Source organism: Heterocephalus glaber, unplaced genomic scaffold (genome assembly GCF_053883595.1).
Source record: "Heterocephalus glaber isolate CG9 unplaced genomic scaffold, H.glaber_assembly_v1.0 deba00001577, whole genome shotgun sequence".
NCBI classification, from domain to species: domain Eukaryota; kingdom Metazoa; phylum Chordata; class Mammalia; order Rodentia; family Bathyergidae; genus Heterocephalus; species Heterocephalus glaber.
Window position 1 is genome coordinate 12034992 of NW_028258358.1, and position 141696 is coordinate 12176687.

Below are 141696 nucleotides of genomic sequence, written 5' to 3' on the forward strand. Positions count from 1 at the left end.
AGATACATTTTATTTTAATATTTTTGAAAAATATTAAATGATTGAAATATGTTTTAGAGTTGCTTAGTTCTCAAAACTGAACATTTTATATTCATTCCTTCATTTTTATTTACCATAGAAGTTTACATTATACTGTTTTCATCATTTTTCACATAACTCACTTATATTGACTATGTTTTCTTTAAAATTTAATGACATAAAAGGACAATAATGCAGAGCCCACCCTCCTGATAGCTCTGCAGTGATCACCTTGGTTACAGCATGGCTAACTTTGGTAGGAGATCTTCAGGAGTCCTACCAAGGGAGACAGAGTGCCAACTCTCTGGTTGACAAGGCAGGATTGAAAATGTATCGGTACACTAGTTTATGGTGTTCTTATGTTGAAGATTGAAGAAAGTGCTACACCTAGGCTAGAGGTCATGCTTAGCACATGCAAGCAGACCATGGTTTCAACCTCTCACCAATAAAAAGCAAGAAAAAAGAAAATAAAATGCTAGAGCCTTTCCTATATCCACTTTATCCATCATCGGCCCTTGGAATCTCTATTTCCTAATCTGTAATATACAGAGACTGACTTAAATATGAGCCTTAAAAAATTCAAATTTTGGGCAATCTGTACTTTGAATTACTAACTTCATTATATTCTTTGCACTTACTCACTTTGGATTTCAACATTTTCCTCTTGCTGAACCACAGCTAGCTAGACTTCTCCTTCCACGTATGTCATTGTTATGCCAAAGTCATACATTTCTCAAAGCTCATTTTACCTAAGATGATTATTCTAGACCAGTGATGGTGAACCTTTTAGAGACTAAGTGCCCAAACTGCAACCATAGACCCACTTATTTATCATAAAGTGCTAACATTGCAATTAAACCTGAATACTGAGGTTTCAGTTTAGAAAAAAACAACTCATACATTAACATCTTTTGTCTTAAAATAAAAACACAATAACATGGGTCCCATAGGTTTGCCACCACTGCTCTAGGCCATTTTACATATTTTAGTTTTTGTAATTCTTGATGACTCACAAAGAAATTTGTTATATTAATCTATTGTACAATATCTCTAACATAGTGGTTACCTGATTTTTCAGAATAAAAACACCTGAGACATGTAAATTATTAATGAAACAACTATTTAGTCTTTTATGTACTGGGGACTACTTCCAGGTGGTTTTATATATATATATATATATATATATATATATATATATATATATATATATATATAATTATTTAATGTTTCTATTACAAATATCCTAGTTGGTAGATGCTACAGTTTGGAAGTATCCCTCAAGGCTGATGCGTTAAAGGCTTAGTCACCAGCCAATGGTGCTATTGAGAGATGCTGTAATCTTTAAGAGATGAGGCCTAGTGAAAGGAAGTTAGGTCATTTGGGGTTTACCCTTGAAAGGAATATTGGGACCCAGCTCCTCCTTTCTTTTTTTCTGCTCCCTGCTGCCATACAGTGAGCAGCTTGCTAGTAGTAATGTGTTTTTGCAATGATGTATTTCCACAAGCCCAAAAGTGGCAGACCAACCAACTATGAACCAAAATCTCTGAAACCATGACCTATAGTAAGCCTTTGTTACTTTAAAATGATTCATTCACATACTTGTTACAGTGGTGGAAAGCTGACCAACACAGTAGATATAATTCCAATGTTCATCGGTAAAAACACTGAGGCTTAGATGGGTTGAATGTCTCATCCAAGATCACATGAGTAGTAACTGAAATCATTCTGATTCAAGACTCAATATTCTCTAAAATCTATTGTTTAAACATAGTTTCTGATTCAGCTTAGGTTAAGCCATTTTATTTTTGCCTAAATTCTTTTATTGGCACATTTTAGGTATGCTAAATAAGCCTTTTTTTTTTTTTTTTTTTTTTTGGTAAGAGGGATCAAACTTGGGACCTTGTGCTTGCGAGGCAGGTGCCAGAACCACTGAGCTAAATCCCTGGCCCTGAGCCATTTTTTAATGCATGCTTCAGTTGCTGTCCTTATACAAAGAGAAAATATGGACACACAGACATATGCAGGAAGAATGGCATGGGAAGATAAAAGCAGAGATAAAAAAATGTTTCTACAGGTGAAGAAACACCAAAGATTCTTTCCAAAATAAATAAACTAGAGGAGACTATGGAACAGATTATCACTCTTAGCTATCAGAAGCAATATCCTTGTTAACACCTTGCTCATGGCCTTTTAGATTCTATAACTGTGAGATAATGGATTTCCGTTGTTTAAGTCATCCACTTGTGGTACTTTTTCATGGCTTTCCTAACAAACTAATGTAGAAAATGTGTTTCTATAAATGGAAGGTGGCACAACTGCCATCCTTGACTGTGGTTTAATGAAAAGTTCCCAGTTCTTTCATTATTACTGTCATGATTGTTAATTTTTAAGCTAGTGTTTGGGCAATCTAGCAATCTGAGCACTAAGGAAGATTGGTGAATGGTATTCTGTTTTTTCTAGCTGCTGTTGTGACTTTCTGGGTCTCAAGAGGAAAATGGCTGAAAAAAATGACTTGTCTCCCCATAGTTACTTTTCTCGAGGATTTCAAATCAATGAAGAGCTCATTGGTGTCATAGTTCTCTAGAAATGGATAGCCATTCAACAAAACCTAATGGCAATTCTTCTTTTGGCCTGCTGGCAAGCTCATATTTCTATGGGTGACATTGCAGGTTTATTGTTCTCTTAGATTTTTAGCTGTATCTATCCAATTACTTGACATGATGGAGAGTTTCTAAGAGCTGGAGTGGGAGGTATTATAGGCTATTTGTGTTTGGTAATTAGACTTACAGAAAGGGAAAGTATTCTTGCTTATATCTTCATGATAAGTAGTTTTACAACTCAGAGCAAGGAGCCTCTGAAGCTAGGCTCCTACACTTCCAAGGAAACTGAGAGACAAAGGTGCTATGTTCTTTAATGATTACAATCAGAAGGGTGACTTCGAAGTCCTTGAGGAAGACAGTTCAGAGTTGTTAAAATGGCAAGGAACTTTAAAAAAAAAATCTGCTTCACAAAGAAGCAGAGAAAAAAATAGAATTAGAAGTTTTCTAATATTAATGCATTAAGGGAAGGAAGGCCAAGGGTCCTAGAAGCAAAAAGAAACTCCTGTAAAGTTTGATTAAGCTGAGGGAAATATTAAGTTCCTCTTGGTTGCATCATCTGCCTGTGGGTAGATGGTTCACAGTACAGGCTTACAATTAGAGAGCTGAGGACGCTAGGAGGCATTGGAGACCACAGATATACCTCATGCCATGTTCTTGAAATCAAGTCCAGATGTGCTTATTTCAAATGCTTCCTCATCTCTCTGGGACTCAGAATCCTAATGTAGAAAACACTTAAACTGTTGTTCTGTATAGCCTTGGAATTCTAACTTTGTCTTTCACCAATGCAATCATTTCTTTAGATCTAAATTGAATGGGTGCTTACAGACAAAATCCCAGACTTTTTCTATAAAGCATTTGGTAACGTATTACCATTGTACTTTTAACCCAGTAATTGACAAATTTCCTGTGTGGATTAATGATTCTCAAATTGGTATGATCATGAAAAATACTAGAAGATTTTTTAAAGTAAATTTCCCAGACCCTGCCCTGGGTATTTTGATATTTTGATTTCAAAAAATTTGTGGAGGCTCCATCCCAAGTTACAAATAATCAGACACATTTGGGAACTAGTTAGCATTATGATAACAACATGTTAAATGAGATACTTGTGTTATAATATATTATGTAGAATTTGTTCCCATCCATTCCAGCTTCTATAGTGATATTTTTATCTTCAGTGTTTACTGAATAAGTTGATTCAAGTAGTTGGTTCACTGAATAAAAGCAAAGGCACTTCATGAAATAGTTTACTATTTATAATTACTCTTATAACCTTTCAGTTTCCCAGTTTAATATTTCCCAAATAGAATTTACTAAATAAACAAGAAAACTGACCTATTGGATTTTTTTTTTTAAATCACAATTATCTTTGTAGGCAGAAAGAATAAGTGACTGGCTTTGACCCACTTCTCTAATCTACCCAGCTTGAACTCTTCAGTTAAACCAGAGTTTAGTTTAACCAAAGAAAGCAAATCATTGCTTTTAGAGCCTTCCTACAGCCCGAATTCCATTAGCATGAAACTTTGAAAGACATCTGTTTTTCCTTACGAAATTCAAACAATTGCCTAACCTCTTGGCTCTTAAAAAGTTCAAGGGCTCACATGAACACTTTGCTGTCTATAATGAATCTGTTAAATTTAAACTGTTCTGCAAAAAAAGGGAAAAAGGAAAATACATAAATGATTATAATACATCTAGTTAATATCTTCAGAAAGTTACATTTTTTCCAAGTTTCTGAAAGATTTTTTTCTTTCTGTCACCCATCACTTCATTTGAGTTCCTGCAGGCAGCGAAATTATGGAGAAGTCTTGTGGATAGAAATACAGAGTCTGGAGCCTTGTGTGATTTTCTTCTTGGCAGGTACTAAGCTAGTCCATGGATGGGCAGAAAGCAACTGTAAAAAACTATTTGGAAACAGGGGTGCTTAGGAGACACAGAGATGACTCTCAGGGACCTTTAATAGGTCTCTATTGAAATATGACATGATGGACAAATGTGCCCAATATTCAATTCTAAATGTTTAGTAGTGTTACATAAACAACAGAGACAAGAGATATAAAGTGAAAAGATTCAGGGAAAGGAAAATCAATGCTTTATAGTTTTAATCGAATATAACAAATTGTATGCCAGAATGATTGAATCTATCTTACTTTAATTTGGGGTGTATGTGTGTGTGTGTGTATGTGTGTAAACATAACAAACATCTATACAACTAAGATAAAAGGAAGAATTTAAGAATTTAAAGGATAGAAAACTTCAAAAACTTAAAAGTGAGAATTCTAGATATTTGAATCATATTTTTTAATTAACTACATGAAAATAAATATTGATTAATTTCATCTTTCAGATACTTCCTTTACATTTGTCAACATATAAAATTGGATTTTAACAATAAGGAAAATGTACGGTCAGGATAATTAAAAGTAATACATAGATATTATGCAAAGCCTAAGAGAACATACTTCAGAAACAGTAAATAACTTCATTTCAAATGTTATAGAACTTTAGAAATTTAAGTTGTATAAGCCTGACTGACCTTAATCTTTATTGAATGTTTGATATATATCAGGAAATATTCTGAATGCTTCATGAGGATTAACTATTAACTGTCTTTGCATTACATTGTTACAGAGTTGTAACACCCATTGTACAGGTAAGGAAATCAAAAATCAGTGTAATTATTATCTTGAACAAAGACAAGTGCTTGTGAGTAACAGAGCTGAGATTTACTCAGCTCTTAAACTTTCTGTCCCTAACCTCATTCTAGGGTCTGAATTATGTATATGTAAATTATTTACATTCAGAACTTCATTTTAAGTATTTAAACTCAACTAAGCCACTCTGAAGGCAAAAAATGCACTTGTTTTCACTTCAGTACCATAGTAAGCCAACAATGCTTTGACCTACATGTCTACCCTGTATCTATTAATATATGTGGGAAGTGGTTGGTGATAAAAAATTTTTATGTATGCCAAAAGTTTTCTATAAAAATTATCAGAGAATAACTTATTTAGCAAGTGAATGATACATATGAGGGTTTTCTAAATCATTGCATCCTATGTTATAATGCAAACTGACATTAATGCTTCATTTGCCTTCATTACAAGAAAAAGGAAAGGCAATTTTTTGATTAGATAGGCATTTCTTTCAGTTAATTGAATTGGCTGGCTTTTCTCACAGAATTGCCTTACTGAGTTTCTCTTTGTGCAGGTGTAATATAAAGATAGGTTTGGTGTTAGTGTATAATAATCCCTAAAATTTTATGTTGCTCTAAATGTGTTGAGTTATAATAATATAAAGATAGAAGGGTCTTTATCAGTCACTGACCCCACTTAATACAGGATCCCTTTCCATAATAATGAATTGTCTGATCTCATTAAGCCCAGGGAAATTGAGGCTGAGTTCATTTAAATGACTTGGGTTAGAAAGGGATTAGGCTTCAGACTTCCCATTTTTCAGCCCAGTTAGTTTTTATAAATGTAAATATCTCTATCAATTGCCCTGGTTATGATTTATAGTCATTTAAAAAATTTTTATTAGCATATGTTTGCAGTACATAATGATTGTATTTTTACAGTCTTAACACATACATCTTAACTTTTATTATATCTCCTTCTCCTCCTTCCCTTCCCTCCATCTCAAGATCTTCTTCCCATTTGAAAAAGTTCTATATCCCTGTTTCCTATTTTCTATCTTTTATTTTGCCCTTTAAGTTGTTTATATTTTGGTTTTGTCATGTAAGAGAAGCCATGTGATATTAGGCCATTTCTTACATTAATGTTTGCTCACAGTGGCCTCTGGTTTACTCTATTAGTAAGTTATAAAAAGTGGTTGCCTAGTGGCAACAAAACGAGAAAGACAAAATTATCTATATATCAGGAGACATAACAAGGTGTACTCAAAGAGAATTTAGCTTGAATCCTGGATATTCTATTAATCCTATTAATCATTACCTCCTCCTGGCAAGCAACTTGGACACTACTGCATTCATACAAACATGCAAATCACACAACTAAGCTCCCATCCTGCATTCATTTTACTTGGGGGTCTCCAGTCTCCTTATTGAACCTCCTTGCTTCTTTCACAGGTAACTTCTTTCCAAGATACTTTGAATTTCTATGAAGGGAAGAAAGAAACCATTCCATGATGCATACATATATCAAAATATAATGCTGCAGTCATAAATATGTACAAGTATTATGTGTCATTTAAAAATAAAATAAAAAGAAACCTTGTCTTAAGAAATGAGTGTTATCAGGATAAGGACAGCAAGCAGACCATTCTAATTACCCATGATAGGAAATATTAAGGTTGACCAGGTTTCCATTGACTTGGTACAAATAATGAGGACAAATTTTGGTATACAATAGCTCACTGCCTCTTAAAAACTTCTCAATCCTTCATTCTTGACCTCCAAACTCCTGTTGCTGGAGCTGTTAGCAATTTGCTAAAACTTATTTTGTTCAAGAATTGAGCAATAAAAATGATTTAGTAAAGAAATATAAGCACTTACACCCGAAACCCTATCAGTATTTGATTCTCTGTCAAGTTGATGGCTTTGATCATTGGTGATGCAGAACTACTGATGTGGGAGAGAACACTTAAATTGAGCTTGGTACCATGGAATTATTCTCTGTAGTCAAAGATACTGCTGATGCTCACATTGTTCTCTGTACTTTGCTTCTTGCCATTAGCTGTACTTACACATAAACTGGTTTTTTTTTTTTAGCAGAACTTGGATGCAATTTACAGCATTATTTGCATTAGTTTGTTACACTGGAAATTAATGACAACTTGAGTAATCATTAGTCCCTAGAGAAAGGCATTTAATGGCAGTCATAGCTTCTAAAGCTATATTTGCCCTAGGGTCTATGTCATAGTGTGGATGTCATTAAGGACATCTCCTATATGCACAGCGAAGCTCATTAGCAATATTGAGACTTTAAGATGTTATTGGGTTTCTTCTTGTTCTTGAAGCACTCAGCATTTTTGGGAACTGAGTTCATATAAAACTGATAAGGATATTAGTTTGACTTTGTCCTCAGTTACTGTGGAAGCAAAATGTTGTTTTCCCAGGCTATAATTTCTATCTGGCTTATATTCATTTTTTTCCAGTTGTCCTGTTGATGAGTTTTTAGGAGTATTTTTTCACAAAATGCTATACACAGTTTAGTGATTTTCCCACTTCTGACACTTTCTGAAAGTCTGAGCTCACCATGGAGCTCATTTAGAATGCCTAAAGTGGATTTTCCATACTTCCCACTCATCTTAAAACTGACATAACTGGGAGTGGACCAGAGTGGGTTCAGGAGGCCTGAGCATGGAAACCAGCCAGGATCACTGAGTCTCTGTACTGCTGTTCACTAGACCATGGCCTTGAGGATCCCAAGTGCCTGACATTGTGTATCAAATGTTAACTGCACAAGATACTTGTGAGAATTCAAAGTGTGAAAGTGCCTAGTACAAAGTAAGAACTTCAGAATTGTTGCTAAATGAACAATAATAAGTAACATTCAATAATGCCCTTATAAGTTCAGCTTATTATCATTGATTTTCCACAATTTTTAAGGTAGGTAAACATGATTGATTTCAACATTATAGTGAGAAAATCAAGTCTGAAAGTGGTTAAAGGATTTGTTTGAGTTCATAAGCTTTCAAGAACAAGTCTTCTGGCCTCCATTTCCAAGTTCTTTTAAGTCCTACACTTAGTAAATAACTAATGAGTATTAATTGAATAGACATATCATTCTAAAAATAATTATGGAAAATTTCAAACAAACACCAAAGCAGACACAATAACATAGTGAACTTCCACATACCTTACAGCCATTGTCAATAATTTTTGATATTTTCCCCACCATTTTCATTTTGGCTGTTTTAAATATATTTCCCAATATATTAAATTCACATATAAATACTTTAGTATAACTTGTAAAAATTTCCTATAATTCCTTAATCATAATGAACAAAATAAAAACAATTGTTACTAAAATTTTCCTGATTGAGCTTAAGACTATATTCAGTTGGTTTATTTGAATTGAGATTCAAACAAGGCCTACACATTGCATTTATTTTGTACCTCTTATTCTTTAACAGTTCTCTTGCTGTTGATTTCATGTCATTGATAATTAGATGTTTATTTTTAAACCTCCGAGAGTGGTTCATATTTTGAAACCAGCTAATGGCTTCTCAAAGCTCTGTTTAACTTGCTCTTCTCTTGACCCATATTTTCTACCAACCAGTTTCAGATATGGATTCACTGGATTCTAATTCAAGTTTATAGGCAAAACTGTATATCATGGATAACTTACAGTCTCTTATCTTTCAGCTTGGATTGTGTACCCTCCTCTTATATCATTCTGCTTGTCCTCCATTTTTTCATTCTCATTTCATCCTGAATTTATCTGGTGGCTTTACTCCCTGTCCAGATATGGCATTTCTTCCTGCTTTCCCCAATACCAAACCCTATACTGCCGACTTCTACTTCGGTTTTGGATTCCCCCTTGCTGTATATCTTGTAACATATGTAACAACCCTTGCTCCATAGACCATCTTAGAGAACCTAGGTTTTCACCTAGGATCTTAAAGACAGTGGAACACACAGCTACCTAAATATTCAAGCTCTATGCTTGGAATCTTATGCCCAGAGAGACACAAATATTTCATTAAAACTCATCATTACCTTGATTGTAGAAGATTTCACAAATCCAAGACAAATTCTAGAACAAGAACTATTCAAACTCATAAGAGAAGAGATCCTATATCTAATAAATCACAATTCCTAGTAGGTAGATGTATCTTCTTTTCAAAAATATTCTGGAATGGGCCGGGGATTTAGCTCAGTGGTTCTGGCACCTGCCTCACAAGGGCAAGGTCCTGAGTTCAATCCCCGGTACCCCCCCCAAAAAATTCTGTATTGTACTCTGGTGTAGCTAGGATTCAGAATCATGAAAGTAAATTGTTTTCTGTGAATTACATGCTTTGGAAAATCCTAGTCCTTTTTAGATTAAAAATAAACAGTTAACATATCAGAGTAAGGATGCAGCAATTTATTCTAGTTTTTGTTGTTGTTATTCAGCTTCTATTACAGTTTATGACAGTATGGGCTTTGTACATTGGAAGTGCTAACGATAAAAATGGCTAGATTATTTTTATGTATTTGCACTGGAAATAATATAATCATACAATGTGTGCCAGGAAAAGACCAAGAAACATTAGGCCAGTATAATAAAGTCACTTACAATAAGAATTATGAAACTATTCTTAATTTTTTTTCAGTTTCTTTAACAGCTTTCTTATTTTTTTATTTTTTTAAATTTTGTATTTATTTTTTTTTTGTATTAAATTCTTTTATTGGTGCATTGTAGGTATACAACACAATTACATTTCTCAATGGGAATTGTACCTTTACATAATGCATCTTGGTTCTTATTTTTTCCCCATTCCTAGCCCTCCCTTCACCCCCTCCACCCTTCCCTATTTACAAAGACTTAATTTCCATTTTTTCCATTTCTCAGCATTTTTCCTTTCCCTTCTTTCCTTTCCCCTGCCCCTCCCACTACCCCTACCCCTTTGGACCTTTTCTTCCTATTTTGCATTATCGATTATTCATTCTAATCATTGGTACATTTTAGGTATACAATATAATGACATTCATCATTGAAAATTTTCACCTTTACATAGTCTCTCTTGGTTCTTATTTTTCACCCTTGCCCAGCCTTCCCTTCAACCCCTTCAGCCCTCCCTACTTACAAAGATTTTCTTCCTATTTTTCCATTTTCTCATATTAATCCCATTCCCTTCTATCCTTTCCCCTAGCCCTCCCACTTCCTTCCCCTTTGCCCTTTTTCTTCCTATTTCACATTATCTATTATACATTTTAGTCCTTATTTACACTTTCAGATTCTCACACCAGACAAACTATTTGGCATTTACACATGTGTGTCCTATTTATTTCACTTAAGAGTATTGCCTCAATGTGCATCCACTTAGCTATAAATGTCTCTAATTTCTCATTTTTGATGGCTGAGTAGTACTCCATTTTATAAACAAACCATATTTTCTTGATCCAGTCTCCAGTTGATGGGCATTTGGGCTGTTTCCAAGTTTTAGCTATTACAAACTATGCTGCTATGAACATGGGTGCACATATATCACTGTGGTATGATTCTTTTAATTCTTTGGGGAAGATCCCCAGCAGTGGAATAGCGGGGTCAAATGAGACTTCCCGTCCTAGTTCTTTGAGGTATCTCCATACTGATTTCCACAGTGCTTGCACCAGTCTACACTCCCACCAGCAGTGGAGCAGGGTTCCTCTTTCCCCACAGCCCTGCCAACATTTGTTATTGGTTGATTTCATGATAGCAGCCATTCTTTCGGGAGTGAAGTGGAATCTCAGCATTGTTTTCATTTGCATCTCTCGAATGACCAGTGATGTTGAACATTTTTTCATGTATTTATTTGCTATTTCTACTTCTTTGTCTGCGAAATGTCTGTTCATTTCTGATGTCCATTTTCAGATTGGGTCTTTAAATTTGGGAGGTCTGATCTTTTTAAGTTCTTTATAGATTCGAGATAGTAGCCCTCTGTCTGAGGAAGAGCAGGTGAAGATTTTTTCCCAGATTGTGGGTTGTCTCTTCACACTGCTGGTGGTTTCTCTTGCTGTGAAGAAGCCTTTTAATAAGAAGAGATCCCATTTGTTGATTGTTTGTGCTAGTTCACAGGCAACTGAGGTTTTGTTCATAAAATCTTTTCCTACACCGATGTCTTCAAGGGTTCTACCTAACCTCTGTTCTAACTGGTTCAGAGTTTCTATTTTAATATTTAGATCTTTAATCCATTTTGATTTTAGTTTAGTGCATGGTGAGAGATACAGGTCTAGTTTTACTCTTTGGCAAGTTGAAGCCCAATTTTTCCAGCACCATTTATTAAAGAGGCTATCTTTCCTTCAGTGAGGGTGTTTGGCTCCTTTGTCAAAGATGAGATGGCTGAGTGTGTCTGGCATTGTTTCTGCATCTTCTAATCTTTTCCACTGGTCCTCAAGTCTGTTTTTTTTTTTTGCCAGTACCATGCTGTTTTTATCACAGTAGCTTTGTAGTATAGTTGCAGTTTGGAGATTGTGATACCCCCTCCCATCTTAACACCTTTCTTGACTTGAAATAAAAAACATACTTAAAATTCACAGACATATGTATGTACTTGTTAAATATTAAATATGATCAATATAATAAATATTCCCATTTTCCCTAAACAAGATAGTAAACATATATATTCCCCATCAAATTTCCCTTATGAACTTCTGTAATCCCTCTACCCAAGGTCTCTCCTGCTTCCTGACCTCTCCTCCCTCCATGATCTATTTTATAGGCAACCACTAATTTCCTTTCTTGCTGTCCCATCTATAAATTGCTATTCTTAAATTTTATATAAATGGAAGCATACAGTTTGTATTCATTTTTGGTCTGACCTCATATAGTCTGCATAGTTGTACTGAAGCATGTCCCAGCAGTTTCTTCCTTTTTTTTTTTTTTTTTGCTGAGTAGTGTTCCTTGATTATCCATTTACCTTCTCATAAAGGTTTAGGTTTTTTTCAGATTAGGACTATTACAAATAAAGCTGCTATGAGCTTTAAAGACAAGTCTTTGAACAGACATGATTTTATTCCTCTGCATAAATACCAGAACAAACCCCTTCCCTGTACTCCACTTCCATCCTAAATTGTGGGATTAAGCACTATTCTTGTGAGCAACAGTCAGTAACATGTCTAATGTGTTTGAGTGACTCTACTGTTTCCTTATATGCACAAATGATTAGTGCTGTACCAAGGAATGGTGGTGAGCCTCTGTGTAGTACTCAGCTCTGCAAACACTATTCCCAGGCTGATTACTTCAAATCACAGTTCCACTGTGCTTTACCTGGCCTGCCCATCTCTTCCTGGTGTTCTGAGGACTCTCTCTAGATAGCAACCTGGTGCAATTTCAGGACTCATCTTGCTTATTTCTTCATATCTAAGAAATTCTTATCTTTCCTTGCCAACAGTGTTCATTATTTTGAAAGATACCAGGGATATTTTTGTTGGTTATTTTTGTATTATTTTATTTTAAAGTACTGGAGTATGAAGAGAAACGGTAAGGATATGATTCTTAAAACTGAGTAGAAAGCACTACGATATTTTTCTTTCAATTTGAATAAAGTTGTGGTTATTTCCCTTATGTGTTGTATGTTTCAGATTGATGGTAGAATGAAAGTAGTGTGGAGGGACTGATACCTGCGATGAAACTAAATGTAGCTATTGATTATTTGAAAATATGGGCTGGGGATTTAGCTCGGTGGCATGCATGCATCATAAGTGCAAAGTTCTGAGTTCTGATTCCCAGAATCACACACACACACAAAAAAAAAAACAGAAAGAAAGAAAACAGACAACACCATTGATGACTTGGAAAAGTGAATAATTTCAAGCTCCACAGCACAGAGCTTCTGGAGCTTCTAACAGGGACTTTCTTGTATAATTATTAGACAAACGATGAAATGCATTGAAAAGTATAACTATGTTTTTGTCTGCAAGGCCATTTGTTCCTGTTTCTCTATGAAGAAAAATGTTAATTTCCAAATCATTAATTATATAAAGTGAGCAACATTTTGTTCCATCACAATATAAATTTTTTTATCATGATAAAAACAAATTATAAAAAAGACACCGAAAAATGAACAAGAACAGAGCTATCAATGATACTGTTAATTGCATCACCTGATTCACATAAACCTGTTTATTCATGTCAATGCTGCACATCTAAGAAGCGCTTTGTTTTTGTTTTGTTCTTTTAATATTTGGACATTTTGTCTAGTATGTTTGTAGCTCTGATGTATTTTCCTAGGCATGCATAATTATTTGGAAACAAAACTAGAAACTTCTAATAGAAGATAATATTCCTGAAAAATTGTAACACATAAAAGAGGCATATGCAATTGAAACCATTTCTTCTGAGTGAAAATGGATTTTGTGATGGAACTTTTATAGACAAATTATCTCATACACAAAAGTATTGAAGGAAATGGAAGAAATCTGAAATTCAGAGTTGACAGTATTTGTTTGGAAATAGTGTTTACTTGAAAAGGGGTATGATGAGTCTATTTCATTTGTGAAGAAAAGCATTTTCAGTTGTTGGAAACCAGAAATATAAAAAGAGATGTTTTCATCTATGAACTCACAAATTGCTTTGAAAAATTCTGTAGTAGAAAAATAAAGACAGGTATGTAATAAAATAAAAAATGATTCAGAATGAATGACACATTGTTTCCATAAATTCAACAAAATGTGGTACAATAACCATTGAAGCAATAGTGGTCTGTCAATCTCTGTAAAAAGCTCCCAAAGAGCATCAAGGCTGTCTTCATTGAAGAGATTATCTTGATTCTTATTATATTGGAGAGATGAGTGAGACCATGCTAAATAAAGTCATAAAAATTTATCTGCAGCAAATCAGAGTTAACTTTAACAAAACTGAGTAGTCAAAAATGTGACAGTTCAGATAACATAGGTGAAATGATAATGTTTTCTCCAAAGTCTAGGGAAACAGAACACAGACCATCACCAGGTAGGGATAACTTTAATGAAATTTGGTTAAAAGGTGAGAACTCCAAAATTCAGTGAATATTAGTGATTCATTACACAACAGTATCCAGGCATCTGCCAAAATTTAAAAATTTAAAATTTCAAATTAAAAAATTTCTAAATAAACCAATATTGTATATAAATAATGTCAAGGAAGCCTTGAGCTCTAACAAACTTCAGCAAATAGTGAAATATTGAAAGTGGAATCAAACAAATATTTTAGATACAAAGATGGCTGGTAAATGAACTGATTTGCTTAATTTAGATTCCAAATTGAAAATTGTTTCTCTAAAATGTTTTAGCACAAGAATCAGCAAAATTCCTTCTGAGGAACTTCAAAATAAAAGTATTTTTCTTTAAAATGGAAGTAATTCTGCACAGTTGAATATCTTAGGAAATATAGTATTTTAAAATAAGAGAAGTGGTAGAAAAGGAGATATGTTTCTTCTTTTTATAAATTTAGGTAGTTGTGAAATTTGGTAAAGAAAGTATGCTAGACACAGCCTCAGCCTCAAAAAATAAGGCAGTCCTAATGGGCATAGTGGCAAATGCTTGTAATCCTATCTGTTTGGGAGGCTGAGGAAGGTAGGTCACAGATGCAAGGCCAGCTGGGGCAACTTAGCAAGACCTTATCTCAAAATAAAAAAGGAAAAGAATGTAGTTCAGTGATAGAGTGCTTGCCTAGTGTGTGCAAGGTCCTGGGTTCAATCTCCAATAAAGGAAAAAATATCTTTCCTTTGGCAGCAACATGGAGACATGTTGCAAAATATACAGAATATTATGTTAAATGAAAATGTCACACAAATACTACATGATCCCATTTATATGAGGAGTCTAAAACAGTTAAACTCATAAGCAGAGTACATGGGAGCTGTCAGGGTTGAAGACGAGGGGAACGGAAAGATGTTGGTCAAAGAGTTCAAAATTCCAGTTATGCAAAATGAAGTAAGTTCTAGGGATCTACTGTACATCTTAAAGCTTAAATCTAATGTACTTAATGTTTTATTGTATACATAAGCAGTTACTGTATTGTATGCTAAACATTTACTAGGGTAGATCTTATATTAAATATTCTTATCCTAATTACATAATAATAAAAGAGAAAGGAGGAAAAATTTAATGGATATTTAAATAAATGGATACAATGATAATTTAATAATTATCAATTTCATAAGTTGATAATTTAATAATTACCAATTTCATAAATTGATAATTTAATAATTAATAACTTGATAGATAGGTTTATGGCATAGATTGTGATACTGGTTTCATGAATGTATACCTGAGACTCATCAAATTGTAACATTACATATGTACAGATATTTATGCTAGTCATATCTTCATAAAAATTTTAAATGAAAGTAAAATGGAAAATATTAAAAAATACTTAACCATTTCCTACATCATTAGAACATTACACAACTCATATTTAAGTTTCAGGGTACTTTAAATGGAGTGAATAATTTAAGCAATTATTAATTTGTACAGAATTTTGCGGAGCTAATGCAAATAAGATCCCAAGTCTTTGGCTAACTGTGCAAAGTTTGGCTGCATGAGAGAACATAATCAAAGATGGCCTTTCCTTTTGAAAGCTGACATATAATATGTTGTCTTGGCCAGACTCTATCTCAGCAGAGAATGCTTATTTCCTACTTTCTGTCACTGAAAATTGTCATTTCCTTGTATTAAGGCAGAAAAGGGTTTTAGTGTTTGGGAATGCAGAATTACTGAAAAGAAACTGGTAAGTAATTTATCTAGCCTGAAAGGCTCTCTCTTCCTAAAGAAGAAGTTTGCAAGACCAGGTTGGACAGAGATAATACAGCATATTTCAAAACTTAATCACAAAATTTTGCATTGCATTGACTTGATATGATATTACTTTATATAAATTTTCAGCATTTAATCTTAAGTTTAAAATCTTCCATTCTCCTTTTGGTATTGTTTTTGGGGAATTACTAGAATTATCATGTTATTTTATGAAACTATTTCTTTATTGTCAAAATAATTCATTTGAGAAAGGTTAACATGACATTATCCAGGAAGCTACTTGCTTAATAGAAGTCAGGACAAATCTTTCATTACCGATCTTTATAACCTGTAATCTCATTCACCATTTCAATAATGCTCAGCTTTTGTGCAATAATTGGAATTCAGGCAACACAAGGAATTTTCAAGTTCTGTATGTCATCTGCTCTAATAAGTGCTACCTTATTTTCTGTTCATTAAACTTTTAGCCATCATATATCTGATTTATGTGAGTAACCTACACATGAAGGTGATCATACTTATTCATAATAGACATTTCCAACTGTGAAAAGAGAAGGTGTAAAAAAACAAGCAAAATGGGATTTTATATATATATATATTTAATAATTAGACATTTTTGTCTCAATTTTTGAAACTTATAATTGCTTTTCAATTGCTCCTCAAATGCCTTCTCACTTCCCTGACCAAGTGCTGTAGATTCAAAATTTATTTACCAACCCCACATTTTGCCTATGTATAGAATGAATTCACAAGTCCTCTTTGATTTCTCCTATATAAATTACGAGTAGCTTTATTCTTCCTTAGATTCTTATCATAAGGTGTATTTCAAACACATTTCCCTTGTTATTTTTATTTGTGAGCATATGTGACTTTATGTCATACATCTAAGGAAAACTTAGGCTTCAAGATAATAGTCTAAGCCTTTTTGGTTCTATTGGGCTGGAATTCTTAATGGTCATTTGTGTCTTCATTCTTCATTTTTCTCTGGGCTGTGTCTTAGTTACATTTTTGTTGCTAGGACAAAGTACTCGACACTCAGAACATGAAGAAAGGTTTATTTTGGATCATAGAATATAGATGTCTCAGTTCATAGTCAGCTGACTCCAAGGCAGGGGAACATAGCAGAGGGGCATGGCAGAAGAGGTTTGCTCGAGGCATGGTAGGCAGGAAGAAGCAAGGGATTAAGAGAAGAGGAGGGATATATATTTCCTTCTGGGCCGTGCCCAGTGAGCCACCTCTTCCCATCAGGCATCACCTCCCAGCATCACACCTAGCTATAAACTCACTAGTAGACTAATCCAGTGATGAGTATCACATACCCATGATCGAGTTACCTCCCTAGAGCCCCACCTATGAGCACATGAGGCTTTGAGGGGTATCTAGATATAAGCCATAACTGGCCGCAAAGGATGTAGAGAGATAGGGACTAATAATCCCTAAATTTTTTTTCTGTGCCTCAATTCTCATGTAAAAGACATTTATCAATAATATGATAACCAGTGCCAACAAATAGACATTTCTGTTGTAAAATGCCTTGAAATGCATTACTGTTGTACAAGGGTTTTTCTTAGCCAAAGAGAAAAATCTTCACATCTCTCTCTAATCTGTCGATATAGTTTAATTTCAAACACAAAAGGCTATAAATAAGGTAAAGTACTTTGCTTAATGCATAATACATAAAGAAGGAAAATACAGATATGGCTTCTTCCTGTTCCCAATGACACACCATAACCTGTTCCCCAGCACTGGTTCCAAAGCAATCCCCTCTTATCTGAATGAGATTTCCTTTCTTAAGAAGATTGTCAACAACGGGATTTTAATTAAGTATTCTTTTTGTGTAGTGATTTGGCTAGGTCTCACTCTCCATTATGACTCTTGTTCAAGAGCAAGTTTCCAAATTATAACATAAGTCCATAATCTACCCTGCTACCTACTTTTGTAAATATGGTATTGTGAGAAAACAGGCCTTGCCTATGTATGTGGTGGCTTTCTCACTAGAACAGCAGAGTTGAGTAGTTGCAACATAGACTTTGGCCCACACAACCTAGAATAGATATTATATGGCCCTTAAAATAAAAATTTACTAACCCTTGTTCTAGAAAGAGACTGAAAGGTGGGAACTGTGAAGGTTTTACAAGAATAGGAGGAGCACTCAAGGCCTTGTTCAGACAAACTAAATACAATATGAAGGAAATAACTACAACAGCTTCCACTGAACACCACTGGACCACATTAAAGCACACAGAGCTTGCTCCCACTGGCCTCTACTCAAAGACTTCTCTACTGGTAGACACTTGTTTCCTCTCAAAACCTAGTCAATAGAGATGGGGTTTAATTTTTATTGGTGCTGGAACTTTGTCTCATTAAAGTTAAAAAGGCTCGCTAAAAGCTTGAAGTTAAAACAACTTGGCCTCTTATTAAAGGGGTTTTTAACTCAAATTTGAACTAAATAAAGATAGTACAAGTATCTAAACCTAAACATATAGTGTGATTTTTATTTCTTCCTCTACAAGGAGGGAAGAGCTTACCAATATACCCCGAAAAGCTCATTTTACTTAGATTAACATTTGCTCCTGCTTTCTTACCTTTCAAGAGGACAAATTTCAACAAAAATGTAATATGCTTCTTAAAAACTTGTCAAATAAACTGCTGATATAAGAGAGGCTAGACTGAGGGAAAAAACTAAGACTTTTGAGAATAGAGAAATTAATTTACATTTGACAAAAGACTGCGTGAGGAAAACAAGAAATTTGCAAACATTTAAAACACAACTTAAAATTAAGACACTTTTGAAACAAAAGCCAAAACAAAGGCCAGAATCTATGAAACACATAGCCAGAGCCTATGAAACAAAAGGTTACAGTCTATGAAGCAAAAAGACCAAAGTTAGAACCTATGAAAGAAAACTCTTACCTCCGACCAGTAATCTTGGTGGAAGACCTCCAAAATGATACAGGGGGAAGAGATGTAACTCCCAAACCTACCAGATACCCAAAATGCGAGATCATGTTCTCTAAAATCAAAGAATGAATTTTAGGAATAACGGAGGTTAAGAGTAAGAAAAATTTATTGGAAGAAAGAAACCTTCTGCCTAAGAGAGACAGAAGGGGGACTGGAAAGTGGGTTCCCCCTTAATTTACATTTGAATGAATTTGAATTACATACATTTCTTTTTACTACCTGTGATTCTAGTCTCCTTTCATTCCTGAAACATCAATTTGGCATGCCATAAAGTTCAAGAAAAAAAACTACATGAAACTAATAATGTTAAGCATCAACTCATAAAACAATCTAGAACTATCTGAACTTTTTAATTTACAAGCTAAGCAACTAACAAATCTATTATATTCTAACAGAACTAATCAATGAAATCCAAATTGGCAATCCAATTGTTAGCTCAGTTAACCAGATATCTGGAGTTTTTTTAAAATTTTTTTAACACATCAACAGCAATTAAAATGACAAATCTAAAATCCTAGATGCCTACAACAAAATTAGGCTAAAATGTCTCATTATTGACCTCAAATTTGAGTAGATAGACACAAACCACAGCTACAGCAACAAAACTGAGGAAACAGCAACTGAGCAGAGAGTCAGAGAGAAAGCATAATGATTACACCTATTCTGCAAACCAAAGGAGTCCTGTTAACAACAACATCCTGAGGAGGACCATAGCCCAGTGAGCGAAAAGTAATTGAAACTGAGACAGAATAACTGATTGTGAGGCCCATAGAAAGTCAGATGGCACTGGAGATATTTGGATCTCTAACAAATAAAGCTTCCTTTCAGGATAGAGCCCCATACATAGAAATTGGTAATAGTACAATCCATACTATGGTAAAAATTGCAAAAAGTGGAATGGAGAAATAGTAGGGGAAATGAAAGAATTTTGCCTAAAACTGGAAGAGAGAAAAGTAACAAGCTATATCAAAAGACAACAGAGTAATATAGTTAAAATATTCAAGAAATGTACAGGATTTCGTATACAGTCAAAATGTCATTCAAATTTAAAGATAACAAACTATTAATGAAGATCCACACATTTAGGGATCATTTTACCAATGAGTTCTTTGTAGGATATTTAGAGTATGATTTTCATGCAATCAGAATAACTGGAGGAATATCATATTCATATATATATATATATATGATCAAACAGTAGTTATAAAGGAATCAGAATTATAGATAATCATTATATACTTTGGCAATGTAGATACATTAAAATGATCACCCTTACAGGTAAACAGACTAAAAGGCAAATATATATATAGATAAGCAAACATTTATTTGTTCATGTGTCAGTATGTCATGAATTTATTTATGCAAATATATATATTGGTGTGACCACTACCAATTGGTCTTTATCTATATGTAAAATATTGTTATAGAACTCAGGTCAAATATTTTCATAGTGTAAATTAACATTATGTTATGATTTAGCTCTAAAATGTCACCCAAAAACCCCATATGTTCACAGGTGGGGCCTGGTTGGAGGTGAGTCACTGGGAGCATGATGTGGAAGGATATTCTTGTCCCAGCTCCTCCATCCTGGATTTCTCTTTGTTTCCTTGCCACCAGGGGGTGGGCAGCTTTCCTCTGCCAGGTCCTTCCATCATGCTATTTCTGCCTTTGAGCCAGCCAACCATGGACTGAACCCACTGGAACTGTGAACCTAATAAACCTCTCCTGCTCTAGTTATAGGTGTTAGGTATTTTGTCCCAGAGGCAGGAATTTTTTCTATTAAGAAAAAATACTTCAGATAGGCTATCAAACAAAATGCAACAATACATTTTATATAAGAGTCATACATAAACAGAGATTCAGAATGGTTAAAAATACAAGAGACAAAAATCTCAGACCAAAGGAAACAGTAGAATTTAGGTCAAAAAGCACTAAAAAGAGCAAGAAAAAATGATGCTAAACTCTATAGTTTTAAATGAATATAGTTAAGAAATGGTGATATTTGTATAATATAGACTAGAGCAATATATACATTATAATGGAAAATACAGATGCAAGGAAACATGCACATATTTAAACATCTCTCACAATCCAACACTCAAATGGAAAAAATTCAGTGAGTATATAGATCTAAACAACATAATATAGAACTATATTAAATTGTGAGCCGGAGCTGGGGATTTAGCTCACTGGTTCCGCTGCCTGCCTTACAAGCACAAGGACCTGAGTTCAATCCCCAGTACAAAAAAAAGAAATTGTGAGCCACAAAAATAGAAACTATGCCTTTTAATTGTGCATAGAACATTTGCAAATATTAGCTCTTTTAGTCCAAAAACTAAGAACTTAATAAATTCAAAAAAATTGAATACAAACATAATTTTAAAAAGAAATAGATCAGCTATTGCCTGAATGTTTGTGCCTCCGTCAAAATTCATATGTTGAAATCTAATACCTAAAGTGATAGCATTAGAAAAGGAGGCCTTGGGAAGGTGATGAATGTGATTACTGATGCGGTGGAACTACCTTGTCCTTTCTGCCATGGGAGGATACATAGAAGGCACCATCCCCGAGCAACAGAGTCTCACCAGACATCAAAGCTACTGACACCTTGTCCTTGGACTTTCCAGGCTCTAGAATTGTAAGAAATAAATTTCTTTTGTTTCTAAACCACTCAGGTTTGGGGTATTTTTTATAGCAGCCTGAAAGGACTCAGATGAGGTCTTTCCACATCAAGAATTTTAAATATGCTATTAAATAGTGATTTTACTGATATGAAAATCAACAGTATTGAAAACCATGGACTGTAACAATGATATGAATAAATTTTTGTCACTAAATACTTATATCAAGAAAAATGAAAATGAGTAAGTTAAACTCTCAAAAATCTAGAAAAAGAACACATGTTAAAATAAATAATAAATAAATAAGCATATATGAGGATCTATTAAGGAAAAATAGAAACATACTAGAAAACAGAAACTGTAGAAGTGATAAAATATTTATTTCTTTAAAAATCACTTGAATATACACACTACTACATAAATAAGTTTATGCAAATAAACTTGAACTTTCATGAATGAACACTTTTCAATAGAAATCCAGCCTACCACATATGATTGTAGTGGATACAGTGGTTTAAACCAGTCATTTATTACAGAAGAAATAGAGGAAACTTTACCAAACCTTTGAAGATAAGGTAATTCTAATGCTATTTAAATCATTCAGTGCACAGAAAATGAAGAAAACAATCTTTGCTTTTTAAAAGAGCCTGAAAAATATTAAACCTAATAATAAATAGACCAAAGTTCTTTATGAATATCTGTGCAAAAATATTAAATAAAAAATTAGCAAACAAGCAGTTCACTTAAAAATGATGAATCATGATCAAACGAATTTCATTTTAGAATTACAAGAGAGGTACCACCTAAGGCTATTAATGCCCATCATCCTAGATATAAGGCTAAAGAGAGAAATCATTTAATATAGATGTAAAATCTGAGACTTGAAAAATGTAATTCTACTGTCTGCTGAAAATACTCATTAAAACAGGAATTACATGCTTCATTAACTCTGTGTCTGTCTTTATGTACACATACACATAAGCATATATGTTTATCAGTGTGTGTGTATGTGTTTGCATGTGTGTGTATAGTATAATATCTCAAAACCCAACTTGTCTGCTAAAGTCAGGATGAAGAAAAGGAAGGATACTCATAATATCAACACTATTTAATACTGTTTTAAAGATATGCAGCCTATGTAGAAACAAGAAAGTTCAATGCATTAAAATTTAGGAGCAGAGGTAGACCTCAATTGCCCAAAGAAATGATTTATTTTTGGACACCCAAAATGATCAATGGTAAAATTAACACAATGACATGAGATTTAAAATAAAATATCATGTTATAAAAGCCATCAAATAAAAATAAAGTAGCCTTTTATACACAAACTAAAACTAATTAGAAGATATAATGAAAAATAAGACACCTTTATGAGAATGAATAAAAACAATCCTAGGCAAAAAGTTACAGATAATTAAAACCTATATCAATCACTCTTAAGCATATCAAAAGTGAGATTGAGAAAAAAGAAAGGACAAAACCTCAATGGAGAACGCTAGGAAACTCAGTCATTATTTTGTAAACTATTTTTAAAAATAGAGTTGATGACAAGGTAGGGAAATCAGTCATTATTTATTTTGAACAGCCAAAGACTTGATAGGGAATAATTTATCCTTTTGTAGTTTACCATCTTAAAAATGAATAAAGTTTTTCTGTACATAAGTCACCTTTCACTTTCTGCTTTAATGTGTTCTTTTGGCCTTTGGCTTTCAACATATCACCTATGTTAAGTGTAGCTATAGATCTCTATGTTTATTCTAGTTTAAATTTGTTGAATTTTCAAGGTAAATATTAATATTTTTCATCAAATCACTGAGGTTTCTTGAATTATTTCTGGCCCATCTCTCTTCTCTCCTCCTAGAGCTTTATGAACATTTGGGTATTTATGGTGAGGTCCCACAGAATTATGAGACTCTTCATTTTTTTCTTTAATATTTTATTCTCTCTGCTCTTCAAATTAAAAGCTCCCATGACTTTATTTTCTGAAATTTCAAAATTGCTATAGAGCTTATTTGTTCAATTTTTCTTTTCAGCTATTGTGCTTTCCAGCTCCAAAGTTCTTATTTTATTCTTCTTACACAGTTTCTCTTTTTCTTTTGAGATTTCCTATTTGCTCAGCCTTCATTATCATAGTTTCCTGTAATCATTTGAACATATTTATAATGGCTACTTTGGAGCCTTTGATAAATTCAACTTCTGGACCCATGCAGAATCATTTTTACTATAGCTTTATTTATTATTCCTCTGTGTATCGCATAATGTTTGATTAAAAAGTGTATTTAAATAATACAGCAATACTGGACTCTATTTTTATTTTTGTGAGAGTTGATATTTCTTTCTCATTTTTCTTTTGTTATTTTATCTTCTCTTTTTGCTTGTTAGTTTGGGTATTTTTATAAATGGACTAAACTTAATGTTTGAGATCTGTCTGTTTGGTGGTATTTGGCTGCTGACGTCTCTGCACAATTTCAAATTGTTATTTATATCTTTTAGCCTGATTTCCTATGGTCCATCCTTGGTCTGCACAGCCAAGTAGACAGCCAATGATTTGGGTACATCTCACACCATTAACCCTTTCAACTCTTGTATATCAGTCTGTGTATGTAAATTAAATTTCCTTCTCAGCTCATAGATCTGTCTTGGCTTTCACTTTTCTCTAGGTTCTTTGGTATTTCACCCATGTCTATGTGTGGTTTCTTGTCTTACAGGCATGTATGAACAAGCTAATTTAGTCCTTGTATTCCTCTCATTTTCTGGTCTCTTGGGTCTCTCTCAAGCTGTGGGTATTCATCTTTCATTTCCTACTGGATTCACTACATTTAGTTGCCAAAGCTTGGTCTCCAAAACTAGTTCCATTCTCCTGGGAAGCAAATATGCTGCTTTTTATGACCAGACTCAGGCTGGAAGTCTACAGTTCATCCACAACCAGGTTCCAGAGAGTAAGGCAGCAATAGCCCCAGGCAAGAACACAGACACTTGCTGTTTTACTTAAGGCTATAGTAGTTTTAACATAAATAATGTTGCTCAATTTTTGTCTACGTGGCTGATTTTTTCAATGGTTAATTATAATAACATTTTAAAATTTTATTTTATTAGTACCTGTTTGTAATTCAGGCAGTTTATAATCATCCTGGGGAGTGGTTACATGCATATAATTCAGCTTGATTTTTTTAAAAAAAATTTCTTTCCCTTCCCTCACCCTCTGCTTCCCCAATCACCTTTTTCATACTTGTTGATACTATCTGTCTTAGCATATGTTACATGGATGATTTAGAGAGCCTGAAATTGTTGTTTTTGGCAATTTTGTTCAATTTTAAACTTTTTTGTAAAAAAAAAAAAGAAAAGAACTAGTCAATCTCTTTATGCTGTTATAACCAGAACTCATTTGTTTTTCTTCCTTAAAAAGTACTAATTTGGGGGTATAATAATAATATTATGTCTATGGTTCTAAAAATTTTTTGTCAGCATGAAACATGTACTAAAATATTTATGAATAAATTTATAATGCTGATATTCAAAGAAAATTATTTGTGTCTGGAATAGCAGGTAAGGATATAGCTGAAACAAAACTGGATATGTGTTAATGGTTGTTAAATCATAGTAATGGATACCTGAAGATTCATCACAAGTTACTTTAGTATTGAATATATCTGAAATTATTCATAATAAAAAGTTAAATAAGATGAAAATAATTAAATGCTGGAATCATAATATTTATGTGCAGTATAAGAATTAGAATGAGACATAGCTTATTCTAAGAGTATATTATAGTGAAATAACTTGATTTCTTAATATATTAATTTTGACTCTTCAAAAGTAACCCATTGGCCTCCTGACAGTACAACAGAGATGCCTTTTATTCGTTAATCAGAAACTCTTGTCAGAAATATGATAGCTTTGCATTATTAAAGGCATATTTATGCCAGGTACTGTAATTTTTTTTGCTTAAATTCTTTCATTGGTACATTTTAGGTATACAATAGGTTTACATTTATCATTGGGTATTTGTACCTGTACATGATGTACCTTGGTTCTTATTTTTTCCCCATTCCCTGTGCTCCCTCCACCCTTCCATATTTACAAAGACTTTGTTTCCATTTTCTCCTTTTCTAATAATTTTTCCTTTCCCTTCTTTCCTTTCCCCTTCCCCGCCCACTTCCCCTACCCCACTGAGTCTTTTCTTCCTATATCAAATTATCAATTATTCATTTTAATCATTTTACTCCTTATTTACACTTTCAGTTTCTCACAGTAGAGAAACTATTTGGTATTTACACTTGTGTGACCTATTTATTTCACTTAAGAGTATGGCCTCAATGTGCATCCATTTAGCTATAAATGCCTCTAGTTTCTCCTTCTTTATGGATGAGCAAGTAGTACTCCATTATATAAAAAACCCCACATCTTCTTGAAAGTCAGGTGGCAGAACCACTGAGCTAAATCCCCAGCCCCTGACCCGCATCTTCTTTATCCAGTTTCCAGTTGATGGGCATTTGGGCTGTTTCCAAGATTTAGCCATTACAAACTGTGCTGCTATAAACATGGGTGCACATATATCACTGTGGTATGATTCTTTTTATTCTTTTGGAAAGATACCCAGCAGGGGAATAGCTGGGTGATATGGGACCTCTAGTCCTAGTTCTTTGAGGTATATCCATACTGATTTCCACAGTGGTTGAACCAGTCTGCACTCCCACCAACAATGAAGAAGGGTTCCTTTCTCCACACAACCATGCCAACATTTGTTATTGGTTGATTTCTTGATAGCAGCCATTCTTTCTGGAGTGAAGTGGAATCTCAGTGTGTTTTCATCTGCATCTCTCAAATGACCAGTAATGTTTAGCATTCTTTCATATGTTTATTTGCTGCTTTTATGTCTTTGTCTGAGAAATGTCTGTTCATTTCAGATGCCCATTTTTGAATTGGGTCTTTAAATTTGGGGAGTCTACTTTTTTCAGTTTTTTATATATTCTAGATAGTAGTCCTTTGTCTGAGGAACAGCTGGTAAAAATTTTTTCCCGCATTGTAGGTTGTCTCTTAGCTCTGTTGGTTGGTGGCTTCTCTTGCAGTGCAGTAGTTTTTTAATAAGATGAGATCACAGTTGTTGATTCTTTGTGCTAGTTCCCATGCTACTGAGGATTTGTTCATATTTGTTCATAAAGTCTTATGCCAGTGTCTTCCAGAGTTCTGCCTAACTTATCTTCCAGCAAGTTTAATATTTCTTTTTTAAAATTTAGATGTTTAATCCACTTCGATTTTAGTTTAGTGCATGGTAAAACATAGGGATCTAGTTTTAATCTTTGGCAGGTTGAAATGCAGTTTTTCCAACACCATTTATTAAATAGGCTATCCTTCTTCCAGTGAGAGTGGTTGGCTCCTTTGTCAAAGACGAGGACAATGAGTATGTCTGGAGTTGTTTCTGGATCTTCTAATCTATTCCACTGATCCTCAGGTCTGTTTCTTTGCTAGTTGCCAGGTACTGTATTTAACATTTGGCATATTTTCCCAAGGGACAATGTTTGGGATTCAGAATTTCTAAAGAGTTGGTGAGTATTTCTTGCTCTTTTTTTTTTTCTTGAGGTTTGCAGAAACAATTAAAAGAATATTTTAAAACATAGTACATTTGATTAGTAATTTCCTATTGAATCTTTTGTAGCAATTTCAGAAGTTTTTGGCAACTTTCAAGTATCATGGACTGGGACAGATGAATAAGGTTGAAAATGTTTTAATATCACAAGAGAAGACATCCAGGCATTAATACAATGCCCTAAGGACTTTTGCATTTAGAAGTCTCTTTCAAAATTAAATTAGGGTTTCAGAAAAATTCTTCAGAAAGGATCAAGTTACCAAAGCTTATTCTCCATCCCCAGCTTAGTCCTGGGGAACTCTTAGGCCTGCAGTGTAAGCCATGGTGTCTGGTAATGGTAGAGACACTGCATTTCAAGGAAACAAGTAGTTGTTAGCTGACCTTGGAACAGCTGGATGCTCTCAGCACCTATGGTGGGATAGCAAGAGGATATTTTTCATGACCACTGATTTATGAGCCAGTTCAATTTTCACCTATCTCAAAATGTTTTCTGTTGTCAATCAAAGTTTTAAGTATACAGTTACCGCTGACTTTGGAAACAGATATTATTGAAAACCTGTTTTCTATAATGCTGACACAGAACATGACTTTGCAGTCCACATAAGGAACATGCTGTTTTTCTCTTCATATGAATATTTTGATGACCAGTTTGACAGGACATGTTATTACCTTCACTCATACAGGGCAAGAAACTTGTCCATGCTGAAGTACTCAGTGAGACAAGGTTATGCCCTTGAGCACTGGCAATATCCTTCAAAAGAATTGTGCTTGAAAGCACAATTTGAACATACTGTGAATGGGAAGTGAGGCAGGGAAAGGGCTGACCTCATGTCATCAGGGAATCCAGACACCAAATCTTGTCCCTGTAAGATCGCTTCCTTGTCATACATCATAAAATGAACAAATATTTTCCAATGACCTTGATAAATCATAATGTGAATTTTGGATTTCAGATGACAAAACAGAGAAGTAAATGAAAGTCAGATGAATTTGAAATCCTTAACACATGTATAATCTGAATTAATATACCTAGCACAGGATGCAGTGCAATCTTTTTCTTTTTTTTCTTTTTGCTTCTTTTTCCTTTTTTCTTTTGTTAGCAGTAGAGTAGTATTCATCTTCCCTTCACTATAATGGAACATTATAACTTTATAACCTATACTTTGAATTTATGATTTAATAATCTCTACTCCTTAGAGTATTTTATTTATGTAATCATTCTCACCCCCATATTCTTGACAAAACCTATCTGAAAATGTAATGATAGCTCATATTTCTTGATGGTACACTTTGGGTTAACTGGTACCTTACAAGAGAAATATGAGGTGAAACCATTTTCTTTGCATACTGCCAAACAGTCATTATTATATATAAGATTCAAAATAGGATAAGAATAGGAGGATTCACTGCTTCAAGAATACTGTAAATTATCTTTGAAGTTTTCTTTAAGCTATTTGAATTTAAAGCATCAAATTCTCTTTAATTATTTGCTCAAACAGCACCTCAATGAAGTCAAGTGGTCAACCTAATCCCTACTACTCTGCTTCCATTTTTCTTTTATTACCCTTAAAAAGATACACAGTTTACATCTAATTTAGCTTTATTGTTTTTCATTTAATTTCTGCCATCTGTTAGAATGCAAGCTTATATGGGCAAGTATTTGTCTCTTTTGCAGTGTGATGTTCCTTTGGTCCATAAAGAAAACTCATGCATATGTGGGTACTAAACATTTTTCAAATAAATTTATAGTATCTCTGATGCAAACAGTCTAAGGTGATTTGGGCTATTCCACAAAATTGGAAATAAGGTTGGTCTTTTATAATAAATATATAAAACTCACCAAATTGTAAAGTCCAGCTAATGTAACTCCAAAGATTTTGTTAGTCCTTCTGAATCACATTACCTTATTCAGAGCAGAATAATTAAGGTGGCTTATTTACCAGATTAATTATTCTCTGAGAATTCTTGACTAGTCATTTCTTTGAAGAATTTGTTTTTAATCCCTTTTCAAGTTAATTTTTAAAGAAAATTTCCAAACAATGCTCAACAATAAGTCTTTTCTTCTTTTTATATTGTTAGATCTTAGAAAATGTTTTAAATTGTGCATGTGTGCCTATTTGCATATCTGTATATGTGCTTCACTGTACACCATCTAACAGACATTCCTCACTGCAAGAGATACTAAATATATATATGAAACTATTACAGTAAGGATGTGAACACTATGTAATTTCCTGGTGAAATCAGACTGTCTTTTTCAGCCACTTTTGGAGACTGATTTGAGAAAATTAAACAACTGATGATAGTTTAAAATTGCTGTATCATCTCAATCTTTTTAATCTAGATACCTTAATCTTGTAATATCACTATCTAATGGTTTCTTTACCTGACAGCACTTTGGACTCTTCTTCAAAGTGATATGAGTACTATTTGCATATTCACAAGATCACAGGACATTTGTATTCAATTGTATTTTCTGACTTTGGCTGACCAAGATGTCTTTGCACCATTCTGGGTCTTCTGGGGAATATTTAATACCACAGCCTCTGATCAGGAGATCATAAGCTGTGGCATGAGTGTTGAGAGGAAGGTAGTCATTACCCTTTTTAAAATTCAAGATGATGTTTTATTCTCTGAGCCTCAGTTGTACATCATTTGGACCTGAAATCTCCAGAAACTTTCTTTCATGAACTTACTTGTGCAAATCAAACTTGTCATGTTACATAGTTGTAGATGGGAATAGCAGCAAATTTCCATGAATTATCTTTCTTTTTTTTATTTTTTATTTTTATTTTTTGTATTAAATTCTTTTATTGGTACATTGTAGGTATACAACACAATTACATTTCTCATTGGGAATTGTGCCTTTATATAATGCATCTTGGTTCTTATTTTTTCCCCATTCCTAGCCCTCCCTTCACCCCCTCCACCCTTCCCTATTTACAAAGACTTTATTTCCATTTTTTCCATTTCTCATCATTTTTTCTTATTTTATTTTGTTTTCCATGCTTGGGATTAAACCCAGGGCCTTGTACATACTAAGACAAAGTTCTACCACTGAACTACATCTCTAACCCTGCTTCTCCCTTATCTATTATTATAGTTTAGATCTGAAATGTGTCCCCAGTGTTTCATGTGCTAGGAAAGTGACTAGATCATGAGGCCACTGTACTCACCAGTGGATTCAATCACTGATGAGTTCAGTAGATAAATGTGCTGTAAGAGATGGAGCCTGGTTGGAAGAGGCAGGTCACTGGGGGAGTGATCTGGAAGAGCATATTCTCATGTCTGGCTCCTCCTTGGCTCTCTCTTTCTTCTTTCTGGTCACTATGCAATGGGTAGCTTTCCAGCTTTCTTGTTCTATGCCATTCTGTTATGCTATTTCTGCCTTGGAGCCAGATGGTCATAGACTGGATCCACTGAAACTGTGAGCCAAAATAAACCTTTTCTTTAAATTATAGGTGTTGGGTATTTTGTCCTAGTGATGGAAATGCTGACTAATTCATCTATGCTTTGTATTCTCTTTTTGTACCCCAAATTGCCAAATAATATACCTTATATTTCAGGAAATATACAAAAGGCCCATGAATATCCTCAGGCATCACCATTTTGTAACTGTTGTAAGAACAACTCTTAATCATGAACTTAGGACACCAGAAACTAGAGTGAGAACCTCTGCCCTTTCTGTAGCTACCATGTATGAAAAGGGAGTTCAGTTTGGATTCAGAGGATAGTAATCTGAAGATGAAGGGGTATTACTTACCAATCATAGGGGAGAGCAAGAGCCAAAATATTTTTAGGCCATCTTTTGTTCCTTCAATTCTTTTTTTTTTTTTTTCTGTAATCTTTTTTTTTTGTATTAAATTCTTTTATTGGTACATTGTAGGTATACAACACAATTACATTTCTCAATGGGAATTGTACCTTTACATTATGCATCTTGGTTCTTATTTTTTCCCCATTCCTAGCCCTCCCTTCACACCCTCCACCCTTCCCTATTTACAAAGACTTTATTTCCATTTTTTCCATTTCTCATCATTTTTTCCTTTCCCTTCTTTCCTTTCCCCTGCCCCTCCCACTACCCCTACCCCTTTGGACCTTTTCTTCCTATTTTGCATTATCGATTATTCATTCTAATCATTGGTACATTTTAGGTATACAATATAATGACATTCATCATTGGAAATTTGCACCTTTACATAGTCTCTCTTGGTTCTTATTTTTCCCCCTTGCCCAGCCCTCCCTTCAACCCCTCCATTCCTCCCTATTTACAAAGATTTTGTTCCTATTTTTCCATTTTCTCATATTAATCCCATTCCCTTCTATCCTTTCCCCTAGCCCTCCCACTTCCTTCCCCTTTGCCCCTTTTCTTCCTATTTCACATTACCTATTATACTTTTAGTCCTTATTTACACTTTCAGTTTCTCACACCAGAGAAACTATTGGTATTTACACATCTGTGTCCTATTTATTTCACTTAAGAGTATCGCCTCAATGTGCATCCACTTAGCCATAAATATCTCTAATTTCTCATTTTTTATGGCTGAGTAGTACTCCATTTTATAAAAAAATCACATTTTCTTTATCCAGTCTCCAGTTGATGGGCATTTGGGCTGTTTCCAAGTTTTAGCTATTGCAAACTGTGCTGCTATGAACATGGGTGCACATATATCACTGTGGTATGATTCTTTTAATTCTTTGGAGAAGATCCCCAGCAGTGGAATAGCGGGGTCAAATGGGACTTCCAGTCCTAGTTCTTTGAGGTATCTCCATACTGATTTCCACAGTGGTTGCACCAGTTTACACTCCCATCAGCAGTGGAGCAGGGTTCCTTTTTCCCCACAGCCCCACCAGGATTTGTTATTGGTTGATTTCATGATAGCAGCCATTCTTTCTGGAGTGAAGTGGAATCTCAGCATTGTTTTCATTTGCATCTCTCGAATGACCAGTGTGAATTCTCCAAATAGTGATATCTTTTAGCAAAAATTAGTCATGGGTATAGAATTGAAGTAAAACAAGACAATACTCACAAGAACACTAAGTCACAAAAGTCTAAGATTAAATAATAGCATTCATTTATTTAACACATATTCACAGAGTACTTAATATGTGGAGTGGTACCAAGTGATTATGAAATAATCTATCCTTGATCTCACAGCTCTCTTTTTGGAGGCAACTGTATGTCAGATATTCACTATAAGCTGGTAAGTGTATTTGGGCTGGCACAGGTAATATGCACAAGAGTCCCCAACACCAAGAAGTGTGTATTTAACATTATTTGACAATGTTAGCCATAGTTATTGCCTGTGAAGATGGTATAATATGAAATAAGAGGCTGAAATAGGTATTGGAATTCTTTACAGATCTCAAGAGTAGAAACAGGTACTTTAGAACAAAATAAAGGTAAAATAAAAAGCAAAGAAGTATAATTCTCCAAGATTCAGCATGTTCTTTTTTTTCTTTTTTACTTTGAGTAATTTGAAGCAAAAACAGCATCTTTAGAGCAAGGCACAACACATAAATTTGATATGTGGCATCTGAAAAGTCTTCAATGTCTCTTTCATAATCACTAAACACATGAAATAACCATCAGGCTGTTGTTTAAAGCAGCAATAATGTAGCTGAAATTGATTACTTCAGGAAGACAAAGTATTACTGAGCCCAAACACAGCTGTCAGTGCTAGTTGAACTGTCTCCAAACAAAACCTACTAAGGCCAAGGATGCAACTGAACTGATATAATTACACAACCCACAGTCACATGAATCTTCAGCTGATCAAGAGACAGAAAACAATTTTCAGTGTTCTAATTGTTTAAATATCAACCTAGAGAGGAAGGAAAAGATTAAGAATGGTTCAGAACTGTGAATACATATTTAGGAAAAACTTTTAAAGGGTTTTGTGTTTACTATCAGCCATGATAATATATATTATAGATAATATATAATATCAGCCACTGAGCTAAATGTCACTACAATTTAATGAAAGCCATATGAAAAGCACATGAAATTATTATAAAGAACTATGCAAATGTGCATATTTTCATTTTGATTGTTATTGTTTACTTTGTTGGAGATTTTTGTCTTTTCTCATGATAGATTTCATGATTCTAGAGCAAAATCAGGTTTTATATTATATTGTCAAAGTTGCAAAGCCTCCCTACTGTACACTGGGAATTAATTATAGAGATATGCACAAAGATATCAGCAGAGCTATTTGGTTCCATGAAAGGTCTATTTGTCCTGGGGTTTTTGTCCCCAGTGGAGGACTGGCCAAGACACTATATGATATATCTTGTGGATCCTAGTTGGGAAAAGTGGCACGAGCAGCAATGCTCACCAACCTTAACAGATATGACAGAGAAGATGACAGATAGACGAGAGAGAGAGAGATGCTGTACATCTATTTGATCATAAAACCATGAAAGGCAAGTATAACTTCAATGCAAAAGTTTAAACATTTTCTGCTCCTATGAATACACTATGCTAACAATTTTATACACAGTACTTTATTTAGCTTAATATAAAATAATAAGCCTATCCTTCCCAGCTGTACTTAATTAAACAATTTCTATTCTTTTACTTTATACCATGGCAAATGTCAGATTCATGGTCAGATGTTACACTGTTGAGTGATATCTAAAAGGATTTTACAATTTGTCTAGAAGGATGGCTCCAACAACTCCCAAATATCTGCACAGCTGATGCATTTTTCTATTGTAAGAGAAAATAAGCTGTACCCTTTTAACACAAAAACTCTTAAAATGAACAATCAATCAGAACACTAGAACAGCATCAATGATATGTAAAGTCCTCAGAATTATGCTGACACCTCCCACATTAGCTGGCAGAACATCACCAGGTGTCATTTGAGAGCCATTTCTCCTGCTGAAAAGAAGGATGTTGACATATAGGATCATTAGAAAGAATGCAATAAAATTTTTCTGAAAATTGTAATCGTGAAAGAGTCAAAATTTCCTTCACTTCACCAAAAGAAAATAGAATCAGTTTTTCTGTCTTTGTGTTCCTGAGATCTGTACAGGGACCATCTCTGGACAGAGAGTAAGAAAAAAGGGAGATGAAAAAGGGGGAGGGAGGAGAAAAGGAAGATGAGAAAGTGCAGTGCTGTCTGCAAAAGAACAGGAATGACTGGCCAAAGGAAATGAAAAATATTACTAGTATTTTCGAGTGTTTTTGCCAACAAATTTCCCCATGACATATGGACAACAGGAAACAAAATGTGGTTGAAATATGCTGCACTGTAAAGATTTGGGGATATAATATTTGTTTTTACATTTTTAACAATAGAATATCCATTTAGAGCTTCGCAAGGAGGGAAGATTTTGAAACCTGCTCTATGCTATGGGGCACATAAATATCTGCTAACTCCTCAGGATGTTAGAGTTACGGATGGGAAGATCATCAGAATCAGCATAGAACCCATGGCCGGACTCCTGTCAGGCTGCCCAAATGGCTTTCCACAGCAGCACAATAGCTATTCTACAGAAAGGCAGAAACCATGAATTCTGGTGTGAAGATGAGTTCCAAATATTTGGGAACTGAGGGCAGAAGTCATTGCTAAACATGAACGTGTGCTCATGTAGTTCATTAAACCTTCTGTACTGTGACAGAAAATAGCATTGAGTTGATCAGAAATATACAACAGCTTTTGATCAACTGCATCTCCAAGAGGACCATACAAAAATGTATTGTATCATAATACATTAAAAATGTATTATGGTTATTTCTTCATTTTCTAATAAACAGCCATGATGCATTTCATAAAATTATACATATCTGAATATGTATCCATTATCTATACACGAAAAAATTCTTTTAAAGTCTATGACTTCTAAAGGAATGTTATAATCCCTTTTATTGGAATAAGAAAAATCTAATCCTTCATATTTCTCTTTATTGTCTTCATGTTACTATGGATCACAATAAGGACATAACAATGATTTGGCCCTATCCATTATTACCAAAAAAACTTTAAATTGTTTAAAAATTTTAATGGTCAAATTAAATATGTCTGCCGTCATAAGGTATCTCACATTCTTTTTTTTTTTTCATACTGGGAATCGAACTCAGGACCTTGCACTTGCCAAGCAGGAGCAGCACCACTCAGCTAAGTCCCCAGCCCTCAAATTCTTTAGAGGAATATAATTTAACAGTTTCACCATTTTATCATAAAAATCCAGGGTATTTGACCTTTCCTCACCCACTCAATTTTATTGAAGAAAAATTATTATTTCATATAAATCTATCCATACATTTCAAAATCTCAGTTGAATTTTATCTATGGACTTTAGATTTTGTGTTCATTCTCAGAACAAGAAAATGCTTAAAATACTTAAGTAAGAATTTTGAAGAAAACAGAATCTAGCATAGAGATTAAATGTCCTCATAAATCGTATGGTTTAGTTTTAAATTTCAGTTGAATGATTGTTTTTAATTGGACCATTTAGTCCATCTACAGTTAACATAAACATTACATGGTTAGCTTATATTTGCCATATTATGTTGTTGTTGTTTTTTATACTTACCATGTCTCCTTTTGTTTGTCCCCTTTCCTTTTTTTCTTCTTTCAAAATCCTTTTTTATTTTCTATTGTTTCTCATCTGTTGCTTTGGAAATAATATATTTATTAGTGGGTATTTAAGCAGTCATGTACATTTTTAATTTACTAAGATAATCTACACTAACCAACATTCAAAATACAAGGTCATTAGAGGGATTACCTTTGTATGGTATCATATGAAGATCTGCTGCTATGGGAAGCATAGTTGACTTTCAGTCTTCAGCTTCACTTCTTCGGACTCCACTGATTTCACACCATGGCCAAACTTCTTTCCCAAGACTGACCACAATGGTGGTTCCAGTGTCAGCCCATTCCAGTCCAATGTAAGACTACCGGATGGGCAAACTTTGCCTGAGAACTCCCCATAGTGTGGTTGAACAATCCTCCAATCAATCCCTTGACATCTAGTCCCATTAGATATTTTCTATCAAGGTCCCAAAGTAACATAATTCTCTTATCCTCTTCCTAGTTTATTCAATGTTATTGTATATTTTAAATCTCTTTTTAACCTCATAAGACATTGCTATTCATTTGTACAACTAAGTTTCCTCTACACAAAAGAAATTTAATTCCTTTTTTCTTTTTGTACTTCATTCCTTGTTGAAGCTGAGATCTTCCATTTGAAATATTTTTTCATCTGAGGATTTTCTTTGGCACTTATTAGGCTTCTGTAGTATTTGCAATGCAATTGTTTGTCTTTCTAAAACTCTGATGCCATGAGTATTAAGACTGTATCATTTAATTCCTAAAAAAAAAGTAGTTTTATCACTTTGCTTCAGTATGTGGACTGTAAATTTCTTCCAATTTACCATCCAGTTCATGTATTTTTATTTTAGGTAATTCAAAATGACTGGTATTCAGAGCAATTTTGTTGCCACTATTAGGTATTTTAAATTTCTAGAATATTTATTTTTAAATAAATATATAACCTTTTGTTTATTTGATGATTTTTTAGCAGTTCTGAGGATCCAAATCAAGGCCTTGAACACTCGAGGAAGGCTCTCCACTACTGAGTTATATTTTCAGCCCCTGTCACCTTTTTTATGGGGAATGTTTCTTACTAGTGTATTAAAGGTTGCTTTTAGTTTCTGAATGTGTTGAAAATATTTACTTTATCTTTTTCCAGTTTTTTTGTTTGTGTTGTTATTTGATAAACCAACACATGTAAATTTGGACTGCATATCTATAGCAGGCATTCTTAGTGATTGCAATTTCCAATTAATAATATTCTTGGCACTGCATTCTGTAGTAGTGGCTCACAAGACAACCAAAATTTCAGTTAAAATTCACAAGATTTGGCAATGTGCTATCAGCACAAAAAGCAGCTTCAGAACCATGCTTACCTGTGTTTTCACTGTTAAGCAAATTTTGGATTGATGATTTCTTATTCTATTGTCAGTTCTTTAGTATTTTTGAAGGTATTTCAAAAATTATTTCCTAAGCATTTGTAATTGTTTTCAGTGAAGTACTTTGCAATATATGATTAGAAAGGGAATTTCTAACACAGATCTTGTAATATAGGAATAACTAAAGAGTGAAAAATAGAGAAATTAACTAAAATGTATTATAGGAATACATTTTTTACAGGAATGCTTTTTACAGTAATATATGAAAGTTTTTACAGGTATTATACATTAATTTTCTAGGTGCCTTAAATTGTTTATTATTGGCTAAACAAACTAGATGTGTTAGTTTTAGTTATGAGCCTGAAACTGAGTATTTATATATTGAAATATACTAAGTACTATAGCTTTTCTCATTTTCAATCAATAATCAAATTGACAGGGAAAGTATCTTTCATTTTATAGCAGACATTCTTAACTTTGTTGTTGTTGTTGTTAAATTCTTTTATTGGTACATTTTAGGTATACAATACAATTACATTTCTCATTGGGAATTGTACCTTTACATAATGTATCTTGGTTCTTAATTTTTCCCCATTCCTAGCCCTCCCTTCACCCCCTCCACCCTCCCCTATTTACAAAGACTTAATTTCCATTTTTTCCATTTCTCAACATTTTTCCTTTCCCTTCTTTCCTTTTCCCTGCCACCCCCCCCCCACACTACCCCTACCCCTTTGGACCTTTTCTTCCTATTTTGCATTATCAATTATTCATTCTAATCATTGGTACATTTTAGGTATACAATATAATGACACTCATCATTGGAAATTTGCACCTTTACATAATCTCTCTTGGTTCTTATTTTTCCCCCTTGCCCAGCCCTCCCTTCAACCCCTCCATTCCTCCCTATTTACAAAGATTTTGTTCCTATTTTTCCATTTTCTCATATTAATCCCATTCCCTTCTATCCTTTCCCAATCCCTCTCACTTCCTTCCCCTTTGCCCCTTTCCTTCCTATTTCACATTACCTATTATACATTTTAGTCCTTATTTACACTTTCAGTTTCTCACACCAGAGAAACTATTCAGTATTTACACATGTGTGTCCTATTTATTTCACTTAAGAGTATGGCCTCAATGTGCATCCACTTAGCTATAAATGTCTCTAATTTCTCATTTTTTATGGCTTAGTAGTACTCCATTTTATAAAAAAACACCACATTTTCTTTATCCAGTCTCTAGTTGATGGGCATTTGGGCTGTTTCCAAGTTTTAGCTATCTTATTTTTTAAACTAGCAAATTGAATAATGAAAACATCTCAGATGTTTTACAAAAGAAATACTGAGAAACTCAAAATTTAAGGCCTAGGCCTGTTATACAATGTGCTTAAATGAGCAGATTTTTAAGTAAATTGTAATATATTGATCTGGACACTCTCATGACAATAATTAGTACATAGTCCATGCCTAGATAATATATGATGAGATCATGGTTTACTGTATCCAGATCTTAGTGTGAAATAGTTAACCTAAGTCAATGAGTTGAACAAACAAGTGTTTGTTGAATAAATTATGCTTACCATGGTATATGAGGTAGTGATGAGTTCTTCCCTTCATGTGGAAATTCATAGTTATCATTTGACATGTGATTGGGCTTTATCCAAAAAACAAGTCTCAAGAGAACAAGCTTGCTATCAATTTAGCAAGGAAAATTTCACTATTGAGAAGAGTGAAAATAGCCAAGGTCACTCTAGATGAAATACAAGACAGAAAATTTGCTTAATCTGATTATGGAACTATTTATTTCAGCCTTACAGTACATTGTGGATTGCTCTAGAGGGAGGTAGGAACATATGTCTCCACCTCTATGTCCTTAATTATTCTTTCCAGACTCCTTTCTTTCCTTCCTATTTTTCTCTCAGAAAAAGTTTTAGTTCTTCTGAAATTCTAGTGCCCACCTATAAAGATTTCCTTGTTTTTTCATTTATTTAATAATTAATGTAATCAAATATTTACTAAGTAAATATGATGTGTCCACAAATCCCTAGGAGCTAGGAATCCAGTGGTTGAGCATTCAATCCATACCCTGTATGATAAGCTAACTTTCTAATGTGAGAAGAGGGAAAATGAAGGTGTAAACAGTAAATAAATAAGGTCATTTCAGAAAGTGAAAAAAGTACTATGAGGAAAATAAGAGAGCCCTGGTAAAGAGAGTCTTGGAATTGGGTAGTAGGAAGAGGGCTTGTGCATTTGGCATTTGGCTGTATAAAGAAACTACAGAAAGTCTATCTGAAGAAGCAAATTTTGAGCTGACACTATAGTGACCTGAAGGAGACAGCCATCCAGGGAATGACTTAAACATTAAATGGAAATCACTTGGCTCATACCACATAGCACATCTCCTCTTGTTCCTAATCCAATATCCTGTATCTTTCTGTCCTCTTAATTCAAAGGGAAAAACAATACACTAGGAAAACAGGAGAGGGAAAACTGGACAAAAGAGAAAAAAAATTTTACAATTCAAATGCCAATAGAAATGTTAAAGTTTAGACGAACATAGATATGGGAAAGGAACTTGGTTAAGGTTTTAAGAAGACATATGTTTTGGCTTTCAAAAGTCTTAAATGGAAAATAACATAACTCAAATCATTAACCTTGTAAACAGAATGTTGAATGTACTATGTTGCATTACTATTAGAGGATGGTGACCAGGTGTTCTCTTTAAGTCCAAAGATACATGTATTTGCAATAGGACATGAGGGACTGGAGTCTGCCTAAGATTTTACAAACAGCACTACTTATATTTTCCCTTTAAACATTAATTAGGTTCCTTTGCCCCGAAAAGCTTGCACTCAGAGTAAGTGAAAACTGGATTAGTGTCAAAAGTCATAAAGCTCACTGAGACCTTTCTGAGAGAGCACAGCTATGAAACTATGAACTGTGATGCTCTCAGATTCATTTGTAAAGGGTTCACACTGTGTTTAATAATGAGCTTAACAGAATCAAATTTAAATGTGGGTTGTATCAATTTTCAATTTTCTGGCCTGTTTAATGCCATATTTTGCATATTTTGGAGATGACTCTTTTGGAAGGGGGAGGTACGAGGAATGAATTTGGTTTTTTCAAAGGCCCCTAAGCACAGTGGAGAAGTCTTATCTGCTATTTGTGAGCACAACAAGGCTGGGGATCTGTTAGATAAGCTTCACTCAGGCAAGAGTTATACAGCTTTTAGTTGTGAGTGTAATGTTAATTAATCAAAAGCATATACTAAATAAGGTGTCCTTAAATAGAAACACATAGAGCACAAGGTTACATATTGATCAATCAATGAAAATGTGAAAAGATGCTCAGAGGAACCTAACCTTGTGCTTTCCTTGAAGGTACTATACTGATACAGAATTCACTAATGTAATGTTTGTAGAACTTTATAGACTGTAAGTTTTATAAACAATAACAAGTGATGTTTATCTCTATTTGTCAACACTGTAACTGTATATGGCAAATGATTGGAAAAACTTTCTTCAGCCAGTCAATCAATGCGGCAGCAATGTTTTACGCAAAATAATATTCAATATCCTATATTCATGTAAGAAACTACGGAGAAAACAAAGATAACCAAAATCCATGTTTCGCTATTTAAAAACTTAAAGTTTTCTGTCACCTGCCTTGCAAGCGCAAGGTCCCAAGTTCCATCCTTGGTGCCAAAAAAATAAAATAAATAAAAAAAGTTTATAGATACACTGTATGAGGTGGAATTTTTAAAAATAGCGAATGTTTAAACTAAAAAAATTTTTACAGTAAAATATATATTGTCATTAAGCCCCCTCAAAATAGCCTCCAACACTTTTCTACTTTCTGAAGCAGTTCTGAAAGTTCTTTTTTGTGAATGTCTTAGTTGTACCTTCATGGCTGCATCGATGTCCTGAGTCAATTTAAAACTTTTACCTGGCATAGTCATTTTGATTTGGGGAAGAGCTAGAAATCACATGGTGCCAGATCTAGTAAATAAGGTGGATGAGGACACACCGTAATGTTTTTAGGAGCCTGCCTTTCCACTGGCTGGCACTCAACACTAATATTCGCTGCATTTTGGGTCACACTTCATAAAGACATTCGTGAAAAGGGACTTCAAACACTGCTTCAGATGGTAGCAAGAATGGTGGGATAAACTTGTTCAAGGGAAGAGGGAGTATTTTGAAGATTAATGACAATGTATTTTTTTCTGTAATACATTTTAAAAATTTAAACATTCACTTATATTTTGACCATATCTTGTAATGTGGACAGTGATAAAGGTTGTATTTATTTTAGGAAGCTAAACTTCTGCTTCTTTAAGCAATTGCAAATGTGGAGCTGTTACCTTTTCTCTTATTTTCCCTTTAAAACTCAAATTTCAAATATATCCATATATGTTTTTAACAAAAATTGGTCTTTCTTTGTGGTTTATATTACCAGTATTTATTGCTACAAATAACAATGGGATTCATTGTTTAGGAAAAATAACTCAAGAGATATGTTTTAGTTCTTGGAATATTTCAGTGGGTGTATTTCAACAAAAGTAAGATTTTTCCTTTTGTTAAGCTAACTTTTGATTCTGGTATTATGTCTTTGATTTGTGCAAAGTCTTTTCTCCACTATACCATTACAGCATCACCAATTCCTTCATATATTGCCTTTTACACTAACTTAATTACTATTTATGACTTCCATTTGCTTCTGATTCTCTTATCCCTCCTCAATATATCTTCTCCAATGCTAGAAACTTGTATCATTTTATGATATGAATCTAGTTATTCCAATTATTCTCCAACTGTTTCAGATGTTGGTTGCCCTTGACAACTTAATCTTTTATCTGAATTGCCAAAATATCATAAAGTTTTTGATTATGTGTCAGAGTGATGCATCTTAAATAGGACTCTACAAATAATGATTCCAGTGATTTTCAAATCATCTGCACTTCAGTGTTTAGCTGAAAAAGTGAATTAAAATATTTTCCCATATTTTTTCAGCATTAAGAATTTAAATGAATCATTTTACTTTATGGGTGATTTTCACATTGCAATTGAAAGAAAATCTCTTAACAAGAGATGATCTAATATTTCTGTGCTTCAGAGGTTAACTGGACTGTGATAAAAATTACTTCCCTAAGAATAAGCTTTTGTTTACTGGGGTATGTTCTTATTTATGTCTTCCAACCACAAGAATGTCTAACTAGACAGGCATTTGTCTGCCATTAACAGTGTCTTATATTTTACCTAAAAGACAATCACCACTTAATAAAAATGACATCAGTGCAGTGAAGATGTAAATTGTGGCCAAATGAGATCCTTGTTTTGCTTTAACTGTTGGAGACATGAACCATATGGCCTCTTTTCAAATGTCTACATTAATAAAACAGAAGACTGCAGTTTCCTCAGACTGTGCCTCATTGACATGCATATGAAAGAGTTCTCAGACCTTACTGCAGAGACAGAGACAAAGGATTGTAACACTGAGCTTTCTCAGCTAACAGACACTAGCATTGAAGGGAGAAACTGAACTGAACATCTTTCTAATGAAATCACGACAACTGGATCTCTGTTTTTAACTAGAACAAAACTTAAATTATTAAGCATTATCCAAACCAGTATCTTTCATTTCTATGTGTTCTTCAGTGTCCAAATATCTAGCTTCTGTTGCCTCTTCTCTGATCTAGTTAACAAGAAAATTCTCTACATGACATATTTAGCCTTTTCTGCTACAAAAGACAAGAACATAATATGTTCTGGGTCATTCTCCAAAATAGACCACATACTCACACATAGAACATGTTTAAGTAAGTGCAAAGGAATTGAAGTTATCCCCTGTATATTATCAGACCATAGTGCAATGAAATTAGAGATCCATAGCAAAAGAAACAAAAAATTTCATAAACACGTGGAAATTGAACAACACATTTCTGAATAACCAATGGGTCACAGAGGAAATTCAAGAAGAAATCAAACAGTTCCTTCAGTTAAATGACAATGACAATACAACATATCGGAATCTATGGGACACAATGAAAGCAGTCTTACAAGGGAAATTCATAACAGTGAATACCCATATTAGGAAAATAAAACAAGCCCAATTAAACAACCTGATGCTGAACCTCAAGCTTCTAGAAAAAGAAGAGCAGGACAACCCCAGAGCTCATACAAGGGAGGAAATTATAAAGATCAGAGGAGAAATCAATGCAATGGAGACTAAGAGAATGATACAAAAAAATCAATGAAGCCAAGAGTTGGTTCTTCGAAAGAATCAACAAAATTGACAAACCCTTAGCCAACCTTGTCAGAAAAAGGAAAGAAAAGGCCCAAATCCATGCAATTAGGAATGAAAAGGGTGAAATGACAACAGACCCAGAGGAAATCCAGAGGAACATCAATACCTACTTCTAGAACCTATATGCCAATAAGACGGACAACACAGAAGAAATGGACAGATTCCTAGATACATATGAATTACCAAAGTTGAACGAAGAAGACCTAAAAATTCTGAACAACCCAATATCAACCAATGAAACAGAAAATGTAATTAAAACTTATCAACTAAGAAGAACCAGGGCCCTGATGGCTTCACTGCTGAATTCTACAAGACATTTAGAGAGGAACTGCTGCCACTACTGTTTAAACTCTTCAATGACATTGAAAGGGAAGCAATACTCCCAAATTCATTCCTGGAAGCAAGCATCACCTTGATCCCCAAACCAGAGAAAGACCCAACTGAAAAAGAGAACTATAGGCCAATCTCACTAATGAACATAGATGCAAAAATCCTTAATAAGATACTAGCAAACAGAATGCAGAAGATCATCAAGAAGATCATACACCCTGATCAAGTGAGATTCATCCCAGGGATGCAGGGATGGCTCAATATACACAAATCAATCAATGTAATACACTCTATCAATAGAGCCAAGGACAAAAACCATATGATTATCTCCATAGATGCAGAAAAATCATTTGAAAAAATCCAACATGCATTTATGATAAAAACCCTACAAAAAATTGGAATCAATGGTCTCTACCTCAAACTGATAGAAGCCATCTATGAAAAACCAAAAGCCAATATCATACTCAATGGTCAAAAACTGAAATCCTTCACACTCAAATCAGGAAGAAGACAAGGATGTCCACTATCACCACTCTTGTTCAATATAGTTCTGGAACATTAGCCATGGCAATTAGGCAAGAGAAAGAAATAAAAGGAATAAAGATAGGCAATGAAGAAGTCAAATTGTCATGATTTGCAGATGACATGATACTCTATATAGAAGACCCCAAGAACTCCACCAAAAGTCTTCTAGACTTAATAACCAAATTCAGTCAAGTAGCTGGTTACAAGGTCAACACACAAAAATCAATAGCTTTCCTCTACACCAATGACAGACTCTCTGAGAGAGAAATAGGGCAAATAATTCCTTTCACAATAGCATCCAAAAATCTGAAATACCTAGGAATCAACCTAATGAAAGAAATCAAAGACCTCTTCTCTGAAAACTATAGCACTCTGAAAAGAGAGATTGAAGACGATATCAGAAAATGGGCAGACATCCCCTGTTCCTGGGTAGGAAGGATTAATATAGTGAAAATGGCCATACTTCCAAAACTGCTATATAGATATAATGCAATTCCAATTGAGATCCCAGCAGCATACTTCATGGACCTTGAGAAAACAATTCAAAAATTCATTTGGAACAAGAAGAGACCCAGAATAGCAAAAGCAATTCTAGGCAACAGAGACATGGCAGGATGTATCACAATCCCCAACTTGAAACTATACTACAAAGCTACTGTGATAAAAACAGCATGATACTGGCAAAGAAACAGACCTGAGGACCAGTGGAACAGATTAGAAGATGCAGAAACAATGCCAGACACACTCAGCCATCTCACCTTCAATAAAGGAGCCAAACACCCTCACTGGAGGAAAGATAGCCTCTTTAATAAATGGTGCTGGGAAAATTGGGCTTCAATTTGCCAAAGAGTAAAACTAGGCCTATATCTCTCACCATGCACTAAACTAAAATCAAAATGGATTGAAGATCTAAATATTAAAATAGAAACTCTGAACCAGTTGGAACAGAGGTTAGGTAGAAGTCTTGAAAATATTGGTGAAGGAAAAGATTTTATGAACAAAACCTCAGTTGCCTGTGAACTAGCACAAACAATCAACAAGTGGGATCTCTTCTTATTAAAAAGCTTCTGCACAGCAAGAGAAACCACCAGCAGTGTGAAGAGACAGCCCACAATCTGGGAAAAAATCTTCACCTGCTCTACCTCAGACAAAGGTCTACTATCTCAAATCTATAAAGAACTTTAAAAGATCAGAGCTCCCAAATTTAAAGACCCAATCCGAAAATGGACATCAGAAATGAACAGACATTTCTCAGACAAAGAAGTAGAAATAGCAAATAAATACATGAAAAAATGTTCAACATCACTGGTCATTCGAGAGATGCAAATGAAAACAACACTGAGATTCCACCTCATTCCAGAAAGAATGGCTGCTATCATGAAATCAACCAATAACAAATGCTTGTGGGGCTGTAGGGAAAGAGGACCCTTTCTCCACTGCTGGTGGGAGTGTAGACTGGTGCAACCACTGTGGAAATCAGTATGGAGGTACCTCAGAGAACTAGGACTGGAAGTCCCATTTGACCCAGCTATTCTACTGCTGAATATCTCCCCCAAAGAATTAAAAGAATCATAGCACAGCGATATATGTGCACCCATGTTTATAGCAGCACAATTTGGAATAGCTAAAACTTGGAAGCAGCCCAGATGCCCATCAACTGGAGACTGGATAAAGAAAATGTGGGGTTTTTTTTATAAGCTGGAGTACTACTCAGCCATAAAAAAATGAGAAATTAGAGACATTTATAGCTAAATAGGTGCACATTGAGGCCATACTCTTAAGTGAAATAAATAGGACAAATGTGTAAATACCAAATAGTTTCTCTAGTGTGAGAAATTGAAAGTATAAATAAGGACTGAAAGGCATAATTTATAGTGTGACATGGAAAGAAAAGGGGCAAAGGGGAAGGGGAAGTGGGAGGGGTAAGAGAAAGGAAAGAAGGGAGTGGAATTAATATAAGAAAATGGAAAAATGTAAACAAAGTCTTTGTAAATAGGGAGGGATGGAGGGATTGAAGGGAGGGCAGGGGAAGGGGGAAAAATAAGAACCAAGAGAGATTATGTAAAGGTGCAAATTTCCAATGATGAATGTCATTATATTGTGTACCTAAAATGTACCAATAATTAAAATGAATAATTGGTAGTACGAAATAGGAAGAAAAGGTCCAAAAGTGTAGGGGAATTAGGAGAGGTAAGGAAAAGGAAAAAAGGGGAAGGAAAAATTATGAGAAATGGAAAAAATGGAAACAAAGTCTTTGTAAATAGGGAAGGGTGGGGGGTGAAGGGAGGGCAGGTAATGGGAAAAAATAAGAACCAAGATACATCATGTAAAGGTACAAGTTCCCAATGAGAAATGTAAATGTATTGCATACCTAAAATGTACGAATAAAAGTATTTAAGGAAAAAATAAAAAAATAAATAGGCTGTCTTTCCTCCAATGAGGGTGGTTGGCTCCTTTGTCAATGATGACGTGGCTGAGTATGTCTGGAGTTGTTTTGCATCTTCTAATCTATTCCACTGTTCCTTGGTACTGTTTCTTTGCCAGTACCATTCTGTTTTTATCACAGTGGGTTTGTAGTATAGTTTCAAGTTGGGGATTGAGATACCCCCTGCCATGTCTCTGTTGCCTAGAATTCCTTTTCCTATTCTAGGTCTCTTCTGGTTTCAAATGAATTTTTGGATTGCTTTTTCTAGGTATGTGAAATATACTGATGGGATTTCAATCAGCATTGCAGTAAATCTATATAGCAGTTTTGGAAGTTTGGCCATTTTCACTATATTGGTTATTCCTACCCAGGAGCAAGAGATGTCTTTCCATTTTCCTGTATCCTCTTTGATCTCTTTTTTCAGAGTGTTGTTGTTTTCAGTGTAGAGGTCTTTTGCTTCCTTCGTTAGATTGATTCCTAGATATTTCATTTTTTTTGGATGTTATTCTGAAAGGAATTGTTTCCCTAATTTCTCTCTCAGTGAGTCTGTTATTTGTGTACAAGAAGACTACTGAATTTTGAGTGTTGACCTTGTATCCAGCTACTCTACTGAATCTGTCATTTAAGTCTAGAAGTGTTTGGTTGGAGTATTTTGGGTCTTGAATGTAAAGTATCATATCATCAGCAAATAATGACAGTTTAACTTCTTCCTTTCCTATCTTTATTCCTTTTATTTCTTTCTCTCTTCTAATTGCTGTGGTTAAAGTTTCCAAAACTATATCATATTACTATATTGTTAATGGAATCTCATTTATCAATTTTTTTCTTTTATACATCATGTCTTTTGTATACTAGATAGTTCTTGCCTACCCTAAATTCATAAACATTTTCCCTTATAATTCCTTCTTAAAGTTTTATACTTTTAGGCTTTCATATTTAGGTTCATAGATCCCTTCAAGTTATTTTTATGTATGGAAATAAAGGGTTGAGGTTAATTTTTTATATACAGATAACAGGTATTCTAGTTCCATTTGCTGAAAACACTATCTCTTCCTCAGCTCTTGAATTGAGTTTATATTCTATAAAATACTAATATTAAATAATCTTTCAAAACTCAGCTGACCATATATGTGTGGTTCTATTTCTAGATTCTCTGTTTTATTCCAATCATCTATATGTCTTTCCTTACACCAACACTGCCTTGATTACTGTAGCTTTAGAGAAAGTCTTAAAATTAGGTACTAAATGTCTTCCAACATTGTTTTCTTTTTCTTTTTACTTTTCTAGGTCCTTTACACTCCTACATAACTTTTAAATTTCAATATCCAATTCTTCATTTATACCATGTATACACAGACCTGAATTTTTATATATACCTTGTGTTTTCTAATCCTGCTAAATTCAAATACAAGTTCTAGGGGCTCCTAGAGATTTCTTAGTATTTTCTCTGTAGATGATCATTTCATCTTCATAAAAAGATTTTACTTCTACCTTGCCAATCCTAACCTAATTGTGTCATTTTATTGCCAGACTACTTTGGTTGGGCCTAGGTTTCAAAGTTTAACAGACAGATAAAGAGTAAGCATATCTGCCCTTGTTCCCCACCTTAAGGAGAAAGCATTGTATCTTCTCCATTCATGTAAGGCATTCTCGCTGGAAGTATGGAGTACATGTCTTTAATCTGTGGAGAAGGTTCTGTTCTACTTCTAATCTCCTGATAGCTTTTAGCATGAACAGCTGTAAAATTTAGTCCAATACTTTTTCTCCAACTAGTGACAGGATCATATGGCTTTTTCCTTTCCTCTGTTAAAATGATGACTTTTAGGGGTGGATCTTCCAATGCTGAACCAACACTGCCATCCCTATAATAAAACCACTTTCTACATCCTGCCAGATCTGACTTCTAAGAGTTTGTTTTGTTAAACAAATTTCTATCTATGTTCATACATTTTTCTTCTATTATCTTTATCCAGTTTAAGGATTAGCACAATGTTGATTTCCTAAAATGAGGGGAGAAGTGTTCTTTCTTTTTTCTGCTTTAATTGTTTGATATAACTTATCAGTTAAAATGTATATGAGCCTGTTGTTGTCATACAGGTAGGTTTTCAAGCTAAGAATATACTTTCTTTAATAGGTACTATTCAAATTTTATATTTCCTCCAGAGTTAGTTTCATTAATTTGTCTTCCAAGGTACTTCTTAGAAATTGTCAAATTTATTTCAAAAAAGATATTTGTAATATGCTTTCTATATCCTTTTAAATTCTGTAAAATCTGTGGTAATGTCTCCTAGATCTTGATATTGTAATTTTTAAAATGTATAATTCATATTGTGTAATAGGAAGAAAAAGTCTATAGGAGCAGGGGAAGTGGGAGGGGTAGGGGAAAGGAAAAAAGGGAAAAGAAAAATATGAGAAAAGGAAAAAAATGGAAACAAAGTTTTTGCAAATAGGGAAGGGTGGAGGAGGTGAAGGAAGGGCAGGGGAATGGGGAAAAAAATAAGAACCAAGAGACTCATGTAATGGTACAAGATCCCAATGATAAATGTGACTGTATTTTGTGCCTAAAATGTACCAATAAACTTAATGGGGAAAAAAAAGATGGCCCATATGAACTAGGAGTTTCATCTTGCTGGTTTTAGTGTGGGGCCTTGGACCCCACAGGAGCTCATAGCAAGCAGGATCACTGTTAGGAATCTGGTATTCTTCCCATACTAAATCCTCAGTGATGAATTTCCAGGCTTCCTCAAAATGAATACGCTCAGACTGAGCTAACATGTCCCATCTTTTCACTTTTTCAGTTAGGTCCTCCTCACTGATAAGGTTGCTCTCTATGAAGATTAGAGACAGGACGAATATAATGATGTCGATTTTGAGAATAATTCTTTCATCATCGCCATCTAGTATCCCACTGTATGTAAGACCCAAAATGAGGACTAGCTCATATGAATTGCCAGAGTAGTTCACTTTCCTGATTTTAATGCCAAAGCTCAGATACATGGACTCACAGAGTTCCCAAAAGTTCAGAGGGAAGTTGTTATGGTAATCATGAGGCAGAACATGCAGCATTTCTTTCCTGGTGACCTGCTCCTTCTTTTGATACTTGTGGAGCAGAAATGACACCAACTTACATAACTTGACATTTAGGAGCACATTTTGCAGGATGTGAGAGAAGTGTGCATCCTGTGAGGAGCTTTAACCCTCACAGGATTGACTTTGACTGGAAGTCATGAGGACAGCAAGAACTTGTTGAGGATCAGAAGCCTTCAAATCTCCAGTGCTGGAAAACAGAGTGCTGAGCAATAGCAATTCAGCTGCTCCAAGAATCCAAACCCAGATTTTGAAAAATCACAACTGAGAATTCTCCACTGCACAGTGCAAGGCTAGCAACAGAGGCAGGAATGTGTTATTTTCAGAGTCTCAACCTGGAATGTGGCCTTCTCTCTCATCCTCAGCCACTGAACTTAACCAAGCTCCGCGAGTTCGGGTTTCTATGGGAGGTGCTGATCCCACCAACTTCCAACCATGATGGTCCAGTGTGCTTTTACTGAAGAGATTTTCTTCACTTTCCCAGTGAGCTTCAATTTTCATTGAGGAGCCTCAGAAAGGCCCTCTCTGTTGTTGGCTTCTGCTTTCATCTTGGGCTCATAACCATGGCCTTTATGTTCCCCCTGATGCCTCTGTTGTGGGGATTCAGATACCATGCGGCCCATGTAGCATGGTCTGGTGGAGTGAGGCCAGTGCATCCTGGTCCAGCAGGGCTGCTGCTGGCATCCATGGGATGGATTCTGGTGCGTGGCTCAGGAAGATATATTTTAAACTTGAGGAAAAGTTAGTTGTACTTTAAACTTAAAAACTTACTTTACAGTTAAAAGTTGGCCATTTTTTTAACCAATAAAAGTATTTCTTTTTCATAAACATTAAAGGTACACATTCTTTTTCAAATATTTTAATAATAAAGTAATAAAAATTCACTTGTAATGCCATTATTAAAAAATCAAGTATATTTTTAATTCAGTCCTTTTAAAATAATTTTTAGCTATGAATTGCATTTTTATATAATTAGAATAAAATTACCAACATTTACAGTCTGTCGTTTTAACAGCTTTGTTTATGTGTAATAAATATACAATAAGCTGTACATAATCTGTACAATTTGAAATGTTTTGACTAGTAGATGGATTGTAAACCATAATCATGATAATGAAAATATATATCACTGTCCACAAAATTCCTCATGTCCCTCTGTTATCCTCCCTTTCTTATTCTTCCACCCACCTCCTATCACAAGGCAACTGATTCTATTTCTTGTCACTATAGGTTATCTTGCACTTTCTAGAATTTTTTATAAATTGAATTAAGAAATTATGTCTTCTTTTTGGGGGGGATTGGGGTACCATGGGTGTGGCTTTGTTTGCTTAAATGCTCTAATAAATACATAGTGTTATCCATTTGTGATTTTTATTTGAATTTCCCTAATGACTGAAGATATTTAACTTGTGCATTTTTGTCATTGACATGTATTCCTGGATGAAGTGTCTCTGCAATTGTTTGTTCACTTTGGAATTGGGCTGTTTGTTTTCTTACTGTGGATTTTGAAAGTTCTTTTTCTGTTCTGGGTATTTTATAAACACGATTTGCAACTTTTTCCTAATATGTAGCTTATCTTATTGTTGCATCTCTATTCATGCTTAGAGTTTTTGGTTTTTTGTGCCTAACAGAAAATGTCTAGTTTAATACTCTGAGTGTTTGACTTTGCAAGGGTTTATCTTTTGGATAACTGTATTATTATGACTTTCTATTTTAAAATAAAAATATTTGTTCATCCCTTGAAAAAAATATTGAAAAGAGCACAAGTTCTTAACTTCAATGAAGTCTTATTCACTGATTTTTTTCATTTGTAGATTATGCTTTTCATGTTGTATCTAAGAAATTTTTGCCTATACTGTGGTCAAATATGTCTTATTCAACATTGTCTTCTAAATGTCTTTTAATTTTAGAGTTTTAGTATATGATCCACTGAGTATTAATTTTATTATGTGATACAAGATATGGATTGAATAACTTCTCTTTCTACTCCTCTTTCACATATGAATATACAAGTGTTCTGGTTCCATTTGTTGAAAGGTTATCCTTGCCTCCATGACATAGCCTTTGTATCCTTGCTTAAAAATCAGTTGTTGGCAGATATGTGACTCTATTTCTCAATTCTCTACTTATCTGTTGTGCTAACACTAATGCTACTTTGTTTTGTTTGCTGTAAATTCATATTATGATTTGAAGACATATACTGTCCACCCTCCAAATTTACCCTATTTATCAAAATTGTTTACCCTTTTTTTCAAAAATTTATACCTCATGCATTTCATAAGTTTATCAGTTTCTACAAAAAGTAAAGAAAAGAATAAAAAGACAGAGATTGTGATTGGGATCACATTGAATCTACAGATGTAAGAGGGAAATTGACATCATAATGATATTGAATATTCTGATCCATGAAGGCAGTGCACCACTTTTACTTAAATTTTCCTCACTAAGTGATTTTGAGAGATTTCATTGTATGGGTCTTGAACATCTGTCATATTTATGCTTAAAATTGTCATGTATTTATTGCTATCTTTAAATTATATTTTAAATTTCTATTCTGATTTTTAATTGGCAATATGGAGGAATACAATTAATTTTTATACATGGATCTCATTTTCTACAACCCTGATAAACCCACCAGTTATACTATCTTTTTATAAATTTTATAAGATTTTGCAACAAAAATGATTATATTACCTGCAAATGAAGAGTGGCTTACTTCTTTCACATTAGGAGGCATTTTATTGCTTACCTTATTGCAATACCTAGGATCTCTGTGGTAGTAAAATGTGAAAACTAGTGAAGAAACTGAAAATACATTGGCTTCTCTTGATCTTGGGGAGAAATCATTTGGGATTTACTACTAAGTATGCTGTTACAAGTAGTTTTTTCATATATAGTCTTTTTAAACTTCTACCTCCTCTACTTTTAGTCACTTTTGGTTTCTATTTCCATTCAAAAAGTATATATTTGATTTGATCAAAACATTTTTCTGAATACAAGATCATTATAAGTACTTTTTTTATGTATGGCAAATTATACTGATACATATTAGAATATTCTATTAAATCCCTGGATTAAACCCCGTTGATTTTGATTATTATTCTTTTTATATATAGTTGGTTAAAAAATTTTTTTCTATTAAATTCTTTTATTGGTTCATTGTAGGTATACAACACAATTACATTTCTCATTGGGAATTGTACCTTTACATAATGCATCTTGGTTCTTATTTTTTCCCCATTCCTAGCCCTCCCTTCACACCCTCCACCCTTCCCTATTTACAAAGACTTTATTTCCATTTTTTCCATTTCTCAGCATTTTTCCTTTCCTTTCTTTCCTTTCCCCTACCCCTCCCACTACCCCTACCCCTTTGGACCTTTTCTTCCTATTTTGCATTATCGATTATTCATTGTAATCATTGGTACATTTTAGGTATACAATATAATGACATTCATCATAGGAAATTTGCACCTTTACACAGTCTCTCTTGGTTCTTATTTTTCACCCTTGCCCAGTCCTCCCTTCAACCCCTCCAGTCCTCCCTATTTACAAAGATTTTGTTCCCATTTTTCCATTTTTCTCATATTAATTTCATTCCCTTCTATCCTTTCCCCATCTCGCCCACTTCCTTCGCCTTTGCCCCTTTTCTTCCTATTTCACATTACCTATTATACATTTAGTCCTTATTTACACTTTCAGTTTCTCACACCAGAGAAACTATTCGATATTTATACATGTGTGACCTATTTATTTCACTTAAGAGTATCGCCTCAGGGTGCATCCACTTAGCTATAAATGTCTCTAATTTCTCATTTTTTATGGCTGAGTAGTACTCCATTTTATTAAAAAACCCACATTTTCTTTATCCAGTCTCCAGTTGATGGGCATTTGTGCTGTTTCCTAGTTTTAGCTATTACAAACTATGCTGCTATGAACATGGGCGCACATATATCACTGTGGTTTGATTCTTTTAATTCTTTGGGGAAGATCCCCAGCAGTGGAATAGTGGGGTCAAATGGGACTTCCAGTCCTAGTTCTTTGAGGTATCTCCATACTGATTTCCACAGTGCTTGCACCAGTCTCCAATCCCACCAGCAGTGGAGCAGGGTTCCTCTTTCCCCACAGCCCTGCCAACATTTGTTATTGGTTGATTTCATGATAGCAGCCATTCTTTCTGGAGTGAAGTAGAATCTCAGTGTTGTTTTCATTTGCATCTCTCGAATGACCAGTGATGTTGAACATTCTTTCATGTATTTATTTGCTATTGCTACTTCTTTCTCTGAGAAATGTCTGTTCATTTCAAATGCCCATTTTTGGATTGGGTCTTTAAATTTGGGAGCTCTGATCTTTTTAAGTTCTTTATAGATTTGAGATAGTAGACCTTTGTCTGAGGAAGAGCAGGTGAAGATTTTTTCCCAGATTGTGGGTTGTCTCTTCACACTGCTGGTGGTTTCTCTTGCTGTGCAGAAGCCTTTTAATAAGAAGAGATCCCACTTGTTGATTGTTTGTGCTAGTTCACAGGCAACTGAGGTTTTGTTCATAAAATCTTTTCCTACACCGATGTCTTCAAGGGTTCTATTTAACCTCTGTTCCAACTGGTTCAGAGTTTCTATTTTAATATTTAGATCTTTAATCCATTTTGATTTTAGTTTAGTGCATAGTGAGAGATACAGGTCTAGTTTTACTCTTTGGCAAGTTGAAGCCCAATATTTCCAGCACCATTTATTAAAGAGGCTATTTTTCATCCAGTGAGGGTGTTTGGGTCCTTTGTCAAAGAGGAGATGGCTGAGTGTGTCTGGCATTGTTTCTGTATCTTCTAATCTGTTCCACTGGTCCTCAAGTCTGTTTCTTTGCCAGTATCATGCTGTTTATATCACAGTAGCTTTGAAGTATAGTTGCAGGTTGCAGAATGTGATACCACCTGCCAAGTCTCTGTTACCTAGAATTGCTTTTGCTATACTGGGTCTCTTCTTGTTCCAAATGAATTTTTGGATTATTTTCTTGAGGTCTATGAAGTATGCTGCTGGGATCTCAATTGGAATTGCATTAAATCTATATAGCAGTTTTGGAAGTATGGCCATTTTCACTATATTAATCCTCCCTACCCAGGAGCAGGGGATGTCTGTCCATTTTCTGATATCATCTTCAATCTCTCTTTTCAGAGTGCTATAGTTTGCAAAGAAGAGGTCTTTGATTTCTTTCATTAGGATGATTCCTAGTTATTTCAGATTTTTGGATGCTATTGTGAAAGGAATTATTTGCCCTATTTCTCTCTCAGTGAGTCTGTCATTGGTGTAGAGGAAAGCTATTGATTTTTGTGTGTTGACCTTGTAACCAGCTACTTGACTGAATTTGGTTATTAAGTCTAGAAGACTTTCGGTGGAGTTCTTGGGGTCTTCTATATAGAGTATCATGTCATCTGCAAATCATGACAATTTGACTTCTTCATTACCTATCTTTATTCCTTTCATTTCTTTCTCTTGCCTAATTGCCATGGCTAATGTTTCCAGAACTATATTGAACAAGAGTGGTGATAGTGGACATCCTTGTCTTCTTCCTGATTTGAGTGTGAAGGATTTCAGTTTTTGACCATTGAGTATGATATTGGCTTTTGGTTTTTCATAGATGGCTTCTGTCAGTTTGAGGTAGAGACCATTGATTCCAATTTTTTGTAGGGTTTTTATCATAAATGCATGTTGGATTTTTTCAAATGATTTTTCTGCATCTATGGAGATAATCATATGGTTTTTGTCCTTGGCTCTATTGATAGAGTGTATTACATTGATTGATTTGTGTATATTGAGCCATCCCTACATCCCTGGGATGAATCCCACTTGATCAGGGTGTATGATCTTCTTGATGATCTTCTGCATTCTGTTTGCTAGTATCTTATTAAGGATTTTTGCATCTATGTTCATTAGTGAGATTGGCCTATAGTTCTCTTTTTCAGTTGGGTCTTTCTCTGGTTTGGGGATCAAGGTGATGCTTGCTTCCAGGAATGAATTTGGGAGTATTGCTTCCCTTTCAATGTCATTGAAGAGTTTAAACAGTAGTGGCAGCAGTTCCTCTCTAAATGTCTTGTAGAATTCAGCAGTGAAGCCATCAGGGCCCTGGCTTTTCTTAGTTGATAAGTTTTAATTACATTTTCTGTTTCATTGGTTGATATTGGGTTGTTCAGAAGTTTTAGGTCTTCTTCGTTCAACTTTGGCAATTCATATGTATCTAGGAATCTGTCCATTTCTTCTGTGTTGTCCGTCTTAATGACGTATAGGTTCTGGAAGTAGGTATTGATGATCCTGTGGATTTCTGCTGGGTTTGTTATAATTTCACCCTTTTCATTCCTAATTGCATGGATTTGGGCCTTTTCTTTCCTTTTTCTGACAAGGTTGGCTAAAGGTTTGTCAATTTTGTTGATTCTTTCGAAGAACCAACTCTTGGCTTCATTGATTTTTTGTATCATTCTCTTAGTCTCCATTGCATTGATTTCTCCTCTGATCTTTATAATTTCCTCCCTTGTATGAGCTTTAGGTTTTTCCTGCTCTTCTTTATCTAGAAGCTTGAGGTTCAGCATCAGGTTGTTTAATTGGGCTCTTTCTGTTTTCCTAATATGCATATTCACTGCTATGAATTTCCCTTGTAAGACTGCTTTCATTGTGTCCCATAGATTCTGATATGTTGTATTGTCATTGTCATTTAATTGAAGGAACTGTTTGATTTCTTCTTGAATTTCCTCTGTGACCCATTGGTTATTCAGAAATGTGTTGTTCAATTTCCACGTGTTTATGAAATTTTTTGTTTCTTTTGCTATGGATCTCCAATTTCATTGCACTATGGTCTGATAATATACAGGGGATAACTTCAATTCCTTTGCACTTACTTAAACATGTTCTATGTGTGAGTATGTGGTCTATTTTGGAGAATGACCCATGTGCAGCTGAGAAGAATGTGTATTCTGATTTTGTGGGTTGGAAGACTCTGTAAACATCTGTTAAGTTCATTTGTTCAAGAGTTTGATTGAGTTCTAGTATTTCATTACTTATTTTTTGTCTAGTTGATCTATTTGTGACAGTGGGGTGTTGATGTCCCCCATTACAATTGTATTAGTGCATATATGACTTTTCATGTCCGTTAGTATTTGTTTTATATAGTTGGGTGCACTAGTGTTTGGTGCATAGATATTTATGATTGTCATCTCTTCCTCTTGGATTCTTCCCTTTACAAGGATGTAGTGCCCTTCTTCATCTCTTAATCAATGTTGGTTTGAAAGCTACTTGATCTGCCAAGAGGATGGCTACTCCTGCTTTTTTTCGGGTTCCTATCACATGGAGTATTGTTTTCCATCCTTTTACTTTCAGTCTATGAGTTTCCTTTTGAATGAAGTGTGTTTCTTGTATGCAGCATATTGTTGGATTTTGCTTCTTGACCCATTCTGCCAGTCTATTTCTTTTGATTGGTGAAGTGAGACCATTATCATGGATGGTTATAACTGAAACATATTGACTTGTCATTGCCATGACTTTTTCTTTTTGTTGGGTTCTCCCCCTTTGGATTTAATTTCTTGTCATGCCAGATGGGTTCATTCTGCTTTGCTTTTTGGGGTTGTGATCCTCAATGTCTGTTCCTAGGATATTGTGTAAAATTCTTTGGAGTGCTGGTTTGGTATTCATGAAATTCCTAAGGTGCTCTTTGTCATGAAAGTATCTTATTTCTCCACCATTTTGAAAGATAGTTTTGCAGGGTACTTCAATCTGGGTTGGATGCTGTTTTCCTTTAGGTCTTGAAATACATCACTCCAAGCTCTTCTTGCCTTGAGGGTTTGTGTTGAGAAGTCTGCTGTGATTCTGATGGGCTTTCCTTTGTATGTGATTTTTTTCCTTTCTCTAATTGCTTGTAGAACTTTGTTCTTCTGTTTTGTTTCTGAAATCTTAACAATTATATGCCTTTGTGTAGATTTTTTTTGATCATGGCTATTTGGAGTCCTATATGCCTCACTTATCTGTATGTCAAGCTCTTTTCCCATGCTTGGGAAGTTTTCTGCCATTACTTCTGTGAAGAGATTTTTTATGTCATCTCCACTCTCTCCTGGTTCTTCATTGAGCCCAATGAGTCTTATGTTATTCTTCTTTGCATCATCTAGCAGCTGCTGGATTAATTTTTCATGTTCCCTTATAATTTTGAAGCAATTTTTCTTTTCCTGGTCACTAGTTGCAATCTTATCTTTTATATCTGAAATTCTGTCCTCACATTGGCTCATTCTGCTGTGTAGACTTTCAATGGAGTTTTTCATGTCCTGGAAATCTATTTGCATCTGTTTTATGGATTCCATTTGTTTCTTATATTGGGATTCCATCATGTTCCTGGGCTCCTCTCTAGATTTATTAATCATGTCTTGCACTAGGGGTGCAATTTCTCCTGTTATCTGAGAAATTATTTCTGATTTCATTTTTTCCAGATCCCCTTTTGTTGCCAGTTCAGTGGGTCCAGGTGGTTGAATATCAGAGTGTTTCATCTCATTTCCCTTTGGGGTTGCTGTAGGTGATCTGGAAGTCTGGTTTTGAGACTTATTTATGTGTTTTCTCATTTCGACTGGGGCGGGGGGCTGTTGGCACCTGCACGGATTACCTCCTCTGAGCTGGGAGAGGTGGGACAGGGGCCAGGAGAAGTGGTAGGGATGGTGACCCAAAAGCCCTTTCCTGTGGGCTGGCAGCAGTGGGAGGGATGGTGGCCAGGAAGCCCCTTCCTCTGGACCAGGTGCAGTGGGATTGTGGCTCAGAAGCCCTTTCCTCTGGGCCAGGAGTGGTGGGAGGGATGGTGGCCTGGAAGCCCCTTCCTCTGGGCCAGGAGCAGCGGGACAGATGGTGGCCCAAAAGCCCTTTCCTCTGGGCTTGGAGCAGCGGGAGGGATGGTGACTGGGAAGCCCCTTCCTCTGGACCAGGAGCAGTGGGACAATGGCTCAGAAGCCCCTACCTCTGGGCCGGGAACAGCGGGACTCAGTACCTTGGTCTGGTGGTCTGGTGTCCTCTGCGTCTTTGTAGTGTGGAACCAGGTGGCTGCCTGTCTGCAGTGGGGTGATTCGGTGTCTTCCTCGTGACTCAGGACCTCAGTAGGGCATGCACAGACCTGCTTGTCTGCAGAGGGATGATTCAGCATGTTCTGTGCAACTCAGGACCTCAGTAGGGCATAGTTGGTTAAAATTTTTAAAAATTACTTTTCATCTATTATGAGACATTGGTGTGTATTTATGTATTCTTATAATATCTTTCTGATTTTACTACCAGAGTGATGCTAGCCTACCAGAATAAATTCTGAAATATTCTTGCTGGCTCAACTGTCTGGAAACAATTATGTAAGTTTAATATTATTTTCCTTCCTTGACCTTTTGTTATCAATCCACAATAAAGCTATCCAGTCAGATTTTGTTGGGGGCAGAGTGGGAAGAAGGGAAAGATTTTAACCAAAAACTCAATTGTTTTTGATAAAATGAAACTCACACAATCTATTTCTTTTTGAGTGAAATTTGGAAGTTTGTTCAAGGACTCTTCCTGCTTAATCTAAAATGTCAAACTTACTGGCAAAAAATTGCTCATAATACACTTTAACTGTTCTCTTAACATCTGTAGAAGTTCTAGTTATAATGCCTCCCTCTTTCTCAATACAGATCATTTGGATCTCTCTTTCCCCCCGCCCTCTCTCTCCTGGATCTAGTCTGGCTAAATGTTTTAATTTTTACTGACCGTCTCAAAACAGGATTTTTGTTTGATGGATTTTTAAAAAATTAAACTTCCACTCCCTTTTTTATTATTTCATTCATTCTGTTTACATTATATTTCTTTTTCACTTTTTTTTCTAGAAACTTAGGGTTAAAGCTGAGGTTATTATTATTTTTTTATATGCATGTATTCTTTTCTAGGCACCTAATCATACAAATTTCCCTCCAAATACTCTCTGGTTGCATCCTACAAACCTAAATATATTTCACTTTTATTTTCATTGAATTTCAATATTCTCTTTCTATTCACTGTTTTGTTACATAGAAGACTAAATGTATTTTTCAACTATTTAGTGATATTAAATACATCTGGCTTTAATGCTCTCTATTAAATATTGTGGAATGTTTAAACCAGGTTGAACATCTATCTCCTCAAACATTTACCATTTTCATGGTAAAATGTTGAAATATTTTTCTTTCAGTTTTTGAAATATATAGTAAATAATGGTTATCTACATCCACCCAATTGTGAATGATAAACCTAAACTTTTAAATGTTATTTATTTGTATTATGTACAAGTAGATACTAATACAAAATACTCTTCTTAATTGTATGAACAAAATATTGCTGGGTGTGGTGGTGCACACCTGTAGTCCCAGCATTCAGGAAGCTGAGGCAGTAGGATTGCTTTGAGTTTGAGACCAGCCTGGGCTACACAGTGAGTTCAAAGACAACCTGAACTACATAGCGAAACCCTGTTTCAAAAAAAAAGTTCTATGAGCATGGGGCTGGGGACTTAGCTCAGTGGTGTTGCCGCCTACCTCACAAGCTCAAGGTCTTGAGTTCAATTCCTGGTACCAAAAAAAATAAAACAATAAAAATTCTATGAACAAAATAAAACAAAATTTCTTAACAAAATAGAGAATAAACATTGGTTAATATACTGAGCATTATGATCTTAAAAGAATAGCCAAAATATTACTCAGAACAAGCTTCAAAATCACATCATGGTTTCTCTTATATGAAAAACTACATGTATTCATGAAAGAGGGTGAGAAATAGAAGATAGATAAATAGGAAGCAGAGAGAAGTTCAAATAACCTCAAATTATCTATTCTGTTGTTTCAGAAATATTTTAAGATAAATGCTAATTTGTTTCAATTATATTACTAGTTTATTTTCCTCAATGAAAAGAAAGTTTTGCCCTTTTATTTGTTTCTTCTTGTATAATGCAATCTTTTGTATCTTTTGTGTTTATAACTAGAAGTTCTTAATTTTATCATATGTAATCTTTCCCCATCTCTCCCTCCCCACTACTTTTCATAGCCTCCGATAATCACCATTCTACTCTCAACATCCTGATAAATAATCTGTGTACATGGGAAAATATATTTCACTGACACTCAGTGGTGTCAATAACACAATTTTCAAGTCTTCTTTCCCTTGCTGATTTTCTGTGATTTATTTCTCTCCTTTTTTTGGTACCTGGGATCGAATTCAGGATGTTGGGTTTGCAAGGCAGGTACGGTGCCACTCAGCCTAGTCCCTGGCCCTTCTGTGTTTTATTTCTATCAATTACTGGAATACAAGTGAAGGAAACTCTGGGTATAATTCTGAATTGATCTATTTTTGTACAGTTCTTATCAGTTTTGTTTGGACTAATTTTAAACTGTAATTTGTGCATCAATGTCTACAGTTATGTTTTTTTGATGACGAGATTTTCATCATCATAGAATGACATCTTCTATCTCTGGTAATAGTCATTCCTATTAAATTTACTTGTATATTTATATAAGCTTTCTTTGTATTAGTGTTATGTAGTGTATTTACTTTCAATCTTTTGGTGTCTTTATATATAAAATGAGATTCATGTAGGCAGCATTGGGTCTTGTCTTTTTGTCCAAACTTACATATCATAAAACATTGTTCAAACACTACTATTGTAAGTGGATTTGTAATATTTTAGTGTGTGTTTTCTTTATTTTGCTATTAAAAAAATATCTATGAATTTTTTTTTACTATATTACTGTATTATTTTTAAACTTTATTATTGTCATGGAATTATATATTTAGAATATATTTCTGGACATGCCATAACTGAAATGAAATGATTAAATATTGTATCAGTTTCATAGGACTACCTTCACAAGGCAGCAGAAACTGGATAACTTAAATAACAGAAATTGATTGTCTCACAATATTGGAGGATGGAAGTCTGAAAGCAAGGTGCTAGAAGGTTTAGTTCTTTCTGAAGGCAGTGAATGAAAATCTGTTCCATGCCTCTCTCTAATTCTTGGTGACTTACTTCAATCTTCTACATTGCTTAGCTGATCTATGCCTCTCTCTTCATATTGTATTCTCATCATATGTGTGTCTATGCCCAAATTTCCTCTTCTATAAGGACATCATACTGGAGTATGGGTCCACCTTATTGCAATATGAACTTATCTAATTACATCTGCAATGATTCTGTTTTCAAATGAGTTCACAGTGAGAGATACTGGGGATTAGGCCTTCAACGTATGAATTTTAGTAGGACACAATTCAACTCATAACAAATATATTTAAGATCTTCTTTCTATATATTTTTCCCAATTGATTCTAGGAGGATTATAACAATGGAAAATTATATATTAAATAGGACATATTTGGACTGAATTTAGAGAATTTGCAAAACAATTTTAAAAATTGTCAAGCAATATGTGATTCTCCATAATAAAGTATTGTAAATCACCAGCTTATAGTGATGTATACTTATTCTTTGATGAGGATTTTATCAACTTTAAAATATAGCATTTTGCCACTCCCCTTCTCTGAACTCTAGGTTAACTCTGGCCTATCTAGATTAGGTATGTGTTTTCCTTTCAATTGCCTACTGATCTTTCTTTCTGAGTGAACTTTATTCATCTTATTTAATCTAGTTCTTTTTTCCAAAATGATTTTATGAATAAATGTTTAAAAGCATGAGTGCATTTTCTAAAAGAAAATAAATTCTGTCAGCAAATGTAGTAGGTTATGCCTTTCCTAAATCGAAGTGAACTCTATCCACAAATGTATTTTAAGAATATTTGTCCTGCTGTCTCTAAAGCAATTAGCAAACAAAGGAAGTTATTCTAATTCAATTAACTGCATATTCACATTTCATTTCTGATAGTATATCATGATATAAGCATAACCTAAAATTGAATTTATAAATGTCAGAATTTGCACAATTGTCTGGTAAAGACAGCCAGCAAGAACTGATTTACATAAAGATTTGTAACTGGATATGAATGAAAGCATTAATTCTAGTAGAGAGATAGATAGGGATAACAAAATGACACCTTTATGAGATAGTCTTCCCATCTCCTTTCACTTCATTTCTCAGTGTATAGTCAGTGTATAGTCACTTTCCCATAGCTGGGTGTGTAGTCACAGTGTCAATGTATAGTCACTTTCCCATAGCTTGAACAAAACACCTGATATCCACATTTTAAAGGAGGGGGCGGTTATTTTGGCCCATGGTCCATGGTTGGCTGGCTTCAGGGCAGAAATATCATGGTGGATGGTCCTGGCAGAAGACAGTTGCTCACACTGTGGCAGATAGGAATCAGAGGAAGAAAGAAGGAGCTAGGATAAGAATATGTCCTTTTAGGTCACACTCCTATCAGGAACAACCTTCATCCAGGGCCCACCTCCTAAAAGCACATGCATGGATGAATCCACTGATGAGTATAGCATGCCCATGATCCAATCACCTTCCAAACATATGAGGTTTTGAGGGACATTTTAGATCTAAATGATAATAGTATATTAATGCTAATATAATCCTATTAGTGAGGCTGGAGAAAATTAGGTTACAAAGACAATCAAAAATAATTTAGATCATTATTCAGCAATATTTAATAATTATACTGTGCCCTTTCCTGAGATAGCTTTAAATATTTAGTGGTTTAAAAAGGATATTGATTTTCCTGAAATTTAAATGATCAAGAAAGATGAGGAAAAAATAGAGAACAAGGCAAGTACATGATAATATAGGACATTTTAAGGTCATATTTAAAAATTGGGATTTTCATCTAAATATGAGTAGTATAAGCATATATAAAATAAGTCTAGGACATGGTAACTTGATTGTTATAAGAGGAATGGATGAATGACACAAAACAAAAGAGAAAGCTGTGAAGATGAGAGAAGCGACCTAACAAATATTACCCCTTTAGGGGAGAGGGGTGCTAGGGATTGAACTCAGGGCCTTCAGCATGCTAAACACATGCTCTATTACTGAACTACACCCTCAGTCCAAGACAGTGGCAGCAATTGAGATGGGGCAGAGTATATACTTTCTGGGTATATTTTTGAGGAAGCGGAATCAAGACCTATTTTATATTGACATGGCAAATGAAAAGAGGCGAAATAAGCTCTCAAAGATCTTGTTTACTTTTGCAACCCAAGTAACTGAATAGTTTCATGCCATTTTCTTATAGCAGCAAGATAAGAGTAAGGTTAAGTTTGATCAAAAGGTTGAGAATTTGGTTTTGGATATACTAAGGAATTGAAGATGACTTACATCAATGAGATGCTAAAAGCTGATTATAAGAGTCTAGGGACCACAGAAGCAACTATAGTTGGGCAACCGCCTTATAAATATTATTTTAAAACATTTGGTGTAAAATTATTATAAAATAATTTAAAATAAACTACATTTTTATAATTTTATATAAATATGCATTAGTCAGCTTTCCTGTCAATACCTCACACCCGTGATTTAAAGGGAAGAGAGGTTTATTTGGCTCACAACTTAAGTTTCAGTTCATCATCGACTGGCTCCAAAGCAGATATATCATGGTAGAAGAGTATGGTGTATCTGTCAGAGATGCTTCCTTCAGGGCTGCTGAGAAGCAGAGTACAGGAAAAGAACACCCCTAAGAGAAGTACCCTCCAGAGGCATACCTCCAATGACTCACTTCCTTCAACTGGTCCCCACCTCCTAATGGCACATGAAGCTATTTACATAGGAATCAATCCACTGCTAACTATGGAACCCCCATGATCCAATCACCTCCCCAGGAGTCTGGTAAGTCAGTCAAGTTGACAGTTAAGATTAACTGACACAAAATGTATATATAAACATTTTTTTATTTATAAGAACAACTAATACAGTTAAATTCACAGCAAATCAGGCAATGGGATTCCCCCTTTTATACTTTGTCTTTTAATGAAATTGGTAGCTTTCATTGTATAATAAGACCTAAATGGAAATCTTGCCCTAGATTTTAAGGACAGAAGTAAATGCCAAGCTTGTATGAATGTCTTAAAGAACATTTGATGAAATATACTGTTAGAAACCATCAAAAGTTGAAGGGCTTATGGCTCTAATATAAGGCCAGCTTTATTCCATCAGTAGAAATCTGTTAATACATGCAATAAAACATAACACCCCAATAAAGGGTGTTGTTTTCAACTGTTTTCCTCTGCACAGTTTTATGTTTGCAGATTTTTGTTTAGTCTCCTCTGTTTGGCAATAAGCTATTACATAATATTTGCCTATCATAACAAGCCAGAAAAAGTATTCTCTTCCTACATGGTTTACTTTAGTGATTTATTCTCTCCTTCTCATCCTTAGATTCTGACTGAAAACCTCTAAAATCTACTTTGAGTTCCATCAGGAAGAAAATAATGCATTGAAATTAAGAGTTATGGTAGATTTATCTTTCTTCTTTCTTTCTTCTTTCCTTCCTTTCTTTATGATGTGAATGTTAACTTGCCTGAATATTAACCAGTGAAAAGATATTTATTCTAAGCTATCTTTCAACCTCAAAATACTGCAATTTTGACTACGTAAAGTGATCTATGTATATCTTTCATTGTCACTTTTATTTCTCTGGATAAATATGATTATACAACGATCAATATTCTCACAAATAGGTTTGGCTCCAGGAAAAAGTGAAAATTTGTTAGCAGTTATGTATAAAATCCAATTAGCCAACACAGTCTCCTAGCTTTCATTTTCGTTTACTGGCTGGCATTTGTTCAGAAAGCCCATGAACTGCACCTAATTTAGAATGGCATTTGGAAAGTTGCCCAGAGTAGAAATTCTAATTATAGATCCAAGGCAATGGCAATTTCAGGAAATACCAATATAGTTATAGTGTTTAGAACAAGGGACACATGAAGCTTGTTCTATGTTTGCTTGTTCGGGACTTTTGGACAAATTTAAACAATAAGTTATATTTGAATTATAGCAAGGAAAACTGATTTTTTTCTAGTTCAGATTATTAAAATTTAATCAATACCAAACTGACACTGAAAGGAATTTCAAAAAGCTGTCTAATCTCTTCCATTTCAAATATTCATAAAACTATATTATCCTATGCAAATGAAAATTATGTTCTTAAATTACGATATCAACATTTTTTTTTTCTTTTCTGGTACCAGGGATGGAACTCAGGACCTTGCACTTGTGAGGCAGGCATGGTGCCACTTAGCTGAATCCCAGGCCCTATATCAACATTCTTAAACATCTTCATAAGTGGTAATTATACAATCTCCTTTCATTTGCTGTTCCAGAGGTTCAGTTAGGATATTTCCCTTCTTATATGCTGTAACTTCAATTGACTCCTTCTTGTTCTGACTTTATTGATGGCCCATTTTACAAGATCTAATCAGAATAAGCTCAAAGCCAAGGCAAATGAGAAGAGTCAACATTTCTAGAGGTGTGCAAAAACTTTTTCATAATGTCTTTCTCAACTTTTATAGGAAATGCACCTTAATTAGATTTTCAGTAACTGTCAACATTGGTAAATAAGAAATGATTACAAACTGGCATGATACTTTATGATTCCACTGAAATAAGATATTCTCAAACTTTAAAACTATTCTTGCCAATAAACGGAGTTGTGTTGGAATAAATCATGCTCCTGGGGAAATTTCCACTTCTGAAAAAGAAGGACTCAAGCTAAACATTGAGAATGTGAAAAGTTCAAAAGGCAGAAATTCTGAATGCAGTTTCCATTCAAGGGCAGTATGATAATGGGGAGTCACTGTGGGTGTCTCTTAAAAATCTATTATTTTATTCTACTCCTGTCTCTGAATCAGCCTTATTATTTCCTTGTTCTCCCATTTCTATTATACTTTCTTATTCTCACTGTCAGCCTACCTAATTTCTCACTTTATTGATAATTTAAAAAGCTGTTTCAGGATATTCCAATCAAGTGCTTGCCACCAACAGCAGCCCATGTCATAATTTACTAAAAGAAGACAAGAGTGAAAATTTGGGTAATTTTGTCACCAAGACAAGAAGTATTACATGCATTAAATCTTTTACCAAACATGTTCTTACACGTTATCTCAAATATCATTTTTTGGTAAAATGAAATTTTTCACTAATAGTGATGAGAATGCTAAGTAGAATGCATAAACAAGGATGAAAAAACTTTTCATAATGATATGATATAATGTAATATCATATTATATTAATAACTATACAAAGAGTCTGTATGATATATATATATGAACGTAGACATTTCAAATGGCATCTTAAACAATGATTGCTATAATTTCCCTTTTTAAAACACAAATAAATTATTTTCCTTTCTTATGTTAAATACAAAGAGCAAAATTTCCTTTCGCATCCTAAACAGAAATTATTTTGCATACAACTTCCCTGGAGAGTTTTAGAAATGGCACTCCAATTCCAAACTCACAGCATGTGATAATAGGATCATCAGCAACTTGACTTCTGACCATCATGTCATTATAAATGAAATGGCTGCTTGACTGACTTTCTAAGATGGAAACTTGCTGTACAATGGTTGGATACTCATTGCATTTTAATTTTTTCTGGCTATCCATGTACAGGATTAAAATTGTTACAAATATTTGCTAATGAACCAAAAAAGATGAAAAACATTTTATTCTTGTAGGCATTTTTGATACAGAATATGTGTTGACATCAGAGGAAAAAAACCCCAAAATTCCCCTATGAAAATGTCCTTGGGCTAATCTATTAAAAATTTCAATTAACAACTTTAATGTGATCTGTATTCACACTGCAAAGATACTCTAAGTTACAGTACTATTTTCTGTTTCCAACATGGTTTTGATTTTTGCAACATAAAGATTTCTGATGTTCATCTTAACAGAAAACATTCAAATTGTTTAAACCATTTCACTGAAGAAGTATGCAAAAGAAACAATTAAAATTGCAATTTAAAAAATATGCATGTATACTAAAGGTAATGATAAATCATGAATGTTTTTGCATTTCAGGAATTGAAGAGCAGGCAAGGTCTGTTTTTACTTCATTTATCAGGATTATCACATAAAAGCCTGATAGTTCCAATCAGCTATTGGACAATTTTAAAGATTATTTATTTCTTGTCTCATATTTTTCAAAATTTAAAATTATTTAAGAGTTTTTTGTTAAGAAAACACTAAGTGCAAAAGGAACTGAATTAAAGTTCAAGAGCTATGCATATACCTCCCATCCACTCCCTGACATTGCTATGGATCATATCGGAAAGCCTTCCCATTTGCATTTAGATATGATTCCTCAATGAACCAAGTACTCCTTGTCCTACTTTGGAGAAATAATTTAGTTCCTTAGATTTAGGATGAATAAGTCCTTTCCTGAGAGGAAGTATCATTAAACCTCAGTTCTCAATGCATCATATTTATGTTTTTATTTTTGATTATTCATATAGAAATGTCTTTATATTTGTTTTACTATTGGACTTCTTCACAAAACTTATTTAATTCAAAATGGCCCTAAAGTTTTCTTTTTTGTTCATGGTATCTATGTGACATCGAATGTGAGTGTATACATGTGAAAGGTACTTTGGTACCTTTCTCTTGGTACTTTGTTCATTCTCTGTGTGCTTTAATGAATCATAGACATTTTAGGCCCAAGGGCTGCCAATAATTATATAGCCCACATTCTTATATTACAAATGAGAAAATATACTCAGGAGTTTTGATTGGCTTATGTAAGAAGATGGATAAAGATGAGGAGCAGCTAAAGTATAAATAACAACATATTCTAGTGCATTTTCCACCATTCTGGACCATCACTCTCCTGAAAAGAGTTATTTGCTAGTAGGAGTTACTCTTGGATCCAACATTATTCAATCAAATTATTTTATTGAAGTTTTCAAACCCTATGAAAGTTCTGCAACTTGAATATTTGGACATATCTTTCAATAAAGTTTAGTTTCATGATAAAATGACAAGTCAGCTCAGAGGCAGCTGAAAAAAATAGCCCTCATTAGAATTCTCTGCATGGTATCTCAGAAAGTTACTGTTTTAGCTAAGTCTATAAATGACTAGAATTCAATGTCACAACTTGAGGAGTGATACATTTACTTACATCACAGTCAGCTCTTGTCACAAAGAATAGTCTAAACTTGTAAATGAATGCAAAGGATAGACTTTGATCTACGCCAAATTTTAAATCGTCATTGATAGATTAGAGGTTCAATTCCATGAGATTCTGGCAAATTGACTCAACTCTATATATTATCATCCAACAAGCAGGACCAAGAGCTAACAAAATATTAAGAACACCTATAGAAACATTAGAAGGTAAAATATGTCATTCTGGATGAACTTTTTCCAAAGTGATTTTTAACACTTAATCATCAGTCTCAGAGAATTAAAAATAATAAAAGGCTTATACTCTTCAATATTTGTGTGTGATGATTTCAGCATGCAATACCATTTGTCTTCCAATTTGTCAATTTATAAAAAACAATTTTTATGCAAAGAAGGTGTTATACTATTCACTTTTCATGAGAGGATTTGGACATTTAGATTCCATTTAATAGCTTAGAGTTTAAATTAAGACTAATGATACATCTATTTGTGAAAGAAAAAAGTTTCCCATTTTTGAGTTTCATTTGAAAATACTACTTTTGTCTTTTTTCAAGGATGAGTGAGGAAATAATTCATACAAGCTACCATGTTTTCCCTCATTTATCTATAGTCACCATTGAAATCATTAAAATTTCAATAATTCATAATGAATTATTTCTGGCTAATATAAGATAATGCTATGTAATTAAATTTCCATACTTGGCATTCATATATATATATATATTTTTTTTTTGGTACCGGGGATCGAACTCATTTTTAAAATCTTATTTTAAATGTCTCATGTTAATGTAAACCTAAAGCTAATTTTGTGTAATTTAATATTTATTATTTCTAATTTAAGACCCTTCATAATTATAAAAATGAAGGAACGTACCTCATAATAGATGACACTTATAAAAACAGCTATCAAAATATAAAAATAAAATAATACACTGCAAGTGAAAAAAGCAAACTACTAAGCACAAAGTAAGGAAAAAAACCAATGTCCTAAAAACTATGTCAATTGAATATTGTTTAATTTTTATTTTCCCATATGCCAGAGGAAAGAGTATTTAAAACAATTCTATTGTGAGAGTTCTGCTACCAGCACTCTCCAAAATCTGCACACTGGACAGTCTTCTAAGTAATTATAGGCATGAGGTAGCAGACAGAGGCACATTGCTTCAGATGTAGGCCTGCTGGAAACACTCAGGGTCAGGTCTTCCTGCCTCACTGGAGACTCTGGGATCTCTAATGGCAGCTTGGAAATGAGCTACAGTCAAAAGGAAATGTGAATTTGCTGGAATGACACTTCTTCCCTCCTGCCTTTGTGAGTTCTTGTCATTCTTCTTGATAAGCATTGCTCCTCCAACAAGCCTATCCTCCAGTCCCAAGGGGAGTTGGACATTTGGAAGACTCAGATGCATACCTGCCTGCATATTAGCACTTACCAGAGTGTGTTTTAATTGATGGTTTATGTTTCTATTTTTTGTATCAGAAGTTTTTTCTACATTTCAATGTTTGACATATAGTAGGAGATACTTTTTAGAGACAGATTTTATGAATATATGAATGAAAAGACACTTCAGCTAAATCCTGAAGACTGAATAGGAGGAGAAGAAATACAAATAAATGACAACCAAAAGCAGCAGCATATATGAAAGTCTGAAAGCAAAAAAAGAGCATGGGGGGATGCAGAAGAGAAAACATTTCCATATGGAATCTTAATGCTCACTTCTTTCGTCACATATTAAATTCAGAACCATATGGTATGGAATTTGCTAGGAAGTGGCAGGCGAAGTGGGAAAGCTAAGAATGATGAAAGACAATGCTAATTGCCAGTCTAGTACCCTTTCCACCCTTCCTCCTTGGAGCAACACTCTGGGTTCATAAATTCACTTGCATTTATTCCTATGCTTCAGAGATTATTTATCCCAAGGCTGGGAGGAAAGAAGTGGTAGGGGAGGGTACTGTTGTCCTAAGGTAACCCAAGTGCATTCCCCTTTCCCAGATTGATGTGTAGGCAAAAGTCCAGCCATGTTCCTATGACTGACAGATACTTCTCTGAGTGGTACTGATCTGTCACTCCCCACTAACTAACCTAATCTCAGGCTGTATTACCACACAGTAATTATCACCATTTGAGTGTAGTAGCAAGTGCTTTGTACACCTCAGGCATAAGAGCCTATGAAAAAGGTGTTTGTTGTAGCGAGGAGGTTAGGACTAACTTCATCTCTGGGTAACTTTCTTCAATTTATATTAGCTATTCCATTTTGTTCAAAAGAATCAAACACTGATTGACTCAAGTGAGTAGAAAAGGGTAAAGCCTATTTATTGCATGTGGTGGAATTAAAAATGAGACATGTTCAGAAAGACAGAGAGAGAGAGAAATAGCAGCAAACAGCTTCTTGCCTCATCTCAACGCTGGTCACAGGGAGAATGTTCTTTATGCTTTGCTACTCTTGAGATGGATGTGGTTTTGATTTTAATGAATCCACATGGTGAATGCTTGGCTGTTCCTGGATGTCCATTTCAGTCATGAGCTAATATGTATTGGTAAACCAGGGTCCAGGGCAGAGGTATCTCAGCATGAGCTAAAATACAGTTTTATCCACTCTCTTCCTGACAGGGACCAGCCCTCCCAGAGTGTTTCTCCTTTAGCTCCAGCCCACAGCAGCACCAGCTTTGCACAGGTTCTTTCCTGAAAATGATTTCATCACAGTAAGCACTCATCACACATTGACCTAACCGTTACCCCCAGAACACCCAGACGCTCTTCCACCAGGCCATGATAGTTTCCATGTATGTCATTTCTTGTCTTCCATGTTCCCTCTGGTCATAGGGCTCTTCCCTCAAAGAGTCACAGGCCTCATTTCTTCATTTCTTTCAATCTACCTAAATGTTACACTCTCAAAGAAACTTAATGTCTTTATATCAATTAACAGCCCTGTCACTCTGACACCTTAGGGTCACAACAGCCTTGCTGCTATATGGCATTATTATTTACTCCGGATTGCTCCAACTAGAATGAAAAGCCTCAGAGGGCCAAGACTTTTTCATTCTCTCCTTGAACCCCAGAAGAGTCCTTGGCACAAAGTTGACATTCAATAAATACTGTTGAATAGACAAATAGATCTTATTGACTACAGACATAAAACATATAAAGCAAAATCAGTTTTAAAAGCAAAGAGTATATATTCTAAACCACTGGATCCTAAATATTGCTGCATATGCTTGTGGTTTCTTGAGAGAGCAGTCCTTTATTTTGGATGATCTCTCACTTCACATACTCTGCCTCCCTAGCCCCGAGTTTCTCATGGTCCCCCCTGAATATCATGTAAATTGGGATTCTATCATCCCTCTAGAAAGTTTTCTGGGACCTTCTTTTGAGTCATCGTTCAGCGTCCGAGTAACTGGTTATAACAGTGACACACTTAGGACTCAGGCAGTCTTTGCTGCACTGCCTCAAGATAAAATAACTAAATCTACTTGAGAGTTCTCCTTGGTATGCAGTCCAAATGTCACACTTGGGAAAGCCATGAACTATCTTGCAGATTTATGAAAATTCCTAGGCTCTTATTTTAAGTAGTCCATTCTGCCTCTGAGCTGCACTGTCATATCTGGCTTTGAACTGCAAGTGACTGACTCAGTCGTGCCAGAAGTATTGCTCATACTAAGTGAGCAACACAGATATGATTCAGTATTTTGTAAGGGTGGCAGAGATGACATCACACTACTGACCAATTCCAAACTGTGTCATGTACACAAATTTACTCTATCATGCAAAGTGACTCAGGTTTCTCTGACTTCTGCTCCTTTAGTTGCCCACAAAAAACTAAAATTCACAGTACAAGAAAGGCCTTTTCTATTAAAAGAATAGATTGTGGAAAGACAGCAGTCCTGTGACATGTACATATGAAAGCTTCATTCCTGCATATTTATGTAAACAAAGAAGTAGTATATGACATTTTTTATTTTAATTTAAATAATACTGATAATAAAAGCAAGTTGAAAGTTACCCACATGATTGTCATGAATAGACAAAGGTCATACATGAATAGACAAATAAACAAAATAGCAGACAAATGTCCATTCAGCCTCCACTACATTTTAGATACGATACTTTTTTGTGGTGAAAGGATTGAGACAGAGTCTCATTTTGTAGTGCAGGCTGTCTCTGAACTCACTATGCAGCCCAGGCTGCCCTTGAACTTGTGCGATTGTCCTGCCTCAGTGTCAGGAGTGCTGAGATTATAGGCCTGTGTCACTATGGCTGATTACTTGTGCAGTTTGGTGAGTTGCCAAGTTTTTCTAGGCTAATCCAGAAATTTGCATGGTTCCATAAAAATGCATGTGTAGTTTTTATACAAATGGAATACATTGGTCTGCACATTGGTCTGCAAGATTTTCTTCTATTAACAATAAATCACCAATGTACTTTTTTGTAGAGTATATACAGCCATTTTTGTGGCTGCAGTTTTTCTTTTCATGAATGCTTTATGGTTTTTTGAGCCATTTTTATCACAGAATCCCAATCCCCTCAGTTTTTCCAATATTTGGTAGTACTTAGTCTGTGATGATCATATCTTTTTCGAAACAATTTCTTTATTTTTCCACATAAACCTTAGAATAATTTTTAAAGGTCAAAGAAAAACAAATCTTGCTTAAAGTGGCATCAAAAGGAAGGTAGATATTAATTTGAGAATAGATTAGCAAGTTAAAATACTGTCTTCTTATTCGGGAGCAGAGCATGCTTTTGCCTGCATCCATACACAGGTTGTTTGATTGACCTTTTGTTCCTCAAAAACATTCCAAAATTTTCATCTTAAATGTCAGTCTTGAGCAAGAATAAGCAGAGCTAACATGTATCAGGTGAAGTTTTGCAATTTAGCCCATAACCTAATTTCTAGGCAAAAAATCAAAAGAGCTGCTTTTGTGTTCTTACATTTCAAATCATTTCAGTTATTAACATTTTAATAGCTTTAAAGTGGCACCAACTTTTCTCACTTTTAATGTTTCATTCAATGGTGCAAATAATCTAAATTTTCAGAACTACTTTTTCCTTCTGGAAGGCTCAATATAGCTACTAAATTTTTGAATAAGCTGTGCCATCTAAAATATGTATACTATTTTTCCTAAATTAATTCCTTTCAACAAAGTTTGCTTGTTGGGTTAAAAGTTCTAAACATTTCTTTAAAATTGAGTCTTCTTAATGAACTAATGAAGTGTCAACCAAGGCACTGATCATAATTACCTGAAAAAAGAAAAAAATCTCAGTGTTCTCTATCGTTCATAGAAAATGTTCACTGGAGGCAGAAGCTGGCCATTTGTCACCCACTTTTTAGCATATTTTTTCACATTGGACCTTTTCCGGCCTCTGGATTGCTGTTATGAGAAATTTCTCTGAAGTGATCTTGCTTGGAGTTAAAGTACATTAAGTTGTGTTTTCTTCTGGTTTCTTACAACCTGCTGGAAAATTCAGACCACCAAGATAATGTTGTCAGATAGTTGTCTGAAATAATCAATATAAACACATTATTCCAGATAAGTTTTATCAAAATATTTTGCCTTCACATGAAATATATTTTTCCAACATGAAAATACTGCATTATAAAACAGCTGGAACTATGCTGCTGTTCATACTTCTTTCCAACAATCAATACAGAAAAGAAAGTTATGAAAGATTCGATTTACTCACAAAATTTCACATGCATACACTCTATGCAGACAATAAAAATTCTCAATAATTTTATCATTTAGATACTGTGTCTCTCATACTTCAGCAGGCATATAAAGTCCATTCTACTTGTTTTAGCAAGAAGGAATTTAGTAGGTGGAATTGGATTCTTAAAAACTTACTCATAGGGTTGGAGCATAATGATCAAGGTTGCCAGGGCTGCTTTCAGGAAATCAGAAAGTGTGGTAATTAAGGAAAGTGTCTTTACAGCTTTCAGTTGCCAACAATGTGAACCAGGTGATTAGCAGTGAAGATGGTACAAACCTTATTTCTACAGTCAGACAGGGCAAATAAACAGAATTCAATCCTGCTACTCAAGTCTTTCTTAGAGGATCCCCAAGTTAGAATTAAACTTAAATCCTTCAGCAAAGGAGTCTAGGAAATGTAGTTTTCTGGGGGCTTCAGATAGTGAAAAACAAGGAGAATGTTACAGGATGGAAGTGGTACTCAATATCAACTGAGAATCTCTCACTCAAATGTTTATTAGCATAATTTCTAAGAGTGCAGTTTTCCATTGGAGACCTAAGGTACACATATTTATTTCAGGTTTGGTAAACATTCGGTTCCCTTTTGAATACTCTTTTTTTTTTTTTATGGTACTGGGGATCAAACTCGGGTTCTTGCTCTTGCGGGGCAGGCAACAGAATCACTGAGCTAAATCCCCGGCCCTATCTGGTTACATTTTGAAACTCATCTGGACACCACCACAGCAGTTTTGAATAACAAAATGCTAAATTATAGTGCTTCCTCATCTGGCAACCCATGTTAGCATTACACTCTGTTGTTTAAAACCTCCTTTCATAATTGAACCCAGCAGAGCTGACTTATACCCTCTCTACTTTCATTTCCTTCTACTGTGAAAGTGGGAGAATGAGCTATAAAATTTGGCGAGCACTTCCCCTAATAACCAACCAAATAAATACAGCCTCTTTTCTCTTGGGCCACATTGCTATACAAGAAAATTAATCTTTTTTCAATCTGGCTTGGTGGTTTTTTGATAACAGAAACTCTGTCAGTTTTATTGAATCATTCATGAAATTGATTTGAATCTTGTAGGGAATAACCTCCATCTTCAAAGTCTTAATTTGGTTATTTGTGGATGGGCTTCTTGCAGTTTTCAAAATATATTATTTGTTTCCATTTTAATGAGCCCAGAAGTTTGTATAATCTTGGATAAACTCCAGCAATGTCATTCTGATTAGTACAGGGCACATGATTTGAGAATTTTAGACAGGAAACTTCTATCATACCCCCCAAATTTTCAGTTCCTTGATTCTTATAAAATGATTTTGTCTTGAACTATAAATATTTATTAATATAAAAATCTTCACTGGAATAAAATCTTTATTTGAATGCTGTTTTTTCTCTTGAATCTATAGGAAAAAAATAGCAATAAATGTAGAAAAATTTTTAGCATAGAAAAACTAGGAGTACTGACATGTTTAAAGAGGAACAATCATAGGTTAATGTTATTCTATGTTACATAATATGAATAAAACTTCCAATTTAATTATCAATTAACCAGTTTTAAACTGCATTTAATAATAATTTTCTAAATTTAATTGGAATGCAGAATGTATTCTGTATCTATCTGGATTTTGTGGGAGCAATTATGACTTCATGAACATTTTTATTGTACGATATCAAAAATAATTAGTGATTCAGTTGTATGCTGAGATCTCCAAAGAACTATTTTTCTGACAGGGTTTCACTATGTAGTCCAGACTGGTCTTGAATTCATAATATAGCTGAGGCTAGTCTTGAACTTGTGGCTCTCAAGCTTTTCAGTGATGGGATTACAGATATGTGCTACCTTGTCTGGCAAAAGAACTAATGTTGATCTTATTTTTATTAAAAAGTTTAAAGGATGAACTATGTGTTTAGAAAGTCATGTGGCTCTGGACAATGATATTATGTCTTTTTTAAATTCTCAGGGTGTTTTCTGTACTTTCCAATATAATTTTTATAATTAAACATACTAGCTTTCAAGTAGTAGTCTTCATTTAGAAGCTTTCCCCAGAAGCACAAATAATCATTTCCCTTTAAATTTCTATATTATAATAGCTGGTTTTTGACCAATGTATATCATATTTTTGGGGGGAAAGTATTATCCTAACAAATTATGCTGTGACAATCATATATACATAGGACAAAAAAAATTAACTTTGATGATACTGTGACAATCATATATACATAGGACAAAAACATTAACTTGGATGAATGCTTCATACTATAAACAAAAATAAACTCAAGGATTAGGCAAAGATGTCCTAGATATGATAGCAAAAGCATAATCCAATAAAACAGCAGATTCATAAATTTAACTTCATCAAAACAAAACACCTGAAGGAGGCCCATAATTTCTATTGCTATTTGCAAAAAAAAAAAAAAAAATTTTTTTTCTTATTTTTAATTCTTAATTTTTCCTTTTTTTCTACTCTTCAAAGTTTTATTTTTCTTTCTTTTATCTTTTTCTCTCTCTCTCATTCTCTCACTGTCCCACATTGCCCCTCATCTCCCCATTTGTTCCTTTCTGCACTGAAGTTGGATTTCTCCCTTACTGTTCTTTTCTTCTCTTTTTCCTTCTCTTGATTATCATTAGGTTTAAAGGAAAGTAAATTTGGTATCTAGCCTCCCTGTTGCTGTTAGGTGGTTCTATTCACATCTTTATTCTTTCATTCTGCCATTTTCTCTTGCCTTTAACAACTTCTTAGAGTTTGTGTGATCTTTCTGTGTCTTCTGGCCTCACTGATAATCTTACATGTTCTTTCTACCTGTCCCTCCCTCCCCAACTCCATTTAGCTCCTCACCCCGAAGGGGAAAGATGCTATATTGAAGAGTTTATTCATTGTAAATTTATGTTGGGTTGGTCCTTGGTTTTAATTTAACTCACATAGTTAAAAATGATGGATGAATAACTACCACAAAGTGTCATTTTCTAAGCTGTGCTTGATCCTATGGTATTGCTGACTATATCATTTGGGCTAACATATTGTGATTGATCTAATTAGCTTTCCTTCCTGGTATAAGAAAAATATAATAGCTTCAGAGTCATTAGAGTCTCAAAACCCAAACACAAGCCATATCTAGAAGACACCTCTGAAAAGCAATCATTCCACAAGGGGTTTTTAAACACAAGCAACAAAGATACCTACATTAAGCAATCTTGAAATATCAACCCAGGAATTAAATCAAGGAGAGTACCAAAAACAAAAATGAGAAGACACTTAAGGAAGGCACAAATGCAGGCTTCCATGCCATAAAAAGGAAATTCTGGGGGAAATAAGGTGGAAAATTCTGATAAGCAACCACTTGGACACCCTGAACTAATAGCACAGGAAGTAACAAAGCAGATGCATGAGGCTCTAGAAAACTTCAAAACAGAAATAATCTCCCAGATAAATATGGACATGGTGACCAGAGTGAAAGACATGATTAGAAGCTCTAGAGCAGAAACAGATAAGAAAATAGATGAGATCAGAAACATGCTGGAAGCCATGAATGCACAGCATAAGAAAGAAATGGAAAACATGATCATTCAACATAAGAAAGAAATGGAATCCATGAAACAGATTCAAACAGATATTCAGGAGAATAAAATCTCCATTGAAAGCATGCAGAGCAGACTAAGAGAATCTGAAGACAGAATATCAGATATAGAAGACAGGTTTGCAGTTAAGGACCATGAAAACAGAGACTTAAAGATAGTAAGGGACCATGAGAAATCAATCCAACAGCTGCTAGATGATGCAAAGAATAACATAAAACTCATAGGAGTCTATGAAAAAACAGGAGAAAGCACAACAGACATTAAAAAACTGTTCAGAGAAATAATAGTAAATAACTTCCCAGACAGAGGTAAAGAGTTGGATGTACAGATAAGTGAGGCATATAGAACTCCATCCAGCCATGACCAAAAAAAATCTACACCTGGACATATAATAGTCAAGATCCCAGAAACACAACAGAAGAACAAAATTCTACAGGCAGTTAGAGAAAAGAAACAAATCACCTACAAAGGAAAGCCCATCAGAATCATGGCAGATTTCTCAACACAAACCCTCAAATCAAGGAGAGCCTGGAGTAAAGTATTTCAAGCCCTAAAAGAAAAAAACTTCCAACCTAGACTGTTGTATCTGGCAAAATTATCTTTGAAAATCGATGGGGAAATTAGATATTTCCATGACAAAGAACACCTGAGAAATTTCATGAACACCAAACCAGCACTCCAAACAATTTTAAGCAATATCCTAGAAAAAGACAACGAAGGTCACAACTCCATGAGGGCCAACAGAGAGAAGACACCAGGCAAGGTAAGGCACTAAAGGGAAAGGGTGAAAAATAAGAAAAGAGCCAACAACAATTATACATCATGGCAAGGATGAGTCAATATCTCTCAATTATAACTATCAATGTTAATGCCCTCAATTCACCAATCAAAAGAAATAGACTGGCAGTATGGATTAAGAAGCAAAACCCAGCAATATGCTGTATACAAGAAACACATGTAACTCAAAAGGAAATCCATAGACTGAAAGTAAAAGGATGGAAAACAGTTCTCCACATGACAGGAACCCACAAAAAAGAAGGCATAGCAATCATATTTGCAGACAAAGTAGATTTCAAACCAAAACTAATTAAGAGAGACAAAGATGGTCACTACATCCTTGTGAAAGGAACAATCCAAGAGGAAGAGATGACAATCCTAAATATGTATGCACCAAATACAAATGCCCCCAACTATACAAAAGAAATATTAATGGACATGAAAAACCAAATAAGCACTAATACAATTGTAGTGGGGGACCTCAACACCCCTCTATCACAAATAGACAGATTAACTAGGGAAAAAATTAACAATGAAATTCTAGAACTAAACAAAGCTATTGAACAAATGGACTTAACAGATGTTTACAGAGTGTTCCACCCCACAAAATCAGAATACACATTCTTTTCAGCTGCACATGAGACATTCTCCAAAATAGATCACATGCTAGCTCATAGGACATATCTAAGTAAATGTAAAAGAATCCAAGTTATTCCCTGTATATTATCAGACCATAGTGCAATACAATTGGAGATCAATAACATCAGAAACTGCAAAACACCCACAAATACATGGAAATGGAACAACACCCTCCTGAACAACCAATAGGTCACAGAGGAAATTAAAGAAGAAATTAGACAGTTTCTACAAGTAAGTGAAAATGCCAGTACAACATATAGGAATCTGTGGGACACAATGAAAGCAGTTCTACGCAGGAAATTCATAGCAGTGAATGCCCATATTAGGACAACAGAGAGAACTCAGTTAAATAACCTAATGCAGAACCTCAAGCTCCTAGAAAAAGAAGAGCTCAACAAACCCAAAGCTCATACAAGAAAGGAAATGATAAAGATCCAAGCAGAAATCAATGCAATGGAGACTAAGAGAACGATATGAAAAATTAATGAATCAAAGACTTGGTTTTTTGAAAGAACAAATAAAATTGATAAACCTTTAGCCAACCTTTCAAAAAAAGGAAAGAAAAGGCTCAAATACATGCAATTAAGAATGAAGAAGGTGAAGCCATAACAAATCCAGCATAAATCCAGAGAATCATCAATACCTACTTTGAGAACCTGTACTCTAATAAAATGGAAAACACAGAAGAAATGGACAGATTCCTAGATACATATGAATTGCCAAAATTAAATGAAGAAGATATAGAAATTCTAAACACTCTAAGTACAATGAATGAAATTGAAAATGTAATTAAAAACTTACCAACAAAAAAAAGCCCAGGTCCTGATGGCTTCACTGCTGAATTCTACAAGACATTTAAAGAAGAACTATTAAAAAAAAATTAAAAAATAATAAAGAAGAACTATTGCCACTACTATTTAAACTCATCAAGGAAATTGAAAGGGAAGCAAGGCTTCCAAATTCATTCCTGGAAGCAAGTGTTACTTTGATTCCAAAACCAGGGAAAGATCCAACCCAAAAAGAGAGCTACAGATCAATCTCCCCAATGAACATAGATGCAAAAATCCTCAACAAGATACTGGCAAACAGAATACAGAGTGTCATCAAGAAGGTCATACATCCTGACCAACTTGCATTTATCCCATGGATGCAAGGATGATTCAACATCCGTAAATCAATAAATGTAGTACACTATATTAACAGAGTCAAGGAAAAAAACCACATGATCATCTCAATAGATGCAGGAAATGCATTTGACAAAATCCAACACCCATTCATGATAAAAACGCTACAGAAAATTGGAATAGGAGGTCTTTATCTCAACCTGATTAAGGCTATCTATGAAAAACTAACAGCCAACATGGTACTAAATGGTCAAAAACTGAAAACTTTCACACTAAAATCAGGAATAAGACAAGGATGCCCACTATCACCACTCCTGTTCAATATTGTTCTGGAAACATTAGTCATAGCAATTAGACAAGAGAAAGAAATAAAAGGAATAAAGATAGGAAAGGAAGAAGTGAAACTGTCATTATTTGCTGATGATATGATACTTTACATAGAAGACCCAAAAAACTGTCAAAAGTCTTCTAGACCTAATTGACAGATTCAGTAGAGTAGCTGGATACAAGGTTAACACTCAAAAAACAATAGCCTTTTTATATGCAAATAGACCCATTGAGAGAGAAATTCAGGAAATAATTCCTTTTACAATAGCATTGAAAAAAATGAAATATCTAGGAATCAACCTAACAAAGGAAGCAAAAGACCTCTACACTGAAAACTACAGCACTCTGGAGAAGGATATTGAAGAAGATATAAGAAAATGGAAAGATATCCCTTGTTCCTGGGTAGGAAGAACCAACATAGTGAAAATGGCCATACTTCCAAAACTACTATATAGATTCAATGCAATGCCAATTGAAATTCCAACAATATACTTCAGAGAACTAGAGAAAACAATCCAAAAATTCATTTGGAAACAGAAGAAACCTAGAATAGCAAAAGCAATTCTAGGCAACAGAGACATGGCTGGGGACATCACAATCCCCAACTTGAAACTATACTACAAAGCTATTGTGATTAAAAACAGCATGGTACTGGCAAAGAAACAGATCCGAAGATCAGTGGAATAGATTAGAAGATGCAGAAACAACTCCAGATATACTCAGTCACCTCATCTTTGACAAAGGAGCCAACCACCCTCATTGGAGGAAAGATACCCTATTTAATAAATGGTGTTGGAAAAACTGGATTTCAACCTGTCAGAAATTAAAACTACACCCGTACCTATCACCACGCACTAAACTAAGATCGAAGTGGATTAAAGATCTAAACATTAAGTCAGAAACACTAAACTTGGTGGAAGATAAGTTAGGTAGAACTCTTGATGACATTGGCATAGGAAAAGACTTTATGAACAAATCTTCAGTAGCACGGGAGCTAGCACAAAGAATCAACAACTGAGATCTCATCTTATTAAAAAGCTTCTGCACTGCAAGGGAAACTACCAACAGAGCTAAGAGACAACCTACAAAGTGGGAAGAAATATTTAGCAGCTGTAACTCAGACAAAGTTCTACTGTCAAGAATATATAAAGAACTGAAAAAAATCAGACCTCCAAAATTCAAAGACCCAATTCAAAAATGGGCAACCAAAATGAACAGACATTTCTCAGACAAAGAAGTAAAAACAGCAAGTAAATATATGAAAAAATGTTCAACATCACTGGTCATTCTAGAGATGCAGATGAAAACAACACTGAGATTCCACCTCACCCCACAAAGAATGGCTGCTATCAAGAAATCAACCAATAACAAATGCTGGTGGGGGTGTGGAGAGCAAGGAACCCTTCTCCATTGTTGGTGGGAATGTAGATTGGTGCAACCACTGTGGAAATCAGTATGGTGATACCTCAAAGAACTTGGACTACAGGTCCCATTTGACCCAGCTATTCCCCTACTGGGAATCTTCCCCAAAGAATTAAAAGAATCATACCACAGCTATATGTGTGTACCTATGTTTATAGTGGCACAATTTGTAATAGCTAAACCTTGGAAACAGCTCAAATGCCCATCGACTGGAAACTGGATAAGGAAGATGTGGTTTTTTTTTTTTATAAAATGGAGTACTACTCACCCATAAAGAATGAGAAACTGGAGACATTTATAGCTAAATGGATGCATATTGAGGCCATACTCTTAAGTGAAATAAATAGGACACACATGTGTAAATACCAAATAGTGTCTCTAGTGTGAGAAATTGAAAATGTAAATAAGGATGAAAATGATTAAAATGGGTAATTGATAATTTGAAATAAGAAAAGGTCCAAGGGTTTGGGGATGGTGGAAGGGAAAGGGGTAAGGGAAGAAGGGAAAGAAAAAAATTATGAGAGAAAAAGAAAGGAATCAAACTCTGTGTAGATAGGGAAGGGTGGAGGGGGTGAAGGGTGCACAAGTAATGGGAGAAAAAATAAAAACTAAGATGCATCATGTTCTGCTACAAACACCCAATGATAAATGTAAATGTATTTTATACCTAAAATGTACCAATAAATATATATATATTTTAAAAAACCCTTAAAACATCCTCTCATTGAATACTCCGTTACAGGAATGAAAAGTCACAGAAATATTTGGAAGCAATATCTCTTATTTAAATTATATAGAGAGGGTATATAAGAACTGTCAAATCTAAACAACCCAATAAAATATTAGGCAAAAAATTATACAGACTACACACACATACACACAGGTAACAGACACATGAAAAGATGTTCAACTTCATTAGCTATCAAGAAAAAGCAAATTAAAATTATTATAATAGGATACAACTATATATCTATTAGCATGATTGACATTTTAAAATCTTACCATTGGCAAGGATGTGAAGAAAATGGAACTCCCTAGAAATGTAAAATGATAAAAACACTTTGGAGAAGAGTTTGATAATTTCTTAAAATGTTAAGCATACACTTGTCATGTGATCCAACCATTTCCCCTGTTGGGTATTACTGAAGAGAAATGAAAGCAAATATTCATTAAATATTTGTACATAAATATTCATAGAAGCTTTATTTGTAGTAGCCAAAAACTTTAAATAACCCAAATGACCATCAACATTTGAATGAATAAATAAAGTGTAGTATATTCAATGCTCTATATAAAATAGATTACTCAGCAATAAAATGAAACAAATTATTTATAGACTCACCAATGCAAATGAATGTCAAATAATTATGATGAATGAAGCCAAACAAAATGAGCACATACTGTGTGAGTCCATTTATACAGAACCCAAGAAAATGTAAAATATTCAATAGAAACAGAAAGCATATAGTGGTTACTTTGGGTTAAAAGATATGGAGGTCAAGAGTGAGGGAATCACGAAAGAGCATGAGGATGGCAGATATGTTTATTGTCTTAATTTTAGTGATTTTTAGGGATATACACATATCAATATATATCATGCATATATAATGATTAAATTCTATACTTTAAATCTATGCATTGTCTTAAATGGAGATTTAGAGGTTATATGCTTGGGGCATTAGAGATAGGCAAGAAATGAAGGGTCATTGCAACTTCAAGACAGTTTAAAAGAACAAAAGAATCCTGGGTCTTTTACATTCTCTACCACAACACAAACAGCTGCCAATCAGATATCTTCATAGTAACTGTTCCACTAATAGTAATTATTTCACTCTTAAGCTATTGAAAGTAATGTTTTAAGAATTATGTTTCTAAGAAAAGATACCATGAATGCTATTATGTGGATATTGATAAAAAGAATATTTTTCCTTAATATTATTTCTTGTACATAGTCTTAATAATGAATTAAATAACAAATAACAAAACTTCTTTTTATAAATACACTGAAAGGAGTATGAATTTGGCAAAGTGGTTTAACCTTCCTATTTCTTATCTCATTTCAGCTATAACATGAGGGACTTAAAAAGGATTTTAGATTTAAATTTAATAGTTATATTTCTTTTTTTTTTTTTTTTTTTTTTTTTTTTGGTATCATATATTGAACTCGGGACCCTGTGCTTGTGAGGCAGGTGGCAGCACCACTGAGCTAAATCCCCGGCCCTAAATTTAATAGTTATATTTCTATGGAAAAACTTTTCCTGTCTTCCTTGCATTTAAATTTATTATGGCAAACTGTTGCTTTTAGAAATATTCTCTTGATGACTTGAGAATTTTTCTAAAGAATACATCATCATCAAAACACTTCTTCAGTCTTCTGAAGAGATTTAAAGAGAAATAGACTCTGAGGTCTGTGAGGGAATTCTCATCTCTGTGTCCCCGGAGACTGACATTTGCAGATATGCTAGGAATGCGGAGTCAAAGAACAAGCATTAAGATAAGAAAAAATGTTCAACATCACTGGTCATTCGAGAGATGCAGATGAAAACAACAATGAGATTCCACCTCACCCCAGAAAGAATGGCTGCTATTAAGAAATCATCCAATAACAAATACTGGCGGGGGTGTGGGGAGAAAGGATCCCTTCTCCATTGTTGGTGGGAGTGCAGACTGGTGCAACTACTGTGGAAATCAGTATGGATATACCTCAAAGAACTAGGCTTATAGGCCCCATTCGACCCAGCCATCCCTCTGCTGGGTATCTTCACAAAAGAATTAAAAGAATCATACCACAGCGATATATGTGTACCCATGTTTATAGCTGCACAGTTCCATAATAGCGAAAGCTTGGAAACAGCCCAAGTGCCCATCAAATGGAAACTGGATAAAGAAGATGTGGGGTTTTTTTATAAAATGGAGTACTACTCAGCCATAAAGAACAAGAAACTAGAGACATTTATAGCTAAATGGATCCATATTGAGGCCATCCTCTTAAGTGACATAAATAGGACACATATGTGTAAATACCGAATAGTTTCTCTAGTACGAGAAACTGAAAGTGTAATTAAGTATACACACAGGTGAAATCACCTAATAACATATTTCTCGGATTGTGTTTCCATCGTGCGTCATATGACTGTATCAATATTTAAATTAGGGAGAAGTTTGGCTTATGTGGAGTCTGCTAACTAACTGGTGATTTTTCCAGATCATTATTTGTTCAATGTTGGTTTTGGGGATCTTTCTGAAACAAATCGCAGCCTCTGGTGTATTGTTGGTGTTTGAGATGGTTTTTGAAGTTACATGGAAAAATGTTTAAGTGCTTTTCAGTTTTGTTTTGGTTGAGTTTTACTGTATTTGAATATTATTGTAGTTTTCTCCCCTTGTATTGTTCTTCTTTGAATGGTTTTAATTTTTTGTATGTGTGTGTTTGATAATAAAGTTATTTTTTAAAAAAGATTGCTGGACAGCAAGAATAGCTCCAAAGCTAACCAACTGCATGTCTACTTCAGCAAATCACTTTGACACTGCAGGTTTCTTAATCCTTATGTAATATGCTTTTTTATATGATGTTGGGTCTCTGTTAAGATTGCATACCTTCAATACAAATATCAATCATGTTAAAATACCATGTTCAGCTAGCTATTAGTCACTTTATGACATGATATTTTCTTAAGGAAAACAAAAAACTTTTAAAAACTTGAGGAATATGGCTGTGGAGTCTAACTCCTCTTATCCCAGACACAATACCCAAGACTGGTTTTTTTGTTTGTTTGTTTTGGGTTTTTTGGTACTGGAGATAGATATCTGGACCTTGCACTTGCAAGGTAGGGGGCAGCAACATTGAGCTAAATCCCGGACCCTCAAGACTGTGTTTTTATCTGGACTTGATAAAAGCGATACTTTTATTGTTGCTTTGTTTAGGTAGAACTAACTGCATGGGCACACTTAGAGCTAAGTGCTTCCACACATTGTCTATGGAAAGCATTCCTCTCTACATAGCCTGTTCTCCCTACTGTGCCATGCAAAAGAAGAAAGTCAGCCCAGAAGACCAATGTTTATGTTTTCCTAAAACTAAAGTTGGCTGGTGACCAGTATTGAATCACTATGGTGTTTTCTTTGGTTAATTTTAAGCAAACTTATACTTTTAAAACTCTACCTGTTTTTAATATGTAAGTTGTATGCCAAAGATTAAAACTAGACCCCTATCTTTCACCATGCACTAAACTTAAATCGAAGTGGATTAAAGATCTAAATATTAAAACAGAAACACTAAACTTGATGGAAGATAAGTTAGGTAGAACTCTTGAAGATGCTGGCATAGGAAAAGACTTTATAAACAAATCCTCAGTAGCCCAGGAACTAGCACAAAGAATCAACAGCTGGGATCTCATCTTATTAAAAAGCTTCTGCACTGCAAGAGAAACCACTAATAGAGCTAAGAGACAACCTACAATGTGGGAAAAAAATTTTACCAGCTGTTCCTCAGACAAAGGTATATATATATCCATAGATCTAGAATATATAAAGAACTCAAAAATATCAGACCCCCCCAAATATAAAGACCCAATTCAAAAATGGGCATCTGAAATGAACAGGCATTTGTCAGACAAAGATGTAAAAGTAGCAAATAAATATATGAAAAAATGTTCAGCATCACTGGTCATTCGAGAGATGCAGATGAAAACAATGCTGAGATTCCACCTCACCTCAGAAAGAATGGCTGCTGTCAAGAAATCAACGAATAAGAAATGCTGGTAGGGTTGTGGGGAGAAAGGAGCCCTTTTTCATTGTTGGTGGGAGTGAAGTCTGGTGCAACCACTATAGAAATCAGTATGGAGATACCTCAAACAACTAGGATTAGAAGTCCTATTTGACCCAGCTATTCCTCTGCTGGGTATCTTCCCCTCAAAATTAAAAGAATCATACCACAGCAGTATGTGTGCACCAATATTTATAGCAACACAGTTTGTAATAGCTAAAACTTGGAAACAGCCCAATTGCCCATCAACTGGATACTGGATAAAGAAGATGGAGTGTTTTTTTTTTTTAATAAAATGGAGTACTACTCAGCCATAAAGAATGAGAAACTAGAGACATTTATAGCTAAATGGATGCACACTGAGGCCATACTCTTAAGTGAAATGAATAGGACACACATGTGTAAATACCAAATAGCTTCTCTGGTATGAAAAACTAAAAGTATAAACAAGGATCAAAATGTATAATTGATGTTGTGTAATAGGAAGAAAACATCTAAAGGAGTAGGGGAAGTGGGAGGGGTAGGGGAAAGGAAAGAAGGGAAAATAAAAAATATGAGAAAAGGAAAAATATGGAAACAAAAATCTTTGTAAATAGGAAAGGGTGGAGAGGGTAAAGGGAGGTCAGGGGAATGGGGGAAAAAATAAGAACCAAGATACATCATGTAAAGTTACAAGATCCCAATGATGAATGTAAACCTAAAATGTACCAATAAACTAAATGGAAAAAATGTTAGTTGTAAACACTGTAAATGAAGTTTATAAATTATGATTGTAGTATATGCTTCATAGAAATGAAGAAGGAAAGAAAGAAGGGAAGAGAGAGAGAGAAAGAAAGAGATGGAGAGAAAGAAAGGGAAAGAAAAAAAGAAAAAAGAGAAGGAGGGAGAGAGGAAGGAAGGAGGAAGGGAAGAAGAGAGTAAGGAAGAGAAAAAAAAGCAGAGAAGATGAGAGAATTGTGAAAGCATTAGTCAGATGTTTCACTGAATAGTATCATTCTTATAACACAATTTAAAAATCATTTCAGAAAGATTTTTTCATTAGGGTTGTTTAGGCTAGAGAAAGAAAACTTGGAGTTGCTTAATCACTGCCTTCAAGTGTATAGAAGATTTCCATGAAATTGAAACTTACTACTTTTTCCCTTTTCATAATGAATTGAATGAAATAATATGACATTAAATTAAGTCAGAGGCAATTTACATGGGACATAATGAAGATCGTCTTGGATTTCAGAATTGGAACACAGCCGAATTCCTCCAAGAAAAGACTAAGAGCTCTTTGTCTTTCATGGTCATCCAAAAAAATTCTATTAAGAAAGAAAAAGGGGAAAGAAGAAAGGAAAGGGGGAAGGGAGGGAGGGATGAAGGGGAGAGAGAAAGAGATAGATATAGATGGAGAGAGAGAGAGAGAGAGAGAGAGTCACACTGCTTTCCCGGTCCCTGAGCCAAAATGGTCCTATTTGTTGCCCTGTCACTGGTGTTACTTCCACTGCATCAATCATCACTCTTACTTTGTCTCTTTAATTATTTTTGACAAAGGAGACTCTGCTTCAGCCTGAACTTCAAGATTTCTAAATCCCTGCCAAGAAGAGACTGAATAGAACCGAATGAAGTTTGCAGCAGTACATCCAGGGCTGTTGATGCCTCACATGTGGTGTAACTTAATATCAAATAATTCAGAATCTGGGACATGTGGTGAAAACAGTCAGAAAATTGTATGACTTTGAGACTGCAGTGCTAGGTCACATCTTTCTGAATGGAGTGACAGTAATATCAGGACAGGAAATGAGGATATGGGGAAAGGAAACATGACCCTTTTCTCTGAAAATGAGATTCCTGTTGCCTGGATATTAAGACATGGAATTGGTAGGAAACTTCTAGTATTGTTAGGAAATAGGATGGAAGTAGCTTCATCAAGCAAGGCAGTATCCCAGGAGACCCTTCCCAGGTCTCTTATAAGCCTCCCTTTCTGTTTCAAGGCATACTACTAAAATTAAACCTAAGCCTGTATACAAGAACAGCAGAAGCCTTAGCCATCCTCAGATGGCCTTAGACTGAGACTAAAGTAAGAAAAGTGGTAAACATGCAAGGAAAAAGAAAGCTGGAGTTCACAAAGCAAGGCTGGGTTCTGAGAGTACATTTTCGAAGATAAAAATGAAGATCTCAGAATGATAAATGACCTAAGAGGGCTAAAACTGAATGTCCATGGGAAACAAAGTGATCCTCTCTACAGATCTCAGGAAAGGTGAGAGCTGAAGACAAAAGCTGCAATCTGAAGTGGAATGAGAGACAGAAAGAGGGATCACTCACACTTTACATATGGAATAGACATGGGGACTGGTCCCTATGCTACCCTGTTCAACCAAAGCCATGGCCCTGCCTTTACTCCTGAAATTTCAGAGATGTTATTCCCTGTAGAATTTGTACCTGAAAGGTCCTGGCTTAGGGAAAGCCATGGGTGAGTTCAACACTCATGCCAACAACGGACTCCCATTCATCCATTGTGACTGGTTGGTGGTCCCCATTCAAGGCAGAAGACTAAGACTAGAAACTTTCTCTGGTTAAAAAAGGAAATGACCAATTTGGGGATTTCCCCATTATCTTAGCTGGTAGTACAGACACAAAACTTTACTGCCTCAGAAATCAGAACTGTCAGAAATCAGAAGACATTTGAGGAAATCCTCTAACTCTTAAAACAAGACCAACAATCACAAAGCACCACAGTCTCCATAGTGGCTCAAGGTAAGATAGGAATGCATGGAGCAGAAAAACATAAAAACTAAAATGATTATCCTTTGAAAAATAATGGAAAATATTAGATTTATGAAGAAAATACATGATGTTATTTTAAAATGAGTTAAGGGCCCAGGATTTATCTCAGTGGTACCTTGCCTGCCTCGCAAGCTCAAGGTTCTGAGTTTGATCCCGGTACCAAAAATAAATAAATAAATAAATAAATAAATAAATAAATAAATAGAGTTAAGCAAGATGGGGAAATGACACATAAATGAAGTTTTAAATTTCAAAAGAAGAGTGAGAAGATAAAGTTAAGTAGCCCACTTAATAGAATAAAATGACAAAGAGACAACCAATAGAACAGAAATAAGTTGTCTTGCATGTTAATTGGATTTGCTAACCCCAAGTAGTACCAGTGTTAGTATCCTAACATTTTAGAAGCATTGGACTTTAGAGGTCCTGTAGCAATGTGAGAGAAAGTGAATACAAATTAAACTGGCTTCACTCTGAGATCACTGTCACATGTGAGATTGGCTGCTTAGAGAACTTTCTTTTGGCTTAAGCCAGGTCTCAGGTAGCCCCATGAGCACAGTATCACACTTGGTTCTCTCACTGGAGCTTCTTTAAGAAGAATGGACTCATAACTCACATCCAAGGAACAGTCCAAAGGACAGAGCTACATTAGGTTGCCACTGATGTCATCCATCCTTTGCTTTCCATTCTGTCTTCAATGACTTCTTGGGACCTTGTGATTTTCATTGCTTTCTTTATGGACCAAGGCTCCAAAAGAAATTCTACCACTTAAGCATCTCTCCTAGACCGTGTTGAAAGAAGAATTACATTTATAAGAGTAGTATAGTATATAGGAGGTAGGTAGAATTTACCTATCACCCAGGAAAAAAATGAAAAATATTCCAAGACAAGGGAAGTAGAAGTTACTAGATGATTCTGTTTTACAGATAAGAAAATTGTGGGTGGACAACTGACTTTTCCTTTATAAAGAAGTTAGACTTTTCTTATTTCTAAGTGATAAGAACTAAAGAGTAACACTTTCCCAGAAGCACAATATTTTTTCCAATTTCTTTGAGGAACAGTCTAATTCCTATACCCCAAGGAAGTACTTTCTGAGGAGAGCTAGACATATACACTTTTCGGAAGTGTCCATTTGAATCTTTTACTATATTAATAATTCTGTCATGGATTCTTCCTTTAAATGTATTATTATTATTACTATAGGTTAAATAATCACAGTAGTCTTAAGACAACATAACTCACAGAACACAATTATTTCCCTCACTTGCAAATTGGTTGGAAAGCTACCCACATACTAAGTGTAGCTTCACTTAGCATATACAATCTATGTCCTAAATTATTCTTTCATTACAGGTGGCAATAATGCTTTATCAAAGAGGTTTTATGAAATGTATCTTTTCATCACTCTTAAAAGATTTAAAAATAAAAATATCATGATTTGATAGAATAAATTTTAAATAAATTTTATATGATTTTGATCCTCATAGAAATTTTACTCATGAGAAGGAAACAAGCTATCAAGGAATCACAAAGTTAGTGAGAGTCTTGTTTTATCATTTCTTAAATTTTCATATTGAGTTTGCATTGATTTATTCATGGCATAAAACTAGCATAAGCTAAGACTTTATTCTAGTCAAGGGAATTTTTCCCTCCAGTTGAATAAAGAGTTTTAAAGATTGAAGTTCATAATATAAAGGAAATGTACAGAGTTTTGTAATGTCAACATACAAATCTCAAAAATCCCAGCCTAGTTTTTCCACTTCTAAACTCTGCAATATACTTTCTTTTACTTGAAAGAAAATTGAGAACACTTCATAACTTGTTTTTTTTTTCTTCTCAGTCATTTCTGTGCTTTATTTAAGCAACTCCTTTGAAAATCAGAGACTTGGCATTGTTCTTTGTCTTGCTGCAAAGAATCCTCCCTCCCACAATTGTTCTTCGGCTAGAAATGCTGATTATGATTTCTCTAACGAGGTTGTATTAAATGTATCTTTTCATAGCTTTTTAAAGATCCCCAAATAAAAATAACATGATTTGATACAATTTTTAAATAAAGGGATTTAGAAAGTTTTACTCATGGGAAAGTGGAAGGCCATGTTTTGAAGATTGTTAAGTGCTTGACAGGCATATTATTATTATTTTCCACTCGGAGGCCATCAATCATAGTAAAGCGAGATCTCTTCTGAACCTTTCTGTTTGCAAGCTATTAATCTGCCTGGTCCCTTAATTACTTAGTTCATTTTGGAGACAGGAATAATTCCCTCTGGTTAACGAGCAAGACAAGTTTTATTATGAATGCAAAAGCTAAGACTTTACCCCGTGTTGTGAGATTTTAACCCCTCTGGGTGCCAGAACCCAAAGCCCAGTAGCCAATCTATACCCTGTTTCAAAAGGATCCTTCTAACCTTTTGACTGGAAATTTTATATTTTTAAATGTATATTTTATCTGCATAGTTATACTCAAACAAAACTAGGAATAACGTAATGTCTAGCAATAGGCAATTCATATACAATGGGTCATCATCAGCCATAGAAATAGTGCTAAGGATGAACATGAAATGACAGGGAAAGATACTTGGAATATGGATTTAAGTTAAAAAATAATGCAAGTACTAAACTTGCAAAAGGATCCTATTTTGTGAAAAGTAGTATAACTGTATATGTACTGAGTGATGACAGGAAAAAACCAAAAAGTTTCAACAAGAAAAAAGTTTAAAATGATGAAGAAAAGGTTTTGTTTTTTCTGTGTGACTTGTTTTCAAATTTTTGCAATGAATATGTAGTATTGCTTTATAATGAAATTTAAAAACTGAGAGGATATGCACGTTGGAGATTTGCTATTTGTTTGTTTTGTTTTAGGATTAAAGTGGAGAGGTGTCTATATGGAAAGTTTGATGAAGACTTGTCTAAAAATTGGGGAAGTTAAAGGAGGACTTGGTGATACTGAAGAAAGCTCCTCCACTCACATAGATCACTCCTTGCCCTGGATTTCCAAGCTAAGAAGACCTCAACCATGCGGACTAGCAAACATTCAGCCCAAGGTTGTTTCTGTTATCACTGCCATCTCACCTCCATTTGGGAAAAACCAAAAACTCAGATTCACATTCAGATTAAAAAAACCCAGAATGATAGAACTCAGAAGAATTCCTGTTATAAGTTGACTCAGGTATTTTCCCGTAATAGTGCAATCACATCCTTGACAAAAGACAGACAATGTTACCTCCTCACTCCAGCTCTCTTGTCCCCAGACCTAAGTAATTGTTTATAATGCTGTTATGGTTTGTGTCTAGATGTCTACCCAAAGCCTCATTTGGTCATAGATGGGGCTTTTCAGAGGCAGCTGGATCTAGAGTGTGTGATGCTGAGATTAAGGATGTGATGCTGGGATTGATTCCTAGGATGTGATGCTAGGATTAAGGGTGCCCCACTTGGATAGAATATAAGGGACAGAAAGAGGGCTGCTGTTGTTGCTGCTTGCTGCTTTTGCTGCCTTCTGTGAGTCATGTACTGTTTCTCCTCTGTAATGCCCTTCTGCCATGCCACCCTACCTTGGAACCAGCCAATTAGGGACTGTGAGCTAAAATAAACTTTTCCTCCTTTAATTATAGATGTTGAGTATTTTGCCTTAGCAACGAGAAAAGTAACTAAGACAAATGCCAAATGTGACTATAAGGATTTGTGTGACCTGTCCTATCCTACACAAGCATTCAAATGCCTGTAATGTATGTCACACTACATTAGATCACCTTTATGCTGATGTTAGTGATCTCTAGTGCATCCCATTTATATCATCACATTCGGAAATTTATGAACTTCTTTGATAATCTGCTTAGTGCATTTTAGGATTCCCAGTGATACTTTTGCTGACTATTCTGCTCATTATAGTTATTCAGTAGTTCTGGGAAAGAAAGAAGATAGACACACCTTGATAAGGAACATTGATTCAGTAAACTAGTATAAGCCTTCTTTTCCTAGGTATAAAGAATAGTATTTATTTGTATTTGATGGATTGAAATTACTTAATGAATGTTCTTTCTCCAACACACCATGGGACCAACTAAAGGAAACCTTGAAAATGGAAATAAAGTCATTCTGGAGGATATGAAAGGCAGAAAAGATGTCTTCTTACTGTATGCTAAAGCCAGGCAGACACCACAGACCCATGAGTCAGCCATATCTTAAGGAAATCCACATTTCAATAAACCAGTATTATTTGGCGAGAACTTTATGCCAATGTTTTCTAAATCAATGATTCTCAAATTTCACTCTGCTTGAAAGTCACTTGGATATTCATTTAAAAAACAAATTGTAAGGGGATTCTTTTTCAGGGGTCTTGGTAGGGCAACTACAGCACATTTTTTGAGACATGCTCTCTACACTATATCAGGGGACAGAACTGTTACAATAAGATACTGAATATACAGCATTCTCTTTCTTCATATGGTAAGTTTGCTTCTTCAAAGAGAAGTGGCATGCACAAAATTCAATAAGCAATTTACAGAAAACAAACTAATCATTACTAGTTGGTGGAGAAGCACATATACCAGCCTGAGTTCATAATGGTTCTGAATGCTCTTTATAACACCCACTGGCAGGCCACAGCACTTGGCTGGAAATGGACAGCATCTGGGTCAGGACATCCTGGGAGTGCAGATGTGTGCTTTGGCTTGGGAAATAATGGACTCTGTATCAGATGCTTTTGTATTGTATGGTCATGGTAAGAATGATCTAAGTCATACAAATCTGACAAAGTTTTCTGGTTTCAGGCAATCAATCTTTTAACCTGAAAATTTCAGCACTGTATTTAAGAAACAAGCATTATAAGCGTAAAATCTTAACTGCTTCAAGCTATCCAAAGAAAAAGGTTGATTTTTGAAAAAAACAAAAAACAAAATACTTCTAATCCTTTGATATGCATAGAAAGGCCTTGGAGAAGAACTGAGTGCAGTCAAGGAATATGCTGAGGGTCACCGATAAAAGGCTGTGAAGATGTCTCCCAGATTCAGTTCTCAGGGACACATTTGGTGCTGGTGACAAGGCACTTCTAGTGTTATTGCCACTCTCAGTACTTCTGGCTCCTTCTACAATGCAAGAAAGTTGCTAGGATCTAAAAGCTGATCATCAAAGGAAAAACTCTTCCACGTTAAAACCAAAATGTTTTAAATGAACAATGAAGTATTGTTATTATTAGAAAAGTATATTTTATCAGGCAAAAGCAGGAAGCTGACATTTGTTGAGTCAATTTCCTACTTTGTGCCAGACATGGCTACAAAATCATTGAAGAAAGTGAGGAGTTAATGATTCCAAGATTTCACGGGGGGAAAAATAAATTATATTCATTGTAACAATGTAGCACTTTGTTGATTTTTTTTCCCATAAACATTAGTCATGCCATAGTGACTAACTTTTAAATTAGCTGGCAAATGTTTCTCTTTATAATTGTTCCCGTTAAAAATAAAATGGTGGCTAATTCAATAGCAGGGAAGAGCAATTAGACAATCAACGAATCATTCTCTTCAAACTTCCATTTCAAAAACTCTATGTTAGTTTGAGTAATGTTTTATGCTTTGATCAGAGGTATTAGCAGATGGCTCTGTTTAATGAAAGACAAGAGTACATATAAAATCTCAATAAGTTTGTGAATTCCAAGTCCAAGTTGAATTAATTAATGTCTATTAATAAGATATAAATTCTTAGTTAAATACTTATTTGATCTGTGAAAAAATGATTAATTTATCTTTTTTTTTTTTTGGTACAGGGGATGGAACTTAGGACCTTGTGCTTGTGAGGCAGGCAGCAGCTCCACTGAGCTAAATCCCCAGCAAATTAATGTAGATTTGGCAAGGTTCTTTTGGTTATGAGTAGCAGAAACCCATTCCAAATAGCTGAGGCAAAAATGAGAGTGCCCACTAATGCTTACAAGTTTGTTGTTGCATATTTTCTTGGCTACTATGTGTGCTACTATGTGTGCTCGTACTGAATAGTGCTGTTCCTCCCCCGCGACATGCCCTGAGTTCTAACATCAATACCAAAAGGTATATCCTTTCTGAGTCACAAATCTATATTGGTAGAAAAGGGTCAACAGTCTTCTTCGTAGTCCACTGTGTACTTGTCCAGTTCCTCTGGAACAAGAACTGGACACAGTAGTAGAGATTTGAGCTGTTGCTTGAGCTGTCACCAACTTACTCTTGAGATCATTTGCACTGCTTCACGCCAACCTCACTTGTAGAATCAACAGGCTAGCAGAGGACATTGCTCAAATCCTTTAAATTGATATTTTAAGCTCCCATAATAATCATATATCTTAAGAAAATATCTTCCAGGCCACTGGAAAAGAATTTTGGATCTACACATTGCAAAATTTCAATAAAAGCAAAATTGAAATCTGAGAAAAACTGAATGGTAACCACAGTGAATTATTTTATTATTCATTATATAAAAATATTCAATTATTTTTCTGTTGAAGGAAAAATATCATTAGTTGTCATCTGGTGTACCCTAACAGTAACCAGGCACTGTTGTCAGTATTTTAAATGCATCATTTAACTTAATTTTTATGTTCATGTAAATCCAGCATTGTTGTCCTCTTTTATATCTAAAATTGTGTTTAAAATCCCACTTGAAGAAGAGTGCTCTAAAGAAGCATATTTGAGCATTTATTCTGATTCTCATACCCTTGATAACAAAGGTGTCTTGCAGACTTTCATTTCATGTGAGGATGCTTCTATACAGTGTTTGTGGGAGATTCTGGGTCAGGGAGATGCAGCTTGATTTCATGCTGGTTCCTTACTCTGCCACAGTTACTTGGATCACCTACTCATGAATTTGACTCTATCAACTATCACTACCATCATAGCACATACACAGAGCAGGGGGAAGAAAAGAAAATGTAATCATCAGCTAAGATACTTTTGACCTGTGAGACACCAAAGGACAGACATCTTCAATACAGTCTCCCAATACATGTTATTTCTTCTCTTCCCGTCATCTTATTCTACAGTCCTTTGAAAAATATGGATACCAGCATATTACATGCCTACATACTAAAGAGCTCTTTAATTTAGACTTCCTAGCTCTTTAAATTAGATCAGAGCCTGTCTAGTCAGTCAAAAAAAAAAAAATCCTCCAAAGACATAACCAGATCATGAATTAATGAGAGTTGACATGAGGTTCATTGGGTTTATTTCCGAATCATTACTAATGAGAAAAAAGAAACATTTTCAGTCCAACATCTCAAGTATTTATAGAACACTACTAACATTTAATGGGAATTTCATGCATATATCTAATACTGCTTTAGGTAATGTCATGGATAAAAAGAATCTCTCTAGTGTAGCATATCTTAACAGGACTGAGAAGCCAAATATGCATGATGAGTTTATAGAGAAGCCAAAATTAAGACTGGAGTATGGACCGGGTATTTAGTTCAGTGGTGCCGCAGCCTGTCTCACAAGCACAAGGTCCCAGGATCGATACCCAGTACAAAAAAAAAAAAGATTGGACTATACGGGAAATAGATTGAACAAATGCAAGAATACAGAACTGATCACCATCTTCATATACTTTGTTTTCTTTGACATCAGTAAGTTCTTTGTCGTTGTCATCAATCCACTCAATAAACATCTATTAACATGTATCAGGTCATTGGGAATCCAGCAGCGGAAAAAAACAGAAATGGTTGCTTCCTTCATGGAATTTAGGAGGCATATTCTTCAGCTCCTAACAAATCCATGAAGATTTCTAATTAAAAAGTACATAATTGCCTTAGTTTCATCTCCCTTGCACATTCTGTGCCTCCTTTTTATCTAGAAACCACCTGAGTTGTTCAAATCTCATTTTCATGGAAAAAGATAAAAAGGTGAAAGAGTCAAATCATGAGAGAAAGCAAAACATTGCCAAACATTCTCTACAGCTCTCCCTTCTGTATTTAGAAATGTTTATTTTTCACTTTCTGTGTTGAGGGTAAGATAAGCCTGAGCTATCCTAGGAATTATATCTGGATGCAGGGAGAGCACTATCAGCTCTCATTTTGTTGAAGTACCCACGTCTACTGCTTTCTTTAGCTTTGAAACAGCACATGTGTTTTTTGCTTCATATCTAGTCTCTTCAAAGCCATCATTCCTGCAACAGGATTGCAAGCTGCAATTCTTGAATGCAATAGTAATTAATTTATCCAAATTCCCAAGTAGGGAATCATAGGCAACTATTGTCTGATGGTTCATTATGGCATTCCTGGTGCCTTGCACAGTGCAAGTACACACCCAATTAATAATCTTAACTGTAGGAATAAATTAATGGATCCAAAGTGCATTTATGTACCACTATTGAAGCAATCACTTACTGGATTCATGGTTTCTAGATAGCTCTAGGAAGACCCCCCAATTTCAACTGATTTTCCATTCCATTTTTATCCTTTGTTCCCTAAGACTGTCTTATTTTGTGTCTGTATTAATGTGTGAGTGGAGCTATTAGTTAAATGCCTGTATCTGTATTATATCTATTTGGTGCCCAGCCTCTACAAGTTTTGTTGAAATTTATTGTTCTGTTTTGTTTTCTCTGTGAAATCTCTATATTCTGCTGACTTTGGCTTTTATTTTGTTACCCTATTACTTTTTCTATGATATCTACTTTTAACCCATCAGCAATTAACCCTTTATAGGTAAGCCTAAATACAAACAGTGTATACACAGCCCATTATCTCACAGATACAATATGAAAACTCAAATTGGGAGAGTAAAGTGCAGAGAATAGTATGTGTTCTCCAGTGAGAGACTGTTGACTGACTTGAGTGTCTTTGCCTATCAAGAGTTTTGGGAAGAGGTAACTAAAAGATTCATCTAGCAGCACAACCCCACAAAAACCTAATTAAGATCTTTGTCTTGCTATTTTCTGGATGTGTATCTGGCGGCATCCTGAAAAACAGTCCTGCAGTTAGAAAGAGTCTGTACTACTTATCTTTTTCCAGAAGAGACCAAAAATATCCAGTGAACCTGGTGGGGGTAGGAAATTAAGCTTCCATGAAGAAACAGGCCAACTTCAGAAAAATCTGCTTTGAATGAAAGTAGAAATAATTGAAATAGGTTTTCTTTTACAAAATGCATGTTTGGTTCTTTCCTTCATCCTCTTAGTAGAAAGGATTTATCTCTGAAATACAATCATTTATAAATACCAACAAAACTTGAAAACAAACTAAAATTCCTGTTCTTATTAGGAATTTCTTGAAATACTTCAAAGTAGGTAAATTTGAAAAAATCAAGTATCCCACTATTCTAAAAGTTTTCCATTGCTAAAACACATTAATTTATTTTATCTGCAGAGATTTCAGTATATACTTGGAAATGATTGGAACTCTCTACTTTAAACATCACATTGTAATAAATAATTCTTTAATATTATTAAATTTATCAGTGTTTGCATTTTCAAAATTTTCTTATAAGTACTACACAACTATAAGCTCTGCTCTCTCCATTTTAACATTATTTTTACAGAAAAAAACCAAATTATTTATTTTGTAAGATTTTCCCACCTGTTAGGATTTTGCTAATTTCATTTTTCAGTAAACACATTAAATTTTAAGATTCAATTATTTTTAGAATATAATTGCCTGAGTCAGTGTCTATATAGGCATTTAAAAATTATAATCCCCAAATTTATGTCCTATAGATTCACCTTAATAAAACATGTTTTAAAATATTTAATAAAGTATTTCATTACTATATGAAATATTTTCATGTAGCAAAATATTTAACATGTCCACTAGAACCTTTGTTTTAAATATTCAAAAGACACAATACTATTTGTGTGTCACAGTTTTATTCTATACCCAAAATCTTCTTGCTACTCTGCCTTTGCATATAAGAGTAGTATTTGAAAGGCAGACATCAGGCTATGAGCTAAAGTACAAGTTGAAAGTGATATGCTCTCATTTACTCACAAATATCTGCCTTATCTTGGATGTCTACTCCACCTTTCTTATCCTAAAAATAAGTCTTGACTGCCATTTTTCCTTTGAGTGTATCCTGACCAAACCTTTGTGGCCCTCTATCTGAAAGTTTGCACATTTAAAGTTGACATTTAATTATATATTTATATAGCAATTCATCTAGTGCTTGGAATTATTGCTCTGATGCTTCAAATGTTCCTAAGGAAAGTCCAAATCTTTCCAAACTTAGCTTTTATGTGTGCATGAGTTAACTGTGGAGAGTACTAGAGACACTAAAATTCTTTATTCAGCAAGGGATCAATCTGTGTGGATGAAACACATTCTGGGCTTGAAAATCTGATTTCAATTGTTGACTGAATCCACTTGCTTGCTTTAGCAACACTTTAACTAGTGATTTAGGATTCTGCATCTTATAAAACTTTTTGCTAATAAAAAGAGATACACCCATACTGTGTACTCTAAGTTTAAGATAGAGTTTTGCCCTGATGTTAACTTGAACATCTTCTCATTAAGTTCATTAAACTCCTTGTAGTAGGATTTTCTTTATCATTATCTTTCTCTGTTCTCCAGTGAGTCTTTTTTGTGCTCCAAGGCAAGACAGATGTCACAGTTTTTTTAACACTTTACAATGGAACAACCTTTTCTTTATATCAGATTTTACAGAGTAAATAAGGAAACCCTCAAGTTCATGGCAATTGCTTAGTTCTGAAAGAGTTATATTTGCTTCTTCTATTTATACTTCCCGCAACCTAGATCCATGCTGCTTATTGCCTACGCTTACATTATTAAACTCGCCTTACACGAATGTTTGGGACTGTCCCAGGAAAGAAAGAAGAGGTAGAGTACTGATTAATATCAATTTTTATAGATGTAAAATAACTTCAGGCTAAGTTCCACTGCAAAATGCATGCCTCAGAGCTTTAATCAAATGAAACAAAAACTAAACATGAATTTAAGAATGTGGTATAGCTGTTATCATAGCCTGCACAGAAGCCACGTTCAGAGTGAACAACTCATTAGTTGCCTATGCTCAGTATGGTGTTAACATCACACAAAAAGCTTTATAGAATTCACTACCAATTGTGTATTAGCAAATAGGTAATCCATGCGAAAGCAATCCCTAAAATAAAAGCAAAAAGGTGGTAATTGCTAACTGGATGAGTGAGAATAATTTGAGAATGGAAATTTTGGATACAAACTGGACAAAAGAGATAGGAGCAGGTGAACAATTCAAATGCTTGCATATCCCATCCAGGTTAGTAGCAACACAGCCACATGAAAATTGCACTCTTGTTTGATCATAAGATAAACCACAAGAGAATCCCAACTTATTCCAGAATCCAACTAATTCTGGAAGATCTCAAGTTTATCCAAACACTAGAGAAGAATGAAACTCATAGCCTGTTAGCAGCCTTGGAGTTCTAATTCAGTTAGAAGGAATACTCACCCAACATTCCCCTCTTTATAGACCTGTTGTGCACACTAGCTGTTCTTCTGAGCTGTCACAATGCCCAAGATTAAGCTTCTTTGTGTCTTTTATGATCAATAAAGCCCTGCAACAAGCGACAGTAAAATTGTTAGGACACTCTGGGCTCACAAAGGAAACTACGTATTGTCTTTTTCTGGTTGCCTGCTAAGGCAATGTTTCTCATTCACAATGTCTTATTTTTCTTTTATTTATCCACTCCAATCTAGAAGAAATTCTTGCTAGTCTATTGTCTACATAATCTTGATCTGTCTTGGACTGAAGAACATTGCACTTAGCCCAATACCAAGCACAAATAAGTCCTTATGAAACACATTCAATAATGAAAATCAGCCAATAAAACATTCTGTTAACTTTGTAATGCATGCCTCACCACAAAACACAGAGCATGAATAGTCTTGACTCGGGAGCATTTTACAACTTATTTCTGATTAACTTTATGTATTTTTCATGGGTGGAAAACAAAGATATAGGTGGCATATAAAGAAATAAATAGTTCTTAACAAAGAAGATGTCTAAAGGAAGATGATTGTAATACCAAGGAACACCAGAGTCTTTATCAATATTACCATAGTCATAACCATCTTTCTTTGAGATCATCATTTAGCTTTGTAAGTGATCTTCTTACTTTTCTTCTTCTCTCCTTATTATCTGCCCATTACTGAACAGTCACATTCCTCTCTGGTAAACATAAATCAAACCAGTCTTTCCCAGTTAAAATCTTCTAAAGGCCACCAACCCACTCAGAGTAAAACCTAAACTTCTTAAACTAATTGGGAAAGGAGACTGCTATTGTTCAAAAGGAGTTGGAAGAAGAAGTAATGATTACAAGAGGAGAATAATCTATTCATCTGTTTTGTTCTTGAGAAACTTTCTTGGACAAAACAAAGCTTGTGAGTCAGAAACAAACTTTGTCTTGTAAGTAGTACTAGAAATACTAGAATACTAGAAAGTTAATAACCTCCATGCTTATTTCTTTTTGCTGTTCCAGACTTTATCCAGTGCTTGTCTGACCCACTAGACTCAGCTCTGCTCAAGATGCAAGTAAACTGACTTTCTTTGTATTTGGTCTTGGAAGATGCACAGAGAAATTACACACCCCAGTATAATGAGAAAATGGTAATTTGCAAGACATTCTAACTCAAAAAAGACTTCATATTTGAGCTAGAATGAGGAATTTGATCTCCACTATCAGTTCTCTCAATACATATATTAAAAATTTAGTAAAGAGGGAACTCGGCAAATACTTAAATATTTGACATAAATTAGAGGCAACTTAAATTGGAGAGACAGAATGAAAAAAGAGTTAGAGCTCAGAGTGGGTCAATTTAGAGCTGAGGCAAGTCTACCAGAGGTTATCTCGGAGTGGAATCCCCCAAGTCAGGTGACCTCAGGAAAAGAGCTCAGATGATTCTGACTTTCTTCCTCTCATATGACTAGAGAATATGAGTCCAAATAACTCCACATATATATAGAATCCCTATATCTTATGGCCATGTTTCTGCAGATCTCCTAGGATCCAGCCATGGGAAAGGATACACCATCTTGGGGATGAATAGTTTTTGCTGTCTGTTGCAGAGAAAGCCCTTCTTTCCATTTCTTCTCACCTGTTCTCATGCATGGCTATAAAGAGTAGCTCTGGGAAGTTAGACATGCCTCAGTCATGCCCCTCAACATTACGATTTGACCCTGGTATAGGTAGCAGAAAAAGATGTAAATCCCCCATCCATTCTGATCACTCCCGGTTGCACCACCAGTCAGAAGAACTGGAAGAGTAGTGCAAGACTGTACCCATCTCAGGTGGTGGAGGTACTGTCAGGTCTTGAGATCATGCAGCCTCTGCTGCCCCCTGGTGGTGCTTGCTGCACTTATTTTATTCCTCATTAAAGTCATAGTTTAAGAATCAAGAAATACTGAGAATCAACTGCATCAAAAGTATTGTGGAGGCAATCGTGGCACAATGCCATACGATAAGTTTTTTCACTAATATTTTAGCATTCAAGAAACTTTTCTCCTTGAAAAAGCTTCTATACCTAATCACTTATATATGCTACCTCCGCTAATATTTTGAATGAAATTCAGAGTAAACAAAGACTAATCTTTTCTAATGCCAGATGGTTTTTGAAAAGCTGCCAAGATAATCAATAGTATAAAGTAAAATTGATTATTTTAAGTTACAGTATTTTTCCTTTTTTCAGAATATATACTGCTTCATTTTTTAAAAATCCTTAACTAAAATTCTGGTTTTGGTACTTCTGATCAACCAAAAATAAACATGCCAAGGTCTGAACTGAACTTAAAAAAAAAAAAGAAGAGAAATTTAGACTTTCTTATGTGTGTGTAAGATTTTCATTAGCTACTTCTTTCTGTTCATCAAAATGGTCACAAAATGAATTATAAGTAAATTACAAAGTTACAAAGTCCAGAAAATTCCTTCTAAATTATTATTCTCTACTTACAAAATTTGAAGACCATATCTTAGTTTTCAGCTTTTCTAATATTTCTTTTCCTTTGACTCAGAGTCCACTGAAGAATCATTTTTGTTGTTGTGTGTTTCATTTAAAGAAATATCTACTAATAAAATCATTTCATTTTGTGGGAAAACATCTGTTTCCAATTCAATTTCTGGAAGCCAGGCAGAATTCGGAGCTACTCCCAACTATTTGACAATCTTCCATCTTTCTTTCCACTGGCAGAACCAGCCTTTTTAAATGTTCAATTTTTCCAAATGAATTAATAATATCTTTAATTTTAGTGTCTAATCTGATGTTCCGGAATTGAGATAATTTCTACTTGAAGATGTCCCAACAGCTGTTTGGTAGTACAAGGTATTCTGTACATTACTTTTATGTGATTGCATATTATTATAAACATAGAAACCACATTTTAATGTATCTAAATCTGTCTTCCTTTGATGCTCATAAATTGAATATGCACTCAGGGCCATGCAGGTGTTTTCTCACTGCAATAAACTGTAGTGAAATCTGAGGAGTTATGATGAATAACCTTGGGCTACAGGGGGTATTTTTGACACATAAATGTGTCTAGGAGATGGAAAATCCAATTTATTTTATTGCCTCTCTTGAAAGTTTTAAAAAGTTTGGGGGAATTTAAAACTGCTCTTCATACTTCTTGGGAATCTTAAGACCTGTGACTGCTTCAAATTAAAATGTCTAGGACTTGTACAACATAGAGAGACACTAAGAATAAATTACATAGAGTTGGATGATGGGAAATAAGACTGGTACTGACAAAGACAAAGAGTAGCTGAGTTTCTGACTGTCCTGTGGTCAGTGGAAGTTAAGGATCAAGTTCCCCCAGGGACTCAATGGATTAACTAGTATTTTTATTTTCTGAATATCAAGGTTAGTGAATTTTTATTTGCTCAATGTATGACTTCATAGCCCCATTCTACCATTTACCTGATACATCTTAAATCATTTTTAAGACTCTCTTTAACCTGGGTTCAATCATTAGTGATTGAATTTGGAATAACTTGATCAGACTAAACTACAAAATGATAGCTTCTCACTTTTTTATCATCCCAATTAGACCAATGAACAACTTGGTGTCACAGATTTTAAGTTTTAAATCCCAGCACCAAAACCGTTCCTGACATGTGGTGTTAAAAATTGTTGTTTAAACAAATGCAATATCACACCATAAAGACAGATTCAATTTCCTCTACACATTAAAGATTATTTCTAGGAAGTTAGAGCTTTGTTGCAATAATAAAATATGCCTCTTGTTTGCTTTCGCAAGTTTAATTCTGAGAACAATTTTGTTCCTGCAAATATTTGCCTCTCATGCCATCTCATTCCTAGCGATAACAATTTTTGTTACCTGTGGATGCAAATGATACACAAAACTAACTTCTGGTAATAAAGTAAAGTAAATTAAATAAAGCTAACTAATCTTCTTTTTAAGATTTGTAACATGTTTAACCTTGATTAGTAAGCTTGGATTTATTGTTTTTACTAAAATTAATTTTCAGAACTTACCTCTTTAAATACAATGATTTATAAACAATGAAGGCCCAAATATTTATTTAGTATTTAAAGTAACAGAAAAGAGTAGATTGGCCAATTCATTTCTTTACCTTAGCTATAGTAAATTTTGTATTACTCCACTGACTTACTATTAGATAAAACATCTCAGAACCAAATCTTGTAAATGTATGATTGATGGCTACTCTAATATTACCCACCTCCAAGATTCCTGTGAGACAGTGTATTGGAGTTTAGTATTCAAGTCTCACTCATCTGCCCAGAGGTTCACATCCCTCAAAGGAAATAAGGACATAAATTACATTAAAATAAACTGCATAAAAACTCAGCTTTTAAAATTTGACTATTCTACACCAGAGCCTGATTTTCATCTTCCTTCCCACTTCTGGGAATTTATAATTCTGGGAATGTATAAGCCAAGATCAGGGGGAGAAAATGAAAAGTATAACAGGCAGAGGGAAGGAGGCTCATAAAATATTCATCATATGGCCATTCGCCTTGTCTGGATAGAAAAACATTAACTTCCTATAACAGTGAAATAACTTGGGACCGACCATGTGTAGGTTGATCTTAGGATAAATTTTCATTTCATGTAGCTGACCCAAATTTCATGGCTGTGTTCTGTGTTCCATGAGATGCAATACTCATCAAAAGGATTTAATCAATTCGATAGAGTATTTTATTCAAAAAACAGCAAAGTCCTTTTACTTTTCAGCATGGAACAGAACCATCTCCAAAATAGACCATATTTTAGGCTGTAAAGCAACTATGACAAAAAGATTGAAATAATATCACATAGTCTGTCAGATCACAATGAAAAGACTCTAGAAATCAAAAGCAACAGAAACTACCCAGACACTTAGAGATTGAATAATACATTCTTAACCCATCAATGTGTCACTGAAAAAATCAGGGAGAAATTTTAAAATCTTAGAATCAAATGATATTAGGAAGATTGTATATCAGAATCTGTAGTACAACATGAAAGCATTTCTATAAGGGAAGTTTATAGCCATGAGTGCCTACAGTAGAAAAACACAATGAGCTCAGAAAAATAACCTAGTCATGTATCTTGAAGTTCTAGAAAAACAAAAACAAACTAAACTCAGAAAGAGTAGGAAGGGAATAATAAATACAGGAGTGGAAATTCATAATTTGTGAAATTGAAACTAAAAAATTTTTTTAAAAAACCCCAGTGAATCAAAGCTGATCTTTCAAATAAACAAGATTGATAAATCCTTATCCAAACTTACCAAAAGAAAGAGAGAGAAAGCCCAAATTAATAAAATTAGAACTGTAAAATGTGAAATTATAGCAGGTATCACTGAGATCCAGAGGATCTTCAGAAATTTTTCAAAATTTATATTCTAACAATTTAGAGAATCTAGAAGAAATGGATAAATTCCTATACACATATGACTAACATAAAGTGAACCAAGAAAGTATGCAAAATCTAAACAGATCAATAACAACCAATGAGATTTAAAAAGTAATTACAACTCTACCAACTAGGAAAAGCACAAGACCGGATGGATTTATAGCAGAATTCTATCAAACTCTTAAAGAAGAACTAACATCAATGTTCCTTAAAATTTTCTATGTAATGGAAAGAGAAGCTATCTCCCACAAATTTCATTCTGTGAAGCTAACATCACCTTGATACCAAAACAAGATAAGATATCAACAGAAAAGAAAAACTATAGACCACTATCTTTGATGAACATAAGTGATAAGATCCTCACTAAAAGAATTCAACATCATAGTAATAGAATCATACACCATGACCAAGTTGGTTTTATCCCTTGGAAGCAAGGATGGCCCAATTTACATAAATTAATAAAGTGTAATACATTACACAAACACAATCAATGAGAAGAATTACATGATGATCTCAATAACTGCTGAAAAGGCCTTTGACACAACCCAATAGCCCTTCACAACAAAACTCAATTGAAAATAGGTATATAATTTTGCCTTTTTCATTTTGAATTGCAATGATATGGGTCTTTTCTTTCCTTTTTGGTAAGTTTGGTTGTTTATCTATTTTGTTTATTCTTTCAAAAAAACCAACTCTTTAATTCATTGATTTTTATGTATATTTTTTCTTTTTAAGTTTCATTAATTTCCATTCTGGTCTTTATAATTTCCTTTCTTGCACAAGTTTTGAATTTAGATTGCTCTTATTTTTCTACGACTTAAAGTGCATCATTAGGTTATTAATTTGAGATTTCTCTGCTTTTGTAATGTGGGTATTCACAGTTATAAACTTTCCTCTTAGGATTAGTTTAATTGTGTTCTGGAGGTTCTGGTATATGGTACTGTCATTATCAATTGATTCTAGAAATTTTTCATTTCTTCCTTGGCTTCTTCTGTGACCCATTGATTATTCAAATGTATATTTTAATATTCATATGTTTGTGTAGTTTCTGTGATTTCTTTTTCTATGATCCAATAATATGCATGTAAGTAATGACTTTGAAAAGTTGTATTCCTATAAATTGAAGAACCAGGTGTGGTGGTACATGCTTGTAATCACAGCACTCAGGAGGCTGAGGCAAGAGTATCAGTGTGAATTTGAGGTTAGTATGGGCTACATAGTGAATTCAAGGACAGCCTGAATTACATAGCAAGACTCTGTCAAATACATAAATAGGAGAATCTAAAAGAGATGGATAGATTCCTAGACATATGTGAATGACCAAAACTGAACCAAGAAGATGCAAAAACCTGGAACAATCCAATAACAGGCACTAAATTTGAAGGAGTAATAAAAACCCTACTAACTAAATAAAGCCCAGGACCAGATGGATTCACCACTGAATTTTAAAAGATCTTCATGGAAGAATTAAGGTCAATACTCCTCAAATTCTTCCACAAAGTTGAAAGGGAAAGAACATGGCCAAATTCATTTCTTCATTTCAAAACTGGACAAGGAAAACCATTATGAAAATCAATATGGAGATTCTTCAAAAAAGTAAAGATAGAAATTTCATTTGACCCAGCTCTACCTCTCCTGTATATCTTCCTGAATGAGCTAAAGACATCATACTACAGTAGTACATGCATATCCGTGTTTCCAGCAGCACAATTCATGATAGCTAAATCATGGAAGGGGCTTATATTCTCATCAGTAAATGAATGGATGGAGAAAATGTGGTACACATACAAAATGGGGTACCATTCAGGGATAAAGAAGGGTACATTTGAATCATTTGTACAAAAAATGGATAGATCTTGAGACAGTAATACTAAGTGAAATAAGTCAGCCACAAAAGGTTAAGTATCACATGATTTCTCTAATATGAGAGACCCAAAATATAAATAATTTAAAGGCCAAAATAAAACAGCCATATTAAGAATCAGGGAAGTGGGCTCTGTAGAGATGAGAAGGGAATTTGAGGGTAGAAGGAAAGGAGAGGGCAGAGTAAGGAGGATAAAAATGATCAAGATGAAATATGTATTAAACTGTCAAAATGATGTAATCACTATACGTCACAATCATGTACAAATAAATTTTTTTAAAGAGAATAGGTGAAGAAAGACTACATCAAAATAATCAAACCATATACAACAACCTCATAGCCAATATCACATTAAACTGTAAGGATGCTTTCTGAAGTCCAGAATGACTTTAATTCTAAAGTATATCCATTCATATACTCCAGTTCATGTGTTTGTCAAGATTTTAGCCAAAGAAACCAGTCAAGTGAAGGAAACAAAAGGAATATGAATAGGAAGAGAAGTCAAATTATCCCTATTTACAGATAAAACAATTATTTACATAGAAGACCAAAAAACTCCACCAGAAATTTTTTAGATCTGATAAACAAATTCAGCACTGTGGCAGGGTATAAAATCAATTTTAAAAATCGGTCATGGTTTTGTATACAATGAATCAATCTGTAAATTCAATGCAATCCCTATTAAAATATCAACAATAGTCTTTACAGAACTAGAAAAGGAAATCTTGAATTTCAAATGGAATCACCAAAGCAGCCATGATCAAAAAGTAATGCTGGAAGCATTTAAGTTATAATACAAAGCCACAGTAACAAAAATAGTATGGCCCTGCTATAAAAATAAAACTGTAGACCAATTGAATAGAATAGAGGACACATAAACAAGCTCAAGCACCTACCTCCATCTGATTTTTGATCCCCAAAAGGCCAAATGCATATGCTGGAGAAAATACAGTCTCTAACAGATCATGCTCAGAAAAGTGAAGATTCCACTTGCAGAAAATTGAAACTAGATCCCTATCTCTTACCCTGTACTAAAATCAAATCAAACAGGATCAAAGACCTGGATGTAAAACCAGAAACATTGAAAGGATAGAAGACAAGATAGGGGAAACACCTGAGGCCCTAGAAATAGGAAAAGACTTCCTGAATAAGATTTCAAAGCACAAGAAATACTATCAAGAATCAACAAATGGTACTACATCAAATTAAAAAGCTTCTGCCTGGCAAAGGAAACAAACAACAGCAGAGACAGCCCACTGAAGGGGAGAAAATCTTTGCTAGCTACTCTTATGATTGAGGATTAATACATAGAATATTAAAAAACTTTAAAAAATTAACCTACATAACATAATAAACTCAATACAAACTAAGCAACTAAACAGAATAGGTGCTTCTCTAAGGAACAAATTCAAAGAGCTAAAAATTATATGAAAAAGTTCAACCTCTCTCTAGCCATTAGAGAAAGGCAAATCAAAATTACACTGATATTCCATCTCATTCCTGTCAGAACATCTATCAGCAAGAACACAAAAAACAATGAATGCTGGGAAGGATGCAAAGAGAAAAGAAAACTTCCTACTTTTTTGGTGGAAATGTAAACTAGTAAAACCACTATGGAAATCATTGTGGATATTTCTCAAAAAGACTAAATACAAAAATACCATTAGACCCTTCTGTGCCACTCTTGGGCATATTTCTGAAAGGCATTAAAGATGGCACACCCAAGTTTGTAACAGCACAATGCAGGGCAGAACAGGTAAACAATGAAAACAGCCCAGATGCTGAGCAAGAGATAAATGGATAAATAAAATGTGAAATATATATAACATATACACATACATATGAATAATAGCCATAAAGAAGAATGAAAGCAAATCATTTGGATGAAAATGAATATAAATATAAACCAACTTACTAATTGAAATTAGCCAGACTCAGAAAGTTAAATATCACATTTTCTATTACATTTTTAACCTCCCCCATTTGTACTTTTAAAAACTGTATCCTGCAGCTATTTGATGGAGGGGTAAGTGGGGAAAGGTTAACTCTATTGATAAGTAGTTAAATTTTTATATTTACTTAATTTTTCTCCACTTGCTGTATTATTGAGTTATTGAAAGAATTGAGTTAAAATCCTTTTGTTCTTGTTTTAAATTTGTCTGTTTCTCATTTTAGTTCTTTAAATGTTTAGTTCTACAAAATATTTTTGAAACATATTTTGGATTCTGTTATTAGATTTATACAAACTACTGTTGCCTCTTCTTGGTTGTCTTATCCCATTTGCATAGCTATAAAAAAATCTGAGGCTAATTTATAAAAAATACATATCTCACAGTTTAGAGGCTGGAAGTCCAAGACATGACACCAGAAGTTTCAGTGCTTTGTGAAAGCCTGGTCTCAGTTTCTACATAAACGGTAGATGCTCTAGAGGGAACAAACATTGTGTCCTTGCATGGCAGGGGAGAGAGAAGAGGGAAGGCACCTACTCCACTTCCTTCTAGCCTTTTTATAAGGCCGAATCTATTCATGAAGGTCCCCTGCTGACTCAATCACTTCCCAAAAGGCTCTACTTCTTAACGCTGCCATAGTGGGGATTAGATTCCAACACACGAATTGTGGGGAACATTTAGACTTCAACAGTGCAGAATTAAATTTTTAGCATTATGAGTGTTTTTATTTGCCATTAATGCTTTCTGACAACATTCCAGATTTCTTTGAGTTGCTATTTATATGGTATATTTTTCCACTTTTTAAGGCTTTAGGTTTCACTTGGGTCTTAGTTCAGGAATTCTCAAATGTGTTTTTGGTTCACTCATTCTTATAAGCTGAAACACGCATACCACACAACACACAATATACATGCTACACACATACAAATACACACACATACACCTGCACCTTTGTTTCTTATCTTTTCCAGGATAGCTGACCCAAATCACATAAAAATTAGTAAGACAAAGCCAAGGATTTTTCTTTTGGTACCGGGAATCGGACTCGGGACCTTGCATTTGCGATGCAGGCACCAGAACCACTGAGCTAAATCCCCGGCCCCCAAGGATAATTTTTAATAGCCCCCTTTCCTTTTTCCTTGATTGATTTTTATGTATTTTATGCCGAAGGGATTTCAGACTCGTTATTTTATATTTTTAATCTAATAATACCAATATCTGAAGTACTATGGGTCTAAATATTTTACTGTTATTGAATCACAAATGGTGAATTGTTTTCTTGAATATTACATAATTTTCAATCCACATTTATATTTAATTGAACTTACTCTTAGATTCCTGAAAGTCTAAAATCATAATGCTGTCCTCCAAGAAGAATTTAGATTTATTTCTTTTCAAAGCTATTTGAGTCCCTTTGAAAGACTGAAGTTTATATCAAGAATATTAGAATTGCCTTCTCTCCTTCATTTTGGTTGTAATAACTAATTTCTGGATTCTGTTGTTCATTAAGGCATTGAACTCTAGAGGAAGTTCAGCTTTTGTGTAAGTTTGTATCCCACTGTTCGTTATTCTAGTTTACAATGTGAAAAGGCCAGGAATGTGACTATCAAACATAAATGTACTTTATTTTATTTATGCATGACTTGCTGGTTTCAAATAGGAGTTCCTCTGGAATATCACTTAGAGCCTAACCCCTTCACTTTCAGTTTTCATCCTGAGTTCTTTCTTAATCTCATAATTGCCTATAGCTCCATATTTCTAAGAGTACCCCCTGTCATTTAGGTCATTGAGCTCCTCCCTTATTCCAAAAAGTCCCAAAGACTTTTCATTAATAACTTTGAAAATACTTAAAAGCCCACTTGTGCTTTTTCATGAAAAGACTTTGGTTTCTTCTCAGTTCCACCAAACACACCAATGATTGACAGTCCAGCTTAAAGAGAAAGACAGGAGAACTAGAGGGATCACCCCCAGAAACATGAAGAGTCCACACCTGAGGGGCCACAAAGGGCAAACAGGAAATCTCAAACAGTAAGTTCAGTGCAGCATCTATTGTATTTCATTAGACTCCTTCTAACAGGCAGGTGAAGTATTCCAAAAAGCAAGTGAACTGGCAAGATTTTAGACATCTTCAAAGGCAAATTACCATGAGCATCTGCTTTGAAATCTGTGTGAACACTAGGTGCATGCTTGGAGCTAATATATTCCAGGTTCTAAATTCTTCCAGTGAAGGAAGGCTACTTAAACATCTTATTTCTTTATGTATAGAGAGTGCAGCCTTGGCCTTTGGTAAGAAGCTCTGGGCATCTTTCAGGAGAAAAAGAACACTCTAGGTAAGATTATTTTTGTAAAAGTCTCTTCATTAGTAATCAGCATCACTACAGTGCTTACTTATGTCTGTCTTCTGAATGGTTGGAATAGAATTCCAACCTAATACCATTTTTGCTTTCAAAGGACTCTATCTTCTGGACCTCATTTAGCATGAGGATAGAGAAACACAGATAAATGTCTTATCAGGCAAAAAAGTAATTTCATGTTCTTGCAGTTCTTTTCTCTGTCTATTCAAATGCTAGATGCCCTTTCATCTTCTACAAATGATTTTCTCTTAATCCGCAAGAAGCTAGTTCATTCTTTCTAGCTACATCATTATATTTTGAGTGAATTATCACAGAACAATTAAGAGCTGTTCTCATGTGACACACTTATCTTTTGCTGTTTGTTTCAAAATTTGATTCAGCTGTGCCCTCCACTATTTCCTCATTTAGTTGAATGCTTCTGTCAGCTTGAAGGAAGGAAAATAACACAGCAGGGAGCAGGGCAGAAGTCACTGTAGTACAAAATACATTATTGCCTTTGGAAGCAGTGTTCTCCATTAGAGTTCAATGAGCTAGTAATAATGCATTATTTTGTAAAAGGCATTGTTACTATCATTGCAGCAAAACACCCGATAATATTATACACTGTGACATTAACTAAGCTATCATTCTGATGCTTTGTAATATAAAGAAAGATATTTTGTTTTGTTTTGTTTTGCTACTGGGGATTGAACCCAGGGCCTGTCATGGGTTACCTTTTCATACTTTTCCTTTAGAAATTTTATGTCTTCCAAGAGGGGTTCTACATACAAAAGAGCGATAACTTTGGAGTTAGTCCTAAAGCTATATCTTTATTTCATTCATTTATTAGTGCTCTGATTTTAGATAATATAAATTAATTTTTGTAATTTGTAATTTTTTTATCTACAGAAGAGAGATTTGTGAAGTTGACTAGTAATAAAATTAATGTGGGTAGCTCAAGGCTTCACATAAAAAGATATTCTTAAAGGGGGAGGCATCATTATTACTATGAAACAACCCAGATTTATTTTGTTACCCCAGAATTCTATTAAGCTATGGCAATAAATAAATAAATAAATAACAAGATAGCAAATCTTCAGCTAATGCTGAATGATTGTTGTTTCAGAGATGTAACTATTATGACAGAAGCAACGTTTTTTCTTGGTATTTTCAAAAGAGAAGTCTTGAGCTTCATCACTGTATATAGACCATTTTCTAAAATCTTTTGAGAAAATTCTTTGTGCCTTCAGATATCCTGTGAAGCTTATGACATGCCAGCATGAAACAGGTCTGATTCCTTTCCAACATTTTTTAGTTACATGCAATGTAGAAAGCACTAAAGGATACCTGTGAAGTCAGAGCCAAGAAAAAGTCACATTTTTACACGATTGAGCAGAGTCTTAATCTTGCTTTGTTGTCATTGCTAAGTAACATAGCACTGAAATCTCCTGCTCTCAGGAGTAAAATATACTTATAGGAAAGCCATAATTCATTATTGCTTATTTAATGCCTTCCATGTGTCAGAAATGGAATTAGCTACTGAATATAGCAAATTAAACATGGGCCCCATGTATAAGCAAACTCATTGGTTGGTTAAGAGATGCATACACATTAAAACAATTAGATGGCCAGGCATTTAGCTCAGTGGTTTCGCTGCCTGTTGTGCAAGGGCAAGGACCTGAGTTCGATCCCCAGTACCAAAAAAAAAAAAAAAAAAATTAGATTTCCAGTCTGGACCAGAAGGTGGAGATTCATTTCTGCCAGCTTTACCCAATTGAGAGACAATTGCAGAGAACTATGAAAAGGGGAAGGAGGAAAGTGAATCGGTTAGTGATCTCAGGACTGAAAGAGAAACAGTAGCAGTGAGTCCCAACACTCAGCCAACTGAAAAAAGTCTACCCAGGCAAAGCATGCCAAATTCTCAGTCTAGCAATAGAAGGTACCCCAAGTAATGGCGATCCTCCCCCCAATCAAATAGGAGTTCTGTCAGCCATATCAGGAAGCAAGGTAACATATATAAAAGTGAGCCATTGACACTTACGCTGAAAATAAGCAACCTAGGAAATGAGCTTCTTTTGTATTTGGCCTGATTATCTGCCCCTCTTCCCCTCATAAAGGCACTGAATGGTAGGGAGCATTTGCATGGGGAGCCCCAACAAGAAGCCTAGCTAGGGAAGCCTCTTTGTCCCTATAGATCTGAGACTCTCCTCTCACCAAAAGCAGGTGAGTAGGCAGCTCTGGCAAAGTGGCTCTGGCTACAATAAGAATCTATCCTTGAAGTACCCTATGTCTGTGCAAAGAGAGTTAGAGGCTCCCTTCCCCACCTAAAAACACCAGGGAACTCAGAAAGGATTCTCTTTCTTCCTCCACAGGTGACACCAGCAGGTCCAGAGAGGTTCCCAGTGGCCCTGAATAGGCCAAGAAGACAAAAACTGTAATAAATTCTCTAAAGATTACATTGTTTAAAAACAAACAGACAAACAATATAAAGTAACTAGTATTACTGAAGATGTAGATAAATTAGAGCTCTTGCTCCCAATGTTGCTAGTAGAAATAAAAAATGGAATAGCCACCATGGAAAAGTTTGATGATTCTCCAAAAATTAAAAATAGATAAGGATTTTACACTATAGTGATGCATGGATATTCATGCTTATAGCAGCATAATTCATAATAGCTAAGCTATTAAAAAAGCCTAAATGCCTATCAATAGGCAAATAGATAAAGAAAACATAATATATATACACAAAGGAATTTTATTTAACCATAAAAAGGAATGAATTTGTGTCTTTTACAAGAAAAAGGATGGATCTTGAAACTATAATGTGAAGTGAAATAGGTGAGATACAGAAAGTTTAAAAATCACATGATTTCTCTTATATGACAAACCCAAAATATAAATAAAGAGTAAAATAAATACAAGCTTTTTGGAAAAGGAGAAGGAGACCAGAGGAAGGGGGAGATGGGAGGGTAAAAGGAGGAAAGGGGATAGAAAATGATCATGATATAATATAGAAATAATCAAGATAAAGATACATAATATATAAATGTACTGATACCCTTGGAATATAAATATTATGTATTTCAAATGTAAATCAATAAAAATATACAAAAAATTAAACATAGAATTGCTATATGGCCCAACAATTCCACTTCTATGTATATACTCAAATTGATCAAAGATGTCTTCAAACAAAAACTAGTGCTCAAATACTCACAGTAGCACTGTTCACAATAGACAACCAGGGAAAAACCTCAAATTTTCACTGAATGATGAATGGATAAACGTAACATGGTATAGCTGTGCAATGAAAAATTATGTAGTCATAAAAATTAATAAAGTACTCATATGTGCCCATACTAGATTGTACACCTGCAATCTCAGCATTTTGGAAGGCTAATGTAGTATAATTGCAAGTTCAAGCACAGCTTGGTAACTTAGCAACTTTGTGAGACCCTGTCTCAAAATAAAAGTAAAGAAGAGAGTTACTGGGAATGTAGCTCAGTGGAAAGGATAGATCTGGGTTTGATCTCCAGGAAAGAAAGAAAGAAAGAAAGAAAGATAGAGAGAGAGAGAGAGAGAGAGAGAGAGAGAGAGAGAGAGAGAGAGAGAGAGAGAAAGAAAGGAAGAGAAAGAGAGAGAAAGGAAGAAAAAAGAAAGAAAGAAAGATTTATATTAAGTGAAAGAAGCATATAACAAATACAATATATTTTAAGAATGCATTTATGTAAAATATTGAACTGGAAAATAGACACATTAAGTACCTTAATAGTTTCTTGGGAATGGATGATGGAGAGACAGGGAGGTGATTCTTAAGAGCACAAGTATTGTATTTGTAATTATGAAAGTGTTATAATATTGATTATAGGAATGGTTGGTGTAACAGTAACTATACTAAAAATCATTGAAAGGCACTATTATGGTTTGTGTCTAGATATCCCTCCAAAGCCTCAGGTGGTCATATGTATGGCTTTTCAGAGGTGGGTGGATCTAGAGTGTGTTATGCTGGATTTAAGAATGTATGCTTACTGAATCAGTCCACTGATTTGTTTGTCATAGCTCTGGGTGTGGATAATGGGAAGGCACATGCTGGGTATGAGTGCTACCCACCTTAAGGTCATGCAGCCTGGACAGAATATAAGGCACAGAAAGAGGGCTACTGCCATCACTGCTACCTGCTGTGTCTGCTTCTTCACTACTTCACTGCTTTCTGCCTTCTGCCCATCATGAACTGTTTCTCCTTTGCCGTGCCCCTCTGTCACACCACCCTCCTTTGGAGCCAGCCAACCATGAATGGAAACTTCTACAAACTGTGAGCCAAAATGAACATTTCCTCCTTTAACTCTGGGTGTCAGGTATTTTGTTTCACCAAAGAGTAAAGTAATTAAGACAGGCACACTAAAAAGAAAAAAAGAGAAAAGAAAGCTGAAATATCATTAGAACCATAGCAAACAAAATAAATCTGGAGATGTTTTCTGAATCTAAGCAGGTTACTGCCTATGAAAATAAAAGATGACATAATTGTTCCAAAAGTTTACAATACAATTAAATGTAACTCATCACACCAAGAAAAAACAATCAATACCAACACCAAGATGAATCAAATATTGGAATTATCTGACAAGGATTTAGAACCAGCCTTCATAAAAATGCTTTAACAAGCAACTACAAATTCTTTTGAAACCAATGAAAATATAGAAAAACTTAACCCAAAAAGTTAATCTCTGACAATTATATAATATTTTTATAATTAATGTAACTGAGCTTAGTTCCAGAAAGTGAGATAGAAGTGAGCTTTTTTGCTCTAACTTTTTGTATCTTTTGGATTATTGCAAATGAACATGGTTTATTTTTAATAAAATTTAAATCTAAATTCCTTTAAATTAACTAAATTCCATTTTGAAAAGTGAGCAAAACAGATTCCTCATGTTCTTATATTAAATTTCTTCCTTTTCTAAGATACCCTTTAAAGGGTTTTACATTGAAGCCAGGATACCCTTAAAAGGCTCTTACATTGAAGTCGCCACACATAAATGAACTAGTAGCTTTCATTATAAAAAGGTTTATGAACCACTACTTTGTTCAAAAGAGAAAAAAGTACATCACTTTCTACAAACAAATCATCCTCCTGTTAAATTCACTGGGTTGAATTCTGATGCTGTCCATGTACTGAGCTGAGTTACTGTGCTCAGTGTTTAGGGAACGGGGCAGTTAACTATTTTCTTTTTATTTTTGTTTTAAAATAGTTGAGGTTTGCTCTAAATGCATTTTTGTTTTCCTGTTTTATTATGAACCCCGTATCTTATGACTATAAGTTAAAATTTAGTATGGCAGCCACAGGATTTTTTTAAGCTGTCACTATATATAACACTCCTTGTTTTAAGTGTTATTGTGAAATTTAGCTTTAAGAAAGTATCTCATTTTTAAAAACTGCAATTATTTAGGGGAAATCATTATTACGTTAACAGTGTGGAACTCAAAGTAGAAAACATAGCTAGAAATTTTCAGTATTTATCTTGTTTTTCTTGCTGGGAAGAATGGTGACTGAGCTCTACATTTTTTTGACTCAAATAAGTGAAGTTGACTGAAATCCTGAAAACAAATTCTCCTGGAGAGCAAAAAGGCAATATAAAGAATCCCAATCTCTCTCTCTCTCCCTCCCCCCTCACTCACACATACACACACACTTTCCAAACTTCTGACTAAGCATAAAAATCACAAGTCAATCACCTAATTAGTTGCACCTGTAATTACAGTTTTGAGCCAAATTTCCATGTTCAGCAATTATACCACATAGAAAGGCAAAAATTCTCCCTTTTTATCTTACCAGAAAACTACAGAGAGAATGATAATGCTGTGAAATCCATTTTTCTGCCAAACCTAAAGGGAAGTGCAGAAAGCAAAGACTAAGAAAACAGTATGATGCACACAATGCCAAAATAAATGGTGCTGTTCACTGCCAGCATGCTGCCTCTCCTAGAGGAGGCATCCATCCTTTAGTGCAGCAGCCAGAGCTTCTGTTTATGCCAGAAACATCCTTGCTGTAATATGCACATGAAGATTTCAGTATTTCTGTCAAAGAGAAAACTATAAATATCAAAATTAACCCCTAAAGAGATTTGTCACACCAGTGAGCAGGAATATTTCAATTTCCAGATCTGCCAATTACCAGAAAAACACATGGAGTCTTAGAATAAATAAGTTATTCCTGTATAACTGTCTCAGTCTAGAATGACAGAGGCAAGAAGAGTTGCCATTTTAGGGAAGAAAATAAAATCTATGTAAAAATTATCAGTTAGGTTTCTTAAAATGTTTCAGAAATGATGCAGAAGCAGGTAAGGTGATCTTGTCTCCTAGCTATGTCCCTTTCCAATCTGTTGTCATTGTTGAGATCTAACCATATTAACAGTTTCATGCTTATCTTTTCAGAAAATGTACATGCACTTTATATGTATAACTCCTATTTATACAAGCAGTTGTTTTATAAATTTTGTTTCTTACTAACCAGTACATTTGTCCACTATCCCTTTAAGCAGCTACATTCACCCATTTCTGGTAACAGTTGTGAAATAGCACAACACATACATTTTGGGAAAACTATCGTCTTGAACTTCTGTGATGTTGCTCTGTTTGGGTATCAGTGAACACCTTTGCATATATACCTTTGTATAACTAGAAGGTAAAACTGTTAAGGTGGAAGGTGGGATTTCTGGCTCACAAGAAAACGTATTTTTCAAATTGTTTTTCAACACAACCTGAAATTACTTGTTTGTTGTAGCCAACTCTAGATATTACAAAATATTTTTGCATTTCTGATATGCAAAAAATTGATGTCTTGCAAATCAATAAATGTAACACACTATATCAATAGAGACAAGGACAAAAACCCTATGATCATCTCCATAGATGCAGAAAAAGCATTTGACAAAATCCAACATGCATCTATGATAAAAAACCTTACAAAAAATGTGAATAGATGGTCTCTACCTAAATCTGATAAAAGTCATCTATGAAAAACTAACAGCCAATATTATACTAAATGGTCAAAAACTGAAATCCTTCACACTAAAATCAGGAACAAGACAAAAATGTCCACTATCACTACTTCTGTTCAATATAGTTTTGGAAACACTAGTCACAGCAATTAGACAAGAGAAAGAAATAAAAGAAATAAAAATAGGAAATGAAGAAGCCAAATTGTCATTATTTGCAGATAACATGATACTCTCTATAGAAGACCACAAGAACTACACCAAAAGCCTTCTAGACATAATAACCAAATTCAGTAAAGTAGCTGGATACAAAGTCAACACACAAAAAATCAATAGCTTTCCTCTTCACAACAACAGAGTCACCGAGAGAGAAGTAGGACAAGCAATTCCTTCCACAATAACATCCAAAAAACTGAAATCCCTAGGAATCAACCTAACACAAGAAATCAAAGACCTCTTCTCTGAAAACTATAGCACTTTGAAAAAAGATATTGAAGGGGATATCACAAAATGGAAAGACATCCCTTGATCCTGGGTAGGAAGGATCAACATAGTGAAAATGGCCATACTTCCAAAATTGCTATATAGATTCAATGCAATCCCAATTGAAATCCCAGAAGCATATTTCATGGACCTTGAGAAAACAATCCAAAAATTCATTTGGAACAAGAGACCCAGAATAGCAAAAGCAATTCTAGGCATCAGAGCCATGGCAGGGGGTATCAATTCCCAATATGGAACTATACTGCAAAGCTACTGTGATAAAAACAGCATGGTACTGGCAAAGAAACAGACCTGAGTACCAGTGGAACAGATTAGAAGATGCAGAAACAACTCCAGACTCATGCAGCCACCTCATCTTTGATAAAGGAGCCAAACACCCTCACTGGAGGAAAGATGGCCTCTTTAATAATTGGTGCTGGAAAAACTGGGCGTCAACCTCCCAAGGATTAAAACTAGACCTATATCTCTCACCATGCACTAAATTAAAATGGAAATGGATTAAAGATCTAAATATTAAACTAGGAACGCTGAATCGGCCAGAGCAGATGTTAGGTAGAACTCTTGAAGACATTGGTGTAGGAAAAGATTTTATGAACAAAACCTCAGTTGCCCATGAACTAGCACAATCAACAAGTGGGATCTCTTCTTATTAAAAAGCTTCTGCACAACAAGGGAAACCACCAGCAGTGTGAAGAGACAACCCATAATGTGGGAAAAAATCTTCACCTGCTGTTCCTCAGACAAAGGTCTACTATCTTGAATCTATAAAGAACTTAAAAAATCAGACCTCCCAAATTTAAAGACCCAATCCAAAATGGGCATCTGAAATGAACAGACACTTCTCAGACAAAGAAGTGGAAATAGCAAATAAGCATAAGAAAAAATGTTCAACATCACTGGCATTCGAGAGATGCAAATGAGAACAACCCTGAGATTCTACCTCACCCAGAAAGAAAGGCTGCTATCATGAAATCAACCAATAACAAATGCTGGCCAGGGTGTGGGGAAAGAGGAACCCTGCTCCACTGCTGGTGGGAGTGTAGACTGGTGCAACCACTGTGGATATCAGTATGGAGATACCTCAAAGAACTAGGACTGGAAGTCCCATTTGACCCAGCTATTCCCCTGCTGGGTATCTTCCCCAAAGAATGAAAAGAATCATACCACAGTGATATATGTGCACCTATGTTCATAGCAGCACAATTTGTAATAGCTAAAACTTGGAAACAGCCCAAATGCCCATCAACTGGAGACTGGATCAAGAAAATGTGGTTTTTAAAAATAAAATGGAGCAGTACTCAGCCATAAAAAATGAGAAATTAGAGATATTTATAGCTAAATGGGTGCACACTGAGGTGATACTCTTAAGTGAAATAAACAGGACACACATGTGTAAATACTGAATAATTTCTCTAATGTGAGAAATTGAAAGTGTAATGAGGACTAAAAGGTATAATAGATAATGTGAAATAGGAAGAAAAGGGGCAAATGGGAAGGGGAAGTGGGAGGGGTAGGGGAAAGGAAAGAAGGGAATGGAATTAATATGAGAAAATGAAAAAATGGAAACAAAGTCTTTGTAAGTAAGGAGGGATGAAGGGATTGAAGGGAGGGCAGGGGAAGGGGGAAAAATAAGAACCAAGAGAGATTATGTAAAGGTGCAAATTTCCAATGATTAATGTCATTATATTGTATACCAAAATGTATCAATAAAATGTCTCATCATTTGCATAGTTTGTGATAGCATCCTACATGCCTGGTTTTTTGCTATTCAGAATTTTTTTGAGTAAAATATTGCTATAAGTGTTTGCTCATTTTTGTTTTTGTAGACTTCTTTGTGTATTAAGGAAATATGACATTCATCTGGAATATATTTTATATTTTGTGAATGTTTTTCACAATTGTCATTTTTTTTTTTTACATTGTGAGAGTTTTGCAATACAAAAGTTAAAATTCTCCAATTTATGATTTTCCCACTTGGCATATGAATTAGAATAAGTCTTTTCTACTGCAGTTTTGGAAAAATAAAATATATATTATTGTTAACTATAGTCATCCTACTGTGCAATTGAAGACCAGAGCTAAAACTTCCTATAAAAAATAAAATAAAACAAATTTTTTCTGATGCCTTTAGAATTTTTTATATTTAAATACTTATTTTTCTGATACTTATTTTAGAATAAAGTGCTCAATAGGCATTCAACTTTACTTTCTTTCTAAAAGAACTAGTCAAATGAACTTTCTGTATAGTGTATCATTTCCTCAGTAATTTTAAATACTTTACCAAATACTTGGTAGACTTTATGAATCTGTTTCTTTCATTCAGTTTTCTTGACCTGTGTATTCACTATTATAAAATTATTTTAGTGTGACTCCATAAGTTTTAAATCAATAAAAATGATTCAATATTTTTCTGTATTAGAATGTTCTAAAACATTCTCACGTGTTGATTTTTGTCTGATTTTGTCAAGTTTTTAAAAGTGTTTTGATATTTTAATTGAGACATAAATGAATTTATTCTTTAATTTGCAAAAAGCTTTCAGTTAGAATTTTTTCTTATTCAAAACAGTGTATGGCTTATTTATTTCAGGCTTATTTCACATTCTTTAGGGGAATATTCATATACGTATTGTCTGAACATTTTTATTGGGTTCATTTATAAGTATTTTAATTTATATTACTTCTTGGCCCTTTTGGCTAAGATCAAGTCTAAGTATTTTAATTTCTGTTGTTTGGTGGGTGATCTTTTCTTTGCAGAGTGCTGATGAAACTATAATGGAGATGATACAATTTGTGAACTCAAGAAGCTCAGAGCCTAATCAGGAACTTGCAAACATGTAAAATATGATACAAATGGGAAAACAAGCATATGCACAAAACAATATGGGAGTTTAGAGGAGATAGTGGCCAATTCTGCAAAATTAGTTTCCTGATAGAATGAAGCATTTGGTCCTTAAGAATGATTGGACCTGGGCCACCTACGGCAAAGACCTGAACATCTGTACCCTGGCTTTTCTCATTAAACCCACCTGATTGACCATGTTTGTGGTCACTAGCTCAGTGATGAGCTACCGAGCAATTTCACAAATAGTAAAGGGTCTTACAGGATACTAGTAGCTGCTCGTAGCTTTCACTTTCTATTACTTGTCCTGCAACCTGGGGTTGTGGCATCTGCTCCCTTGACCCCATTCCTTTATTCCAATAGTTTAAATATATAACATCTCTATAGTGAAACTGGATGAAATAAATGTGTTTTTTTAAAAAGGATTAAGTGGAGTCTCTTGTCCTGTGAGCGATAAAAAAGAAAAGTAGAGAAAGAGCCAATGTCAAGAGAGGAGCAGTGAAAGAAGAGGGCACTTCCGAGGATGTACTCCTGTGGGGATTTCAGACGGCTGGGGATGGGGTCTGTGCAGAAGGAGATTGGCATTTAGCTTTTAGGGAAACAAGCAAAGCTACAGACACATAGCAAGTGGTCTCACAGACAAAAGTAAGGAGTCTGGAATATCAAATGCATTTTTTATGACAAATTACTTAGGTGGCTGTGAAGAGGTTTATCTAAAACAGGGAGACATATATAGCAGTGAACACCAACAGGGGAAGGATGGTCAAGTTCAGGCACAGAGAACCCGAGGTGCAGGTATCTGTCCAAACGGTAGCACAGCTCCTCATGCAGAGAAGGTTCTTATTAAATACTGAATGAATTAATGGAAAAATAAATGAAAAAGCAAGAGTTTTACAACAGGTATCTCTAGAAGTTCTTAATTTGTGATGACATCATCTCAAGGTTTAAACTACTCATTCCTCTCCACCACAAGATTTCCAAGAGGTATAGTATTTTTGCCTAATGAGTATGGTAACATGACGGAACAGGAACATGGAAGATAGCTCTGTTATGCAACACAGCAGCATTTAAGCGACATGTTTTCAAGCACTTGGAACACTGCTTTGCACAAATTAAATGCTACATAATTATTAAATAATATAACTGTTTAGGTAAATAATGAAAGCTTGGGTTCAAGACCAAGGTATAAACTGTCAAGAAGTAAATGTTTAAATCAGACTTCAGTTGCTTCCTTTTAAAATACTTGCTCTTCTCTAATCCTCCCCTGCATTTGCCTCATCCCTTCTTTCAAAGTTTCCAAGATATCTGTTAATCAACATTTAAAAAAATCTACTATAGTTGAACAGGGGTATTGTCTCTCAAAGCTCCATAGCTTAAAGACTTGGTTCCTATTAAGAGATGCTACGAAGTTAGTGGGCCTAGTGAGGGATCCTTAGGTCACTGGGGGCATGCCTTCAAAGGAGACTGTGGGACCTCAGCCACCTTCTGAATCTCTCTTCTGCTTCTTGGCTCATGATATAAGCAACTGTGCCTACCACATAGTCCTGGCATGGTATGCCACCCTTGCAGAGACCTAAAGCCGTTGAGCAACACAATCTTGGACAAGAAGCCCTGGTGCCATAAGCCAAAAGAAAATTTTTCTCCATATAATAAATTTCTCAGATACTTTGTTGTAGTATCATGAAGTTAACACATCTCACAGCAAAGATGTATTTACTACCACAATGGGTACAAGAGCAGAAGAAGGAGATTGTGTCATTTCACACATAATGGGAAGCTCTTTGCCAATGAATCACTGTGATACAAAAGAATGGCCAGAGGTAGGCAGTGTTCAGATCATCCAGTTTGAGTGAACTATTTTTATACTTTTTACCACTGATTCAATTCTATTACTTGTTAGTAGTCTATCCAGATTTTTTAAAATGTCTTCATGACACAATACTGGTAAGGTAAATGTGTTCAAAAATTTCCTATTTAATTTAGGTCACCAAATTTTTTGGCATCTAGTTGTTCATAATAACCTCTGATGATTCTTTGTGTTTCTGTGGTGTCCATTGTTCTGTCTTCTTTTTATTTCTGATTTTATTTAGAGTCTTCCCTCTATTTTTCTTAGGCTAGTGAAGGATTTCTCAATTTTATGTATCTTTGTGCAGAAGTAGTTTTTTGTTTCATTGATCATTTGCATTTTTAGCTCTTGTATTTACTTCTACTGAGATCTTTATTATTTTTTCCTTCTAATTTTGGCTTTTGTTCTTGTTTTCTGCTTGAAAAGAGTGATACATTGTTTATTTGAGATCTGTCTGCTCTTTGGATATAAGTGTTGATTCTATAAACTTCCCTTTTATCACTGCTTTCACTGTATCTCATAGGCTTGGTAAGTTGCATCTACATTTTCACTTGTTTCAGGAAAATTTTTAAATGTCTCTCTTGATTTTTCAGTTGAGCCATCAGTTCGAAAACAAGTTTTTTAATTTCAATGTATTTTGTTAGTTTTCAAAGTTTTTCTTTCTGTTGATCTCTAGTTGTATTGCCTTGTGGTAGAACATATACGTACTTGATATAATTTCAATTTTAAAATTTTTGTTCAGGCTTGTTTTGTGACCTCGCATATGATCTATCCTAGAGACTGTTCCATGCACTGATGACAAGATTGTGTACTTCGCAGTTGTTGAACAGACTGTTTGTAAGTCCATTTTGTCAAGGGTACAATTTAACTATGTTGTATTTTAGTTCATTTTCTATCTAGATGATCTTCTCATTGCTGAAAGTGGGGTTTTAAAGTCCCTGGCTATGATTGTCATGTAATCTATCTCTCTACCTCTAGGCCTATTCCTATTTGCTTGTCTGTGCGAGACAGGACACAACAGTGCTTGGTTCCAGCTGGGGATCCATAGGAAGCTGGAGTGCTAAGCATACTACTAAATTAATAGATATTTCCCAGTATGCGTTCATCAATAGCTTGACCAAATCAACAATAATTTTCAACTTGACCATTACCTTTGACCTCCTAAAGTAAAGATATATTTGAATTTCATCTTCAAGAGATTAACCTGAAATTACATCTGAAATGCTATCTAAAAGGTAATGGTCCTCTTGTCTAATAAAAACACCTTGTGGGAATTTAGCTGATATTTAAATCACTTCTCAATTTCACATGGATAGTTCATAACAAACACTGTACATCACACCAAAGAAATCAGATTTTCTGGAAATCGTTTATCTATACTCTTTTATAGCCAGGGTGACTTAAAATTCACCCGACACCCCCAAGTAAGATTCAAATTTTTTTCATAACAAAGTTTTTCCTAAATATCATCTCTGACTGTTAATAGGGATTTTTTCTCTGGCTCTTACTCATAGTTGGGAAAGCACTAGATGAAAGACTCACAGGAACATAGAAAATTTTTTAAATATAAGATCTTTCAACAACCAAACTCAGAAGGGCTCAGGCTTATATTTTCAATTTCTGGTCACAACTTTTGATAAAATATAGTGCTAACAAAGAAAACTCTAAAATATTATTATGTCTATTTCATAGGTGGGAAACTGGAAGTACAGAGAATTTAAGTGACTTAGGTTAACAGAGCTAATAAGTGGTAGAGGTAGCACCCAAACTCTGTTAACCCTGCCCCATATCCCAACTCCTACACACTTTAAGAATAAGTTCTCTAAAAGTGTAATCAAGCAAACAGGTCACTTAGTTCCTCCTTTACTTATGTAAACTTTGTGCTATATGCTTTTCAAATTTTTTATTTTACCGAAGTTAAAATCCAAAAGTAGGAGATGTTCAAAAACTAGTCTAAAGTAGCTCATCACTGAAAACATAGGCCTAAAGATTTGCAGTGACTATTGATTGATGTTTAATTATAGCCTATATGGAATCTACACTGCATCATAAATCAATGGACTAGAAAAATCAAACTTTGTAACCCAAAATGCACTCTTTTCTCTTGTCATTCTTCATTGGATTCAAAAGCCTCTGGTGGAGAGGGAGACTTGTGCAGATGAGGAACCAAACAAAGCAGAGAAATTACCAGTCAGAAGGAGTCATGAGTCGTGTTTGTTTTCGCCGTGTCAGCATGCCTGTGAAAGAGTCCTGCTCCACACCACCCACACTTCTCAGAGGCTGCAGCCTGGGCTGACACCAAAAGCTTCTCAGTTGTACGTATTTTATTTCATATCTAGCATTTGAAAGGTTGTGTAAAAGTTATCCCAAATCAAAAAGTAGACTCTAATAAAATTTGGTGATGCTGAAGTTTAAAATAACAAAGGAGGGAAAAAACACTCAAAGATGAACACAAAATACGTAAAACACAAAGAACTTTAACTGAGCGCAAAACAAGCTGCATCTTATTTCAGGGAAAAATATTTATATCAAATATCTCCACTTATTTTCTTGTACTTAACAAGGCCAGCAATTTTTGAAATAAAATTTCAGGGGTTTTTTTGGTATCAGGGATCAAACTTGGGACCTTGCGCTTGCGAGGCAGGCGGTGGAACCACTGAGCTAAATCCCCACCCCAGAAATAAAATTTCATATCTCCTCTGCCTCTAAAATTGGTTTCCTAAACATGTTCTCTTTCAATGATACTATGATTCTCAAAGTGATTTGCTATGATTTAAATTTTTGTGTCCCTCAAAACTCATAATGTTGAATCTTAACCCCAGAGTGAACTCAGGAGGCAGGAACTCTTTAGGAAGTGAGTAGGCGTAAGGGTGGAGCACACATAAATGAGATTAATGCCCTTATAAAGTGGTCCCGTCTAGCCCTCTTACCTCCTTCCATTCTGTGAGGATACTGCCAAATGGCGCCATTTATGAGAAAGCAGGTCCTCACCAAATACTAAAATTATGGTGCCTTGATCTTGAACTTTTCAGCTCCCAGAACTGTAAATCTCTGTGGATTTATACAGCTACCCAGTTTATGGTATTTTGTTGTAGCAGCCCAAAGAGACTAAGAGGTAGTTTATACAGAGAATACTGGTCTTGAGATAGAGACATGAATTCAAATCCAAACTAAACTTGCGTGCCAAAATCATATTTTAGATAACATTTGGAGCTTCAGTATCATTACATGCAAAATAAAAATAGCAGTACTCACTTCATGGAGGTAGGTAAAACCACATATGTGAAAAGGTTTGGACAGTGACTAGCATATAATTGTGGCTTAATAGTTGTGTCTGTGTCTCAAATGCAGTTCTTTACATGCATACCAATTCACTGGTTTCGATGAATTATCACAGTAAATGCTTAGTCAGTGCCCCCACCCCCATGGGGCACCAAGGCATTGTGCAGTGTTCTTCAGTATAATTGGAATCTCTGGGTCTTGGAAGATCTAAATGCTATGCTTCCACTAGTTAGCAATATAGAAAATTGTCTGTTTAAAATGTTCTCCTTGGTGTGGGATGCTGGTTTAATGGTCACAGATGGATGTGCAGTGTCCACTGGCAGACAGGCAAGAATGTTTTTCCTATTTTGAAAGTTCCGAACTTGGAGATCACTGATTGATTCTTGCCCATAAATATCCTGTATGAGTGCTGGCCTCATACAGAGCAGATCTGATCCCTCACAGGAACCTGGGTAAATGCAGGTAACTTCCTCAGCCGTTTGGGGCAGCTCTCGTAGGACACCTGACTCACATTGTTCAAGGCTAGGCTGAAATCCACCCCAGTCTCTGAGCACACGGGGTGCTTTCCTTCTATAATGTGTGGGACATTAAAATGTTATGATGATTCTGTATTCCTTGTTATATAGGAAAGATAGCACTTGGATTCTGGGCCATTCTCATTCTGTTTTATTACTTTCATTGCATTGAATCTTTGGTATAAGGATGTTACAGATACTTTTAGTTTACAAAAACAAGACCACCATGTGGAAAATGAAAAGTTCCCCATTTTCAACTCATTTCTGGAATAGTATAACTTGAACATTTAATCTTCTATTTCAGCCCCCAAAATATAAGCCAAACAAAAAGATTTTTTTATGTCCTATCGAAACTTTGCTGTAAGGTTTAGTAATCTCAGCTGGCTTGAGGATGAAGGTCAAGTCTTTTAAGGTATCAATCTAGAAAAGAGATGATTTTGTCAAACACAGAGGAGACTATTTTCTGAGGCCTAGTGTTTCTCAGGGAATGTCTGATTGACATTCAGTGTGTGTGTATATGTGTACATCATGACGGAACTATCAACAGCTTGCGTGTGTCACCTTGATGGCCTGGAAATACAGTTAAGAATGGTACAAGATTAAAGCAAAGAAGAGATCTTCTGCAATTTCCAACCCAAGCTATCTGAAATAGTTGGCTCTGTCTCTTGAACATTTCAGAGTAGATCTATGGAGGTATAGAGACTTGCTTGAGGGAGTCTAATTAGTTAACTAACCAATGCCATTAATAACCATAGCCAATTTTCATTAACCACTAAGGACTTCATATGTCACCTAATTTAATCTACTTTTGACCTTTTTGAAGTAGCTGCTATCACATGTCCATTTTATAGAATGATAAATAAATGCACAGAGAAGAAAGATGGATGTGTACACTGTGTGGAAGTGGACACTAAGTACAGTGGCCTACAGAACATCAGTGAGCCTCCTGAGGGCAAGCCTGCCACATCATGTAAGCAGCAGTTGTAACTGGATGAAACACAAGCCTCCTCAACACAGAGCACAAGCTCTTCATCCATACAGCTTACTGCTGCTTGTCACCTCCATGTCAAATTCTAAGTGTACCATCCTGCATGCGGAAGATAGAAAGTCCAGCCATTAAACCTCTGCATGATGATTGCCTTGTCATATTTCCTTTTCATACTACCAAAGATTCTCTTTTGAGTGAAAATCAAACATTGGGTGCAATGACCCTTAGGCCTTGGACAGGGTCTGAATTTTCCCATGCCCCTAAGGTACAGTGAATGCCATTATCTCTTTATTTCTGCAAATAAAGTCTGTTTGTTAGAAGTAGTCAATGAGGAACCCAAAACCATTCATTGATCATGGTGTCCTGCCTTGTTTGAATAGCACCAGGACTCCTGAGATAGTGTGGCCAAGGAAAGTCTTCCATTTGGTCTCTGGGGAAGCTGACATCACTCTTGAGTACCCAAGTTCACAATTGCAAAGTCAAGCGCTGGTCTTTTGCCACCTGTGACACTAGGATGATTGCCTTCCTGGGTCCCCAATACTGACCACAAGAACTCTCTTTCCCCAAGTCTAGCACGCTGAGTGACCAGCCTCCACAGGGGCTCATTCTATCATCTGCCTGCTGAGTCCTGCCACCTTCAGTATGCTCTTTCTCCCAGCAAATATTTATTGAAAACACAATATGTCTGAGGCAGCACTATTCTAAGTGTTAGAGATAAATTAGGGGGAAAAATACCACCCTTACTCCAATTAAATAGACAGGACAGTAGAAAGGTGAGATAAAAAGGTAACATTATAACATAACAAGGCATTTTCAGTGCTAAAGGCAAACTAATGGAAGGTAAGGAGATAGAATGAGAGATGTAGGGAAAAGATTCTTGAAGGCTAAAATTTTTGTGTAGTGATATGACTAAATGTGTAAGCGATATGACTAAATGAGGAAGTGAGGCTTAAAGCCAAAAGACAATAGACCTCTGCAAAAAGAGAAGAGGATTTTCCTCGAGCAATACCAAAAAGAACAAATAATCATGGTTATATGAGTAGCAGGGAAACTGATAGGAGATGGGGTCAGAGACCTAGGATTCTATGCAGCATTTTAGGCCAGGGAATAGAAGTGTTATTTTATTCAAAGTGAGATGATATATTCATATTCTATTTATGCAAAACAAATTATCACAAATTCAGTAACTTGGAAAAAATGAATTTATTATCTCACTATTTTTGTGAGTCAGAAGTTCTATATGCAGTGTGATCAAAAAACACAAAGGATGTTTAAATACATTTTTTAAAAATTCATTGCAGTAGAAGAAACAATGCCATTAATCCCACTGGAAATACTTGCCCTCACTTATAAAACACTTAACCCATCATTCTTAAAACAGTTCAAGAAGTCATCTTTTCTGAGGGGCTTTTCATGGGTTCTTCCATGACCTTAATTGATCCAAAATGTTTATTGGCAATTTCTGTCAAATAAAAACATTACAATGTGTTTTTGTCCACTTTATTCACCAGATCTGGAACCACGCTAGTTCTGGCTCATCCTCAAAGTCAAAATGACCATGAAAGGTAAAAATTTTGAATCAATTCAGGACATTGAGGCAGCCACAGAGAGGTACTAAAGACACTTACAAGATATCCAGAACTGCTTCAGAAAGTGGCAAGAATGATGGGATAAGTGTATTTACAATAAGAGGTAGTATTTTGAGGGGGATTAATAGTAATGTGTCTTTTACTGTACTAAAGTTAAAAAATTAATTTGCTTTAAAAACTTTTGTTAGTATATGTTTCTGATACTATACATATATATGTACAAAATATATCTTCCTATTTTCTATTAACTTCCTTTTATTTTGCTCTTCATTTATATTTTTGGTTTCTAATGTAAGAGAAACCATGATGTTGGAGAAACAGAGGAGAAGGCTGTGAACTGCCTCACAAAGAGAGTCATTTGGAAGAGGCATTGTCTGAGGAAACAGTTCATGGGCCACCAGCTCCTTTTAAGGAGGGTGGGACGAGCTCTAGGTTCCCAAGTGGGCACTGGTGGAGGCTCCCCTGAGAAGTTGGTCTCATCATCAGGGAAAGCTGAGGCTGATTGCTAACTGTGGATTTCAGAAATGAATTCACATTGCCAGAGGAAAACGTGCATTTTCCCAAAAGTGTTTTATGTCCTTTTGGAAACAGAACTCAGCTCTTATGACTGTAACAGAGTCTTTCCTTGTTCAGGTTTTTTCAATTTTAATATTTTTATTAGTACATTTTTGGTGTCCATGATGATCATGTTCCTCATCTCACCTTTTGTGGGGCAAAAGCCCAGGCATCCTTGAGACTGAGGGCACTTAAATCTTTCTTAACCCTGTCTTATACAGTAAGAGTATGAAAGGCTCTCTCGGCAATCCAGAATAGCTGCAGTCAATTTCAAATTAAATACTCTCCAATTCTAAATTGTCATCAAAGTTAAAAGAGGAAAGCTAGGTAGAGTTTGTGTCATTTCATTTTAAAATAGAATCTACAGCCCTCATAGTGGAATGCAATTTCATTTCCTTCTCTCCCCTACTGTAATAGTCACTATTTGTAGTTACTTTTTTTGTAGTTACTTTTAATATGTGAAAACTATTATTAAATTGGTCTTGTGCTTGCTTTATCTGAGTTACAGCCACTATTTTAAAACTGGCTTCATATTTTCTATTTTGAAAATGTGTAACTTTCTTATTAGTTCTCAGGAACTTACAGAAAGCTAAGTCCCTGAAAATATCACTAAACCAAACTGTTGACAAGACTAAGCTGATCCTATTGCTTTCAAAGGTAGGAAAAAAAGGAATTATCTTGCTAAAACCTTAGTGGCATCTTAGAAAGTGAAGGGTAAATTTAGATTATTTGTGAGGTTAGGACATATGGTATAAGGTGCATCTTTCACTGTGGGATCTAATTGGAACTTGGTAGGGATTATGCCATAACAGTTTAGCTTTGGTGAACACAGCAATGTGGGGACTCACACAAGACTACGAAGAATAAAACAGAGAGTGGTTTCACTAGCTGTTGAAAAGTTGAATGTCTGATGTACATTTAGATAGCTTACTGTGCGAGGCAGAGAGTTTTCCTGAGACAAAAAAAACAGCTACATGAAACTTTAATCTTCCCTAGAAAGAAATATAGTTTTATACTGCAATAGTACAGTGTTATAAAAATAGTATTAGTGAAGACAACTGAAAAGTACAATTTTCCTAAGCTTTGTAGAAGTAGATGGTTCTCACTCTCAATTGCATAGAAATTTATGATTACTGATTCAAGTAAGATTGAGGATTCCAAAATTAGACAAATGACATAGGCTTAAAAATTTAAATAATTTGTGTTTGTAAAGCCAATTAGTTTGAGCCAATGTTTTCATCCCATCTATTACGTTCTTTTGACTGCATGTTGCCTCCCTCTCATTTTTCATACCTGTCATTTCTTCTGGGAAAGAAATGTCCAGATCACAGATGAATTCATCATGCCATTTCTGTGCACTCTGATAGGGATAACTTTGCAAAATATTACACTTGGATGTAGAGTATCTAGTCTAATTACTACATATTTATCTTTAATAAATATCCCACCCATCTTTAAAAAGTAATTCAAGGAGCCTAAGTTACTGCCTAATAACTTATACAAAGGACTAGTATCTAATTATTTCATTTCATAGGGTCTAGTAGAGCTCATTGTAAGTGCTTGGATGAATGAATAAAGTTATGATAAAATATTTTTAACTCTAAAATTCATTGAAGATAATTTCAATAATTAATCTGCTTAATAAATGCGTGATTATTCATAAGACTGTTCTGGATGGTACAATATCAAAGACACTTTATCATAACATTAGCCACAATAATTTCACATTTATACATCTTCACAATTATTCTTTTCACTATGTATAACTTACCTTTAATTAATCACGCTACACTAGTAACTTAGCTCTCAGAAATAATTCATTATGGGCCGGGGATTTAGCTCAGTGGTTTAGCTGCCTGCTGCACAAGCACAAGGACCTGAGTTTGATCCCCAGTACACACACCCCCCCGCAAAAGAAAGAGACAGTTTATTATCTCATGTGTATATGGCTAGGATAGCTCCAACTTGTATTTGCAAATATCTTTTTTTCCCATTGTGCTCACACCCTTATTATCCTTGAATGATTTAACTATCATCAGAGATTTCCAGAAGATCTCTTAATCATGATGAATTTTTCAGTATTCTGTCCTCCAGAATGTATCTTCTATTTTATTAATCTAATACATATAATCAAACATAAAGGTACGCATGAAGGCTTTACTAATACTCCTTCAACAGTTATAGGAAATTACTGTGATGACATTTCCAGTAAGAATAAAATTAGAAAGGAGGAGGAAAACTACTTGGCGGATTTCATGCATGTGGCTTACTATTTAATTACTTTTTCATGTTCTTTTCTTTGTCATTTTCTGCAACTGCTCTTTGAAATTCACATCCTTCTCACAAGGATAAAATTTCCTCCATATCAGGATTCTGGCAATAATGGCCTTTATATGCATTTATATAAATATCTCAAGCCTTAATGTTTAATTGTTAATACATCTTCTTCCTACTACTCCACTAATACAATCACCTCTTCTTAGTCAATCTAGCTTTCCCTCTACCTGTTATCTCATATTTAGTTAATTTGCTCCTTTGAAAGAAGAAAGAATAATAGATATTTTCTTCTTGATCTGAAGTCTTCTTGAATCTATTACAAATATTTAAGATAAATAAAACTTATAGCCAGTTTCTTAAAGAAGCATTAGCTCCTGAAATTGTCCCTGGTAGTCACCTAGAGAAAGAGAATACAGAGTTCCTTTGGGGTTTACTCTTTTCCAAAATCTATTCCCACTACCATTCTGCAAGCCAGGGTCATTCTTTGAATTTTAAAATTCCATTCCACTTCTAGTGGGCTTAAAGGGACATACCTGTTATCTCAACACCCTAGAAGGCTAACGAAGGAGGATTGCAAGTTCAAGCCCAGCCTGGGAAACTTAGTGAATTAGTGATATCCTGTCTCAAAATATAAATAAAAAGAAGAGGCTGATGATGTAATTCAGTGGGAAAGCCTTGGGTTCAATTCCTAGTAACACACACACATACACATGCACAAATTCATTCCACTTCTGCTTCAAAGATGAAATACATGCATTTGGGCTATTTTCATTTTAAGCAAAAATAAAACTGGAGGGCCAAGGATTTAGCTCAGTGGTTCCACCAACTGCCTTGCAACTGCAAGGTCCTGAGTTTGATCCTTGGTATAAAAAAATAAATAAAATTGGAGATAAATAAATGTATATGTCTAAAACAAACATAAAGGGATTGAAAGTTTAAGAAAAGGGAATCTCAGAGCCCAAGGCACGACAGTGACACTCTTTTAACATGCCATAGTTAAGATGGCCATCCCATATGTTGAATATTTATTTGTGTTTAATATGATTTTTTACTACTTGGAAGTCATTACTTTTCCTCATTCAAAATGAACATTACTTTAACAGATATTCTCCTAAAAAAAATCTAGAATAAATTTTTGTAAGCAAGGAATGAACTTAACCTAAAACATTTTGTCTTAGAGTTTTAATTTACATTACAACATCTTATGAAAAAAATACTTAAAATGTTATTGTGTGATTATATATTTTATAGTTTCTCATTATTAATTCCATAAATTTGTTTAGTTCTTTATTTTTCCTCTTGGTCATACATTGTCAAAATATTTATCTATCTCATTTTTTTCTAAAGATCTAACACTATATAGATATTTTGTTGTGATGTGTTCATAGTTGTTCATACCTGGTTACATTTTAATTTTATTGTTATTAATTCTTTCAAAGATTTTTAGTCATTTTTCCACTTTATAGGCCTAACTTCTGTTTCAATTGTTTTATATCTTTCCTGTTCATTAATATAAATGATGATGTTTATGTAGAGGTTATAGATTGGTAAAGCTATACAGATTATTATATACAGAATTTTCATAGATCTTAGTTTTGAAATGTCTTTTTCAAAATGTCCACTTCAATTTAAGACTTATTTTAGAGAATAGCTTATTATCAATTTTATATTTTCAAGTGATTATATTTAGAGAACTGTTCAATGTAACAGTTATTTTATTCTAGAACTTACCTGGTTGTAGTATCTACTTGCCTAGTATGTATGTTGAATTTAGTATATTTTTGCATGAATATTTGAAAATAATTTGTCTTTTTTGAGTTTGGAGCACACCAATATTAAAATTCTTCTGCAATTTTTGTTAACTTCAATCTCTAAATTCTAAAGATATACAGCTATTGGCCACATAATGACACTTTTCTCAAGTGCAAGCCACATAAATGATGACAATTCCATAAAATTATAATGAAGCTGAAACATTCCTATTCTTTAGTGATTTTGTGGCTGTCATAATGTGGTAGTGCAATGCACTACTCATGTGTATGTGCTGAGATTTGGGTGAACAAACTTACTGCACTGTCGGTCATACAAAAATACAGCAGCCGGTGTGGGGGTGCAGACCTGTAATCCCAGCATTCAGGAGGCTGAGGCAGGAGGAATGCTGTGAACTGGAGGCCAGCTTGGACTACATAGTGAGTTCAAGGCCAGCCTGAATTACACAGTGAGACAGTGTTAAAAAATTGTAATTATTTAGAGTATATAATACTTGATAATGATAATAAATGACTATGTTATCTGGCTTATGTATTTATTCTTATTTTAGAGTGTTTACTTTCTACTTACAAAAACAGCAATAAAACAGTATACTGTGCTATGCCTGCATCAGTCTCATACATCTAATGTTTACTGCATCTCTTGATTACATCATTTCTCTCATGCTTGATTTAGTCTCATGTTGTTTTGTTCATCATGACCCTGGGAGCAATAGTCCATATCACTACTAGTCTGCATCGCATACACCCAAATGAACTAGTCTGTAGCAGTCTATATCATCTAGATTTGTATAAGCACACTCCATGATGGTCACATAATGGTGAAATTGCCTAATGATACATTTCTTAGATCGTGTCCTCATTGCTAAGTGACGCATGACAGTGTATTAAAATCTTCACTGGTTATGAAACAATTGAATTCTGATTGAATTTTTAAGAAAATAATATACTATAGATGTATAATAACAACTGAAATATATCTCAAAGAATATGCATTGTGTTTGTTGAGAACAAGCATCTTCATATGACCTAAGTGATCACATTTCAGTTTTGTTAACCAGCAATGTGTTATGCAGCTTCATATTTATTTATTTATTTATTTATTTATTTATTGGTACTAGGGATCAAACTCGGAACCTTGGGCTTGCAAGGCAGGAGTCGGAACCACTGAGCTAAATCCCTGGCCCTATGCAGCATCATATTTATTGTATTTATCAGAGGACCTGGATTCAAATCCTGTCTTTCTTATTGCCACTGTGACTTCAGGTTATTTACTTAACTCTCTGAACTTTAGTTTTCTCATTTGTAGAACCAAACTAGTAATCATCCTGTTTCAATACACTGTTATAAAGAGAAAATAAAAATCAGTAATGTAAAAATAAATTTTTAAAAGATATGAAACTTTTTATTATTGTTACTTTGTAAGTTTCAGACTCATGACCCATATTTTTCTAAAGCTGCAGTTGACTCACTAAAAACATAAAATCTTAAGTTTGAGAATATGTTTTAAGTTTATTATAAAGTGTGAACTATTCATGTACCCAGACAAAACTTGTTTACAGCATTTCAAATAGTTTTTTATTAAAAACTCTTCTACAATGGGTATTAATGTCTTAGTTTTTTTTAAAGTTATATTATTAATCTGTTTTATTTCCCAGAGTATGAGGGAAGAAGAAATGAAATGTCACTGTTACATTTAGGAATAAATTTTGTTATTTTTCACAGCTAGAGCATTAAATGTGAATCCTCTTCAAAGTTCATTTTATCCTCTAAATTAACTTTACTGTGTTTGTTTTAGAACATTATGCTCTTATATGTGAGTCAAGGGCCATATGGTCTCTTTATTGGAAAATAAAGAACAGATGTGTGGTTTGGATAAGTACACATCAACATGTGAAGGTCAATGGCAGGTGACTCATCAGTTTCACCAGGTTGTAGAAGGGATATGAATAATTTCCTTAGAGTAAATTTGTTCCTGACACAGTGATGTCAAAGAAGCCATTATTTTATTAGATAAGCATAAAAAGGCCTAACAAAAATTACAGTTATCTTCTATGAGTTGTAAATAATTCTCTGGGAGTCCAGATAATGGTTTGTAGAAAATATTCTGGAAGTTAGTCCAGGTATGTAACACACATGTCAATACAGATCAGTATTAACTAAGAACAGGAACTTCTTAAATACATTTGCCCTTTAATTTAGTTGAATTTTCATAGCTCTTGAGAAGATTGAGTCACTTTTCATAGTAAGATGCTCTATTATATTGTCTCTAGAAATTACAGACATTCTGTTCCTGCTATTAGATCATTAAGTGAATTGGTTGCTAAGTGAAGGATGACATGTAGTGTACACATTACAATATTCAGAACAAAGAAATGGTCAAAGGAAATTCAAACTTGATGACTTTGCTTTTATTTGTATAACTCTCACATGCAGTACTGTAATGTGTAACAGATCATAAAACTACAAAACTGTACTCTACAGTACAATCAGCAAAATGTACAATACTGTATAAACAAAGCATACTGTACAAAAAAGACAAGATGTACAGAACTGTAGAAAAAAGTAGGTTATTGAACAAATATCTGTAAAACCCTTTATTGAAGTCTCTTGAAAATGAAGCAGAGAATCTACTTTTTTTTTGCCAGATACACATTTTATTTTTCATCTATGCTTGGTTGAATCATAGATGCAAACCTGTACATGCAGAAGACTAACTGTACAATTATATTACGCACACAGTATGTATAACATACATATGAATTATGAAGCATAAGTTTAAAATCCCTACCTGAGAGGAAATCATTATCCTAATTTATTTTTTTCACTACTGGAATTGAACTCAGGGCCTTTGCTGTGAGCTACATCCTCAAGTTCCCCCATCCTTCTTTTCTGGTAATTTTTAAAGTTTGAGACAAGTTTTCTCTAAGTTGCTAAGTTGTTTGCAATCCTCCTGCCTCAATTTCCCAGGTATGCACCACCACACCTGGTCATTATCCTAAATTTTTTTCAATTTTTATTTTTTTATTAATACATATTTGCAGTACATAATGATTACATTCTTCGTGGGGAGCTGGTGCATGTGCATAACACATCTTAATTCCTTTTTCATCCTCTTCTCTTCCCCTCCTTCTCCCTTCCCTCCATCTTGATTGCCTTCCCTTTTGCAGTAGATCTAAATTTTAAGTTCTCTATTTCTTCGCTTCTGCAGAGAAAATAATGAAAACATAACAAGTGTCATGAGACCCAGAAGCATAACGGAGGCAGTAAATCTCCAGACTCTCTATGACTGTACAAGTCTCAATAAGGGAATACCTCTTCTTTCTCCAAAAACTGGTTGACATCCTCTGTGGCCATCTGCCAGGGTGGTCATTCCTCTGTGTTTGATGGTATTACAGGAGTCTGTGGGTTCTGTGGACTGATGAAGGAAAGCATTCTGTGCTCTTGGTTCCTGGTATTTATTTACTTGGTCTGCATATGCCCCTCTCTGATGGGAGGCTGGTTGGTTGAAGTGAGGAGGAAGGGGATGAGAATCTACTTTTGAAAATGAAAAATCTAAAACCATATGTCCTTGAAAACTTTTGAAATATCTTTTCATTATTTGTTTTTTTCCTTGCTATAAACTTCCAAATTTAAGCATTTTTTTATAGCAGAGAAAATCTTAAAACTGAAGGCCTGTATGTCTCTCCTCTTCAGAGGGTTCCAAATTTATGTGTGACCAACCATCGTCTAATTTTTTCTGATTCCACTATATTTATTTCCATCACTGTTAGAAAACCAGTTCAAGCTCTAAGATCTTGAACTTAGACTGTAGGAACACCTGAACTTTCTTTTTCTTTTCTTCCTTTCTTTCTTTTTTTTTTTTTTGGTACCGGAGATCGAACTGAGGTCCTTGCCCTTGCAGGGCAGACGGCAGAACCACTGAGCTAAATCCCTGGCCTGGAACATCTGAACTTTTAACTGCAGTAAACAATAATGTAAAAGTAGCAAGAACTACATTCTTAGACTCATATATACATCTGCTTCTCATTAAAGCATGCATTTATCAATTAATTAGATGATCCACAATTTATCAAATATGTTTGAAGAGTTTTCCTGAGTACCTGGGGAAATAGAGGCTGTATTGTTTGAAAGACATTTTGGGGAACCCTGGAGGATCTCAGATCATAGTGCAGAAGAGAAATGTACACAAGCTATTTCTTTTTTATTTTGAGAGTCATATCCCTTTTTATTGTATTGTATTGTTTTTATTTATTTATTTTTGTTCATTAAGTTTATTGGTACATTTTAGGTATACAATATGATGACATTCATCATTGGGAACTTGTACCTTTTCATGATATATCTTGGTTCTTATTTTTTCTCCATTCCCCTGACCTCCCTGCAACCCCTCCATCCCTTCCCGTTTACAAAAAAATTGTTTCCAGGGCCGGGGATTTAGGTCAGTGGTTCTGCTGCCTGCCTTGCAAGTACAAGGTCCCGAGTTTGATCCCCGGTACCAAAAACAAAACAACAACAACAACAAAAAGAAATTGTTTCCATTTTTTCCTTTCTCATATTGATTACTTTCCCTTCTTTCCTTTCCCCTACTCCTCCCACTTCCCCTTCCCCTTTAGACCTTTTCTTCCTATTGCACATTATCAGTTATACATTTTGATCCTTATTTATACTTTTAGTTTCTCACACCAGAGAAACTATTTGTTACTTACACATATGTTTTCATTTAATACTATGGCCTCAGTGTGCATCCATTTAGCTATAAATGTCTCTAGTTTCTCATTCTTTATGTCTGAGTAGTATTCCATTTTATTTTTTAAAAAACCAAAAAAAAAATACATCTTTTTCCAGTCTCCAGTTGATAGGCAACTGGGCTGTTTCCAAGTTTTAACTGTTACAAACTGTTCTGCTATAAACTTGGGTGAGCATATATCGCTGTGGTATGATTCTTTTAATTCTTTTGGGAAGATACCCATCAGGGGGGTAGCTGGGTCAAATGGGACCTCTAATCCTAGATTTTTGAGATATCTCCATACTGATTTCCACAGTGGTTGCACCAGTCTACACTCCCACCAACAGTAGAGAAGGGTATCTTTTTTCCCCACAGCCCTTCCATCATTTGTTATTGGTTGATTTCTTGATATCAGCCATTCTTTCTGGAGTGAGGTGGAATCTCAGTGTCATTTTCCTCTGCATCTCTTGAATGACCAGTGATTTTGAACATTTTTTCATATGTTTATTTACTGCTTTTACTTCTTGTACGCAAGCCTTTTCAAACAGATGTGACAAGGCATTAAAGGTTTGTATTCCCAGAGATAAGAAGACTATCATAGAGGGAATACAGATGTGTATCTGCTTTAGACACCATTTTATTTTATTTCAATGCCTGGAACACTAAGAAGATGGTATTCAGTGAGCAGGTGATGCATGGAAAGATGAAGAAATGTCACTCAAATAGATGGAGGAAAAGAAGGATGGATGGTGGATGGATGGATGGAAGGAATGATCAAAAATGACTTTTTTGAAAAATCAATCCATTTGTAAATTAAAGACTATAAGGATATACAAAAAAGACAGATTTCCAACTGGTTAGCATAGTACAAGAAAAATTCAATAGCATTTGCATGTTCAGGGCATAGACCTATAGATTTGTATGATGGAGAAAAGTATGGTAAAATGACAG

The 141696-nt window shown here is 34.7% G+C and overlaps 2 long non-coding RNA genes across 2 annotated transcripts; one reads left to right on the top strand and one right to left on the bottom strand.

Annotated features, from left to right (window-relative positions):
* Positions 1-4276: 4276 nt before the first annotated feature.
* LOC147823507 (uncharacterized) lies at positions 4277-97558 on the top strand. Its single transcript, XR_015443707.1, has 4 exons — positions 4277-4478; positions 59038-59105; positions 65887-65983; positions 92760-97558. It is a non-coding gene; the product is annotated as an uncharacterized LOC147823507 (long non-coding RNA).
* Positions 72761-83459, bottom strand: LOC147823508 (uncharacterized). Its single transcript, XR_015443708.1, has 3 exons — positions 83378-83459; positions 80304-80346; positions 72761-74268 (listed from the first exon to the last, which is right to left on the bottom strand). It is a non-coding gene; the product is annotated as an uncharacterized LOC147823508 (long non-coding RNA).
* Positions 97559-141696: the final 44138 nt, after the last annotated feature.